Consider the following 144,179-nt stretch of genomic DNA (forward strand, 5'->3'; position numbering starts at 1 on the left):
GTGAACCCTGGGCCTCCTACTTCTTTGAGTCACGTTTCTCCATATATCTGGCTCCTGTGTTGGTGAACTAGCCTCCTTCTCAGGGGAGTCCCCTGTCACCTCCTCGGTGGAGACGGTGTGCTCTGTTGCTTCCAAGAAGAGCTCCAGCTCTCTAATTCTTTGGAGCGTAGCTACACGTTCCTCCAGTTGCTGGACTTTGTCTTTTAAGAGGGCTATCAACATGCAATTGCTGCAGGTAAAGCTGCCTGCAACCTTTGGCAAGATGGCAAACACTGCGCAGGAACCGCAGGTGACTGCAGCTATTCCCTCCCCCTCCATCTTGAGAACGTGTCGTTGGGAGTGGCTACAGTGGTCCTCCATCATAAAAAGCGTGAAGACAGGACAAATAACTCCCCCCACAATAAAAACCTAGGTCTCCCCCAACAAATGTTTGAGACTAGCTCCCCTAAATCTAAAAGATGGATCTAACTGCGCGCGCTGCTAGGCCCCCTCTGACCTTTGCACAGGGAGAGCAGCTAATCAGCCACAAAGAAACACACACACCAATGCTTGCTTACAAAAAGCTAAATGTTGACACTGTACAGCAGGTCTTTCAGTAGACTCATGATATGCTCTGGTGTGGTCTGTTGCTCTGGCTGAGAAACTGACCCCCCAGGTCAGGGTGGCCCGAAGCAAGTTAAGTCCTTTATCCTTCTACAACACCTGCCATCCATTTGTCTCCCAATGAGAAGTGAATTTTGATCGTGACGGCCTTCCATGGAAAGATCTAAACTTGTCAACATCACACTGTATCAGATACCAGTTTTCTCTGAAAAAATCAAAATGGTAGAGCTGTCGAGAAATCTCACTTTTTGCTGATACTGTAAAGTTCGGATGCATGTGACGTCATTCTGAGCGTCTGCACATGTGTGAGCGGCAAAACCCTGAAGTAACCTGTTCCGTTACTTCCGGGTCGCCGTGGGAGGCAACCTGAAAAGATTTAACCTGAAGTGACTTTAACCCGAGGTATGATTGTTGTTATTTCTCACTGATTTTCCATAGGTATTGCATTATCAAATGGTCACACCTGGAGGCAACAGAGACGCTTTGTTGTAGTCACTCTGCGGAAGCTGTGGCGGGAAAAGAAAGGCATGGAGCAGCAAGTTGCAGAGGAGGCCCATCAGCTCGTGGAGGCTTTTGCACGTTCAAAGGGTATGTGATGCTAAGTGATGGTGCTGAGCTGGCATATGGAGATATATTTGTGTCCTACCTCTGTCCATTTTAGAAAGGAATCTGATATGCTTTTCTTGGTTCCTAATGGAGATCCCAGCAATTTCTCTTGACCACCATGAACTCTCACTCTCAGTATGAACTGGACCAGCTGAGCTAACATTAGTATATTTTTATTTTGCAGGACAACCACTTGACCCCTCCTTGCCCATCACTACTTCAGTCTCCAACATGATAAGTGCTGTGGCTTTTGGGCACCGGTTTGCTCTTGAAGATGAAAGGCTCCAAAAGCTGATAGAAGCCATAGATTTTCCCCTAAAATTTGCATGTAGCTTTGGTTATGCTGTGAGTAGTCATTCCCATTCCTGCCAAACAGGACTCCCAAGGGCCTTAATACCACAAATCAGTATTCTGATAGAGGGTTGGAGAAGTGAGATCAGGTTTAAATTGATCTGAGATAAGGGCCACTTACTATCTCACAGCCTGATCCATTGCTCATGATTATCATTGAGATAAAAAACATGCACATAAAACAGCAACAAAAGAAGACTTTGTCCACCACAGGAGACACTTTAGAGGGAAGATGGGACAAAAATGGAACAATGACCTTGAGAACAGGTCATCTAGGGCCCACCAAGGGGAAGAGAGGTGAACAAAATAATCTTCTCAAGAAGGCAATTACATCGTTTTGTTGCCATCATGGAAAACTAAATGTGTCTACTCTATACCCACCTAGCAGTGGCAATCATGGTGAGGCCCCTGCAGCCACCACTTGGCTGGAATTTTTTTTAATGAAAGAGAGACCAGCAACTCAAGCACTATCGCTATTGCTGAGGAATGCAGCCCCCTTCTGGATGATCAACTAAACCCTTTCCTCAAATTTAAGTTCAGTTCTCCACATTTCTACCTCCATTCCTAATCTGTAAAAAAAAAAAAAAGGACTCATGAAACTTACTTGAATTTCCCCCCATCCCTATTCTCCACCCACCCCCACCTACCACAAAAGGGCACTAACTTGTTCCAGGAGAGGTCCTGTGATTGTGCCCAGTTCTGGAATTATGCCGGGGAGCTGGAAAAATATTTTGAGCCATACTTTTCTTTCACATTTTCAGCTAGGGATAATTCACAGAATCCAATCATTGTGGGATTCCAGAGAAGCTATAGACACCTTCCTTCTTCTTAGTGAGACTCAAACTAATATGCTAGCCCTGAAGAATAATGCAGATCATGTTTTTTAAGTGCAATTCCAAAGCACAAATGGTTTGAACAAGCTTCCTCATGGTAATGGCAGCATTTCTGCTATTCTTCCTTTAGCTTTATGAAATGCTCCCATGGCTCATGAAACATCTCCCAGGGCCCCACAAGAAGGCTTTCTCCTGCGTGGAGATGGTGCGTTCATTTGCAAAGGAGGAGATAAAGAAGCATAAGGAGAATCAGTCTCTGCATGATCCACAAGATCTCATTGATTTCTATCTACTTCAGATGGAGAAAGTAAGTATCTGCTTGAAACCGAATGCTGCTCATCCAAGGAATCATTATATTCCATGTTATGAGTGAATACTAATCCTGAAAAAACAGAGAGAGGAGCTGAGGGAAGTCTTTCTTTTGAGGGAGGGGAAAATAGGGGGGGTTGAGAATGATATGTTTTTGATTACCGTATTTTTCGCCCCATAGGACGCACTTTTTCCCCCAAAAAAATGAAGGGGAAATGTGTGTGCGTCCTATGGGGCGAATGCAGGCTTTTGCTGAAGACTTGAGAGTGAGAGGGGTCGGTGCGCACCGACCCCTCTCGCTCTCCAGGCTTCAGGAAGCTCTGCACAACCCTCGGGAGACCGGCTCCGAGGGTTGCGCAGAGCTGCCTGCAGTCCCAGGATCAGCGCAGCTCTGCTTGGCCACCGGGAGTCCCGCCCCGCTCCCGGTGGCCGCGCAGAGCTGCCTGCAGTCCTGGGATCAGCGCAGCTCTGCGCAGCCACCGGGAGCCGGGGCGAAGCTCCGCCCCGCTCCGGATGGCAGCGCAGAGCTGCCTGCCGTCCCGGGATCAGCGCAGCTCTGTGCGGCCACCGGGAGCCGGGGGCGAAGCTCCGCCCCGCTCCCGGTGGCCGCGCAGAGCTCCCTGCAGTCCTGGGACCAGCGCAGGTGCGTCCTATGGGCCGGAGCGTCCTATGGGGCGCAAAATACGGTAATTGTTATGTTGAAATCTTTAATAAAAAAAAAATGTAAGTGAATACTAATCTCTTGCCAGGACACCAATACCTCTCTCTGCCCCCCCCCATTCCATCATAGTAATTTTAATTGCTAAAGTGAGTTGACATCCTTCCATAGGCATCTACTAAAATAGCTAGGAAAGGATAGGTATTTTCATGTACAAATGTGAATGCAAATGAGTATCTGCTTCTGGATTCACACGTCCTTCCACAGTGGAGACATTGGTTTCCAGAAGGGAGATGATCCTGGTGTGGATTTGCCAAGCATGCCTTCCCCTTAGCAGGTTTCTCCCTTGTGTCCTGAGTTTGAGTATCTTCAAAGCCCACGACACCTTTGGTAAAGGCTGTTCTCCAACTGGAGTGCTCACAGGCAAGTGTTTCCCAATTGTTGGTGTTAATGCTACATTTTAAAAAAATTGCCTTAAGACAGTATTTAAACCTCTTTTGTTGACCACCAGCATTACACTTTCCATTTTTAGTTTGGAATAGAGTAGTTGCTTTGGAAAACGATCATCAGGCATCTGCACAACATGACCAGTCCAATGAAGTTGATGTTGAAGAATCATTGGTTCAACACTGGTGATCTTTGCTTTCAGCCTGCTCAGATTAAACAGCTTTCCATCTGTTTAATATATGATATCTACTCTGGTGGGGAGTTTCCCTTCAACAAAGTGTAGGATCATGGCAATGAAAATAATGAATAGTGTTGGGGCAATAACACAACCCTGTTTAACACCTGATCCCACTGTGAATGGTTCACTCTGAGAGCCATTGTTATCCTTGATGGTGGCTGTCATATTATCATGGAGGAGCCAAATGTTGTTCACAAATTTATCTGGGCAGCCAATCTTCAGAAGGACAGTCCACAGGGCATTATGATTTAGTTTCAAAAGCCTTAGTTAGGTCAATAAATGCCATATACAAGGGTTGGTTTTGCTCTCAGCATTTTTCTTGAAGCTGTCTAGTGGTGAAAATCGTGTCCACTGTCCCCCTAGAAGGCCAAAAACCATTTTGGGATTCAGGAAGAGTCACCTTGGATATTGTTAAGAGACGGTTTGCTAAGATCCTTGCAAGAATTTTGCCAGCCGCAGCTAATAGAGAAATGCCTCAATTCTGTCACCTTTTAAAAAGAGATTGATAATTTTGGCATCCCTAAAGTCTGCTGGGATTTCTTCTCTCTCCCAGATTGTTTCGATGAGCTTGTGAAGTTGTTGTGCAAGTTCAATTCCACCCACTTTGAAGACTTCAGCAGGTATTCTGTCAGGTCCACTGGCTCTGTTGTTTTTCATTTGGTTAATGGCTGTACACAACTCTCCCAGATTAGGAGATACTGCAAGCTCATCTCTAACTTGTTTTTGCAGAATTTGTGAGAGGACCTCAGCAGCTATGGGGGAGTTGCGGTTAAGGAGATGTTGGTAATGTTCTTTCCTGTGCAGTGCAGTAGCTTCTTTATCTTTTAGAAGTGTGATACTGTCTGCTGAGCATAGGGGGCATATGCCATGATTTATTGGCCCATACATGGTCTTTGTGGCTTTAAAGAAATTCTGTGCATCATGAGTGTCAGCTAAGCGCTGGATCTCTTGAGCCTTTTTTTAATCCACCGGGTGTTTTTTAGCTCTCTGGTTCTTCTTTGAACCTCAGCGTTGGCATAGGTTTTTTTTTCCTTAGTGGCACAGTTTCTGTCTCTTTGTCAGATCTGAAAGGCCTTCCTTTTCTTGTCAATCATGTGTTCAATCTCACTGTCTTTCTCATCAAACCAGTCCTCGTGTTTCTTGGTTTGCTGTCCGATACTTTGTTCACAGGCTGCAATAATGAATGTTTTTAGCTTGGTCCAGTGTTCCTCGATGTTATCAGGGAATTCTGAAAGCAGATGGTCCTTAAGAGTTGTTTGGAAGCAGATTCAGAAATTTGGGGAAGTGGCGGGATTTAAATTAAACAGGAATAAAACAAAACTACCAGTTAAAAACTTGAAGGAAGAAGAAAAAAAGGAATTGGAGCAAAACACTGAGATAGATGTCCATAAAAAGGTTAAATATTTAGAGATATGGCTAACATCAAGAAATATAAACTTATACAAAGACAATTATGAAAAAAATTGGCTTGAGATAAAAAGAAATTTAGAAATATGGAGCAGAATGAATCTCTCATTGTTAGGAAAAAGAGTGGCGGTTAAAATGAATGTGCTGCCAAAAATGCTATTCCCCTTCCAATCAGTTCCAGTAATTGTGAAAGATGAATGTTTTAAAAAATGGCAGAAAGAAATTTCTAAGTTTATGGGGGTAGGGCAAAAGGCCAAGGATAAAATATAAGATACTTACAGACATAAAAGATAGAGGCGGTTTTGCCCTCCCAGACCTTAAATTGTATTATGAAGCTGCATGCCTGGTATGGATTAGGGACTGGATGAAGTTGGAAAAGCAAGAAGCATTAGAATTGGAAGGACATGACAATATATTTGGCTAGCACACATACTTATTGTATGGGAAAGGAAGGTTCATAAAAGTTTCTATAACTATATAATTAGGAAATCATTAATGAGAGTATGGGAGAGATATAAAGATTTGTTAGAACAGAAGACCCCTTGGTGGCTTTCACAACATGAAGTTTTACTGCTCAAACCACTTGGAAAGAAAGGAAAGTGCTTTATGTATGTTGATTTGCTAAAGCATCAAGAAGGAAAATGGAAACTAAGAGATTATGAGGAAATAAAAGAGCACTTTCAGAGTTGGTTACACTATTGGCAACTACATGAAATATACAAAGAAGACAATAAGAAAGGATTTAGCTATACGACATCTAGATTCCAAAAGGAAGTTGTAGAAGGGAAGGTGAAGCTGCTGAAAGGTGCATATAGTATTCTGCTAGAATGGGAAACAAAAAATGAAGAGGTGAAATCAGTCATGATTAAATGGACACAAGATATAGAACACAAAATAATGCTTGAAGTTTGGGAAAGATTGTGGAAAACTGATTCAGAATATACAGATTGCTCTTTGCTGAAAGAAAATTACATGAGAATGATGTATAGATGATATATAACACGAGTGCAAATAGGAAGAATGTGTAAAACTGGTTCAAATATGTCTTGGAAATGTAAGGAAAAAGAAGGGACTTTTTACCATATGTGGTGGGATTGTAGCAAGATTTAAAAAAAAATCTGGGAAATGCTATACAATGAGTTGAAGAAAATGTTCCAATTAACATTTATAAAAAAGCCTGAAGCATTTTTGTTAGGGATTGTAGGAAAAGACCTGCCAAGGAAATTGAAAAACATCTTCATGTATGGGACAACAGCGGCAAGAGTCTTAATAGCACAAGGATGGAAGAATGAAGAAATCCTGACCAAAGAACTGTGGCAAGAGAAACTGATGGATTATGCGGAAGTGGTGAAATTGACATACAAACTACGTGATAAGTACAGCTGTGATTTTAAAGAAAAATGGGAACCCTTTACAAAGTACATAAAGAAACAAGAAAACGAACTGGACTCCTTGGCAGGTTTTGAAGAAACATTCACAACCCTTTTATTGGTAATATATAGATAGCTAAATTAAGGATATCTACAATTTTATAACATGCAGAGATATTATGTGCTGAAAAACCAGAGAGAGGAGCTGAGGGAAGTCAGGGTGGGTGGGAGGGTGGGTTTTTTCTTTTTGGGGAAGGGGGAGGGAAAATGGGGGCGAGGAATGAGGATGATGTATTTTTGATAAAATGTTATGTTGAAATTCCTAATAAAAATATTTTTAAAAAAGAGAGTTGTTTGGAAGCAATCTCGGTTAATGGGATCTTGAAGGGCTTGAGTGTTCATTTTGCACCTTGGTTTCCTTCCTTGAAGCCTGTGTTGAGGTATAATCTTGATAGCCATTGTGGAACGTATTAGTCAGTGATCTGTCCAGCATTTGTCAGCACTCGTCATAGCTCTGGTAAGGAGCACATCATGGAAATCTTTAGCACAGACAATAACATAGTCTAAGAGGTGCCAGTGGTTTGACTGAGGATGCCTCCATGAAGTTTTAAATTTATTTATTTTGTTGAAAGAGTGTGTTGGTAATAGTAGCCTGTTGGTTTTTGGTGAGTTTACCAGGAGTCTGGTAGGGACTTCTGACAGGAGCTTTACAAGATTGGTTTTGATAGCGAAGCCTACCTCATGTATTTGACATTCTTGTTCCGATAGACCTTTACAGAAGAATGTGTAGCCTCCTTTTTCTTCCTTCAGTTGTCCCTTGCCTGCTCTTTGAGTCTCTTGAAGCACTGCAATATTGATGTTAAAACGTCACATCTCTCTTGCAATGATGGCAGTTCTGCGTTCAGGATGCTCATAATCTGTGTTATATCCATCCATAAATTCCATGTTCCAAAGTTCAATTGTCTTTTACCACTGCTGGGTGGTGACCCCTCTGGGCATGGTAATCCAGTCAGGGGAAAAGAGAGGCAGACTATGTTTAGGGCACCTTTTCTAGCCCCTCCCCCATTTTGGAGTGAGCAGAGTAGATCCTAAAAAGGGCTGCTCAGTCATGAATACAGCTGCCGAGCTGCTCAACTGCCTTGTTCCTTGAGTCAGAATGACTGAATCTGTATCCACCGCCCATGTGCTGCTTCATGACTAAGGGCTTCCACATTTCATAATCCTGCCCCTGTTACCATATGCTGATCAACATGGAACTTTTGGTGTTTGCGTTTGGGATTTGTTTTTTGGAAGACGCCTGTACATGAATTTGTTTTATGTCTGTAGATCAGTGCACACTGACCAATGAACAGTCTTTGCAGTAAGGCTCTGTACTGATGGCATGAGTTGTCATGGCGACCGGTAAATTCCGTTGTAACATACCACTTGTTATCATCCGCCTGTTCTGCCGTTGATGACTTCTTGGGTCATTCTTTGTCTAACTCCTCCCCTTTGACCTTACCGCCTTGGGTGACCCTGCTGGGAGTATGAGATTCCCAATGGCTTCACTCACAAGGGTCATAGGAATGTGCAATCCCACTCACTATGAAAAGGTGATGATCCAGCGAGTGAGGGCAGCAACAGCGGGGGGTGGGAGTGGCAGCAGCTTCCCATTTCACCTTAGGCACTATAAGAGGATACCCCACCTCTCATGAAGCATGTGTGGGTGGTATGGTAATAAGTGGGGGAAGGAAGATAAAGTGCTGAAGGACAGAATGTAATGCATGTAAATGACATGTCACTTTCCCCATTTTCAACACCAGAGCAGGAATGACCCAGAGTCCACCTATGATGAAGAAAACTTGGCCCAGTGCATTTTTGACCTCTTTGTAGGAGGGTCGGACACAACTAGGAGTTCTCTGCAATGGGCACTTCTCCTCCTGGCAAGTCATCCAGATATCCAAGGTGAGAGAGGAGAGCCAGGGCTTCTCTTGACCACTAGGGTGGAGCATAGTTCTTTAAAGGTTTCATATCGGAAAGCGTTAAAAGTGAGTTTATCATGTAAATTATGGAAGGTAAATGATATTGAAATAAGCTAAATGTTTTTGACTTTCATGTCTGGAAAGATATTTTTCCCACCAACATTTTCCTTCATTGTTTCTAGAACCTATAATTAACAGAAGGAAAAAAGTAAAATGCCCAGAAAGCTGGGACAGGGGGGAAACCATGGGCCTTGCCCAAAAGTCACTGAATGAGCAGAATAGTCAAGTAACAGAATAAAATGTCTCTAGGAAGTTTATAGTTGGAGATGAGTTTCATGGCAATGCTCTGTCATTTGTCATAAGGAAGCCTACAATAGTAGGGTTGGAAGGGACCCCAAGGGTCTTCTAATACAACCCCCTGCAATGCAGGAATCAACACATTCCCCCCTCCAGTTTGATACCATACCACAACCTGTACCTGTTTTCTTTTGCAAATCTGCTAGCAGTTTCTTTATGCAGCAAATGTACAAGAATGCCCCTGCTGTGAGATAAGTGACTGAGCCTCATTCCTGCCTCTCCATGCTCCATTACATGAGGGATGCGGGTGGCACTGTGGTCTAAAGCACTGAGCCTCTAGGGATTGCTGATTAGAAGGTTGGCAGTTCGAATCCATAAGACAGGTGAGCTCCTGTTGCTCTGTCCCAGCTTCTGCCAATGTAGCAGTTCGAAAGCATGCCAGTGTAAGTAAACAGGAAATATTGAGGGCTGGGGGTGGAGGATGAATATATGACAGCCTTTGATCCCAGCCCTTCAGCAAATCCAGACAGTTCTGGCAACCAGAAACTACTGAGATGAGCTTCTCTTTCAACCTTTTCTTACCTGGGATCTAGAGTGAGGAAGAACCATATAGACTGACTTAAACTCTTTGGAGGACGAGGTGGGCTTTGAATGCAAGAACCTGGGACTCATTCACAGAGATTTGTTGAATATGTTCAAGGGAAATAAATGTCCAACTGAAATAAAATGCAGTATTAACAATAAACCTGTTTCCGTCATTCTCTTCAGATAAAATGCACAAGGAAATAGAAGATGTCATAGGTTCTGCTCACTCAATCTGCTATCAAGATAAGAAGAAACTGCCCTACACCAATGCTGTGATTCATGAGATGCAGCGCTTTAAATTTGCCAGTTTTTTGGGTTTCCCTAGGCAATGTACAAAGGATTTGAAGCTGTGTGGTTTTCTCATTCCCAAGGTACAGTATAACAGTGTGATACAGCTGCACTCCTGTAGCCCAAGAACAAAGAGCAGCAAAAGGTTGCAGCCAGCCATATAGGAACTTCCTGACTAGTCAAAAATCTGAAGGGCAAGAGCAGGAGCTCCATCTGCAGACATGTTTCACCATCAGCAAGTGCCATTCCATGGGGCAATTGTGGCAGGGGAGGAGCATGTAGTGACCAGAAGTCTCCGCCTGCTTGTGAGCTTTCATTTTAAAATCCAACTCTATGATTCTATGATTCTAGGTGGGGGAAAGTCCTCTTGTGTTCCTGCCTGTACAGAAAGTTTTTACAGTGATGAATACAAAGCCACCAATAATAATAATAATAATAATAATAATAATAATTCAGATCAGTCTCTGCAATGATTAGTCTTGGGATAGTGTGGGACAATAAAACAAAAGTATTGATGTGAATGCATTCCAAGTCACTTGTTTCTTATTTGCAGGGGACTATTATTGTTCCCGATCTACGCTCTGTTCTTCTTGATCCAACACGATGGGAGACACCTGCAGAGTTCAACCCAAATCATTTTTTGGACAAGGATGGACAATTCGTGAACAGAGAAGAATATCTGCCATTTGGTGCAGGTAAATGCAGAAGACCAAGCTATGTTGTGATCTGTAGATGTGCTTACTGGTCTGCTTCCAGGAAATGACATCAGCAGCAGCAGCACAGGAGGGAGTGGGCCGGAGCAGAAGGAGTACCTTTCTGGCTGGAGTGGCACTGCTTGTCAACAGAATGGGGCAAGGCACTGGCAAGTTAAGGGGATCTCTAGGTTGGTGGCTTGGGACCAGAGCCATAGCTAAGTGATCTTGCGCCCCTGACAGAACTGTCCAGATTGCTCTCCCTCGTTGTTGTTGTTTAGTCGTTTAGTCGTGTCCGACTCTTTGTGACCCTATGGACCAGAGCACGCCTGGCACTTCTGTCTTCCACTGCCTCCCACAGTTTGGTCAAACTCATGCTGGTAGCTTCGAGAACACTATACAGCCATCTCGTCCTCTGTCATCCCCTTCTCCTTGTGCCCTCCATCTTTCCCAACATCAGGGTCTTTTCCAGGGACTCTTCTCTTCTCATGAGGTGGCCAAAGTATTGGAGCCTCAGCTTCAGGCTCTGTCCTTCCAGTGAGCGCTCAGGGCTGATTTCCTTCAGAATGGAGAGGTTTGATCTTCTTGCAGTCTCCTCCAGCACCATATTTCAAAAGCATCAATTCTTCGGTGATCAGCCTTTTTATGGTCCAGCTTTCACTTTCATACATCACTACAGGGAAAACCATAGCTTTTACTATACAGACCTTTGTTGGCAAGGTGCTTTGTTTTTAAGATGCTGTCTAGGTTTGTCATTGCTTTTCTCCCAAGAAGCAAAGCGTCTTTTAATTTCGTAGCTGCTGTCACCATCTGCAGTGATCAGTGTAACATTTATATAGATATTAAAAAGCATGGGGGAGGGGATGGAACCCTGAGGCACCCCACAAGTGAGAGCCAAGGGGTCTGAACACTCATTCCCCCCCCCACTTTCTGGACACGGCCCAGGAGGAAGGAGCGGAACCACTGTATGACAGTGCACCCAGCTCCCAGCCTCTCTAGACGGTCCAGAAGGATGTTATGGTCTATGGTGTCAAAGGCCGCTGATAAACATTCTGAATAACACTTTGGCAAAACAGACATAGTTAGGAATGGGAAAACATCAAGGCTGCTGTCAATTGTCTAGCCTGGTCAGTGCTAACCTTTCTTTCTTCTTGCTATACTTATGTTTTGTTCTGTAATTTGAAGTTCCCTATCTCATATCAAGGAAGATACATTCAGGAAGAGGATGGATTGAAGATGAAGGGTCCTGTGGGAGGGGCAGGGCAGAGAGTATCTGCCAGTGAGAACTGGAAGGGCTCACTTTTCTGTGTGCAGAATAAGGATGAAGATTTAATTTTGATAGAGGACCTTGTAATTTCCTTTATTTCTTTTCAATCTTTTCTTCCTTTCCTAATTTTTTTTTATATTTTCCCTTTTAGATTAGCATGGCTTTTATTGTGTCTCACACATAAAACGTTCAATAAAACTTGATTTAAAAAAATGAAAGGAAAACTTTGGTCAACTGCCCAAATCTTCAATGCAGAAAGGGGTTAAGACCATGAGCAAACTGTCCTGCCAGGTTTACTTCACCTTGGTGGGAACCAGCATTGCTGCCTGAAGAGAATTTGGGTGGCTTGCAGTGGTGATGTGTGACAGGGAACAGCACTATCCTGGTGCTTGCTGTGCTGCCTCTCTCAGGACTGAGCAGGGGTGGCATATGCAGGGAGGTCCAGATGGTAAACAATGGAGGCCCCATAGTGCACGTGTGGGTCCCAAGCAGGGCCGTAGCTAGAGGGTGGTGATATGGGCCCCCACCAGGGGCACAGAATCGGCTAAAAATATGTCACCTTCTCTTTCTCTAGCAGCAGCAGCAGCTGGATCCCGCAGCCCTGCACCACAGCGGGTATGGAGGTGAAAGGAGCACAGCGCGGCTCCCTCAGACAGCACATTCGCTTTCCCACCTCAGCTGGAACGGACCATTGGGAATCTCGGGCATAGGGGATCCTGCTGCTGCTGCGAATGCTGCCACCAGTAGCAGGACGCTGCTTGCCTCCCTGGCTGCTTAAGAGTGCTTCTCTCCCCTCCACCTTTCTCACTTTCTCACCCACCCCTCTGCCTTTCTCACTTCCTGGTTTTTGCGCGACTTCTGAAGAATGCATGCTCCAATTGCATGGCTGAATCGTTACCTTAGGGTAGCAGCCAAGCAGGGCAGGGTGATCGCTCCAAGGGTGGATCGAGCACTTGGATGGGGAACGAAAAGAAAAAAAAAAGTGGGGGAGGAACAGGCGGGAGAGGAGAGGAGAGAGTGGAGATTTGCCTTGAGCATCAATTGTTAAGTTATTATGCTTCTGTGTGTGACTTCTGCGGACATGCACAAACGCGCCCTCGCGCCAACTGGCTAACTTACAAATCAGCCCCGTAATCTCCTCTCTGAAATGAAACATTCCAAGCAGGGAGGCTCATCGGCAATCCAGAATCCTTTCTGAGAAAGGGAAAGATTTTGTTTCCGACTGCAATCTATTTATATGGAATTGCACATTGCAAACGGCAATGCTAGCTGTTTATGCTTTTCCTCATGTGATGTGAATAGAAATATTGTTTTGCAAGGTGGAATAGCCTTTGCACAGAGAAAGAGGGAGTGGGGAGTCCAACGCTTACAATACGAGCTGAAAATAGGGTGGTAGTCAACTAAGCTTTACTCAGAGTAGACCCATTAAAATGAAGGACTATGACTAAGTGAGGTCCATTAATGTCAACAGTTGACCTTCTCTGAGCTGACTACTGTCCAGAGTTTCTTTCAGACGAATAGACTGTGATCCTGGGTCCTAGTATGGCTCCACTGAAGGAGGGAGAAACATAGACTCTGTTGATGTGCATGAGCTAATTTAATATGAAACATTCACTGAAAGCAAAACCTCTTTTGAGAATAAAAGTCCTATATGTTTCTGAAAGATCATGTTCATGCCTTAGAATCTAAGGTGGCCCCCAGATGTTGGTGCGTTCCAACTCCCATCAGGCCCAGATAGCACAGCCAAAGGCAGAGATGATGGGTGTTGTAGTCCAACAGCATTTGAAGAGCCTACAAAAGCAAAGCAGGTCTGGTCTGATCAGATGTTTTCAAACTTGCTGAATACTCAGTGCCTATTGAACCAATGATATCTGTAGTCATTATTTAGCACTTGAATACTGTGAATCTAATCCACAAATATCCTTGCAATAATCAGGCCAGTCAAGCCCCAAGCCAATATCCCAAACATATCTGTGGAAATAGTTGAGCTCAGTTTCCTAAACCCTTGTCTGATACCATCCATCTACACATATTCTGGAAACAAAAGTTACTGAAACAATTTGTTGTTCCATACCTATATATCTCAATGAAAAAACATGTTTATTAAAAGCTGACTATTTATTTTCTGTTTCTATTACTTATTTTCTATTTCCTATTTTCTCCCAGACTTAGAAAGATTTTCCACCAACTGGGAAAACCAACGTGAAAAAACATGTTTATTAAAAGCTGACTATTTATTTTCTGTTTCTGTTTCTATTTCTTATTTTCTATTTCTTATTTTCTCCCAGACTTAGAAAGATTGTCCACCAACTGGGAAAACCAACGTCTCTCAACTTTCAATTTCCCTGATTCTAAAATTGGATTCATTTTTTGTTTGTTTTAGTGAATCCATCACACTAATTTTCAAGATTAGTGAAGCACACAGCCAAGGACTCTGTAAGCCAAATGTGCTACATATATAGTAAATGTATAATAAACCGATAGCTGGAGGTTTGCAGAATTTGTAGCACTTTTAGTTGAGGTGGTCAAGTACCGTATATGCATTTGGAGAGTGCCCCTAAATTCCATACTGACAGACACTTCAGGTGATTTACACAAATTGCATACTTTAGTAGTACTTTGGTCTGCTTTGTTATGTGAAGTATCACAGACTGTCAGAAATTATCTAGGTAAATGTTTTATCTGTGTTAGCAACAGTTCTTTTCTTTTGAAGAGTTGGAAGTATGTCTACAATAGTGTTGTGCATTTCATTTTTAATTTAGGCATTTTGTAAGCTCTCTGTTAGAGTTGCTTTTTAGCCTAACATTTTTGTCACACGTCTTATACGCATGCTTCAAATCAGCGGCATGCAGTGAAATTTTCCGTAGGGGAACAGTTAGGGCCTGAGGTGTCGGCTTCCAAGGGTAATTGTGGGGAGAACGTCATGTATTTGATGTGTGCAAGCGGCAAACCCGGAAGTAACCCATTCTGGTACTTCCGGGTTGCTGTGGACATTCACCGCAATGGACGCTATTCAGGGCGGATGTTCGCAGAGGTATTACCGTAGCACTGAGAATATTTCTCACTATGCCAGGAAGTGTAGCATCTTGTGAACATAGATTTAATAACTTAAAACTCATACAAAACTACTTAAGATCAAGTATGAGTGAAACCAGACTAACAAGTCTAGCAATCCTGTCCATCGAGTATGAACTAGCATCAAAAACAGATTTTGATGAAATTATTACTGAGTCTTCTTCGATTAAAGCTAGAAAAATAAAGTTCTAATCACATCAGACTTCATTGAGGAGATTCCTACTTAAGGCCAGAGTTGGCCTAACTTTACTTTTTAAAAAGATTTCAAATAACAACTCTTCTCTTCTGAATAAGAACTTGTAACGTGACTTGTGAATAATGTTAATAGTTTTCTTATTTATATCAACCAAATAACACAGATATTGTGAAAGCAATGTCATTTTACATCATATAGTATTATAATATAAAGTTATCATTGTGAAATAAATCAGTATGATATTTTTCTACATTTCATTTAGGCCTATCTGTATACTGTTTTACAACTTAATTACATTAAAAAAACTGTCAACTGCCATCTAAATGGCATTTGCTTTCCTGAAACCTTTTATTAAGACATAATAAATTAAATATTGTATTTTCTGGGAAAGAATTCAATACAAGGTGAAGTGTGTGGGGAATTGAATGGCACAGGGTGGGGTGGGGTAGAGGAGAGGCGGAAAGAATAGCTAATTTATCCATGGCTAGGGAGCGCAATCTGGACAGTTCTGTCAGGGGTGCAAGATCACCTAGCTATGGCTCTGGTCCCAAGCCACCAACCCAGAGATCCCCTTAACTTGCCACTGCCTTGCCCCATTCAAATAGATATACAGAACAAAACATAAGTATAGCAAGAAGAAAGGAAGGTTAGCACTGAGCAGGCTAGAAAACTGACAGCAGCCTTGATGTTTTCCCTATCCTAACTATGTCTGTTTTGCCAAAGTGTTATTCAGAATGTTTATAGCTACAAAGCAATGAACCCGGGAAAGTAAATTATTGCTCACTTACTCTCTTCTTCTTGTCTCCTCTTCAGGGGCTCGCATTTGTTTGGCAATGCAGATGGCAAAGATCGAAATATTCATCTTCCTGACCAGCCTGCTGAGGGCATTCAGTTTTCAGCTACCAGAAGGAGTCAAAGAGCTCAATCAAGAGGCTATAATAGGAACTGGAGCACATCCCCATCCTTATAAACTCTGTGCAGTTCCCCGCTGCAACACATAAGAAAATAGGAAAATATTAGGGGCTGCACCCCTGCTTCCTGCACTCGGTGACCCCTTGGCCACTCCTGACACATGAACCCCCTTGCATTTCCCCTTCCCTTCCCATCTCATCCCATGCAGCTACTGAGATCTCGTTTCACCTTCACAGCTCCATTTCTGAAGCCACTTCTCTCTTATATTCTGCAGCTCTGCTTTGCATCCATTTTCCCCTTCACCCCATCTCCTCCTTTTCTTTAGGCCCTTTCATGCCCCTGCTTTCATCTTCATCCCTCTCCCAATGCCTCCTTACTCCCTCCTTTTTGACAACTTCCTTTGCATCCCCATTCTTACTCTTGCTCCCTTTTCTCCTCCCCCTCCCCCTTACTTTTCTCAAATCTCCCTTACACACACATTCCCACACCTCCTCCACTTTCCCTCTTCTGCAGCCCCCTTCTAACACCCCCCATGCTATGTTATTGTATCTTTAAGATGAGTAGACTCCTAAGAGCAAGGCTATCAGCTTCTCCTGTTGAAGAATGTTAAGTTTCTTTGATGGATACTGTACATGTGTGCTTGTTAATAAAATATCTCTTCTAAATCACTACATTGAACCCGGAACCCAGAACGCAGACCACACAAGGTATCAGGAGTGAAATAGGTTGTGTGGAGGCACTATGCAATATCTGAAGGCTTCACATACTTTATCACAGTTAAGGAATGGAAGGAGGAGACGTTTGAAACAGACGTTCCCCTGACTTCCACTAGCCTTTCCTTCAATGGCAGAAGTTTGAGTAAAATGGAGACGGTGGAAAACTGAGATAACTGTGGCTTTAGGAATAATGGAGGGATGGAGGAACACTGAGCAATTGGGGTGTGTGTGTGTGTGTGTGTGTAACATTTTAACAAGGAGAAACAGCAGAGATGGGAACGGAAGCAACCACCCAAAAGCTATGAAAACAGAAGAATGAAATGGAAAGTGGAATTAAAGAGGACAAAGAAACTTTGGAGAACAATATGGATGAAGGATTTCCAGAACAGAAGGATGAAATGGTGGAGCTGGAGGCAACACATGGTGTAATGAAGAAGTCCTTCACAAAAGGTGACTAGAGGACTGAAACAGCCAAATGGCAGTGTTGTGATGTTGGAGGAGTGGAAGGAAGCCACAGATGAAGGGATGAAGAGACATCCTAAGCTGGCAGAGATAGAGTTGTGAGAGAATAATAATAAATAATAAATAATAAATAATAAATAATAAATAATAAATAATAAATAATAAATAATAAATAATAAATAATAAATAATAAATAATAAATAATAAATAATAAATAATAATAAATTTTATTTATATCCCGCCGTCCCCAGCCGAAGCCGGGCTGAAGGCGGCTAACAACAATAAAACAGTACAAAAGTACAGCACAAACAACACTCTAAAATCATTCATTATAAAATTAATTAATTCAAGCCACTGGCAACCATTGGGCCAGAGCTCCGCAAAGATTGAAGGAGGGAGTCAGGCTGTGCCCTGGCCAAAGGCCTGGTGGAACAGCTCTGTCTTGCAGGCCCTGCGGAAAAATGTCAAGTCCCGCAGGGCCCTGGGCTCTTGTGACAGAGTGTCCCACCAGGCCATGGCCGAAAAAGCCCTGGCTGTAGTTGAGGCCAGCCTAACTTCTCTGTGGCCTGGGACCTTCATTTTTTTTTATATATAAAATTTTTATTGGTTTTACAAAATTTTAAACAACAAACAAACACTTAAAAGAACAAACATACATGTATAGTTTCATCCCCTATTTTCATAAACCTCTTTTCTCAGACTTCCCCATACCCCCCCTTTCTGCATCCCAATGTCCATATTTTTATAGCAACTCCCAACTGTTACTCTCCACCTCTGTCATCTTAGTCCTCTCTATATTCTGACCTTATGTCACTGTATCCCTTTGTTTCTGGAAACCAGAACACTTTAACATTCATTAAGTTTATAGTAGTCCTTAAGATAGCTTTTAAATTTTCTCCACTCTTCTTCCACCGTCTCTATTCGTTGATCACGGATTCTGCCTGTCATCTCGGCCAATGTCATATAGTCCATCACTTTCATCTGCCATTCTTCCAGAGTGGGTAGATCTTGTGTCTTCCAATACTTCGCGATAAGTATTCTTGCTGCTGTGGTAGCATACAAAAAGAAAGTTCTATCCCTCTTTGACACCAATTGGCCGACAATGCCCAGGAGAAAGGCCTCTGGTTTTTTAGGAAAAGTACATTTAAGTACCTTTTTCATTTCATTATAGATCATTTCCCAGAAAGCCTTAATCTTCGGGCATGTCCACCAAAGGTGGTAGAAGGTACCTTCAGTCTCTTTACATTTCCAACATTTGTTATCGGGCAAATGATAAATTTTTGCCAGCTTGACTGGGGTCATGTACCACCTGTATACCATTTTCATAATATTTTCCTTTAAGGCATTACATGCCGTAAATTTGATACCGGTGTTCCATAACCATTCCCAGTTGTCTGACATGATGTTGTGACCGACATCCTGTGCCCACTTAATCATAGCTGATTTGACTATTTCGTCCTGTGTATTCCATTTCAGCAACAAGTTATACATTCTAGATAAATTCTTAGTACTGGGTTCTAACAATTCAGTTTCTAGTTTTGATTTTTCCATCTGGAAGCCAATTTTCCTGTCCTGTTTGAAAAATTCCATTATTTGATGATATTGAAACCAATTTTGTACCTTATGTTTCAATTTCTCATGACTTTGCAATTTGAACTTATCTCCATCTTGTTCCAAGATTTCCCAATACTTCGGCCATCCGACCTCCATATTGAGTTTCTTCACTGCCTTGGCCTCCACTGGTGAGACCCATCTAGGGGTTTTGTTTTCCAACAGATCTTTATATCTTATCCAAACATTGAACAATGCTTTTCTAACAATGTGATTCTTAAAGGCACTGTTGACTTTATCGTACCATAGATATGCATGCCAACCAAAAGCATTATTAAAACCTTCCAGATCTAAGATGTCTGTATTTTCGAGGAGCATCCATTCTTTCAGCCAGCAAAATGCTGCTGCCTCATAGTACAATTTCAAGTCCGGCAGGGCAAAACCCCCTCTTTCTTTAGCATCTGTCAATATTTTAAATTTAATTCTGGGCTTTTTGCCCTGCCAGACAAATTTCGAAATATCTTTCTGCCACCTCTTAAAACATTCCATCTTATCCAGAATCTGCAAGGTCTGGAACAAAAATAACATTCTAGGCAATACATTCATCTTAATCACTGCAATTCGGCCTAACATTGACAATTTCAAATTTGACCATATTTCTAGATCTTTTTTAATCTCTGACCAACATTTTTCATAGTTATCCTTAAACAAATTTACATTTTTGGATGTCAAATAAACCCCTAGGTATTTAACCTTCTTAACCACCGTTAACCCTGTCTCCTCTTGGAATTCCTCTTTTTCCACATCTGTTAAGTTTTTTCCTAGAACTTTAGTTTTCAAAAAAAGTCCTAGGAAGTCTCCCTTCCTTGGTAACTGTTAGTCTTTGTGCCTTATCCATATTAGTGGAGACCACACCATTCATGTCTCCCATGATTATCATATTATAATCCAAATAGTCCGTCAGGGTTTCATGAAGTCTCTTAAAGAAGTCAGATTTGCCTTCATTTGGAGCATAGATTCCAACAACTAGAAGTTTTTCTCCTTGTACTTGCATCTCCACTGCTAGATATCTCCCTTGTTCATCTTTAAACATCATTTTTGGAGTCCATTTCTCTTTCACATATATCACAACTCCTCTTTTTTTTACTTTATCTGATGAAATAAATTCTTGTCCTAGTCTTTTGTTTGTAAGTAATCTCCTGTGAGCTCTGGTTATATGGGTTTCTTGTAGACATATCAAGTCCAGTTGTTCTCTGTTCAAAATGTGAAATACTTGTCTTCTCTTCAAAGGCCCATTGAGCCCATTACAATTCCAGCTAAGGAATTGCAACGCCATCTTGTTATTTTTCTGAGACTCCTCCAACAGCTCCAAGTTGTTGCTCTTCTTCTGATGGTGGTGGTTTTTGTCCAAACGAAAGGTTCAAGATGTCTAATACTCTCCTTTGTTCTGCAATTGGGTTCACAGTCCCCTTCTGCAGGTCCTCCTGGTATCTTGCCAAAAATTTATCTTTGTCTTGAATTGTCTTTATTTTGACCTTCTTTCCGTTGTAATCAAAAGACAGCCCTTGTGGGAATTCCCACCTAAAGCGGATGGAATTTTTCTTTAACAGAAGAGCTAAGTCCTTGTAGAAGTTTCTTAAATCCAAAATATATTTTGGGATGTCTTTAAAGATCTGTACGGCTGAGTTTCCAATTTGCAAGGCCTTTTCAAAATGTAGTCCTAATATTTTGTCTCTTTCCTCCTTGGTTCTAAATGTAATCAAGCAGTCTCTCGGGGTCTTTCTGTCCTGTTTTTTACCCAGTCTAAAGGCTGTTGTAATTTTAAATTCGTCTTCCTCCAGATCCCAACAGTCAACAAACTCCCGTGTCAGGTATTCCACCAGGTTGTCTCTTTCATTCTCTGGAATCAGTCTTAATTTCAAATTTCTCTCTTTTCTCTGTAATTCCCACAAGGCCAGAGTTGCATCATGCTCATAGACCTTTTTAGCAATCGGCTCTAGATTCTCTTGTGTCTCTCCAGCAATAACTTTCGCTTCTTCGGCAATTTTACGCGTGGTAGCGTTTTCCTCGACCAATTTATTTATGGATTCTGTATTCTGGTTTAACCTTACTGATATTTCTGTTAATTTTTGTGTATTTTCTGAAGTCTGTTTTGTCAGAGACTCCAGAGATTGATTTATTTTAAGCAGGGCTTCTGTCACAGCTTCCATAGAGACAGCTGTCACTTTTTCTTGTCCTGCTGTTCCTGCAGATCCGGCAGTTACGCCAGAGATTGAGCCTCTTTTCTTTGTCTGTTGCTGCTGCAGCTGTTGTTGTTGTTGTTGCTTGGTCTTGGCTCTTGTGACTATCTCTTCTTGTGAGCCACTCATGTCAAGGTCGTTTCCCACGGGAGCTGTTCCCCGTTGGAAAATTCCACTGTCTTAAGCCGTGCCAACCTTTACTTTACCCTCTAGGGGGAGCAAATCAAAATGGCCAAAATTAAGATGTCCAAATACAGAAACAAAGGGGGATTCCAAAAATGCAGAGAGATTGACAGTTAAACCAAATATAGCTAGAGGTTTCTAGCTGCAAATTGCCACTGTTTCCCAATAGATACTGTTTCGTCTTAGCCTGATGTACTGTAGCCAAGCAGTATATAAACTTTGTATCTCAATGTAACTTTTACAGGAGAAAGTCAGTTCAGTGATCTATTGTCCTAAAAGGCAGACCGTTTCGTGCTCTTAAATGACTGAGGCAGCGGAGGATTTTCCTTCTAGATAAATCATGCAGTTATCAAAGTCTCTTTTACCTCCCCTCTGCCCTGCTAGCTAGAGGGGAGATCTAAGGTCCAAATGTCCGGTTTAGTTAAGTAAAAAAGGAGTTTTAACGGATGCAGGTTTAAAGTTCCGTTGCTTTCGCTTTCATGCAGTCGGGGGGAGGCAGACTTCCTTGATTTTAACCACCCCGCTTTCAGCCCAATTTTCAAACTTTAAATAGTCCCGATTCTTTTCTGCTCTTACTCACGGGAATTCAGTCCAAATTTTCTTTTCAGGAAGGAATCGGCGCTCTCCGCTTATGGCGACGCGGCTTCACTCCGCAGGCTGGGTAGCGACTCTCAGCACCGCGCTCACTCCCGATGCCGCTCCGGAGCCTTTAAAAAGGCTCTTTCACAGTACCGGGGGGCACAAAGGTGCCCACCGAATCTCCTTGTTCTCAGGCTTCAGCGCCTGAGATTTTAGGGGTCCCCCGCTCGCCGTAGCGGGCAAGACCCGAACTTGCGGAGCAGTCCTTCTCCGGAGCTCGGAGGTAGGACCGCCATTAAGCGCTGGCGCCGACCGGAAGTCTCGTGGCCTGGGACCTTCAAGATGTTTTTATTTGAAGACCGTAAGTTTCTCTGTGGGGCATACCAGGAGAGGCGGTCCCGTAGGTACGAGGGTCCTAGGCTGTATAGGGCTTTAAAGGTTAAAACCAGCACCTTAAACCTGATCCTGTACTCTACCGGGAGCCAGTGCAGCTGGTATAGCACCAGGTGAATGTGATCTCACAGCGAAGACTCCATAAGGAGTCTCGCTGCAGCATTCTGCACCCGCTGGAGTTTCTGGGTCAGTCTCAAGGGCAGCCCCACATAGAGCGATTTACAATAATCCAGTCTGGAGGTGACCGTTGCGTGGATCACAGTGGCTAGGTCAGGGCGAGAGAAGTAAGGAGCCAACTGCTTAGCTTGGCGGAGATGGAAAAATGCCACCTTTGTTATAGTTGTAATCTGCACCTCCATAGAGAGGGAGGTATCGAAGATTACACCCAAACTCAAACCCAAATGAACTCAGGCTTGCTAGAGAGGTTAAAAGCAACAAAAAAGGCTTTTATGGGTATGTCCGTAGCAAAAGGAAGAACAAAGAAACAGTGGGGTCACTCAGAGGAGAAGATGGAGAAATGCAAACAGGGGACACAGAAAGGGCTGAACTCCTCAATGCCTTCTTTGCCTCAGTCTTCTCCGAAGACTCCCTGATTGAGTGCCTGAGGGCCCTGCTCCTTCCTGCCACTTACCACCTGGCCCAGGGCGGGGCCGGGGCCTCATAAGGACTGCGTGCTGCTTGCGGCCTGCTGCCCAGGAGGACTCCCCTGAGTGAGTGCTTGAGGGCCCTGCTCCTTCCTGCCACTTACCACCTGGCCCAGGGCGGGGCCTGGGGCCTCATAAGGACTGCGTGCTGCTTGCGGCCTGCTGCCCAGGAGGACTCCCCTGAGTGAGTGCTTGAGGGCCCTGCTATTGCCACTTACCATCTGGCCTGGGGCGGGGCCTGAAGCCTCATAAGGACTGCGTGCTGCTTGTGGCCTGCTGCCCAGGAAGACTCCCCTGAGTGAGTGCCTGAGGGCCCTGCTCCTCCCTGACACTTACCACCTTGCCCAGGGCGGGGCCTGACAGGCCTCACTAGGACAGTTGTTACTGCTGGAGAGGCACAGAGTGTTTTTAAAATGTTTTTAAAAATTTTCTTTGGATTTTTTGTATGTGGGGGGTGGGGGTGGGATGGATGTTTGGTTGGGCTTGGGGAATTATTATTTTTTTTTTATTTTGATGTTTTTGTAATTTTTACATCTTTTGTTTGTATTGTTTTATTGGTTTCGTTTGTTTGTTTGTTTAAGGTGTTATTTGGTTTTTAGGGGGAGGGTTCAGGGCTGCCGGGGAGTGGGCCCCAGCCCATAAAATGGCTGGGGCATGTTCCACAGGGGGGGATGCACTGGGACAACCAATCTCGGTGCTCACGGGTAGGAGGAGGAGTTACGCTAAGACCAGACCATGTCATTACAGAGGAGGCAGGTTTAGTCGTTGTCTGAGGACTATCCCTGCCTCCGGGTCTGGTCCTGATCGGATGGATACTGGAATCAGCAAGGGATACCCACATGACCTGAAGGTGCTCCTGTGCAATGCCAGGTCAATGATTCATAAGACCACTGCCATCCATGACTTGATCATGGATGGAGGATTTGACCTGGCATGTGTAACAGAGACTTGGTTGGATGAAGCAGATGGGCCTGTCCTTGCCGCTGCTTGTCCACCAGGTTTCTCTTACGCACAGCAACCCAGGTCATGTGGGCGGGGAGGGGGGGTTGCAGTGATTTTTAGGAAGTCATTAGTTTGCACCAGGCCTCCTATTGGGAAGATCCAGTTTTCTGAGTGCATGTTCTGGAAGTTGGACAATAGGGGCAGTACAGGATTCCTTTTGGTGTACCGACCTCCCCGCTGCACCAAGGATTCCCTGCCCGAGCTGCTTCAGGTCATGGCGGATGTTCTCCTGGAGACACCTAGCTTGGTCGTCCTAGGGGATTTTAACATCCATGCCGACACGACCTTACAAGGGGCCACTCGGGACTTCATGGAAAGCATGGCCTCCATGGGGCTGTCCCTGAATAAGTCTGGCCCAACCCATAGCCGTGGACATGCCTTGGACCTGGTGTTTACCTCTATGGATGTTGGTGATCTGACACTAAGTAAAAGCGAAACGAAAGAAGTGCCATGGTCAGATCACTTCCTGGTGCAACTGGACTTCTCTGCGACCCATCCCCTCTGCAGGGAGGTCGGACCAATTCGGATGGTCCGCCCCCGCCACTTAATGGATCCAAATGGTTTCCAGAGAGTGGTAGGGGATGCTTTATCCCATGTTGATGGCCTTTCAGCTGATTCCCTGGTGGCCCGCTGGAATGTGGAGTTAACCAGGGCTATTGACTGTTTGGCTCCGAAGCGCCCTCTCCGATTGCATGGAGCCCGGACAGCCCCGTGGTTTTCCACGGATCTGAGGGCAATGAAACAATCGTTGAGACGGCTAGAGCGCTGGTGGCGGATAACTCATTCCGAATCTGACCGGACACAGGTTAGAGCTCAACGTCGAGCCTACCAAGTGGCGATAGCGACGGCGAAGAAGAATTTCTTCACCGCCTCTATTGCATCTGCAGAAAACAGCAGCAGGAGACTTTTTCAGGTGGTTCACAATTTAGCGGAACCACCTGCAACATCGGGGCCCAGTACTGGCCACATGTTCTCCTGCAATGATTTTGCAAAGTTTTTTGCAGATAAAATCGCTCAGATTCGGGAAGAAGTAGACGCCACCGTGGGAGCAGGGCCGGGGCAGGAGAGTGCTAGAGTTCTGTCTAGTCAAGTTGAGTGGGATCAATTCCAATCTGTTACCTCCGAGGATGTGGACAGGCTGCTTGGACGAGTGAAACCAACCACCTGTCTCCTGGATCCTTGCCCATCCTGGCTTATAAAAGCTAGCCAGGAAGGGCTGGGCGATGGGCTTCGTGGGGTGGTGAATGCTTCCCTCCGTGAGGGAGCCTTCCCAGACCCGCTGAAAGAGGCGGTTATTAAACCGCTTCTTAAAAAACGATCTTTAGATGAGGCTACGATGGCCAATTATCGCCCAGTCTCAAATCTTCCATTCCTGGGCAAGGTGATTGAGCGAGCGGTTGCCGAACAACTCCAGGCATGCCTGGAAGAAGCGGACCATTTGGATCCCTTCCAGTCGGGATTCAGGCCTCATCATGGGACTGAAACTGCCTTGGTTGCACTGGCTGATGATCTCCGGCGGGCTAGGGACAAAGGTGAGAGCTGTTTCCTAGTTCTGCTGGATCTCTAAGCGGCATTTGATACCATCGACCATAGCATCCTTCTGGACCGTCTTGAGGGGCTGGGAGCTGGGGGCACTGTTATACAGTGGTTCCGCTCCTTCCTCCTGGGCCGTGTTCAGAAAGTGGTGGAGGGGGATGAGTGTTCAGACCCCTGGGCTCTCACTTGTGGGGTGCCTCAGGGTTCTGTCCTCTCCCCCATGCTTTTCAACATTTACATGCGGCTGCTGGGAGAGATCATCAGGAGGTTTGGGCTGGGTGTTCATCAGTATGCGGATGATACCCAGCTCTACCTCTCTTTTAAATCAGTACCAGTGAAGGCGGTGAAGGTCCTATGTGAGTGTCTGGAGGCGGTTGGAGGATGGATGCCGGCTAACAAATTGAAGTTGAATCCTGACAAGACAGAAGTACTTTTTGGGGGGGACAGGAGGCGGGCAGGTGTGGAGGATTCCCTGGTCCTGAATGGGGTAACTGTGCCCCTGAAGGACCAGGTGCGCAGCCTGGGAGTCATTTTGGACTCACAGCTGTCCATGGAGGCACAGGTCAAATCTGTGTCCTGGGCAGCTGTTTACCAGCTCCATCTGGTACGTAGGCTGAGACCCTATCTGCCTGCGGACTGTCTCGCCAGAGTGGTGCATGCTCTGGTTATCTCCCGCTTGGACTACTGCAATGCACTCTACGTGGGGCTACCTTTGAAGGTGACTCGGAAACTACAACTAATCCAGAATGCGGCAGCTAGACTGGTGACTGGGAGCGGCCGCCGAGACCATATAACACCGGTCTTGAAAGACCTGCATTGGCTCCCAGTACGTTTCCGAGCACAATTCAAAGTGTTGGCGCTGACCTTCAAAGCCCTAAACGGCCTCGGTCCAGTATACCTGAAGGAGCGTCTCCACCCCCATCATTCTGCCCGGACGCTGAGGTCCAGCGCCGAGGGCCTTCTGGCGGTTCCCTCATTGCGAGAAGCAAGGCTACAGGGAACCAGGCAGAGGGCCTTCTCGGTAGTGGCGCCCGCCCTGTGGAACGCCCTTCCAGCAGATGTCAAAGCGATAAACAACTACCTGACATTCAGGAGACATCTTAAGGCAGCCCTGTTCAGGGAAGTTTTTAACCTGTGATATTTTATTGTATTTTTGGTTTTTATGGAAGCCGCCCAGAGTGGCTGGGGAGGCCCAGCCAGATGGGCGGGGTATAAATAATAAATTATTATTATTATTATTATTATTATTATTATTATTATTATTATGAAAACAATGCCCGACCTGAAGAATTTGGAGCAAATGATTCAGCAAAGGAAACACAGCCCAGAATAACTAAGGAGATAGTACAAGAATACTTGGCTAGTTTAGATGTATTCAAGTCTCCAGGGCCAAATGAACTGCATCCAAGAGTATTAAAAGAACTGGCAGATGTGATCTCAGAACCACTGGCAGTCATCTTTGAGAATTCCTGGAGAACAGGCAAAGTCCCGGCAGACTGGAGGAGGGCAAATGTTGTCCCTATTTTCAAAAAGGGGAAAAGAGAGGACCCAAATAATTACCGCCCAGTCAGTCTGACATCAATACCAGGGAACATTCTGGAGCAGATCATTAAGCAAACAGTGAGCACCTAGAAAGGAATGCTGTGATCACCAATTGCCAGCATGGATTTCTGAAAAATAAGTCATGTCAGACTAACCTGATCTCATTTTTTGACAGAATTACAAGCCTGGTAGATGAAGGAAATGCAGTGGATGTAGCCTACCTTGATTTCAGCAAGGCATTTGACAAGGTGCCCCATGATATTCTTGTAAAGAAGCTAGTTAAATGCGGTCTTGACTATGCTACCACTCGGTGGATTTGTAACTGGCTGACTGACCGAACCCAAAGGGTGCTCATCAATGGTTCCTCTTCATCCTGGAGAAGAGTGACTAGTGGGGTGCCACAGGGTTCTGTCTTGGGCCCGGTCTTATTCAACATCTTTTTCAACGACTTGGATGATGGACTCAAGGGCATCCTGATCAAATTTGCAGATCACACCAAACTGGGAGGGGTGGCTAACACCCCAGAGGACAGGATCACACTTCAAAACGACCTTGACAAATTAGAGAACTGGGCAAAAACAAACAAGATGAATTTTAACAAGGAGAAATGTAAAGTATTGCACTTGGGGGGGGAATGAGAGGCACAAATACAAGATGGAGGACACCTGGCTTGAGAGCAGTACATGTGAAAAGGATCTAGGAGTCTTGGTTGACCACAAACTTGACATGAGCCAACAGTGTGACGTGGCAGCTAAAAATGCCAATGCAATTCTGGGCTGCATCAATAGGAGTATAGCATCTAGATCAAGGGAAGTAATAGTGCCACTGTATTCTGCTCTGGTTAGACCTCACCTGGAGTACTGTGTCCAGTTCTGGGCACCACAGTTCAAGAAGGACACTGACAAACTGGAACGTGTCCAGAGGAGGGCAACCAAAATGGTCAAAGGCCTGGAAACGGTGCCTTATGAGGAACGGCTAAGGGAGCTGGGCATGTTTAGCCTGGAGAAGAGGAGGTTAAGGGGTGATATGATAGCCATGTTCAAATATATAAAAGGATGTCACATAGAGGAGGGAGAAAGGTTGTTTTCTGCTGCTCCAGAGAAGCGGACACGGAGCAATGGATTCAAACTACAAGAAAGAAGATTCCACCTAAACATTAGGAAGAGCTTCCTGACAGTAAGAGCTGCTCAACAGTGGAATTTGCTTTGATTCACCAATTATTCCTAGCAAAGCTAAGAAGGGAGTTGGGTTTATCTATGTAAACATTGGTGATTTCTGCAACAAAGAGTGGACTTGCAGGTATCATCTGAGTTTTCTCATAATGTTAAATACTAACAGTAAATTCAAATCACAAACCCAATTCAGTTAAGGGACTTCCATAAAGAAAGATGGCTGACTAAATGTCCGGCGAGCTAGAGACAAAGGTGAGAGTTGTTTCCTAGTTCTGCTGGATCTCTAAGCGGCCTTTGATACAATCGACCATAACATCCTTCTGGACTGTCTAGAGGGGTTGGGAGCTGGGGGCACTGTTATACAGTGGTTTCGCTCCTTCCTCCTGGGCCGTGTTCAGAAAGTGGTCTTGGGGGATGAGTGTTCAGACCCTTGGGCCCTCACTTGTGGGGTGCCTCAGGGTTCCGTCCTCTCCCCCATGCTTTTTAACATCTATATGAAGCCGCTGGGAGAGATCATCAGGGGGTTTGGACTGGGTGTCCATCAATATGCAGATGATACCCAGCTCTACCTCTCTTTCAAATCAGAACCAGTGAAGGCGGTGAAGGTCCTGTGTGAGTGCCTGGAGGCGGTTGGAGGATGGATGGCGGCTAATGGATTGAAGTTGAATCCTGACAAGACAGAAGTACTGTTCTTGGGGGACAGGGGGCGGGCTGGTGTGGAGGACTCCCTGTGCCCCTGAAGGACCAGGTGCGTAGCCTGGGAGTCATTTTGGACTCACAGCTGTCCATGGAGGCGCAGGTCAATTCTGTATCCAGGGCAGCTGTCTGCCAACTCCACCTGGTACGCAGGCTGAGACCCTACCTGCCCGCGGACTGTCTCGCCAGAGTGGTGCATGCTGTAGTTATCTCCCGCTTGGACTACTGCAATGCGCTCTACGTGGGGCTACCTTTGAAGGTGACTCGGAAACTACAGCTAATCCAGAATGTGGCAGCTAGACTGGTGACTGGGGGCGGCCGCCGAGACCACATAACACCGGTCTTGAAAGACCTACATTGGCTCCCAGTACGTTTCCGAGCCCAATTCAAAGTGCTGGTGTTGACCTTTAAAGCCCTAAACGGCCTCGGCCCAGTATACCTAAAGGAGCGTCTCCACCCCCATCGTTCTGCCCGGGCGCTGAGGTCCAGCGCCGAGGGCCTTCTGTTGGTTCCCTCATTGCGTGAAGCAAAGCTACAGGGAACCAGGCAGAGGGCCTTTTTGGTAGTGGCGCCCGCCCTGTGGAACGCCCTCCCATCAGATGTCAAAACGATAAACAACTACCTGACATTCAGAAGACATCTTAAGGCAGCCCTGTTCAGGGAAGTTTTTAATGTATGATATTTTAGTGTTTTTTTGGTTTTTGTGGAAGCCTCCCAGAGTGGCTGGGGAAGCCCAGCCAGATGGGCGGGGTACAAATAATAAATTATTATTATTATTATTATTATTATTATTATTATTATTATTACAGTGGTGCCTCGCAAGACGAAATTAATTCGTTCCGCAAGTTTTTTCTTCTTGCGAGTTTTTCGTCTTGCGAAGCACGGTTTCCCATAGGAGTGCATTGAAAATCAATTAATTCGTTCCTAGGGAAACCGCCTTCAGACCAGGTCCGGGGACAGTCTGTCCCCCGACCTCTTCTGAAGGCTGGGGGGGGGGGACAAGGGCTTTTCTTCCCACTGCCAGCCTTCAGAAGGCTGTTCTGAAGGCTGGCGGTGGGAAGAAAAGCCCTTCTTCCCACCTCCCGCCCCGCAAGCTCCGGGGACAGGAGGGCTTTGTTGCCGACCGCCAGCATTTTAAAAGCCCCTGCTGTCCCGGGGCGATTTTAAAATGCTGGCAGGCGGGAGCGAAGCCTCCGCTGTTCCGGGGAGATTTTAAAATGCTGGGGGTCGGCAGCGAACGCTTCGCTCCCGCCCGCCAGCATTTTAAGATCGCCCGGGGCAGCGGAGAAGTCTCCGCTGTCCCGGGAAGGCAGTCAGGGGGGAGCAAAGACTTTCGCCCCCCGCCCGCCTTCCGAAGAGGTCCTGGATCTCTTCTGAAGGCGGGCGGGGGGGCGAAAGTCTCCCCCCCCGCCTGCCTTCAAAAGCCGTCGGGGACAGCGGAGAAAGGCGCTGCCTTTCTCCGCTTTCCCGGGAAGGCAGGCAGGGGGGAGCAAAGACTTTCGCCCCCACCAGCCTTCAGAAGAGGTCCTGGACCTCTTCTGAAGGCGGGCGGGGGGGCGAAAGTCTTCCCCCCCCCCCGCCTGCCTTCCACAAGCCGTTGGGGACAGCGGAGAAAGACGCTGACTTTCTCCGCTCTCCCGGGAAGGCAGGCAGGGGGGAGCAAAGACTTTCGCCCCCCGCCTGCCTTCAAAAGCCGTCCGCGATAGTGGGAAGCGCTTCCCTGCTATGCCGGACTGCTTTTAAAATGCTGGCGGTGGGGAGCAAAGCCTTTCGGCCCCCGCCGGCCTTCCTGGACCTCTTCTGAAGGCCGGAGGGGGGGAAAGGCTTTGCTCCCCACCAGCAGCATTTAAAAGAGGTCCCCGGAGATTTCCCTATGGGCTTTCGTCTTGCAAAGCAAGCCCATAGGGAAATTCGTCTTGCGAAGCGCCTCCAAAACAGAAAACCCTTTCGTCTTGCGGGTTTTCCGTCTTGCGAGGCATTCGTCTTGCGGTGTACCACTGTACTGCCGACACTCCACCGACAGAGATGATTATGTGGTGATTAATGATAGCCAGGATATAAATCTACCAATTGAACTTTCACTTGGAAAGCAAGCTATACGCTGGCACAAGATTCTATGATTAACACTGTACACAATTAAAAACATTGGCAGCAATGTAACAGAAGGTGCAGAAATACCAAAGGAGCAGAAACGACTATGTATGCTACGACAGCAGTGCCAATACTTTTGGTTCTGAGGAGGAAAAAAGATAAAGTCCATACCAGAGAGGAATGGTTGATAAAAATGATGGACTACGCCAAAATGGCAAAAATGATCGGAAAGATTAGAAACCAGAAGGATAACTTTAATAAGGAATGGGGAAAATTTGTAAGTTCCCTTGGAGAACACTGTACACAATTAAAAACATTGGCAGCAATGTAACAACACTTGTAATGTAACAAGAACTATGGTAAGAATGGAATTTTAGGAAAAACTGGAGAACATTATATGATGCAGTGAATGGAATCCATGGAATCTCAGCTCAGGGAAGTCCAAAGATTCAGAGAATCATATACGTTTATGATTATGACTTTTATTTGAATGTGAATGTTAATTGTAAAACTGAACAATAATTTTAAAAATACAATGTGTTTAACTGAATCGCTTCTGTGATATGTATTGATCCAGCCCTGCTCTGGAGGGTAGGACTCAAATCAATGGCTTCATGTTACAAAAAAGAAGATTCAGAAATAAGCATATGGAAAAACTGACTGACAGTAAGAGCTTTTTGACGGTGGAATGGTCTCCCTTGGGAGTTTGTGGACTCTCCTCCTTGGAGGTATTTAAGCAGAAGTTGGATGGCCATGTGTCGTGGATGTCTTTAGCTGAGATTCCAGCATTGGAGGGAGTTGGACTAGATGGTCCTCAGGGTCCCTTCCAACTCTACAATTCACTGGGACCCGGGGGAATGCCATGACCTAGAACCAAATGTTGACACCCACTGGGGTAAGCACAGCATGTAGGCAGTTCGGATCATACATTGCTTTCATATTTTTAAAAAAAGATATTTATTAAAGTTTTTAAAATATAACAATAGAAATGAAAAATAAAAAAAATACAAAATACAACATAAAAACAATTAAAAAACAAACAATTTTCCATAACATATCTTTCTTACGCTTATTTCCCCAGACCTCCTCATACCTCCCTTCTTTGTATTCCACTTCAATTTGTTAGTTCAGCAAATCCTTACCATTAAGCTTTTACCCATTTGTAAACTTTTTTTCTTTCGTATCTGCATTACAGCTGGAAACCCCTTAGTTTCTTTCCAACATTCTTCTAACATTCATCAATTTTACAATATTTCTGTAAATAGTCTTTAAATTTCTTCCAGTCTTCTTTCACCAACTCTTCTCCCTGGTCTCGGATTCTGCCAGTCATTTCTGCTAATTCCATGTAGTCAATCACCTTCATCTGCCATTCTTCCAGAGTGGGTGGATCTTGTGTCTTCCAATACTTTGCAATGAGCATTCTTGCTGCTGTTGTAGCATACATGAAAAAAGTTCTGTCCTTCTTTGGCACCAATTGGCCAACAATGCCCAGGAGAAAGGCCTCTGGTTTCTTCAGGAAGGTATATTTAAATACCTTTTTCAGTTCATTATATATCATTTCCCAGAAAGCCTTAATCTTTGCGGATCATACATTGCTTTCAGAGAGTGACTACAGTACTAACATTTCTGCTCTAAGTCAGTTTCTAAGAAGCACTGTCCTTGTCCTTCTCCACTGATGGTACTCTAACGTGGAGTCAGAGGCACTTTCCACCCACAAGCCATCCCAAGAACCAGATTTACAAGGATTAAGAAGACCTGTGCCATTCAAGAAGGCCTGTAGCTGGCCACACTACCAAATCAACATGGCAAATTACAGTAGAATCTGATCTATAAGGTGCAAGGCCAAAATGGAGGAGGTGCAATAATAATAATCAAAATATCTTTCAAACGCCGATGTCCCGCCCCACAATGAAGTAGTAACCATAGTGGTAATTAGTACAATCTCTGTTTCTCATTGGAACATAATGAACCATGAGTCAAGCACATATGTTATTGCCACAAGTCCATATGCCAGGGATCATTGAGGGTTTTGAGGCATGATGGCATACACTGGCTGAACACCAATGAATGGTGGGAAGTACGACCTGGGGAATTTCCAAGGGATGAAGACTGAGAGCCCAGGGATTGGTGAACAGACAGGGACAGTGTGTGGCAGAGAAAAGTCCAGAAGCAGAGGCAGAAGTAGGAGATAGGAGAGGCCAAGAGGCAGAGATGAGTCAGGCTAGTGAAGGAGCCAGGGTGTCCCCCCTCCTGCTGCAACAAACTCCCCTCTCCCGGTGTCTCCCAGGACCAGAAGAGGGATGAAGAGGGAGGAGCAGAGAAGGGTGCATCAGTGGAGTCTTAGATAGCATGGAAAGGACCTGTGAAAGGAGAAGAGCTAAACAGCTGTGGGAAGGAGGGGATGTTCACCCTCCACAACTGCCTCATGGGGGCAAGACCTACTGAAAAGAGTTGCTGTGGCCTGGTACCTGTGAGCAGGCCTTGCTTCTTCTAATATTCTAATTATTCTAAAAAGAGTTATCTTCTTGTTGTTGTTTAGTCATTTAGTCATATCCAACTCTTCGTGACCTCATGGACCAGAGCACGCCAGGCTGTGCTGGTCCCGGTGGGAGGTTACCATGGGGCGAGGTCCAGCAGCTGAGTTGAGGGTCAGCAAACAGTCCTCCAGGGGCGAAGCGGGGTCCAAAGCGAGGAGCCGGGCAAGGACAGGAACTCTGGAGGAACAGCACTGGTTGCTGGCCGAAACAGCTCTTCAACGACCTTGCTCCCGCAACCTGGGACCGGGCTGACTGGCCTTTATCATCTCTGAGGCCAGGGGCAGTCCCGGCCCCCAGGAGACCCGCCTCTCCTGGCCTTAAGGCAAGCACTCCTCCTGGGAGAAACCAGTTCCCTCCAGTTCTCTGCCCTGAGCCTCTGCAGCTCAGGAGAAGCTGGAGGGTTACTGGACCCAGGGGGAGACTCACCTTCCCCTGACAGGGCTAGGAGAGGCGCACCTGTAGGCATTGTGTCCTCAACCACCTCCGGAGCCAGAGTGGATTCACCTGGTGCCTGCTCCTGAGGATCCGGCACAGGTGCAGGCGCTTCAGAATCAAGGCCCTGCCCCAATTCAGCCGGCCCTGGAGGCGGGGACTCCTGTGCAGGCTGGGATTCCTCCGGTTCAGCCTCTGAATCGGATTCCCACTCCTGTCTTCCATTGCCTCCCACAGTTTGGTCAAACTCATATTCATCTCTTCGAGAACACTGTCCAACCATCTCGTCCTCTGTCGTCCCCTTCTCCTTGTGTCCTCCATCTTTCCCAACATCAGGGTCTTTTCCAGGGAGTCTTCTCTTCTCATGAGGTGGCCAAAGTATTGGAGCCTCAGCTTCACGATCTGTCCTTCCAGTGAGCACTCAGGGCTGATCTCCTTAAGAATGGATACGTTCGATCTTCTTGCAGTCTATGGGACTCTCAAGAGTCTCCTCCAGCACCATAATTCAAAAGCATCAATTCTTTGGCGATCAGCCTTCTTGATGGTCCAGCTCTCACTTCCATACATCTCTACTGGGAAAACCGTAGCTTTAACTATACAGAACTTTGTTGGCAAGGTGATGTCTCTGCTTTTTAAGAGGCTGTCTAGGTTTGTCATTGCTTTTCTCCCAAGGAGCAGGCGTCTTTTAATTTCTTGACTGCTGTCACCATCTGCAGTGATCATGGAGCCCAAGAAAGTAAAATCTCTCCCTCCCTCCATTTCTTCCCCTTCTATTTGCCAGGAGGTGATGGGCCCAGTTGCCATGATCTTCGTTTTTTTGATGTTGAGCTTCAGATCATATTTTGCGCTCTCCTCTTTCACCCTCATTAAAAGGTTCTTTAATTACTCCTCACTTTCTGCCATCAAGGTTGTGTCATCTGCCTATCTGAGGTTGTTGATATTTCTTCTGACAATCTTAATTCCGGCTTGGGATTCATCCAGCCCAGCCTTTCGCATGATGAATTCTGCATATAAATTAAATATGCAGGGAGACAATATACGGTAATTGGTAATTACATTTATTGTGATGATGGGTTTCAAGAGTAACTCTCACTGGCTTGAAATCAACAGGGGGGCAGAATTTGTAAACTAATGGGAGGCCAGAGCAGGGAAGCTGAGGGGAGTAGAAAAGAGGCACGTAGGTGTTTGTGTACAGCATAGTAACAGCTAAGTAATATTGCACCATGTACAAATCTTTAAGTACATGTGGGAGGATTATAGAGAGCATAATCCCACTTAAGAGTAGACATGATGAAATTGTCTGACATGACTAATTTAGTTTCATTAATTCCAATGAGTATACTGTGAGCATGATCTTACATAAATGAGCCCCAAAGATCCCAAATTTTGTTGCAGGACTTGCTGCTTCTGTCACTTGTGTGAATGACTCAAAATAGGTTCAGAATCCCCCAAGTGGATCAGGATGTCTATTCCTCATCAGCTGAAGCGTGTAGAAACCTTTTTGAAATTATGATTTAATCATAGACATACGTTACAGCTCAATTGCCAGGAATTAAAAGAATAATATCAGCACCAATCATTCTGTGTAACTTCAAAGAGCAAGAAGGCATGGCAGGGAGCCTAAGGAGCAAGTGCAGAATGTTAATGAGAGATAAAGCACTGACTCCTTTCCCAGCTGGATTTTCCCGCTGGATATCTTTTTACATTAAGTGTGGCTAGTCCTCATGCCATCATATGACACATTAGTTTGGGTGTATGAAAACCTGGCTTCAGCACATGTGGAGATTTGGTTGATTATGGCATCTCTAAGAAGCACAAAAGACTGCTTCTCTCGACAAGCTCTTCCAACATGTTTTGGGCACAGACTCATGTAGCAAAGGACTCCTCCAGAAAACTTTTTGATTATGCATTCATCCTGATTTGTGCTCATAATAATTTCAAGGTGGTTACATCCAAGTCCATTTTCAATACTATTTATGCCTGCATAGATTTTTGAGGTACCCATACAGTTTCATTTCCATTCTATCACATCCTTTAACTTTCTACTGAAAACTACATATGCACAGACTTTTTTGTTGTTGCACTTTTGCAATAGATATAGTTTCCCCAGACAGCAATAATGCGTGAATGTTCAGGAAGCATTACAGAAGAACTAACAAGCAGAATATTCTTCTCAAGAATATGGCACAGAATTCACCCTCAATAAAATCCTGCCTGGTGGAACCAGTACAACTAGTAACTGGTTGACATTACACATTCTATCCTTAAAAAGGGGTTGGGGGAATTGGCTGAATTGGGTTAGTTTGCTGAAACTTTTCAGCATACTGACTAAAACAAATAAGTAAATAAGAAAAATAAAAACAAAGAAAGGAAAAGAGAGAGAGAGAGAAATGCCAAGCCCTCTCTCAAAGGTACGTCTTAACTCTTGTCTCACACAGAAGGGAGTGGCTCCCAGCTCTCACCTGGGTGCTTCCCTTTCTTCCCCCAGTCTCCCACCCTGCCTCTCACACAGGGTCTTTCAGTGGCCAGATATCAACTTCATGTGTGTATTCAAAATATTCTAAATGCTCTTTCCAGTATGATATCCAATTGTATTCCAAGATAATATCCAGCTGTTCCTTGTTCTGCTAGGTGATATTTCCCCCCGTCTTCAGCCCCAGACATCATCCAGGATGATGACTTTATCTCTCCACCCCCCCCCCAAAAAAATCCAACCTTTCCTCCATGTTTGGAAACAATAAATCCTTCATTTTTATTTAAACAGGAAACTCTCCACTGTAGTCATTTATTTTTTAAAAAATCCATAGTTATTTACTTGTTGTATATTCATTATTTTACACCCGTGTTTGTTTCTTGCAATTCCATTTCCTGTAGGGAAATTTAACAAGAGAAAAAGGAAAGAAATTCCATTTCTACCACTTCCATTCTTTTCCCAATAGGGTCACCAGAAACTTGATAGGTTTTTCCTCTAAATTCCCTCCAAATTATACCCAGAATCCTTTCTGCATCATCTTGTAATTCTCTGATTTAGAGAGACTAAGCAGCTCTTACATGCAAAGGCATGAACTTCAGTAAACATGGTTTGTTCTGAGATGGCAACTTTTCACATTGATTTCTGTAAGTCATTATTTCTCACTGATTTTTCGTAGGTATTTTATTTTCAAATGGTCACACCTGGAGGCAACAAAGACAGTTTGGTGTAGTTACTATGTGGAAGCTGGGGCTGGGGAAGAAAGGCATGGAGCACCAAATAGCAGAGGAGGCCCATCAGCTCATGGAAGTTTTGCACGTTTGCACGTTCAAAGGGTATGTGATGAGGGGTGATGGTGCTGAGCTGGCGTATGAAGACATATTTGTGTACTACCTCTGTCCATTTTAGAAAGGAATGTGATATGATTTCTTGGTCCTAATGGAGATCCCAGCAATTTCTCTTGGCCACCATGAACTCCCACTCTCAGCATGAACAGGAGCAGCTGAGCTAACATTAGTATAACTTTATTTTGCAGGACAGCCACTTGACCCCTCCATGCCCATCGCTAATTCAGTCTCCAATGTGATGTGTCCTGTGGCTTTTGGGCACCGGTTTGCTCTTGAAGATGAATGGTTCCAAAAGCTGATGGAAGCCATGGATTTTGTCATGAAAAAATTAAGTAGCTTTTGGCATATCGTGAGCAGTTATTTTCATTTCTCCTAAGCCAAACATGGCCCTGAATACCACAAATCAGGGCCTTAATACAACAAATCAGTATTTTGGAATCCATTATGATAGAGGATAGAGGGTTGAAGAAGTGACATCAGGTTTAAGTTTATCTGAGATAAGGGCCACTTACTATCTCTCCACCTGCTCAATTTCTTATGATTATCATTAAGATAAAATAAAATAAAAAGCACGAGAAAGAAGACTTTGTCCACCACAGAAGACTCTTTGGAGGAACAATGGGATAAAAATGGAAAAATGAGCTTCAGAACAGGTCATCTAGAGCCCACCAAAGGGGACAGAGGTGAGCAAAATAATCTTTTCACTAAGGGAATTACATACTTTTGTTGCCATCATGGAAAACTAAATGTGTCTACTCTCTACTGACTTAGCAGTGGCAATGATGATGGTGCCTATAGTGAGGACCCTGCAGCCAAAACCTTGGCTGGAATTTTTTTAATGAAAGAGAGACTTGCAACTTAAGCACTGTCCCTACTGCTAAGGAAAGCAGCTCCCTCCTGTATAACCCAACTAAACTCTTTTTCCAAACTTAAGTTCAGTTCTCCACATTTCTACATCCCTTCCGGATCTTTTTTAAAAAAGTACATCAGAATTTTAGTGCTAATTTCTCCTACTGCACACACATGTGTGCAATTTTCCCCGAAGCAAGGCCTGAGTGTTATTTTCCACTATTGTATGCATTTTTAGGCACACATGACCATATTATTTGCATTTCCATTTTTGTATGCATCACTTGACTGGGAAACTACAGAAAACTATATATAAGTGTTCTAGGCACTTTTGAAACAAGGAATTTCATTAGTGTGAGCAGTTTCTGACTTCTGGACACAGTTCTAAGCCTAAAATTTCCTATTAAAACTGCAGAGTGGAAGGAAAGGAGGACCTTTTTCTGCCTCCTCACTTCCAGCCACTCTTTGAAGACTGGAGAAGATACTGTCTTAAGAATATTAGAGGGTCGACTTCCGATTCTCGCCGCGGAGAGAAAGGGAGAGAGGGAAAGCCCCGTCAGGGTTTTCTGAACAACACAGGGGCTTGGGGGAGTTGCAAAGGCACTGCACCCCCAAAAATCTCAAGGGGGGTACCCTTGAGGGATGGCTAACCGGCAGCGTGGAAGCGGCCCGGCCGTTTTTTGGGGTCTTTTTTCTGAAGAGCTCAAAGACGACGGTATTACAATTGCAAGAGGAAGGAACCGACCCTGTGTTGTGATGCCTTTGGCTCTCGCTACAGAAAGCGGCGAATCTCCAAAAAGAACGGACCCTTAGTGTGAGAGAAGTATTTTAAAATTAAAATCTTGAAGAACACACTAAGTGAACGCTGGATGTTGAAGGATTAAATTAAGGAATCCATCCCGGTGGAGGAGTTAAAATGGTGCAGGATACAAAGTCGCAGGAGTAAAGGAAGGAATGCAGCTTCTAGCCTGACTCCATGAGTACATAACAAAAGCCCACTGCAGTTTTTGTCAAGGCAAATAGACTCTTGAATTTGTAAAACAAAGCAACAGATTAAGGACTATCCAGAGATCTTGTTGTTCTCTCTCAGTGAGAGTGATAATTAGAAACGTAATTAAGTGTCAAAAACAGGGGTCTTTACACCCCAGTAGACCATAACTGGATATCAACAACACTTTGAATTGGACATTCACATATTTTATGGACTTGCAAATATAAACAGGAAATGGAGACAGAATCCGGACCAGTGATTTGGTGACAGAGACTGGACCAGTGATTTCTTACTTTTTGTGACAGAGACTGAAACAGTTATTTGGTGATAGAGACTGGACCAGTGATCTCCTTTTCTTCAGGGACAGAGATTGAAACAGTGATTTCGTGATAGAGACCGGACCAGTGATTTTGCGACATTGGGATCTAATTGGTTTACAGGTCTGATTTAGTTATACAGGTCTGATTTAGATCGTGGATTAAAGCCTGAATTATTAGCCTTACTAGACCTTGGATTAGGACATGGACTAAGTTATAGAATATCTTTTACACGAGATGGACTAAACCGGCAAGTGGTGGAAGATTAAAGAAATTAAAAGAAATCGGAACTGAATTACTGCTCTCCCATCAGAATCTATGTGGACTTTAGAAAACCACTCCAACAGGAATAATTCTTATATAAGTAATAATTATTTGAGTCTTGGAGAAATTTACCAAACTTTCAGAGGGTGTTAAGGTTTTAAGGGACGGTTGGGGAAAACACAAACTATATTGTCATATACTATTAATAATACCCTAGGAGGGGGGAATCATTTGAAGAAAAACAAGAGCCTAAGGAAGGTACTAAGGTGTATAAACAAGACTTTAAGATTGCCAAGGTCAGGATATACTGGGATTATAAGTGAAGCTATTTTCTTTGATTTCTGGACATTTTATTATCCAACTGGATCTGTAACTGTATATTATAATAGCACATTTTTTCTAGCAGACATTGGTGGTACTCGGAGATATTATGGTTGTACTTTAGGATACAGTTGAATTAACTGACTTTAAAGGTAATACTCTGTTTGAAAAATACTCTGTCTGAAAAAAAGGAAATACAATAGAAAGTGATATAAAAGAAACTGTAAGAATATAAAAAAAGAAAAACAAATCGCACGGGTGTAATAAGGTAAATCAAAGGAGAGCGGTCAAGACATAGTGTAATAAGGTAAATTAAAGGAGAGTGGTTAAGACATAGAAAAATAAGAATAACAAAACAAAAACAAAAGATTGTGCGCCCCTCAGGGGAGAGACAGAAAATTAACACAGATTATTGTGTAAATAATCACAAAATGTCAGGGAAAAACAGAAAAAAGGTAGGAGGGACTCCTGGGGACAGAAAGGCCTCACGGCCGGAGGAAATTAAAGACCTTGACATATTGTGGTTAAAGATCAAAGAGGAATTTAAACAGAGTGAACTACATATGGAAAGTAAATTAGGAGAGGTGCAGGAACAGATAGATAAAAAAATTGAAGGAGTTGTGGGAGAACTCACCAATAAAATACAACATCTATCAGTTAGATGAAAAGTAATAGAGGAATCAAACAAGAAAATTCAAAAAGAATTGAAGGAACATATAAGGAAGACAGAAAAAATGATTTTTTCTTCTACTCTAAATTTTAAATTGAGTTGTTTCTGACGCATTTCTGTCATAGCTAAGCTATCCTCAATCTGTTCTTGTGCTTTATTCAAATCTCTTGAGGATAGCTTAGCTATGACAGAAATGCGTCAGAAACAACTCAATTTAAAATTTAGAGTAGAAGAAGAAATCAAGGAGAATATAAGAGGAAAAATGATAAGAGAATTAGCAAAATGGTTGGAAATAAAAGAGGAAGAAGTAGCCTGTACTGTAGAAAGAGCATTTAGAATAAGGGTGAAATCCCAGCAGCTCAAACTAAAAAAATCTCCTGGCGATTGTTTGATGATTTTCAACTCAATTGAGATGAAAAATATGATATTAAGAACAAGTTACCGGAAAAAATTAATAATTGAAAACAGAACAATTATTATATACAAGGAAATACCAATTAGATTTTTGCGTAAAAGACAAGGATACCGACAAATAGTAAGTGTCTTACAGAGAAACAATATACAATATAGATGGGAGTTTCCCGAAGGAATTACCTTCTATTATAAAGATAAAAGATTCAGATTGATAGATACACAAGAAGCAGAATTTTTTGGGGGAAGACATGAGAAGGAGCTTGGAAAAGGGGAAGAAAGGTACGGAGGAGGAGGGAGATATACAGAAAGGAGGAAGGAAAAGAAGGTAAAAAACACAGAGAACCAAAAGAGAGAGAGAAAAGAGGAAGTGGAAGAGGAAGGAGCAGTAGGTGGAGAAGAAGAGGAGGAGGAAGAAGAAGAGTTAGGAGAAGAAGAGGAAGATAAGGAGGAAGAAACTACAAGGAACAGGAAAACTAGATCGTAAGTTTGAGAACGAGTGCAATACGAATTAAAAAGTAACAACATATACGATAATGACTCTTAAAATTCTATCTTGGAACGTGAATGGACTACATGATAAATCTAAAAGGAATAGAATCTTTAAGTTTTTAATGAAAAAGAATGCTGATGTGATATGCTGTCAGGAAACACATGTGGCTAAAAAGCATAAACACATCCTGATAAATAAAAGGTTGGGGGTCAAATTTATTAATTCTGATACAAACAAAAAAAGAGGAGTGGTCATATACGCTAAAGAAAAAGAGGACCCCAAGTTAATATGCAAAGATGAGGAAGGGAGAATTTTGGGGATACAAATTAACCATCAGGGAGAAAAATTTAACGTAGTAACTGTTTATGCCCCAAATACGAATAAAGCAGAATTTTTCAAAAAACTGGAACAAATATTATTGGACTTAGAGACTCATAAACTGATTTTACTCGGTGACTTAAATGGAGTGCCAATTCCAGAACATGACAGAAGTGTAAAAAGGGGAAAACTGAGCCAAGGGAAATTACCAAAATCGTTTGAAACCTTGAAGAAAATTTAGACCTGACGGATATCTGGAGACACAAAAACCCATTGACAAAACAATTTACATTTTTCTCAGAGCCGCACCAGAGCTGGGGTAGAATAGACCAGATTTGGGTATCAAGAGAACTAGTAACAAGAGATGCAAAATGTGAAATACAACCCAGAACTCTGTCTGACCATAATTCAATATCCCTGGAAATTAAGTGTGGAATTCAGGGTATGTATCAATGGAGAATGAATGAATACTTATTTGAAAATGAAGATGTAACTGAAAAGGCCAAAAACACTTTAAAAGACTTCTTTGAGTTAAACCTTAATAAAGAGACAAACATTGATATGGTTTGGGATACTAGTAAGGCGGTGCTAAGAGGCTTTCTAATCCAGCAAAATAGTCAAAGGAAAAAAATAAAAGAACAAAAGAAAGATGAAATCCTGACCCAATTAAGAGAATATGAGAAAAAATTAATAACAAATCCCAGTGATGATCAGATTACACAGACATCCAAATTGTTACAATTACAATACTCAACGTTAATTAACCAAGAAGTTGAATGGAGAATTAAATCAATGAGGCAAAAATTTTTCGAATCTGCAAACAAAACAGGAAAATTTTTAGCCTGGCAACTACGAAAAAGGAAAAAGCAAAATGCGATCAACAAGATCAAAATAGAAGAAAGGCTTGTGGAAAAGCCAAACAAAATAAAGAAAAACTTCCTAAAATTCTTTGAAAAATTATACAGAAAAGAAGAAGCTCAATGAATCTTTATTTGCGTCAGCCATCGGCCATATCAATAAAACAACAATACGATATACAAAGAATAAAACTAAAAAGTCAATTATATAGAATACATTTTAGGGGACGACAAAATAATAATAGCAAAACATAGCGATAATAATAGTAAGATCCTAGGAGAGGAATCTGGGCGATGACGCTAATGTCACTCAGGTAGCAGCTCAGAAAAGAAGAAGATATAATAGAAATAGGAAAATACTTAGAAAATAACAGAATAACATCCATAACGGAGGAAGAGAAAACCCAATTGAACAAGGCCATAACAATAGAGGAAGTCCAGGAAGCAATAAAGAAAATGAAATTAGGGAAAGCTCCGGGCCCAGATGGCTTGTCGGCCAAATATTATAGAGTTATTGGAGAACAGTTAGCCCCGGTGCTATGTGATGTAATGGATAACATCCTACAAGGAGGGAAGATACCGGCCTCCTGGAAAGATGCCCACATAACGTTGATACCTAAAGCGGAGTCAGATAAACTGAGTATAAAAAATTACAGACCGATATCGCTTCTTAATAATGATTATAAAATATTTGCGGATATTATGGCAAACAGACTTAAGCATTACCTAAAAAATGTAATACACATGGACCAAGCTGGATTCCTTCCTAATAGACAACTAAAAGATAACGTTAGGCACATAATAAATATCATCGAATACCTGGAAAGGAAAAATGAAATCCCTGCAGTATTAATTTTTATCGATGCAGAAAAAGCATTCGATAATGTTTCATGGCAGTTCTTATTAAAGTGTATGGAGACAGCAGGGATAGAAGGTGCCTTTATGGAGGGAATCAAAGCAATTTATTCTAGTCAAAGAGCCAAATTGATTATTAACAACAATTTAACTGATACTTTCGAGATTTCCAAGGGTACGAGACAAGGCTGCCCCCTGTCACCGCTTCTTTTCATAATGGTATTGGAAGTAATTGCAAATAAGATAAGGAAAACACCAGAGATACGAGGAATTAGAATTGGGGTGAAAGAATTCAAATTGAAAGCATATGTGGATGACTTGGTAATCTCACTGGAGGACCCAAAACAAAGTATGGACAAAGCCCTGGTACTTCTGGAGGAATTTGGGAGAGTAGCGGGCTTTAAGTTAAATAAAACTAAAACTAAAATGATGGTAAAGAACATGGGGGAAGACCTAAGGAGGCAATTAGAACTCCAATCAGGAATTAAAGAAGTACAAAAGGTAAAATACCTAGGAGTGTGGCTTACAATCAAAAACATAAATTTAATGGCTGATAACTATATTAATACCTGGAAGGATATCCAAAAGGAACTAGACATCTGGAACAGGATCAAACTGTCCTGGTCAGGTAGAATGGCAGCAATCAAGATGTGCATACTGCCAAAATTATTATTCCTATTCCAAAACGTTCCGGTGATTAAAGGAAGTGCAATATTCCAAAACTGGCAAAAAATTCTCTCTAAATTTATACGGCAAGGTAAAAGACCGAGAATTAGATTTAAATTGTTAACGGATAAACAGGACAGGGGAGGATTCTCGGTCCCAAATCTGAGACTGTACTATGAAGCCTCGTGCCTTTGCTGGCTTAGAGATTGGATTATTTTGAAAAATACAGACCTGCTAGACCTAGAAGGATTTGATTTAAGATTTGGTTGGCATGCTTATCTCTGGCAGAATAAGGAAAAGGTGCATAAAGGCTTCTCAAAACATATTATCAGAGGAACATTGTTAGAAACATGGGAAAAGAACAAGAAACTGTTGGGGGGAAAAAACCCCTGGTGGCTATCGCCTATAGATATGTTAACTATTAAAAAAACAAATATAGAAGGTGAGAGATGGACTTATGAAGACCTCCTAGAAAGATCAGAAAGATGATGGAAAATTAGACCATATGAAGAGTTAATGGAGATCCCAGCAATTTCTCTTGACCACCATAACTCCCACTCTCAGCATGAACAGGAGCAGCTGAGCTAACATTAGTATAACTTTATTTTGCAGGACAGCCACTTGACCCCTCCATGCCCATCGCTAATTCAGTCTCCAACGTGATATGTCCTGTGGCTTTTGGACACTGGTTTGCTCTTGAAGATGAACGGTTCCAGAAGCTGATGGAAGCCATGGATTTTGTCAAAAAAAATTAAGTAGCTTTTGGCATATCGTGAGTAGTTGTTTTCATTTCTCCTAAGCCAAACAGGTCCCCCTGAATACCACAAATCAGGGCCTTAATACCACAAATCAGTATTTTGGAATCCGTTATGATAGAGGATAGAGGGTTGAAGAAGTGACATCAGGTTTAGATTGATCTGAAATAAGGGCCATTTACTATCTCTCCGCCTGCTCAATTTCTTATGATTATCATTGAGATAAAATAAAATAAAAAGCATGAGTAAGAAGATTTTGTCCACCACAGAAGACTCTTTGGAGGAACGATGGGATAAAAATGGAACAATGACCTTCAGAACAGGTCATCTAGAGCCCACCAAAGGGGACAGAGGTGAGCAAAATAATCTTTTCACTAAGGGAATTACATACTTTCGTTGCCATCATGGAAAACTAAATGTGTCTACTCTCTACTGACTTAGCAGTGGCAATGATGATGGCGCCTATAGTGAGGCCCCCTGGCAACCAAAACCTTGGCTAGAATTTTTTTAATGAAAGAGAGATTTGCAACTTAAGCACTGTCCCTACTGCTAAGGAAAGCAGCTCCCTCCTGTATGACCCAACTAAACTCTTTTAATTTGAAACAAGGAATTTCATTAGTGTGAGCAGTTTCTGACTTCTGGGCACAGTTCTAAGCCTAAAATTTCTGATTAAAACTGCAGAGTGGAAGGAAAGGAGGACCTTTTTCTGCCTCCTCACTTCCAGCCACTCTTTGAAGACTGGAGAAGAGACTGTCTTAAGAATATTAGAGGGTCAGCTAGGGCAAGCATGGCTTTGTTTTTTACAGTATTTAGATGAGGACTAGACCATGTGAAAAATGAATATAATATTTTAGCTGCAGTTCATTCATTTTCAGTTTTGGATTCTTGTTATTAAAAAGGCACACCTAAACATTTCGTTGCTCCTCCCATAATCTAGGTTTAAGGTGCCATTTAGCTCAGAGCTTTCATATCTCAGTTTCTAACACTGTATTATATCAGTCCAACTTTAATTTTCTAGCTCCTTATGTATTCAGAAAATCTTTAATGAGAAAACAAGGAAGGAGAAAAATCATCCTTCTTCAAGGTTTAGTTTTTTGTGATGAAAGATCAGAATTACTTGACTGGCAAACTGGAAGATTTAATAAATACAATTAAAAATTTAAAAAATGGAGAAGTGTACATTTTGAATGATGGCTGTCTTTCCATTTGTGTATTAAGCAAATTTGCTTTTAAATGTGAACTTACTTGAATTCCCCCCACATCCTATTCTCCACCCACCCCCACCTACCATAAAAGGCCACTAACTTGTTCCAGGAGGGGTCCTCTGATTGTGCCCAGTTTTGGAATGTTGCTTGGCAGCTGGGAAAATATTGTGAGCCATAGTTTTCCTTTACATTTTCAGCTAGGGATAATTCACAGAATCCAATCATTGTGAGATTCCAGAAAAGTTATAGACACCTTACTTCTTCTTAGTGAGAAACTAATATGCTAGCCCTGGAGAATAATGCAGATCATGTTTTTTAAAGTGCTAATCCAAAGCACAAATGGTGTGACACTTCCGGAGGCGGCGCGAACGGCAATGGTGGTCTCCTTCGCGCTGTGAAGGGGAAGCTCCGCAGAAACGGGTCGTCCGCTACGGCGAAGCGGAGACCCACACCGGAAAACCACAGGCAGAGTGAGCCTGTGGCTGTGGGACTCGGCGGGCACCAGAAGCACCCCCCGAAACGAAGAAGGGACCCCGTAAGGGGCTCCGGAACGTGGAAGGGTGGTGCGGTGCTGTGAGTTGATCGCTCTTTCTGTGGAGTGAAGCCGCATAGCTGCTGCCGATGAGCGCTGACCTTTTTTCCTGGTTCCAGTAGTAGATAGGTAGCCGTGTTGGTCTGCCATAGTCAAAATAAAAAAGGTATCTGAAGAAGTGTGCATGCACACGAAAGCTCATACCAAGAACTAACTTAGTTGGTCTTTAAGGTGCTACTGGAAGGAATTTTTTTATTTTGACTTTTTTCCTGGAACATTCGACTTGAAAACTACCAACCCGTGAGTAAGAGGGTCTGAAGGAATTGGGGACTAAATTGAGATAAAATTCGGCCAAAGCGGGAGACGCAACCAGGAAGTCCGTCTCCCGGTTCTGCTTAAGGATTCAAAGCAAAAGACTTTGATCTGTCTGAAGCCTTTGAAGTGACATCAGAAAGTCTTTAACTCGTGCATTCTTTGAGTTGTTTTAAAGAGGCTAAGGGATTTATATTTTTTCTTCTCTTTGGTTTTGGACTTGGTTTTACCTCTTTCTGTGGATTTACAAATGCATCAAGAAACCCAAATAATCGGGCTGCCAGATTAAATAGAGCTGTCAAATTGCGGACTTCGTTTTGGTTACCGGGAACTGTTACATTTGAGCGTTACTGGACTGGATACATTGAAATACTGTTTCTGGCACTCTTCAGAGACATTGTTTCATATTAAGGATTTACTCTGCTTACTACAAGAGAGCTGAAGGTCTTTTTTATGGCTGTTTGGATATTATTTGCTGTAACAAATTTATTCTTTTCCTCAAGATACTTTTAAACTCCCCCTAGAGGACTTTGGATTTACAGCTGTCTGGGACTTGTTTTTTGTCTTTCTTCTCTCCTGCCTTGTTGTTTATTCTCTGGACTTGTGGATTCCCATGGGACCTTACATGGTTTGACATTGGCACGTAGACAGGAGTGGAATGAGTGGCTTTGGGAAAACAAGATCGGCCAAAGCTAAAGCTAAACAATTAACGCAAACAACTTTGATTCCACAGCCGTGTAGATCATCTGTTCCTGCTATTTTGGTGGCACAAGAGGAAGAAACTGAGCAGACCTTGCTAGAAGGTATGGCTGCAGGAGGATCTGCCTCAGTATTAGATAACATTTTGGAAAAATTGGAAAGTTTGGACAAAAAGGCAGATGAGCATTCGGCTAAGATTGATCAAACTACAGCCAGTGTTAATAAATTGACTGAACAAGTTGCTCAGCATGCACAATCAATTGGGAACCTCTTTGAAGCCACCACAGAAAATCGTAAATTAGCTGTGGAAGCTAACCAAAAAGCTGAAGCATTAAAGGAAGAAGTTAAACCATTGCATAAGCAGATTGGTGAACAGCAGGCCTACCTGTCTATGATTGAACTAGGAAATAGGGAAAATAACCTGAGACTGAGGGCAATTCCAGAACTTGAACAAGGGGACTTAACTGACTATTTGACAAAAGAATTTTACAAGTTCTGGCCTTTAGAGGAAGATAAGGATTTTAAAATTGTGAGCGCCTTCAGACTGGGAAGAGTAGCAAGGAAAGACAGACCCAGAGACTGCTTAATTATCTTGAGATCCAAGCAAGAAAGAGACAAAATATTAAGTCTACACTACGAAAAATCACTTGTAATTCAAGATAGGAGAGCAGAAATTTACAAAGACATCCCGAAACAACTTTTGGACCTTAGATCTACTTATACAGAGTTAGCAAGATTGCTGAGGAGTAACTCAATTCCTTTTAGGTGGGAATTTCCCCAAGGACTATCTTTTACCTTCAGAGGGAAGAAAGTGAAAATTAAAACAGCCGAGGATCAAGAAAAGTTTTTGAACGACCACGGAGAAGACCTTCAGAAAGGGATCACAGGAATTCCAGGGCCTGGGCTATTGCCAATACCTACACCTTTGGGGTCTGAGGACCAGAAGAAAAAGACGCCACCACCAAAGGAATAACAGATTTGCCCAGGATGTCTCTGCAGCTTTTCAGTTGGAATATTAATGGCTGTAACTCCCCGGGAAAAAGGAGAAGGATATTTCATTTGTTAAAGAAAGAACAATTGGACATTATTTGCTTGCAGGAAACACATGTGACTAGGCTCCATAGAAAAGTGTTAATTAACAAGAGACTAGGCCAAGAATTTATTTCATCGGATCGAGTTAAGAAAAGAGGAGTGGTGATATATGCAAAAGAGAGCCTATCACCAAAATTTCTATTTAAAGATGAGCAAGGAAGAATTTTGGCAATCGAGATACAAACCCAAGGTGAAAAGCTTTTGATATTGGGAATTTACGCACCGAACGAGGGGAAATCAGAATTTTATAAGAAACTGCATGAGACACTGCTGGACTATCTGGACTATAGTAACATCATTATGATGGGAGATATGAATGGGGTGGTCTCTACAAATATGGATAAGTCACAAAACCAAAGCTTGACAAAAGATGGCAGACTACCTAAAACCTTCTTTGAACTGACTGACAATATGGACTTGATTGATATTTGGAGGATAAAGAACCCCCTAGGAAGAGAAGGAACATTCTTTTCTGAAGCCAAACTGACATGGACAAGAATCGACCAAATATGGATAACTAGAGGACTGGCACCTAAGACTAGAAAAGTGGAAATTTGCCCAAAAACTTGCTCCGACCATAATGCAATGAAGATGGAAATGAGACTAACTACAACCGGCTCCTTTAGATGGAAGATGAATGACACCTTGTTAAGAGATCAGGAGATTATTAAGAAGGCCCAAAAAACCTTAAGAGACTATTTTGAAATAAATTTGAATACCACAGTGGAAAAAAGAGTAATCTGGGATGCAAGTAAAGCTGTTATGAGGGGGTTTCTGATACAACAGAACACGATAAAGAAAAGAGCACAGAATGAGAAAAAAGATAAGATTCTGGAAAAAATAAAGGAAGGCGAGAAAAAGCTAAGATTGAAACCAAAGTCACAGGAGATTCTGAGAGAAATTAAATTTTACCAAGCACAATACTCCAAACTGATAAATCAGGAAGTTGAGTGGAAAATTAAGTTAATGAAACGAAGGACTTTCGAATCAGCAAATAAATGCGGGAAACTGCTGGCATGGCAGTTGAAAAAGAGACAAAAATTAAATACGGTCACAAATCTAGAGATTGAAGGGAGAAACATCCAGAACCCCGAGGAAATTAGAAAGTGCTTCCAGAGATACTTTAAACAACTTTATACACAAGAAAGAGATTGAGATAGACCAATTTTTGAGAAGAAATTACCAAAACTGTCTCAAGAAAATAGGACAATTTTAAACTATAAAATAACACAACAAGAAATTGAAGGTGCCATTCAGAATATGCAACCGGGCAAATCTCCAGGACCAGACGGGCTCACCTCCAAGTACTATAAGATTCTGAAAGAGTATTTGACACAACCATTAATGGAGGTTTGCAACGAGATTATGGAGGGGAAGAAGGCACCGGAATCGTGGAAAGAAGCCTTCATCACATTGATACCTAAATTAGAAACTGAAAAGACACAACTTAAGAACTACCGTCCCATCTCGCTCCTGAATGTGGATTACAAAATTTTTGCAGACATTCTGGCATGTAGATTTTAAAAAGTTTTAAATGAAGTAATTCATAAAGATCAGGCAGGTTTTCTCCCAGGTAGACACTTGTTTAACAATACTAGGAACATTATTGATATTTTGGAACTTTTGCAAACAAACATTAATACAAAAGCTGTGTTGATTTTTATAGATGCGGAGAAGGCCTTTGATAATATTTCTTGGAAATTTATGAAGAAAAATCTTGAAGGGATGGGAGTGGGACGGGAATTTGGGAATGGCATAGAGGCAATCTATTCAGAACAAAAAGCTAAATTGATAGTTAACAATGTGGTGACAGAAGAGTTTAAGATTGAGAAAGGAACATGACAAAGTTGTCCTATCTCCCCTCTGTTATTTATTTCAGTCCTGGAGGTGCTCCTGAACATGATTAGAGGGGACCGGTTGGTTGAAGGGATTCAGGTTGGAGCAATACGGTATAAACTTAAAGCCTTTGCAGATGATTTGGTTTTGACATTACAGGAGCCAGAATCTAGTACGAAAAGAGTTTTAGAACTGATTCATGAGTTTGGTCGGGTGGTGGGATTTAAATTAAACAAGCAAAAAACAAAGGTTTTGGGGAAAAACTTGACATCTCTGGAATCAGAAAGGTTTCAGAAAGAGACAGACCTAAATGTGGTGAAAAAGGTGAAATACCTAGGGGTTAACATGACTGCTAAAAAATTGAATTTATTCAAGGATAACTATGAAAAGTGCTGGACAGAAATCAAAAAGGATTTAGAAAGCTGGTCAAGATTGAAACTTTCCTTGTTAGGCCGAATTGCTGCTATAAAGATGAATGTATTGCCAAAAATGCTCTTTTTGTTTCAGACCCTACAGATTGTGGACAAGGTGGAATGTTTTAGAAAGTGGCAGAGAGATATTTCTAAATTTGTCTGGCAGGGCAAAAAGCCCAGAATAAAATTTAAAATACTAACCGACACTAAAGAAAGAGGGGGGGTTTGCCCTGCCAGACTTAAGGCTGTATTATGAAGCTGCAGCTTTCTGCTGGTTGAAAGAGTGGTTGCTCTTGGAGAACACTGATGTCCTGGATCTGGAAGGGTTTAATAACGCTTTTGGATGGCACGCTTATCTGTGGTATGACAAGGTAAAAATTCATAAGACTTTCAAGAACCATATTGTCAGGAAAGCAATATTTAATGTCTGGACAAAATACAAAGACTTACTAGAAAAGACCCCAAGGTGGTTGTCACCTATGGAAGTTAAGGCTCAGAAAAGACTCAATATGGAGGCCAAATGGCCGAAGTATTGGGAAATACTAGAAAAAGATGGAGATAACTGGAGATTGCAGAGTTTTGAGAAATTGAAGGATAGAGTGCAAGATTGGTTACACTATGCTCAGATCAGAGAGGCTTTCAACATGGATAAAAAAATAGGCTTCCAGGTGGAAAAATCGAAATTAGAAACAGAATTGTTAGAACCTAAAACTAAGGTAATATCCAAAATGTACAACTTGCTGTTAAAATGGAACACTCAGGACGAAATGGTTAAATCAGCTATGATAAAATGGGCACAGGATATTGGTTATAACATTATGTTTGCTGACTGGGAAAGGTTATGGACCACCGGTGTGAGGTTTACGGCATGTAGTGCCTTGAAAGAAAATATTATGAAAATGGTATATAGGTGGTACATGACCCCAGTCAAGCTTGCAAAAATATACCATTTGCGCGACAATAAATGTTGGAAATGTAAGGAGATTGAAGGAACATTCTTTCACCTTTTGTGGACTTGCCCGAGGGTTAAGACCTTCTGGGAAATGATTTATAATGAGTTAAAAAAGGTATTTACGTATACCTTTCCTAAGAAACCAGAGGCTTTCCTTTTGGCTTTCCTTTTGGGCATCGTCGGCCAGAGGGTGTTAAAGAAGGATCAAACCTTTTTTATGTATGCAACAACAGCAGCAAGAATACTCATTGCAAAATATTGGAAGACACAAGATTTGCCCACGCTGGAAGAATGGCAGACACAATTGATAGACTACATGGAGTTGGCTGAAATGACTGGCAGAATCTGAGACTTGGGAGAAGAAACAGTGGAAGAGGACTGGAAAAAGTTTAAGGACTATTTACAAAAACACTATAAGTTGTATGAATGTTAAGAAAATGCATGATACAAATCAACATGGCATCAGCAATTTTGGTTGAAAGATATTATGAGAATAAGTGATGTTTAAGTAAAAGATGAATTTTGAAATAATATTATGTTTAAAATAAGCAGTTAAGCACATGATAAAGATATTTAAAGTTAGAGACATAATATTGGAGAAATACAAAATATGAATTGAAACAAGGTAATAAATTGCTGTTTATAACTCTATTATCGAGAACGCAGGAAAGGGAGATGTGAGGAAGTCCAAAAGCTGTGGATATATGATTTATGGATAGTGGTTTTTGTTGTATTTTTCTACTCTATGTTTATTCTTTTGTTTGTTTTTGTTTTCTTTTGATTGTTATTTTTTGGTGATGGTATTTTATATGTTTGGTGATTTCTGTTTTGTCAAAAACTTGCAATAAATATCTTAAAAAAACAAAAAAACAAAGCACAAACGGTGTGACCAAGCTTCCTCATGGTAATGGCAGTATTTCTGCTATCTTTCCTTTAGCTTTGTGAAATTCTCCCATGGCTCATGAAACATCTCCCAGGGCCCCACAAGAAGGCCTTGTCCTGCTCAGAGATGGTGCTTTCATTTGCAAAGGAGGAGATAGAGAAGCATAAGGAGAATCAGTCTCTGCATGATCCACAAGATCTCATTGATTTCTGTCTGCTTCAGATGGAGAAAGTAAGTATCAGCTTTGAAGCTGAATACTGCTCATCCAATGAATCATTACATTCCCTGTTATAAGTGAATACTAATCTCTTGCCTGGAAACCAGCATCTTTTCCCCTCAATCTCAGTTGAAAATGGCATTGAGTTCCCACCAAATATTTCTCACATTCAATTTAGTTGCTAAAGTCGGTTGACATCCATCCCTAAGTATCTATAGAAATGGCTAGGAAATGTGAGCTTAAAGGACTGGAAACTGAAGTGTGCTAAGGGGTCTTGCTTTGGAGCATTCCTTCTGTACATAAATTATTTTGGATTGATGTTCATCCAACATTAAAATGTGGACTGAAAAAACAGAAAATCCTAAACAAAATGCTCTTAAACTAGAGTATGACTTCAAATTCCTGTCTCATTCATCTTCACATACTAGAAAGGCCAAAATATATTTTCATCCTTCCCTCTTTGAACAATGCTTATCATGATGACAAACAAATGGTTAAATATGTTTAGTGTTAAGTACCATATTTCACCATAATTGTCACATTTTTATGCTAATTATTCTTTTCAAAAAAAGGGTGTGTGTGACGATTATTGGTGAAAAACCAAAGCATGACCCTTAATCGAGGAAACAGTGTTTATGAAGAAACATAGAATCATAGAGTTGGAAGAGACCACAAGGGCCATCGAGTCCAGCCCCCTGCCAAGCAGGAAACACCATCAGAGCACTCCTGACATATGGTTGTCAAGCCTCTGCTTAAAGACCTCCAAAGTAGGAGACTCCACCACACTCCTTGGCAGCAAATTCCACTGTCGAACAGCTCTTACTGTCAGGAAGTTCTTCCTAATGTTTAGGTGGAATCTTCTTTCTTGTAGTTTGAATCCATTGCTCCGTGTCCGCTTCTCTGGAGCAGCAGAAAACAACCTTTCTCCCTCCTCTATGTGACATCCTTTTATATATTTGAACATGGCTATCATATCACCCCTTAACCTCCTCTTCTCCAGGCTAAACATGCCCAGCTCCCTTAACCGTTCCTCATAAGGCATCGTTTCCAGGCCTTTGACCATTTTGGTTGCCCTCTTCTGGACACGTTCCAGTTTGTCAGTGTCCTTCTTGAATTGTGGTGCCCAGAACTGGACACAGTACTCCAGGTGAGGTCTGACCAGAGCAGAATACAGTGGCACTATTACTTCCCTTGATCTAGATGCTAAACTCCTATTGATGAGGCCCAGAATTGCATTGGCTTTTTTAGCTGCCGCGTCACACTGTTGGCTCATGTCAAGTTTGTGGTCAACCAAGACTCCTAGATCCTTTTCACATGTACTGCTCTCAAGCCAGGTGTCACCCATCTTGTATTTGTGCCTCTCATTTTTTTTGCCCAAGTGCAATACTTTACATTTCTCCCTGTTAAAATTCATCTTGTTTGTTTTGGCCCAGTTTTCTAATCTGTCAAGGTCGTTTTGAAGTGTGATCCTGTCCTCTGGGGTGTTAGCCACCCCTCCCAGTTTAGTGTCATCTCCAAATTTGATCAGGATGCCCTTGAGTCCATCATCCAAGTCATTGATAAAGATGTTGAATAAGACCGGGCCCAAGACAGAACCCTGTGGCACCCCACTAGTCACTCTTCTCCAGGATGAAGAGGAACCATTGATGAGCACCCTTTGGGTTCGGTCAGTCAGCCAGTTACAAATCCACTGAGTGGTAGCATAGTCAAGACCGCATTTTACCAGCTTCTTTACAAGAATATCATGGGGCACCTTGTCAAATGCCTTACTGAAATCAAGGTAGGCTATATCCACTGAGTTCCCTTCATCTACCAGGCTTGTAATTCTGTCAAAAAACGAGATCAGGTTAGTCTGACATGACTTATTTTTCAGAAATCCATGCTGACTATTGGTGATCACAGCATTCCTTTCTAGGTGCTCACAGACTGTTTTCTTAATGATCTGCTCCAGAATCTTCCCTGGTATTGATGTCAGACTGACTGGGCGGTAATTATTTGGGTCCTCTCTTTTCCCCTTTTTGAAAATAGGGACAACATTTGCCCTCCTCCAGTCTGCCGGGACTTCACCTGTTCTCCAGGAATTCTCAAAGATGACTGCCAGTGGTTCTGAGATCACATCTGCCAGTTCTTTTAATACTCTTGGATGCAGTTCATCTGGCCCTGGAGACTTGAATACATCTAAACTAGCCAAGTATTCTTGTACTATCTCCTTAGTTATTCTGGGCTGTGTTTCCTTTGCTGAATCATTTGCTCCAAATTCTTCAGGTCGGGCATTGTTTTCTTTATCGGAGAAGACTGAGGGCAAAGAAGGCATTGAGGAGTTCAGCCCTTTCTGTGTCCCCTGTTTGCATTTCACCATCTTCTCCTCTGAGTGACCCCACTGTTTCTTTGTTCTTCCTTTTGCTACGAACATACCCATAAAAGCCTTTTTTGTTGCTTTTAACCTCTCTAGCAAGCCTGAGTTCATTCTGTGCTTTAGCTTTTCTGACTTTGTGTCTACACGTGCTGGCTATTTGTTTGAATTCCTCTTTGGTGGTTTCCCCCCTTTTCCATTTTTTGTACACATCCTTTTTTAATCTTAACTCAGTTAAAAGTTCTTTAGATAGCCACCCTGGCTTCTTTAGGCACCTTCCATGTTTCCATCTCATTGGTATTGCCTGACGTTGTGCTTTTACTATCTCCCTCTTAACAAACTCCCAGCCATCATGAACTCCCTTTCCTTTTAGTATTACTGTCCATGGGATCTCACCCAGCACTTCCCTAAGTTTTATGAAGTCGGCTTTCTTAAAGTCAAGAAATTGAGTCCTAGTATGCTTGGCTGCTCCTTTCCGCTGTATAGTAAACTTCAGAAGAGCATGATCACTCGCGCCTAATGATCCTTCCACTTCTACCCCACTAACCAGATCATCAACATTGGTTAGGACCAGATCTAAAATGGCTGTTCCTCTTGTTGCTTCTCCCACTTTCTGGACAATGAAGTTGTCTGCAAGGCCAGTGAGGAATCTGTTTGACCTTATGCTCTTGGCTGAGTTTGACATCCAACAAATATCCGGGTAATTGAAGTCCCCCATTACTACTATCTCCCTTCCTTTTGCATGCTTGGCCATCTGTTCCAGGAAGGCATCATCTATGTCCTCCGTTTGGCTTGGGGATCTATAGTAAACTCCCACAATGAGGTCCCTGTTATTCTTCTCTCCCTTAATTTTGACCCAAATGCTCTCACTTTGGCTTTGATGTTCTAAATCTTGGATCTCTTCACAGGTATACACATCCCTGACATATAACGCCACTCCTCCTCCTTTCTTGTCTGGTCTGTTTCTCTGAAATAGATTGTATCCCCCCATTATTACATTCCAATCGTGGGACTTATCCCACCAGGTTTCAGTGATGCCTATTATGTCATATTTAGTTTGCTGTACCAAGAGCTCAAGCTCATCTTGTTTATTTCCCATGCTTTGCGCATTAGTGTACAGACATTGAAGTCCATTAATCATTCCCCCGTGTCTCTTATTTAAGGATTTTTTCCTCCCACCACTAGGTCTGCGTGCTGTTTGCTCCATTTGGTCTATGACATTTGGATGATCATCTTCATCAATTGATAGGCTCCTACCTTCAGGAGCACTGTCTCCCTCCCCCACATTAGTCAGTTTAAAGCCCTCCTGATGAGGTTTCTGAGATTTTTGGCAAAAACATTTCTCCCAACTGTTGTGAGGTGCAGCCCATCGCTTGCCAGAAGTCCATCTTCAAGAAACTGCAGTCCGTGATCTAAGAATCCAAACCGTTCCTGTTTACACCATCTGCGAAGCCAGCTGTTCACTTCCACTATTTTTCCCTCTCTCCCTGGGCCACGTCGTTCAACTGGGAGGACAGATGAGATGACAATTTGTGCATTTAGTTGCTTCAATTTCCTGCCGAGAGCCTCGTAGTCTCTTTTGATCTTCTGGAGGCTATTGCATGCTAATGCAGTGTCATTGGTTCCCACATGAACCAAGAGGAAGGGGTATTTGTCAGTGGGTTTTATGATTCCTTGCAGTCGTTCAGTTACATCTTGGATCTTAGCCCCGGGGAGACAGCACACTTCCCGAGACATCTTGTCAGGCCCACAGATCACTGCTTCTGTTCCCCTCAGTAGGGAATCCCCTATCACCAGTACACGCCTCCTCTTAGGTTTGGTCGGGGTTCTTCCGTGAGCTGTCCGTTCCAAGGTCGCCTGCACATTCCCTGAGGACTGACTTTGCTGCTCGTCTTCATTTACCTGATCGACAGAAATGAGGGAGAGATCCTCAAATGGAGCCTGCTCTTTGTCTTCCATGCTAGGGGAGAGGACCTCAAAGCGATTGTGTAATTCTAAACAATCAGAACGAACCCTGGGCCTCCTACTTCTTTGAGTCACGTTTCTCCATATATCCGGCTCCTGTGTTGGTGAACTAGCCTCCTTCTCAGGGGAGTCCCCTGTCTCCTCCTTGATGGAGACAGTGTGGTCTGTTGCTTCCAAGAAGAGCTCCAGCTCTCTAATTCTTTGGAGCGTAGCTACACGTTCCTCCAGTTGCTGGACTTTGTCTTTTAAGAGGGCAATCAACATGCAATTGCTGCAGGTAAAGCTGCCTGCAACCTTTGGCAAGATGGCAAACATTGCGCAGGAACCGCAGGCGACAACAGCTGTTCCCTCCCCCTCCATCTTGAGAATGTGTCGTTGGGGGTGGCTACAGCGGTCCTCCATGATAAAAAGTGTGCAGACAGGACAAATAACTCCCCCCACAAAAAACCTAGGTCTCCCCCAACAAACGTTTGAGACTAGCTCCGCTAAATCTAAAAGATGGATCAAACTGCGCGCGCCGCTGCCCTGCTAGCTCTGATAAGCTCCTCCCACAGCTAATCACCTTCCTCAACAGAAACCCTGCCCCCTCTGACCTTTGCACAGGGAAAACAGCTAATCAGCCACAAAGAAACACAAGCACACAAGAGAAAACCCTTTTTGCTCCTTCTTCAACTGCTTCCCTGCTAGCTCTGATAAGCTCCTCCCACAGCTAATCACCTTCCTCAACAGAAACCCTGCCCCCTCTGACCTTTGCACAGGGAAAACAGCTAATCAGCCACAAAGAAACACAAGCACACAAGAGAAAACCTTTTTGCTCCTTCTTCAACTGCTTCCCTGCTAGCCTGTTTATATTGCTTATTATGTTTATATTGCTTATTACTTATTACTGTTTTTGGTGTGATTAGAACTAGGGACTGAGGTCCCTTCAGTGCCCCTCTAAAATATGTGAAGTGGCCTGGCTCCGCCAAAGTTCATGGCAATTGCCATTCTAATGGTGGACATGAGCCACATTATGTGATTGATTATGTGAGGTGGGGCTCACTTGCCCCCTTCCTCATATTTTATTCAAGTTGGCACCCCTGATGGATTGCAACCAGCAAGTGCTCTGTGGAAGTAGCAATTGTACTGCACTGTGGTTCGATTCAACTGCAGGTAGAAGTTTGTTGGCTTTTGCAATTGTAATGCATTTACTATCCTGGCCCTCATTGCTGGATTAATAAGAGCTTGAACTCAGAGTTCTTTCTGAAGGCTTTGACGCCTACATCAGATTGGTACCTTCCCAAGGCACAGGTTACAAGGAGTAGCAATTCCATAAGAGGGAAAGATACCCATATTAAATACCAGATGACTCTTGGGGTACTGGAAGTAGATCACAGTCTCTTGGGAGTTCAGTGTGCCTGATATAAAGCACACTTCGTCACATCTGCGTGACACATATTAAAATGATTATAGTGTTTGATTGTAGTAGTGTTTGATTGTATCACATTCCAAGGCTACTTACAAATGGTGTCGCACCCCTTGTTGCTTATTTGTATTTAATAACTGAGCATATAAAAACAGAGAGTACTGCTGATGTCTTTGATGAAAGCAAAAACTCCTTAGAGAAAGAGAGTTGAACCTGACCAGGCAACCTAGAAAAATTTAAGGAGAAAGAGACAGCAAGAGAAGGATGGAGTTATGGGCACTTTTGATTGCTCTGCTGGTGCCTCTTCTGATTCTGCACTACCTGAAACAGCTCTGGTCACGCAGGCATTATCCTCCAGGTCCTCTCCAGCTTCCTCTCATTGGAGCCATATGGAGATTTGGATTCAAGATTGATGAAAATACTCTCATTCAGGTACTTATTGCTTCGTAATAACTCAGTCTGATGTCAGCAATTGTTTTATCTATTTCCACCAACAATTGTGATATTTCAGCTTCAACAATAGAATGGGTTAAAATGGTAAATGCCATAAGCCTTCGTTGTCAGAAGTTGTAAGCAATACAAATAATAGTAATAATGTAAATAGTATTATTATTAATATTGAAAAGCACAAAACCATATAAAAGTTGAAAATATGCATTAAAAACTACAGATCAAAAATATTTATTGTATGCTCTTAAACTGAGGAAGGAGGAGAGAACACCCTCAAAGGAAGAATGCTTTATGAAAATCTTGGAATATGCAGAGAGGGCAAAAATTGATAAAAGATACAAATTTAGAATCTTTTAAAGAAGATTAGAAAACCTTTCCAGTCTATATAAAAATGTTATTTCCCATATGCAAAGACCACAGTGGGGTTTGAAGTGTAAGAAAACAGCAGAATATATTAAGAAACATGTTAGAGAGGATGAAATTAGATAAGATGGAACTTTAAAATTCAATTGTATGTAATTCGAGTTATAAACATTGATATTGGGTGAGTGGGAAATCACTTGTTTTGTTGATTTGGAATATAGTGGTACCTCGGGTTAAGTACTTAATTTGTTGCGGAGGTTCGTTTTTTTTAAAGAATTTTTATTAAATTTCCAGTTAACAAACCAATCATATCACATTAATTCCACATTATACCAATACATAATAAACTCCAAATATTTAGCCGAATCTTAAATTTTTGTTTGGGGGACCCATGCTCTGAGTTCAGAAAGGGTCCAATCACCTCATATTTCTGCTGCTTTGATGTTCACAAGTCCCATCTTTCCATCTCTTTGTTGTTATCCTTTACAAATCCCGTCTTCAAATCTTCTTGCTGCTAACATTTTTTTTCTTAATAACCTCTGGGTTATCTCCACAAGTGAGTTGAAGCAAACATTATTATAGTCCTGTGTGGATTTTCATGCTGATCTAAAAGTCCTATTCAAACGGCAGGCACCATTTCAGCAGTTCCCATAAAATACAGTCTAAGCGTCTGCTCATTAACTTTCCCAGACCAGTTGCTCCATAAATCAGCCTTTCCAGGGGAGTCCTTGCCAAATCAAACGTAGAATTCAGATATGATAACAGAACAGTGGCTCCCTCCCCCTTTGACTGTAAATCTTGCAACAAAGTCAGTCTCATAATGGCGGTTCCCAATTAGAACTGCGTCATCCAAAAGCCTTTTGTTTCCTTTCCAGATCTTCCGCAAAACAGAGCCTTTAGTTGATAATTTCCACACAGTTTATTTTCCCATCTCACTTGCTATCAGTCATGTGGCGGTTCTTCTTGGGGAGGGGTTGTTAGGTAAATCATATTGAAAAAGAGAAAAGTTTTTCCCCCCTTTCCGATCCGTTTCAACATACCAACATAGTTGTGATTCTTTGATGTAGTCTTCTGTTCAGTCCAACCCGTCACTCAGCTTCTCAGTGGTCGATTTAATTAGCAATCAGTACACCCTTTCCTTCGCTCAAAACATGTGCATTTACTCTTCTCCAATTATTTATCTTGAGCAATGCAACTAGGATCACAATCAGAAGTAGCGTCCAGGAGATCCAAAAACTCACTCGAGGGCTTTCCGTCCAGTGCCCCCATACCCTCCTTCTTTCGAACTCGGGGGTGATTTATTGGCGACTGCGGATGAGGCAGCATTTTCCCATCCCCTGGGAAAACTCGGGAGGCTCTTAACCTGTCCGTTCTTACCCTGAAACTGTTCTTAACCTAAAGCACCACTTTAGCTAATGGGGCCTCCTGCTGCTGCCGCGCCGCCACAGCACAATTTATGTTCTAATCCTGAAGCAAAGTTCTTAACCCGAGGTACTATTTCTATGTTAGCAGTGTCTGTAACCTGAAGCGTATGTAACCTGAAGCGTATGTAACCCGAAGTACCACTGTATAATCGTTGAGTAACAAATGTTACTTTCTATATGGAAAATTTCTATATTCCAATTGTTTTGTTAATTGGATTATTATTATTATTATTATTATTAACCACCCAATAATACGCCCCCACAGAAAAAAAAATCAGATTTTAAAAGGGCAGAGGATGTCAATCAAATCAACCAAAGGCCTAGTTATAAAGGAAGGTTTTGCCAGGTGAACTTCCCTGGTGAGAGAATTCCACAGACAGGGAATCACTGCAGAGCAGGTCCATTCTTGTGTTGCCACCCTCTGGACCTCTTATGGAGGAGGAACACAAGGAAGGGCCTCAGAAGATGATTTCAGGGTCTGGGTGAGATCATATTGAAAGAGGTGGTCCTTGAGGTATTGTGGTTCTGAGCCATTTAAGGCTTTCTAGGTCAAAACCAGCACTTTGAATTGGGTCCAGAAACTAATTGGTAGCTGCTGCAGCCGGACCAGGAGCGATGTAATATGCTCTTGTTCCGGTGAGCAACCTGGCCACTGAATTCTGCACTAGCTGAAGTTTCCACACTGTCTTCAGAGGCAACCCTATGTATAACACATTGCAAGTAATCTTACCTTGAGGTTACCAAGGTTAAGAAATGTAACTTTCTATATGAAAAAAGAATAAAATATTATTACAGAAAAAAGACAGACCACAGCATTCATTCACAGCAGCCTCTCAACAGGCACTAACCTCCATGCCCTATTCAATCTTTTTCACTCAAACCAGAAGCACTTATAAAAAACAAACTATAAACTAAAATACCAAAATCTTCTTAAAGGATCTCTGTGGTAAACTAGGGTTGTCATTTTTTAGGAAGTTGTTGAGCTTTTTCCATTGGGTTGCCATACATCTCAGTGTTCCTGACATTTTGCCGATTCCTGTCAGGACATGTCAGGAATTTTTCTGATGTATGGCAAGTTTACACTAAGTGCTAATCTCCAGGTAATACTCTCTCCAAGATTACAAGGGCAGGGCTGTGAAATCAGCTTCAGAGAGTCATTTAGAAAGCTGTGAAACTAATGTCACTGGGAAATGAAGTCTTGCTACCACTTACAAGTTGACCCATAGAAAATACAACAACATTTTATGTTGCCTTGTGTCCCCCCCCCCCCCCGGATTTCACATAGCTACCCATGCTGCCATTATCCTACTTTGTATGGTTTTGTGCTTTTCAGTATTAATCGGAATCTTGCCCCTTTATACTAGTTTTAATGTGTGTCGTTCATAGCTGCTGGTTGAAGGGCTCTTATCTCCAAAACACATTGTGTAACACAAGAAGCTGAATTAATAAAACAGCTTATTACAGTATGTTCTTGATCTTGTCTTCCTTTCGTTCTATTGCATTTTGCGACATGGCCTAGAACAGGTATGTCCAACTTTCAAGAGACTGAGATCTACACCCACTATAAAAAAACTGGCAGTGATCTACCAAATTTGTTGAGCTTTTTTAGGGAGCCAAAGTTCTTGAGGTTTCAGGAGGGTTCGGGGGGGGGGGCTAGATCTACCACAGACACACCACGATCTTCTAATAGATCCCGATCTACCTGTTGGACATCCCTGGCCTAGAATGCTGTGTACTTCTCCCCTTCCAACAGACGGAAGGGGAACAAGTTCGATTGGCAATGAAGCAGGAGCACATCAGCCTTTCTCAGCAGCAGCTCACGTGTAACTAGAGAAGACAAGAGACAAACAGAACAGGCACCTTTCCATTGCCTCCTCCGCAAGCATTAACTCTTTGTCAGACCATAGTTTAGTTTATTTGTTTGTTTCTTAAATAAAATTATGAGCCTTTTTCAGCAAAAACTCTTCAAAAAATATAAAATTACTCAGCCATCAGATACGAACATATTAACTTTTAAAACATTGGAATTGGTAATAATCTCTAGCCCAGACATGTATCATCTTAATTCCTTGCCATAGATTTGCATGGTGGTGATGCTCCTGCTGTGACCCACCATGGGTCTGAAACCTGACCCAGGACTCTAGCCCAGCCTATGCCAACCTGGTAGCCTCCAGATGTTTTGGACTACGATGCCCATCTGCCCCAACCACCATGGCCAATAGTCAGGGATGGTGGGAGTTCTAGTTCAAAAGCATCTGGTGGGCTACAGGTTCCACATCCCTGCACACACAAAGATTGTGGCAAGATCATTTTCTGGCAATGACTTGTGCATCTTCTTGTCTGTCACAGGAGGGCTGGTTACTATGAAGTGTCTCTGCTGCTCTGATCCTAGGCAGAGGCAACATGGCTAGGAGGGAGTAAAACAAATGGGTTGGAATTATGGGAGGGAGGGAGGGAGGGAGGGAGGGAGGGAGGGAGGGAGGGAGGAAGGGAGGGAGGAAGGAAGGAAGGAAGGAAGGAAGGAAGGAAGGAAGGAAGGAAGGAAGGAAGGAAGGAAGGGGAGGAGGAGGAGGGGAAAGGATGATAGGAAGAGAACTGCACATAGTGAGAAACTGCAAAGGTGAGGGAGGATGACGTTCTCGTATTAAGTTGAAATATGCAACTGTGTTTTTTGAACACATCATTCCTCTCTTATCTTTTGACCCAAATGGTAGCTGAGAAAGCAACATGGAAATATTTACACCATATGGTTAGGACATCTACCCATTGTAGTACTGTCTGGATTCCAAGCAGTGAAAGAAGCGCTCATTGACCACTCTGAAGAATTAGATGAGCGACCAGAGACTCCTTTCCTTAGGACTCTGATAAAAGGAAAGGGTAAGTAGTGAAGAATAAGAATTTCTACTGGTATTTTCCCAAGATGAAACATTTAAAGGGCTGTCCAGAAAAACAGAACAAGGGTTCTCTATTACTGCTGCAACACAGCGGGAAATGCATTACCTAGGAGCCAACCCCCAGGGGCTGAGGTCATTCAGAGTGGCTAGTCCTCATGCTATCAAATGACACGTTCATTTGGGTGCATGAAAACCTGGCTTCAGAACATGTGAAGATTTGATTGATTATGACATCTCTAAGAAACACAATACACTGCTTCTCTCAACAAGCTCTTCCAACATGTTTTGGGCATGGACTCATGTGGCAAATATAACATGTGAACTTTGCAATCACATAGTTACTATCATCATTATGAATTATGAATTGCATTTTGTATGTATGTCTCAAGGCAACTTACAGAGATATAAAAACAGTTTAAACTATGAATAATCATAGTTTAGAGGTTCCGGGACCTAAGTAAGTCAGATTATCCTCCACCAGGGCCACAATGTGAGTTACTGTGGGGCTGGCCTGCCCAATAATTCCCATCACTATCTCTGCAGTTTATTACTGGTGCTAAGGGCTCCTCCAGAAAACGTTTTTTAATTGCACATTCATAATGATTTGTGCTCATAATACTTTCAAGGTGGTTGTATCCAACTTCATTGTCAATACTACTTATGCCTGCAAAGATTTTGAGGTGATCATACAGTTTCATTTCCATTCTGTCACATCCTTTAACTATCTGCTGAAAACTACATATGCACAAACTTATTTTTGTCCCACTTTTGTTGCAATATAGATAGTTTCCCCAGACAGAAATAATGCAGTAGTGTTCAGGCAGTGTTGCAGAAGAATTGATAAACCAGAACATATCCACCATTGATGCATTACGACTTGTCAAAAATATGGTACAGAATTCACCCTCAGTAAAAATCACAAACCTGTCTAGTTGGACCAGTAGAAGTAGTAACTGGTTGACACCACACATTATATCCTTAAGAACAGTGTCGAAAAATTGGCTGAATTGTGTTTATTTGGTTTTCCATACTTTTTATTGAAACTTTTCAGAAACACTAACTAAGCAAACAAACAAAAAAAAGTAAAAGAGAAAGAAACGTCAAGCCCTGTCTCAAAGGTAGATCTGAACTCTTGTCTCACACAGAAGGGAGTGGACCCTCCCAGCTCTCACCTGGGTGCTTCCCTTTCTTCCCCCAGTCTCCCACCCTGGGAGATCTTTCCTTCTCTGCCTCTCACACAGGGTCTTTCACCAGCCGGCTATCACCTTCAAGTGTGTATGCAATAGTCCTCCTCCATTCCAGTATGGTGACTTTATCTCCCAAAAAATTCCAACCATTCCTCCATGGTTTTTTTAAAAAAACAAATCCTTCATTTCTATTTAAACAGGAATCTCTACACTGTAGTCATATACTGTTAGAGGGGGATTTTTCACTGGTGGCAGATGACAGAAGACTGTGACACCATGAGACCGGTGTAAAACCAAGTCAAATAAAGGTTTTATTTCAAAACAACAAACAGCAAAGCTTCTGGGTGTTTTTCCTGCAGGCAGAGTTCAAACTGAAGCTTTTCTCCTTTTGTAGTAATGGCCAGCTGCAACCAATTAGCCCAGAGCTCACAAAAACTGTTCTTAAAGGTGCAAACATGTTTCTGTGCAGAATGTCTCCCAACATATATTAAACATATTAATTTTATTAAAAAATAATCCATAGTTATTTACTTGTTGTATATTCATTATTTTACACCCAGTTTTATATCTTGCGATCTCATTTCCTGTAGGCAGTGATTTTCCATCCTAATCTAGCAAGAGAGAAAGAAAAAAGGTCCTTCCATTTCCACCACTTCCATTCTTTTCCCAATAGCATCACCAGAAGCTTGATAGATTTTTCCTCTAAATTCCCTCCAAAGTGTGCCCAGAATCCTTTGTCTCTCTGCTCTAGCTCTGCCATCTCAGAATGTTTCTTGATCTCTCTGTCGGTGGTTTCATTCCTCTCCTCCACATCACAGCTCCATCACTTGACTCTTTCACTCCTCCAGGCACCTGTGTGGAGGTCCTCTCCATTTCTTCATCTGTCACCTCCCACTTTTCCATTCCACTCTCATGTTCTGGCAGGCCTTTATCAATATTATTAACCAAAGGTTCTACATCTTCGTCAGTCTCATCTTTCTATGATCCATTTTCATTCACCATTTTATGCATCTCAGCTGTGAGCTCTTTCAGCTGCTCATCCAATAATTGCTGAATTAACAATATGTTTGCCATACTGAGGTCTTATTAACAACTCACTCTCCACCTTAACAGTCTGCCTTGAAAACCTGCATCTGTCTCCTTAATAGAGGAGCATATTTGTTACCACAATCAGAGAGGTAAATTTCACTTTGCAGTTGGCATTTACACCAAAGGGGCGGTTGGCATTTACACCAAAGAGTTAAAAGTAATATAAAATGAGAATTATTAACCATCGGAACAACCTTATCAGTTTAGAATATTTCTTAGTTGCAAATAATAAAAACATGCTTTTTGTTTTATTTTCTGCCTGTTAATAATTGCCTCTTCTTGTGCCAGCAGATAGCTTGCTTTCCAAGTGAAAGTTCAATTGGTAGATTTATATCTTGGCTATAATTAATCACCACATAATCATCTCTGTCGGTGGAGTGTCGGCAGTAGACATTAAGTCAGCCATCTTTCTTCATGGAAGTCCCTTAACTGAATTGGGTTTGTGATTTGAATTTACTGTTAGTATTTAACATTATGAGAAAACTCAGGTGATACCTGCAAGTTCACTCTTGGTTGCAGTAATCACCACTGTTTACATAGATAAACCCAATTCCCTTCTTAGCTTTGCTAGGAATAATTGGTGAATGAAAGCAACTATTTTGCTGATACATTCTTGCTTACAAAAAGCTAAATGTTGACACTGTACAGCAGGGCTTTCAGTAGACTCATGATATGCTCTGGTGTGGTCTGTTGCTCTGGCTGAGAAACTGACCCCCCAGGTAAGGGTGGCCAGAAGCAAGTTAAGTCCTTTATCCTTCTACAACACCTGCCATCCATTTGTCTCCCAATGAGAAGTGAATTTTGATCGTGACGGCCTTCCATGGAAAGATCTAAACTTGTTGACATCACACTGTATCAGATACCAGTTTTCTCTTCAAAAATCAAAATGGTAGAGCTGTCGAGAAATCTCACTTTTTGCTGATACAGTAAATTGCGGGTGCATGTGACGTCATTCTGAGTGTCTGCGCATGTGTGAGTGGCAAAATCCTGAAGTAACCTGTTCCATTACTTCTGGGTCACCGTGGGAGGCAACATGAAAAGATTTAAACCGAAGCGACTTTAACCTGAGATATGATTGTTGTTATTTCTCACTGATTTTCCATAGGTATTGCATTATCAAATGGTCACACCTGGAGGCAACAGAGACGCTTTGTTGCAGTTACTCTGCAGAAGCTGGGGCGGGCAAAGAAAGGCATGGAGCACCAAGTAGCAGAGGAGGCCCATCAGCTCGTGGAGGCTTTTGCACATTCAAAGGGTATGTGATGCTAAGTGATGGTGCTGAGCTGGCATATGAAGATATATTTGTGTACTACCTCTGTCCATTTTAGAAAGGAATATGATATGCTTCTCTTGGTTCCTAATGGAGATCCCAGCAGTTTCTCATGGCCACCATGAAACCCCACTCTCAGTATGAATTGCACCAGTTGAGCTAACATTTGTTGTTGTTGTTTAGTCGTTTAGTCGTGTCCGACTCTTCGTGACCCCATGGACCAGAGCACGCCAGGCACTCCTGTCTTCCACTGCCTTCCGCAGTTTGGTCAGACTCATGTTTGTAGCTTCGAGAACACCGTTCAACCATCTCGTCCTCTGTCGTCCCCTTCTCCTTGTGCCCTCCATCTTTCCCAACATCAGGGTCTTTTCCAGGGAGTCTTCTCTTTTTGTGAGGTGGCCAAAGTATTGGAGCCTCAGCTTCACGATCTGTCCTTCCAGTGAGCACTCAGGACTGATCTTCTTAAGAATGGATACGTTTGACCTTCTTGCAGTCCATGGGACTCTCAAGAGTCTCCTCCAGCACCATAATTCAAAAGCATCAATTCTTCGGCGATCAGCCTTCTTGATGGTCCAGCTCTCACTTCCATAAATCACTACTGGGAAAACCAAGGCTTTAACTATACGGACCTTTGTTGGTAAGGTGATGTCTCTCCTTTTTAAGATGCTGTCTAGGTTTGCCATCGCCTTTCTCCCAAGGAGCAGGCGTCTTTTAATTTCGTGACTGCTGTCACCATCTGCAGTGATCATTGAGCCCAAGAAAGTAAAATCTCTCACTGCCTCCATTTCTTGCCCTTCTATTTGCCAGGAGGTGATGGGACCAGTGGCCATGATCTTCATTTTTTTGATGTTGAGCTTCAGATCATATTTTGCGCTCTCCTCTTTCACCCTCATTAAAAGGTTATTTAATTCCTCCTCACTTTCTGCCATCAAGGTTGTGTCATCTGCATATCTGAGGTTGTTGATATTCCTTCCGGCAATCTTAATTCCGGCTTGGGATTCATCCAGGCCAGCCTTTTGCATGATGAATTCTGCATATAAGTTAAATAAGCAGGGAGACAATATACAGCCTTGCCGTACTCCTTTCCCATTTTTGAATCAATCAGTTGTTCCATATCCAGTTCTAACTGTAGCTTCTTGTCCCACATAGAGATTTCTCAGGAGACAGATGAGGTGATCAGGCACTCCCATTTCTTTAAGAACTTGCTATAGTTTGCTGTGGTCGACACAGTCAAAGGGTTTGCATAGTCCATGAAGCAGAAGTAGATGTCTTTCTGGAACTCTCTAGCTTTCTCCATAATCCAGCGCATCTTTGCAATTTGGTCTCTGGTTCCTCTGCCCCTTTGAAATCCAGCTTGCACTTCTGGGAGTTTTCGATCCACATACTGCTTAAGCCTGCCTTGTAGAATTTTAAGCATAACCTTGCTAGCGTGTGAAATGAGTGCAATTGTGCGGTAGTTGGAGCATTCTTTGGCACTTCCCTCCTTTGGGATTGGGATGTAGACTGATTTTCTCCAATCCTCTGGCCACTGCTGAGTTTTCCAAACTTGCTGGCATATTGAGTGTAGCACCTTAACAGCATCATCTTTTAAAATTTTTAATAGTTCAGCTGGAATATCATCACTTCCACTGGTCTTGTTATTAGCAGTGCTTCCTAAGGCCCATTTGACTTCACTCTCCAGGATGTCTGGCTCAAGGTCAGCAACCACACTACCTGGGGTATACGAGACATCCATTTCTTTCTGGTATAGTTCCTCTGTGTATTCTTGCCACCTCTTCTTGATGTCTTCAGCTTCTGTTAGGTCCTTTCCACTTTTGTCCTTTATTATGGTAATCTTTGTACAAAATGTTCCTTTCATATCTCCAATTTTCTTGAACAGATCTCTGGTTTTTCCCATTCTATTGTTTTCCTCTATTTCTTTGCATTGCTCGTTTACGAAGGCCTTCTTGTGTCTCCTTGCTATTTTTTGGAAATCTGCATTCAATTTTCTGTATCTTTCACTATCTCCCTCGCATTTTGCTTGCCTTCTCTCCCCCGCTATTTGTAAGGCCTCATTGGACAACCACTTTGCTTTCTTGTATTTGCTTTTAATTGGGATGGTTTTAGTTGCTGCCTCCTGTATAATGTTATGAACCTCCATCCATAGTTCTTCAGGCACTCTGCCCACCAAATCTAAATTCTTAAACCTGTTCCTCACTTCCACTGTCTATTCCTAAGGGATTTGACTTAGATTGTATCTTACCGGCCCAATGGTTTTTCCTACTTTCTTCAGTTTAAGCTTGAATTTTGCTATAACAAGCTGATGATCTGAGTCACAGTCAGCTCCAGGTCTTGTTTTTGCTGACTGTATAGAGCTTCTCCATCTTTGGCTGCAGAGAATATAATCAATCTGATTTCGATGCTCCCCATCTGGTGATGTCCATGTGTAGAGTCGTCTCTTGTGTTGTTTGTGATGACCAGCTTGTTCTCTTGGCAGAACACTATTAGCCTTTGCCCTGCTTCATTTTGAAATCCAAGGCCAAACTTGCCAGTTGTTCCTTTTATCTCTTGACTCCCTACTTTAGCATTCCAATCCCCTATAGTGAGAAGAACATCCTTCTTTGGTGTCACTTCTATGAGGTGTTGTAAGTCTTCATAGAATTGGTCAATTTCAGTTTCTTCAGCACCAGTGGTTGGTGCATAAACTTGGATTACTTTGATGTTAAAAGGTCTGCCTTGGGTTTGTACCGAGATCATTCTATCATTTTTGAGATTGTATCCCAGTACAGCTTTCGCCACTCTTTTGTTGACTATGAGGGCCACTCCATTTCTTTTACGGGATTCTTGCCCACAGTAGTAGATGTAGAATCATAGAATCAGAGAGTTGGAATAGACCACAAGGGCCATCAAGTCCAACCCCCTGCCAAGCAGGAAACACCATCAGAGCACTCCTGACATATGGTTGTCAAGCCTCTGCTTAAAGACCTCCAAAGTAGGAGACTCCACCACACTCCTTGGCAGCAAATTCCACTGTCGAACAGCTCTTACTGTCAGGAAGTTCTTCCTAATGTTTAGGTGGAATCTTCTTTCTTGTAGTTTGGATCCATTGCTCCATGTCCGCTTCTCTGGAGCAGCAGAAAACAACCATTCTCCCTCCTCTATGTGACATCCTTTTATATATTTGAACATGGCTATCATATCACCCCTTAACCTCCTCTTCTCCAGGCTAAACATGCCCAGCTCCCTTAGCCGTTCCTCATAAGGCATCGTTTCCAGGCCTTTGACCATTTTGGTTGCCCTCCTCTGGACACGTTCCAGTTTGTCAGTGTCCTTCTTGAACTGTGGTGCCCAGAACTGGACGCAGTACTCCAGGTGAGGTCTGACCAGAGCAGAATACAGTAGCACTATTACTTCCCTTGATCTAGATGCTATACTCCTATTGATGCAGCCCAGAATTGCATTGGCTTTTTTAGCTGCCACGTCACACTGTTGGCTCATGTCAAGTTTGTGGTCAACCAAGACTCCTAGATCCTTTTCACATGTACTGCTCTCAAGCCAGGTGTCACCCATCTTGAACAGTGGTGCCCCGCAAGATGAATGCCTCGCAAGACGAAAAACTTGCTAGACGAAAGGGTTTTTCGGTTTTGCGTTGCTTCGCTATACGAATCTCCCTATGGGCTTGCTTCACAAGATGAAAACGTCTTGCGCTTTTTTCTTAAAGCCGCTTGAAGAGGCGCAGTTGCGATGGACCGTGCTTCACAAGATGAAAAACATCGCAAGACGAAAAGAATTATTTTTGTCTTACGAGGCACCACTTTATTTGTGCCTCTGATTTTTTTTTGCCCAAGTGCAATACATCCACTGCGTTCCCTTCATCTACCAGGCTTGTAATTCTGTCAAAAAATGAGATCAGGTTAGTCTGACATGACTTATTTTTCAGAAATCCATGCTGACTATTGGTGATCACAGCATTCCTTTCTAGGTGCTCACAGACTGTTTGCTGAATGATCTGCTCCAGAATCTTCCCTGGTATTGAAGTCAGACTGACTGGGTGATACTTATTTGGGTCCTCTCTTTCCCCCTTTTTGAAAATAGGGACAACATTTGCCCTCCTCCAGTCTGCCGGGACTTCACCTGTTCTCCAGGAATTCTCAAAGATGACTGCCAGTGGTTCTGAGATCACATCTTCCAGTTCTTTTAATACTCTTGGATGCAGTTCATCTGGCCCTGGAGACTTGAATACATCTAAACTAGCCAAGTATTCTTGTACTATCTCCTTAGTTATTCTGGGTTGTGTTTCCTTTGCTGAATCATTTGCGCCATATTCTTCAGGTCGGGCATTGTTTTCTTTATCGGAGAGGACTGAGGCAAAGAAGGCATTGAGGAGTTCAGCCCTTTATGTGTCCCCTGTTGGCATTTCACCATCTTCTCCTCTGAGTGACCCCACTGTTTCTTTGTTCTTCCTTTTGCTACGGGCATACTCATAAAAGATGTGATGGTCATCCAAACTGAATTCTCCCATTCCCGTCCATTTTAGTTCACTGATGCCCAGGATGTCAATATTTATTCTTGCCATCTCATTTTTGACCATATCCAACCTACCCAAGTTTATGGTTCTTACATTCCAGGTTCCTATGTGTAGTAGGTATGAGTTACTCGTGTGTAAACTGGTGCCTCTCTAGGCTAATTTGCCTTGTTAAACCTTTCTGACTGCGCAGCCCCTTCTCATAGCGGCTGCCACAATCGCAGAATCCGTCAGTGGGCGTTTCTTGAACCTCTTCCAGCATAAAAGTTGTTTGACGCCCAGTCTCCGCCTTCTCTCACTGCGCTGGAGCCTCCTGCGCAGGGAGGGCGTGGGCAGCGGAGGACCTGGGCTCTCCTCACTGATGTCCAGTGAAGAATCCTGGAGCCCTCTCTCCGATTCCCCCGTCAGCCCCCCTCTATCCCTGGTGTTGCGCTGAATTGCTTCCCCCTCTACTGGGCTGTGTCTCCCCCTGCTGCTGGGTCCTTCTCCCGCATCATCAGAGAGCCTCCCCTTCGCCTCTTGCTCTGATGTCAGTTCCCTGACATCCACCTCCCCTCCAGGACCCCCTCCACCCCTGGACCGACCTGTGGAATCAACTTCGTTGTCTTCGTTGGCCGACGAGGCGGGAAACCCTCGGAAGGAACTGTCACCATCTTCTGTGGATTCGAAACCCACTTCCCACCCGCTCTTATACCTGCCAACAGGGTGGTCCTCCCAGTCTGATTCTTCTTCCTCCAAAACCTCTCCTCCCTCCTCTTCTGAGTCAGAAAATACCTCAAAAACCTCCTCATCGTCTGTGGTTCCAAATTGCTCCTCCCAGAATCTCCCTAGGGGTTGGGGTTTGTCCGGGAACCGGCGGTGGAATACCTCCACCAGATACCTGTCGTCGAAGGCTTCCGCAGGAAGCCACGTGTTTTCGTACCCGGGTTCCCCCTCCCACGTTACCAAATACTCCACCTGGCGCCCTCGCCACCTTGAGTCAAGTATTTCCGTGGCCCTGAGATGGTGTTCCCTTTCTTCTACCTGCGGGTGTGTGGTGACTTCTTCCTCTTGCCCCTGAAATCTCCGCCCCTCCCTGTGCGGTGAGAGCAGGGACCTGTGTAACACTGGGTGTATTTTCATGCTATCAGGCAGTTTGAGCTTAAATGCCATGGGATTTACCTGCTGTGTTACCTCAAAAGGTCCCAGCCGCCTGGGCTGAAACTTCTTGCACCCCCCTTTGAAAGGTAACCCTTGGGTGGACAGCCACACCCGGTCCCCCACCCATATGGTTTCCCCTTCCCTGCGGTGCTTGTCTGCCTGCCTCTTGTAAGTTTCCTTGGCCCGCCCCAAGTTCATCTTAAGTTGCTGGTGCAGGGCTTCCATTTCTTCCACAAACTGCTCTGCTGCGGGTACACTCCAGCTTCCCTCCCCACACCCCGGGAAGGCCCTGGGATGATACCCATGGTTGGCCATTAATGGGCTCATTCCCGTGGACACGTGTTCCACGTTATTGTATGCAAATTCAGCCAGTGCTAGTTTCTCTACCCAATCGTTCTGCCTTTCGCTGACGTAGCAGCGTAGGTATACTGTTCGCTCTTTCTGCTTGCCCGTTGGTTTCCGGGTGTCTCGCCGTTGAGAAACCCACCTCGACCTGCAGCAAGCTCATGAGCTTCCTCCAGAACCGGGAAGTAAATTGTTTTCCGCGGTCGGAGATAACCCTCAAGGGGGCACCATGCAGCCTGAAAATGTGCTCTACAAACAACCGGGCTGTTTCCTCTGCCGTTACGGCATGTGAGCAAGCTATAAAATGGCACATTTTTGTCAGTAGATCGACCACTACCATGACCGCTGTTTTTCCCCGGGACTTGGGCAAATCTGTCATAAAATCAATGGACACCACCTCCCAGGGTTTTCCCGGCATGGGTAAGGGTTCCAGTAGACCTGCGGGGGCAGTCCGCTCCCCCTTTGCCCTTTGGCATCGGTCGCACCCCCGTACGTATTCCCGTACATCCTCCCTCACCCTAGGCCACCAGAACTGCCTGGTCACAAGTATCATGGTTTTGTGCTGTCCAAAGTGCCCCGCTGTGGGGTTGTCGTGGAGTTGTTTGAGTACTTTTCCCCTCAGGGTCTCCCCCGGTACGTACAGCGCCCCCTATAGTACAGCACCCCTTCCTTCTCCTCAAACCCTTCTTGGGTTCCTCCCCCGCCCCAGAGTTCCCGGATTTTTGTTTGCGCGAACTCATCGTTTCTGGTCAGTCCGGCTAGTTCTCTTTTCGCCACCAAAGTTCCCCCACACACCCATCGGTCCTCGGGGATCACGTGTCGTTTCTCCGGTGGCCCCTCTCCTTCCAAGTACTCTGGTTTGCGCGATAGAGCGTCTGCTCTTACATTTTCCTCTCCGGGCACGTATCGGATCTCAAAGAAAAACTTGGAGAACTCCTGTGCCCATCGAATCTGTCTCTCGTTGAGTACTAGTGCGGTCCTCCAGTACTCCAAGTTCTTGTGATCTGTGCAAACCTGGATCTGTTGTTGCGCCCCTATCAGTAGATGACGCCAATGACGAAAGGCCGCTAGATCTCCAGCAGTTCGCGGTCATACACGGTATAGTTTTGCTCCGACTTGCTCAGTTTTCTCGAGAAAAATGCACACGGTTTCCACTCCTGCTTGCTCCTCCCTGGCTGCAAAAGGACCGCCCCAATGGCTCTGTTGGACGCGTCGGTCTCTAGCTTCATGGGTTTCTCCAGATCCACGTGCAGGAGCTGCTCTTCCGATGCGAACGCCTTATTCAGTTTTTCAAAGGATTGTTGGGCCTCCTCTGTCCAGGCGAACTTCCTTTTGCTACTGAGACAGTCTGTGATGGGTGCTGTCAAGTGGGCGAAGTTCTTGATGAACTTCCTGTAAAAGTTGCTGAACCCTAGGAACCTCTGCACGTCCTTCTGGGTTTTGGGAGCCTTCCACTCCAGCACTGCCTGCACCTTGCTTGGGTCCATCGCTAAGCTTTTGTCTGACAACATGTACCCCAAAAACTCGACTTCTCTGGCGTGAAACTGACATTTCTCCAGCTTGACCCACAACTGGTGCTTCTGCAGTCTCTTCAGCACTTCCCTGACGTCTCTGACATGTTGCTTCTCATTGTCTGAATAGATTAAGACGTCGTCCAAGAAGGCTACGCAGTTCTTGTACAGCAGGGACCCCAACACGTGGTGCATGAAAGCTTGAAAACAGGCGGAGCTTGACTGTAATCCAAATGGCATAACTAAGTACTCAAAGGCCCCCAGGGGGGTGAACATTGTGGTCTTCCATTCATCCCCCTCCCTCATCCTAATCAAATTGTAGGCTCCCCTGAGGTCCAGCTTGGTAAAAATCTTCCCCTGCCTCACCCGTGTTAAAATGTCGTCAATCCTGGGCATTGGGAAGGTCACGGGTTCCGACACCAAATTGACGCCCCTATAGTCCACAACGAGCCTGGGTTTATTTGTGTCTTTTTTGTCCACAAAGAACACCGGACTGCCCCCCACCGCTTTTGATTCTCTGATGAAACCTCTTTTCAGGTTCTTGTCAATAAACTCCCGCAACTCCTTCATCTCCCTGTCCGACATGGCATACAGCTTACCCACTGGCAGCTGAGCCCCCGTGAGCAAGTTGATCTGGCAGTCAAAGGGCCTATGGGGTGGCAGTCTATCTGCCTCCTTCTCGCTGAAGACCTCTCGCAGATCTGCATATTGCGGCGGCACCTCCCCCTTCTGCTCCACAGCCAACCCAGCCACCCTGGCCACGCTCATCCTTGGGATTTCTCCTCCTAGGCAGTGTTCCAGGCAGTAAGCTGACCCAAAGGTGACTGTCCTCTGATGCCACGCCACCACTGGATCATGTTGTGCTAGCCAGCTCATCCCTAATATTATTGGGGGCCCTGCTAGTGAGGTGACGTGAAAGGCGATGGTCTCCGAGTGCCTGGACACCCTCATTCTCATTGGTGGGGTTTGGTGTGTCACTTCCCCTCCTAGAAGCTCCCTGCCATCAATGGTGGTTACTTGCAAGGGGAAATCCAAAGGTAGCAAGTGGAGCTGTGCTCTAATGCAAAGTCTTTGCTGAAGAAATTACAGGAGCTGCCTGAATCCAGCATCCCCTTCACCTTGACTGGGTGCCCGTTTGGGAGTTCCAGCACCACTTCAATGGCTATTGCCGCCTTGGGGGGGTCTGGTTGGGGCACTTCTACTGGTTGCTGGCCTGGCTGCTGTGCCCCTTGCGTGGCAGCCAAGCATTCCCGTTTCCCTGCTCCTGTTCCTTTACCACCTCCTCCTCACCCCCTGCGGCTCCCACCATTCCTTGCCAGGCCTTTCTTTGAGGGCAGGCTCTGGCAAAATGGCCTGGCCGCTGGCAAAGGAAACACTTCTTGGTGGTTTTCCAATCCTTTCTCTCCTTTTTGCACCCTTCACTGACGTTTGAAACTTCCCCCACGCGCGCCCCATCTATTTCCATTAGCTCCACTGGCGGGGAAGGCTGCCTTGGTATTTCAGGAATGCGGTAGTCATGGTAACGTTGCTCTCTCCCTTCCCGCCTCTCCTGGGCCCGTGCTTCCTGCCGTACGCCAATCGCAAGCACAGCCTTGGTCAGCTGGTCCATCCCCTGTGGGCGGGGTGCACGGGAAAGCTCATCCTTCACCGTTGGGGACAACCCCTCCTCAAATAACATTTGTATGGGTTCAGAGTCCAGTTGCAACCCGAGGCGGTGAACTATCATAGCAAAGCGCGACCAGTAGTCTCTCACTGACTCGTTCCCCTGTTTACAGTTCATCAGTTCCCGTTTTGTCACACTTTGTTGTACATCACTGGAAAACATTGCGTCCATCACCTGAAAGAATTTCCGCAGGTCCTGCATGGCAGCATTTTGCGTCACCATAAGGGGCCTGATCCATTCCCTGGCCCCATCTTTCAGGTGACCAACAATATATGCTACCCTCGCCGCATCATCGGCAAAATCGTCATGCTGCAGTTCCAATGCGTACTCTATTTCCGTTCAGAACGCACCAAAGTCCTGCGCCTTCCCCCCAAATCTGTGCACCAGTCCCGGTACCTTCCTTGCTATGGGGGTGGGCCTGACCTGTGCATCTTGAGACCGCCTTTCTTCCAGCCGCGCCGTCAGAATGGCCACATGCTGCTCCAATTCTCGGTTCCTCTCCACCAGAGTTTTCTCTCCAGCTGCACCCTCCTGGGCTTTGGCTTCTCCGCTTTTGCTCATGATGCTGCCTGTCCGCTGCTGTGCACGAGCAACTTTCAGGGACTGACGGATTGCTGTAGTAGGTATGAGTTACTCATGCGTAAACTGGTGCCTGTCTAGGCTAATTTGCCTTGTTAAACCTTTCTGACTGCGCAGCCCCTTCTCATAGGGGCTGCCTCAATCGCTGGCAGAATCCATCAGTGGGCGTTTCTTGAACCTCTTCCAGCATAAAAGTTGTTTGACGCCCAGTCTCCGCCTTCTCTCACTGCGCAGGAGCCTCCTGCACAGGGAGGGTGTGGGCAGCGGAGGACCTGGGCTCTCCTCACTGATGTCCAGCGAAGAATCCTGGAGCCCTCTCTCTGATTCCCCCGTCAGCCCCCCTCTATCCCTGGTGTTGCGCTGAATTGCTTCCCCCTCTACTGGGCTGTTTCTCCCCCTGCTGCTGGGTCCTTCTCCCGCATCATCAGAGAGCCTCCCCTTCGCCTCTCGCTCTGATGTCAGTTCCCTGACACTATGCGATATTTTTCTTTACAACATTGGACTTTCCTTTCACTTCCAGGCATATCCGCAACTGAGTGTCCTTTCGGCTTTGGCCCAGCCGCTTCATCCGCTCTGAATCTACTTGTACTTGTCCTCCGCTCTTCCTCAGTAGCATGTTAGACGCCTTCCGACCTGAGGGGATCATCTTCCAGTGTCATAACTTTTATATGCCTGTTGTCTTGGTCCATGGAGTTTTCTTGGCAGGGATACTGGAGTGGCTTGCTGGTTCCTGCTCCAGCCAGATCACGTTTGGTCAAAACTCTCCACTATGACCTGTCCATCTTGGGTGGCCCTGCACGGCATAGCTCATAGCTTCTCTGAGTTATTCAAGCCCCTTCGCCACGGCAAGGCAGTGATCCATGAAGGGGATGAGCTAACATTAGTGGGGATTAAGTGGGAATGAAGGGGATGAGCTAACATGAGCTAACATTAGTATAACTTTATTTTGCAGGACAGCCACTTGACCCCTCCATGCCCATCGCTACTTCAGTCTCCAACGTGATATGTGCTCTGGCTTTTGGGCACCGGTTTGCTCTTGAAGATGAATGGTTCCAGAAGCTTATAAAAGCCATAGAATTTATCCTACAATTTCTAAGTAGCTTTGGTTATGCTGTGAGTAGTCATTTCCATTCCTGCCAAAGGGCTTTAATACCTCCCAAGGGCCTTAATACCACAAATCAATATTCTGATAGAGGGTTGGAGAAGTGAGATCAGGTTTAAATTGATCTGAGATAAGGGCCACTTACTATCTCACAGCCTGATCAATTGCTTATGATTATCACTGAGATAAAAAACACACCAAAACCCCCCATAAAAAACAACAAAAGAAGACTTTGTCCACGACAGGAGACTCTTTGGAGGGAAGATGGGACAAAAATGGAACAATGACCTTGAGAACAGGTCATCTAGAGTCCACCAAAGGGAACAGAGGTGAACAAAATAATCTTCTCAAGAAGGGAATTAAATCATTTTGTTGCCATCATTGAAAACTAAATGTGTCTACTCTGTACCCACCTAGCAGTGGCAATCATGATGGCATCCATGGTGAGGCCCCTGCAGCCACCACTTGGTTGGAATTTTTTTTTAATGAAAGAGAGACCAGCAACTCAAGCACTATCGCTATTGCTAAGGAAAGCAGCCCCCTTCTGGATGATCAACTAAACCCTTTCCTCAAATTTAAGTTAAGTTCTCTACATTTCTACCTCCATTCCTAATCTGTAAAAAAAAAAAAGTACTCATGAAACTTACTTGAATTTCCCCCCATACCTATTCTCCACCCACCCCCACCTACCACAAAGGGCACTAACTTGTTCCAGGAGAGGTCCTGTGATTGTGCCCAGTTCTGGAATTATACCTGGGAGCTGGGAAAATATTTTGAGCCATAGTTTTCTTTCACATTTTCAGCTAGGGATAATTCACAGAATCCAATCATTGTGGGATTCCAGAGAAGCTATAGACACCTTCCTTCTTCTTAGTGAGAAACTAATATGCTAGCCCTGAAGAAGAATGTAGATCATGTTTTTTAAAGTGCTAATCCAAAGCACAAACGGTGTGACCAAGCTTCCTCATGGTAATGGCAGTATTTCTGCTATCTTTCCTTTAGCTTTGTGAAATTCTCCCATGGCTCATGAAACATCTCCCAGGGCCCCACAACAAGGCCTTGTCCTGCATGGAGATGGTGCTTTCATTTGCAAAGGAGGAGATAGAGAAGCATAAGGAGAATCAGTCTGTGCATGAGCCACAAGATCTCATTGATTTCTGTCTGCTTCAGATGGAGAAAGTAAGTATCAGCTTTGAAGCTGAATTCTGCTCATCCAAGGAATCATTACATTCCCTGTTATAAGTGAATACTAATCTCTTGCCTGGAAACCAGCATCTTTTCCCCTCAATCTCAGTTGAAAATGGCATTGAGTTCCCACCAAATATTTCTCACATTCAATTTAGTTGCTAAAGTGGGTTGACATCCATCCATAAGCATCTATAGAAATGGCTAGGAAATGTGAGCTTAAAGGACTGGAAACTGAAGTGTGTTAAGGGGTCTTGCCTATGGAGCATTCCTTCTGTACATAAATTATTTTGGATTGATGTTCATCCAACATTAAAATGTGGACTGAAAAAACAGAAAATCCTAAACAAAATGCCCATAAACTAGAGTATGACTTCAAATCCCTGTCTCATCTATCTTCATATACTAGAAAGGACAATATATATATATTCATCTTTCCCTCTGTGAACAATGTTTATCATAGTGACAAACCAATGGTTAAATATGTTTAGTGGTAAGTGCCATATTTCAACAAAATTAACATCTTTTTATGCCAATTATGCGACGATTATTTCGTGAAAAACAAAGGCACGACCCTTATGCGAGGAAACTGTTTTTATTAACAAACATAATTATGTTTCTATTGCTTATTATTCTTTTGCTTGAACAATGTTTATCATAATGACAAACAAATGGTTAAATACGTTTAGCGGTAAGTACCACATTTCACCACATAATTGTCACATTTTAATGCCAATTATTCTTTTTAAAAAAGGTGGGTGCAATGATTATTTGGTGAAAAACCAAGGAACGACCCTTAATTGAGGAAACAGTCTTTATGAAGAAACATAATTATGTTTATATTGCTTATTACTTGTTACTAACTGTTTTTGGTGTGATTAGGATGTTCAGAATATGTGTGAACAGGTACAGGAAGGATAATAGGTAGTCCAAACTGGGGCAAGGCATTCTCATGCACGCTTACAATGCCCTGTGACTATTATGTGGTGAATGCTTTGGGACTGATTTGAAAAAAGGAGCTCGACTATTATATGGTGGTGACCATTAGGCAGTGAAATATGTAGCACACATTTTGAATATCTGCTGCCAGAGTTTCCGTTGGATCCCTCTCTTCATGTCAGTATTGGATTACTATGCCCACCCACAGATCCTGAAATCTAGCACCAGCAGCTACCGCTATAAATACAGGAAAGTGTGTGTGGTTTCCCATCATAACCAGCTATGAAGCAGAGGGCCGGTCCACCCACAAGGCAGGCTGTGACAGCTGCCTTGGGCAGTGGAATGCCAACAGGAGGCATCTCTGGGGATGTGCTGCCTAGCCAGCTGCTAGTGGAGAAGCAAAGGGGGCAGCTTCTGGCAAGATTTCACCAAAATCTTTCAATATCTTACCAAGCTCCCTTTTGTTGTTGCCACTTTGTGGGCACTGCTGTGCAACCTAGGTAAGGCAGGTGGCCAGTGGCGTAGCGTGGGGGGTGCAGGGGGGGCCGGCCGCACCGGGCGCAACATCTGGGGGTTAGGGTTAGGGGGCGCAAATCCACGGGTTAGGGGGCGCAAATTACTTGCCTTGCCCCGGGTGCTGACAACCCATGCTACGCCACTGCAGGTGGCAGCAACAGTACGGCGATGGTGGCAACACCTTCCCAACTCAGGCAGTGTAAGAGGACACCCCACCCCTCATGAAGCATGTGTGGGTAGTATGGTAATAAGTGGGGGAAATAAAATAAAGTAAGTGCTGAAGGACAGAATGTAATGCATGTAAATGACATGTCACTTCCCCCATTTTCAACACGAGAGCAAGAATGACCCGGAGTCCACCTATGATGAAGAAAACGTGGCTTGGTGTATTTCTGAGCTCTTCATAGCAGGGTCAGACTCAACCACAGCTTCTCTGAAATGGGCACTTCTCCTCCTGACAAGTCATCCAGATGTCCAAGGTGAGAGAGGAGAGCCAGGGCTTCTCTTGATCACTAGGGTGGAGCATAATTCTTTAAAGGTTTCATATTGGAAAGAGTTAAATGTGAGTTTATGATGAAAATTATGGAAGGCAAATTTTATTGACTTTCATGACTTTCATGTCTGGAAAGATCAGTTTCCCTCACCAATATTTTCCTACATAGTTTCTGTAATATATAAATTTCAGAAGCAAAAATGAAAAATGCCCACAATGCCCTCTTCCCACAGGACATTTCCAGTCTATGATTACTGGGACAGGTAGAGATGGAGGGTCTGAATGTGTAATGGAATTGGGATAGGAGAGGGTTGGTGCAGTGGATGGGCCTCCATTGTGAAACTAAGGTTGGCAGTTCGAATCTGCATGACAGGTGAGCTCCCGTTGCTCTGTCCCAGCTTCTGCCAAAGTAATAGTTTGAAAGCATGCCAGTGTAAGTAAACAGGTAGTGCTGCGGTGGGAAGGTAATCAGCATTTCTGTGTGCTCTGGCACTCATCATGCTGTCCAGTTGTGCCAGAGGTGGTTTAGTCATGCTGGCCACATGACCCCGAATGCTGTCTGTGGATAAACACCAGCTCCCTAGGCCTGAAAGTGTAATGCGCACCACACCGCATAGTCTCCTTTGATTGGACTTAACCGTCCAGGGGTCCTTTACCTTTACCTTTATATGAGTGATGCTAGCCAAAGAGGAAATGAGGAATTGAGGATTAATGAAACTAAGTAGGAAACATTGAGGGCAGGGGATTTAGAACACACACACACACACACACACACACAGGAAGCCTTTGATCTCAGCCCTTCAGCAAATCCAGCCAGCTCTGGTAACCAGAAACAACTGCGATGAGCTTCACTTTCAGCCTTTTCACACGTGGGATCTAGAGTAGGGAAGAATCATGTACACAGACGAGCTCTTTGGAGGACCAGGTGACCTAAAAATGCAAGAAACCTGGACTCATTCACAGAGGATTATGGAATATGTTCAAGGGAAATAAATGTCCATCTGAAATAAAATGCAATATTCACAATAAACCTTCTGTTTCCATCATTCTCTTCAGATAAAATGCACAAGGAAATAGAAGATGTCATAGGTTCTGCTCACTCAATCTGCTATCAAGATAAGAAGAAACTGCCCTACACCAATGCTGTGATTCATGAAATGCAGCGCTTTAAATACGTCACTTTTTTGGGGTTCCCTAGGCAATGTACAAAGGATTTCAAGTTGCGCGGTTTTCTCATTCCCAAGGTATAAAAGTGTGATACAGCTGCACTCCTGTAGCCCAAGAGCAAAGAGCAGCAGAAGGTTTAATATTGAGAGATGCAGCCAGCCATACAGGAACATCCTGTCTAGTCAAAAATCTGAAGGGCAAGAGCAGGAGCTCCATCTGCAGACATGTTTCACCATCAGCAAGTGCCATTCCATGGGGCAGTTGTGGCAGGGGAGGAGCCTGAAGTATCCAGAGGTCTCACCTGGGTTGTGAGCTTTCATTTTAAAAGAGGTGGCGGAAAGTCCTCTTGTGTTCCTGCCTGTACAGAAATTTTGTTAAGGTGAAGAATACAAAACCAACCCTACCCCCCAAAATAATAATAATAATAATAATAATAATAATAATAATAATAATAATAATAATAAAATAAAAATAAAAATAAATCACACAGGTCTCTGCAATGATTAGTCTTGGGATAGTGTGGGACAATCCAGAAATGTGTTGATCTGAGTGCATTCCAAATCACTTGTTTCAAATCACTTGCAGGGGACTGTTATTGTTCCCGATCTACGCTCTGTTCTTCTTGATCCAACACGATGGGAGACACCTGCAGAGTTCAACCCAAATCATTTCTTGGACAAGGATGGTCAATTTGTGAACAGAGAAGAATTTCTTCCATTTGGTGCAGGTAAATGCAGAAGACCAAGTTATGTTGTGATCTGTAGATGTGCTTATCTGTCTGCTTCCAGAAAATGACATCAGCAGCAGCACAGGAGGGAGTGGGCCAGAGCAGTAGCAGCGTCTTTCTGGCTGGAGTAGCAGTGCTGGTCAGCAGAATGGGGCAAGGCAGTTGCAAGTTAAGGGGATCTCTGGGTTGGTGGCTTGGGGCCAGAGCCATAACTAGGTGATCTTGTTCCCCTGACAGAACTTTCCAGATTACGCACCCTAGCCACAGAAAAATTAGCTCTTCTTTCTCCTCTCCTCCATGCCCCCCCCCGTTCAATTCCTCACACACTTCACCTTGTATTGAATTCTTTCACAGAAAATACAATATTTAATTTATTATTTCTTAATAAAAGGTTTCATCAAAGAAAATGACATTATGATGGAAGTTGACAGTTTTTTTATGTAATTAATGGTAAAACAATACACAGATAGGTCTAAATGAAGCATATAAAAATACCATACTGATTTGTTCCACAATGATAACTTTACATTATACTTTCACAATATCTTCCATGCCACTGGTTTGAAGCATGCTTATGAGAGGTGTGACAAAAACGTTGGGCTAAAAAGCAACTCTAACAGAGAGCTTACAAAATGCCTGTTAAAAATGAATTGCACAACACTATTGTAGACATACTTCCAACTCTTCAAAAGAAAAGAACTGTTGCTAACACAGATAAAGCATTTGCCTAGATAATTTCTGACAGTACCCAGTTCTTTTTGAGTACTCAGTAATACTTCACACAACAAAGCAGACCAAAGTACGAGATGGCTCAGTCGGTAGAGCAGGAGACTCTTAACCTTAGGGTCATGGGTTCGAGTGCCGCGTTGGGCAAAAGATCCCTGCATTGCAGGGCATAGAGCTCGAAGACCCTTGGGATCTCTTCCAACTGTATGATTATCTCTCTCTCTGTCTGTGGATTTTCACCTTTCTAGTCACACTTCTTTGAAGTCTCTCAGCCCCACTCACCTCACAGAGTGTTTGTTGTGGGGAAGGAAGGGAAAGGAGAATGCTAGCCGCTTTGAGACTCCTTCGGGTAGTGATAAAGCGGGATATCAAATCCAAACTCTTCTTCTTCTAAAGTATGCAATTCTTGTAAATCACCTGAAGTGTCAGAAAGCATCGCACAGGTAGCAAAACTTGGCTTAGTTACAAGCAGTGGTAAAAGCTAAATAATTGGTATAGGAACATGAGAGTGTCTTGTAAGAACCATGTGGTCTGAGCTTGGAGTAACTACATCAGACCTCTCTACCCAGTGAGCTTCTCAGTTGGCCTGAGGGAGAACAATAGGTCTGAAGTAAACCTGGCAGGACAGATTACTCCATGGTCTTAACCCCTTTCTGCATTGCTGATTTGGGCAGCTGACCAACGTTTTCCTTTCATTTTTTAAAATCAAGTTTTATTGAAATTTTATACGTAAGTCACAATAAAAATCATACTAAACTAAAAGGGAAAATAGAAAAAAAGATGAGGAAAGGAAGTAAAGAAAGAAAAGAAGAAAAGGATATTACAAAGTCCTCTATCAAGAGTAAATCTTCACCCTTATTCTGCACACAGAAAAGTGAGTCCTCCCAGTTCTCACTTAGGAGCTAGACCCTCTTACCCCGGCTTCTAGCCCTGGGCAATCCTCTCTGCCCTTCCCCTCACACAGGGTCCTGTTAGAATTCCTGCTCCGGGATTGCAGTCATGGGATTGCTGTCCTGACAACGGTTATGGGCCCACGGATCGGGGCCACAGACCCAGTGCCAGCAGAAGAAGAACCGGGGGCTGTTTTTATCTCGGTTGGAATCTCCTGGAACTGGCAGTGTGAGGCAAGCACCTTCAGAGACAGAAGGGAAAAAAGCTGCGAGGAGACAGACTGTGAGTAAAGCCTGTGCTTGAAAATGACAGTAAAGGCAGGCCGGACTGTTTTGTGCCAAAGCCAGCGGCTCATGCACAGAAGAAGGCAAGAAGCCTTTGAAGTTCTTGCCAGGCAATTAAGGCCGGCAAAAGAAGGCTTGATTTATAGCCGTCTGATAAGGACAGTAAAAGGTTGTTCCAGCCTGAACTAAGCTGCAGAACAGACCTTTTGGAAGGGTAAAAACCAAGTCCTTTAGTTAAATAGAGGGAAGGGAAAAGTGGCCTGAAGCGGCAGGACTTTGGCAAGAATGTAGCCATGATTTATGTGTTACAAAGGGAGCACATATCCCGCTGCTTCTGAAGCATTTTCCTGAGAGGAGAATGGGAGTGGTAGAAGGCAAAAGTGGGATTCCTGCTGCGGCAAGACTTTGCCAAAACAATAGCTGTATGTGAAACTTCAGCTATGGGGAAGCGAACAATTTCCCCTGATGCTGCGTAGAAGTAGCAGACATGGACTTTAAGCAGATAGGATTCTTCTGATTCATTCCCTGTGAGTTTGGAAATGTGGGGGAGCAGTGTTTTGTTCCCAAAGCTGTACCAGCAGTTTGAGACACAATCTATGTCTAATGTTAGACCGTGTGTACGTTCAGCAGGAATTGAAGCTGTGTCACACGATGGACACTTCAAGATGGCGGAGGTGGCTGATTGGGATGCCAGAAAGGTTCAGAGGGCTAGATTTGCTGTTTCTGACACCCACATGCAGTGGGAGGCAATGGCTCAGCAGACTGCCAGAAGTCATGCCCTGAGGGAAAGCTGATACAGTATCTCAGGGAGGCATCATGGATGAGAAGACGCTGAGCTGTTTTCTTGAATGCACGAGGGGGGTGTTTCCTGTTCCGGGGGGAGGACTGTCCAGAACGGAAGGAGAAGAAGGGGATCTGGCTACGATGTCATCCCAAGCATCACTGCAACCAGCAGGTGGCACTGCTAAGGTCGAAGCAGTGGAAAGTTGTTCATGTGAGAAGTTTGGACAGCTTCCAGAAGTCAGGGAGGCTTGCAGCATTTCTGACAGGCGACATGAAGCAAGGCCAGAGATGCAGAACTTCAGCACAAATTTGGTGACCGGCTGTTCCAGTGCAGAGGTGCAAGAATCTTTTGTGCTAGATTCTGAGGTGGAGGCACACCTTTGTGGAAGATGGAACTGGTTCACCACGTGTATGCCACAGAACGATCCGATCCACTAGTTGAGTGGAGATTCCTTGGAGGTGCACAGCACCTGGACCGTGGAACTGAAAAGCTGTAACGTTGTGATGTCTAACGTGTTTTTCATTCCAGATTGAGAAGCCCAGCTGATGCAGCGTGGCTGTTCTGTTTATGGCAACAAACAGAACGCAACCATCCAGAAGAACGAAAATGACATTATAAATGGCTTGCTCTTACTAGGTTGTGATGTTAACATAGGTGGTGGTGGGAAGGTTGGAGAGACATGTGATGTTATATCTGATAACCATTCTTTTCATGCAGGATGTGTGCATGGGGCTCCCAGTACCTGACACGAAGATGGTCAGGTGTACCAGTGCTCAGGACAAAGCAAAAGGGGGAGGCAATATGGGTATCTTGCAAAGGCACCCTATTGGTGATGATGACAATGACAAGGCAAACCCAGAAAAAGCCAAGATGCCAATGGATGGATCTGACATGTGGGTTCCAAAGTCACAGAGCAATACACTCGGCAAGCATCGTTTGCAAGGCCTTTCCCTGGATTCAGACAGAGTTTCTGATGGGAACTGTGGCAAGATAAACCCGGAAAAAGCCAGGATGCCAAATGGATGGGTCTGACATGAGGCAGGAAGGAAAGATTCTTCTTGGGGCAAGGCTTGTACATAGTACTGAGGCCTGATGCCAAGCTGATTTTACTCACTGGGGATGTTGAGTGCAGTGCAGAATGGGAAGAAAATAAGGGTATTTTCCAAGGCTACCCCACTGTGGAAGGCTCTGATACAGAGTCTGCTGCTGATGCTAACACTGAAGTAAGTTCCACTGATACAGTGGGGGAGATGCGCCAGGTGCGCAGATCAGGAGGAGCTACAAAGGGTGAAATGCCCACCAGGTATGCTCAGGAGTTTGCTAACACAGCTGTTGCAGATTTAGCTGTGGTTAGTGGCTTGATGCAGGTCTAGGAATCTGAAGTCTTGAAAGGGGCACAGGGTTTGTCCTCAAGGGACGGGAAACCACGCCCAAAGGCTGTAAGGGTAGACACTGTTTCCTTGGAGAAGGAAGCTGGACCACGTCCAGAGGCCGTGTGTGCCAACACTGATTCCTCAGAGAGGAACGTGGCTAGGGTTCTAGTCCCAACAAAGCCAGGTGTGAGACTTCCTGATAGTCAGAAGGGCTATGACGCCAAGACTAGTCAGAAGTGCAAGACGGTAAGGGCCAAGGCCAATCCAGTTGCAGGTAGTTCCAAGGGTGGAACAGGTGATACAGGGGTATACTGTGTGTATGACATCTCTATGGTTGCTGCAGTTACACTGATGACTGCAACACAGTGCATGAATTGGGGGAGGATGTTAGAATTCCTGATCCGTGACTGCAGTCATGGGACTGTTGTCTTTCACATGGCGGTGTATGTTTTCACTCCAGAGTGGGAAGTGACGGAGACAGGATGTTTGTGTTACAGTGTTCTGTGAAGTGGGACTATTGTCCTTTGTTCATTCTCTTTGCTGTCTGATGCTAGAGAGAGAGGGAGCCATGTTGCAGTGATAGGGAACTTCAAATTACAGAACAAAACATAAGTATAACAAGAAGAAAGGAAGGTTAGCACTGACCAGGCTAGGAAATTGATAGCAGCTTTGATGTTTTCCCTAGCCTAACTATTTCTAGTTTCCCAAAGGGTTATGTGGAATGTTTACAGCAACAAAGCAATGAACACTGGAAAGTAAATTATTGCTCACTTACTGCCTTCTTCATATCTCCTCTTCAGGGGCTCGCATTTGTTTGGGAATGCAGCTGGTAAAGATCGAAATCTTCATCTTCCTGACCAGCCTGCTGAGGGCATTCAGTTTTCAGCTGCCAGAAGGAGTCAAAGAACTCAATCAAGAGGCTACAATAGGGGTTACAACACATCCCCATCCTTATAAACTCTGTGCAGTTCCCCGCTGCAACACATAAGAAAATAGGAAAATAGAAACCAGAGGCCTTTCTCCTGGGCATGGTCGGCCAATTGGTGCTAAAGAAGGATAGAACTTTTTTTATGTACGCTACAACAGCAGCAAGAATACTTATTGCAAAGTATTGGAAGACACAAGACCTACCCACCTTGGAAGAATTAACAGACGAAGCTGATTGACTGTATGGGACTGGCAGAAATGACGGGCAGAATCCGTGACCAGGGAGAAGAGTCGGCAGAAGAAAATTGGAAAAAATTTAAGGACTATCTACAAAAAAAAAAAAAAAGGAATGTTGAATGATGTTGGATTGAACTTAAGGGGTTTCAAGCTGTAATTATGATAAAATGATTTTCTTTTTGTAAGTAAGAATTTAAAGCTATAACAATTTAAGAGGTTGAGATAAGGATTTGCTGTATAAACAATTCAAACTGGGTATACAAGAAGGGGAGGTATGAGGAGGTCGGGGAAACAAGTTACAAGAAAATAAGTTGTGAAATTTATGTGTTTTAAATATTTTTATGTTGGTTTTTTCTTTTTGTTTGTTAAAAATTGGAAACTTTAATAAATATCATTAAAAAAAAGAAAACAGGAAAATATTAGGGGCTGCACCCCTGCTTCCTGCACTCGGTGACCCCTTGGCCACTCCTGATACATGAACCCCCTAGCATTTCCCCTTCTCTTCCCATCTCATCCCATGCAACTACTGAGGTCTCTTTTCACCTTCGCAGCTCCATTTCTGAAGCCACTTCTCTCTTATCTTCTGCAGCTCTGCTTTGCATCCATTTCCCCCTTCACCCCATCTCCTCCTTTTCTTCAGGCCCTTTCATGCCCCTGCTTTCATCTTCATCCCTCTCCCAATGCCTCCTTACTCCCTCCTTTTTGACAACTTCCTTTGCATCCCCATTCTTACTCTTGCTCCCTTTTCTCCTCCCCCTCCCCCTCCCCCTTACTTTTATCAAATCTCCCTAACATACACATTCCCACATCTCCTCCTCTCTCCCTCTTCTGCAGCCTCCTTACAACACCACTCCCCATGCTGAGAAATGTTATTGTATCTTTAAGATGAGTAGACTCCTAAGAGGAAGACTGTCAGCTTCTCCAGTTGAAGAATGTTAAGTTTCTTTGATGGATACTGTACATGTGTGCTTGTTAATAAAATATCTCTTCTAAATCAGTAAGTTGAACCCGGAACTTCATGTTGAGGACCACACAAGGTATCAGGAGTGAAATACATTGTGTGGAGGCACTATGGAATATTTGAAGGCTTCACATCCTTTATCACAGTTAAAGAATGGGAGAAGTTTAAAACAGATGTTCCCCTGACTTCCACTCTCCTTTCCTTCAGTGACAGAAGTTTGGGTAAAATGGAGATGGAGGAAAGCTGAGGCTTTAAAATGTAGCAGACCCTAGAATAATGGAGGGATGGAAGAACACTGAGCAAAATAGTAAAGGGTAAAGGGGCCCCTGACCATTAGGTCTAGTCTTGACTGACTCTGGGGTTGCGGCGCTCATCTCGTTTTATTGGCCGAGGAAGCCGGCGTACAGCTTCCGGGTTATGTGGCCATCAGGACTAAGCCACTTCTGGCGAACCAGAGCAGCGCACGGAAACGCCATTTACCTTCCTGAGCAGTAGCTACTTATCTACTTGCACTTTGATGTGCTTTGAACTGCTAGGCTGGCAGGAGCTGGGACCGAGCAACGGGAGCTCACCCTGTCACAGGGATTCAAACCGCTGACCTTCTGATCGGCAAGTCCTAGGCTCTGTGCTTTAACCCACAGTGCCACCCATGTCCCATACTGAACAAAATAACCAGTGCTTATTTTCTAAAAAAAAATAAAAATGTTTATGGGTACTCTCATTTTGACTCAAGAAAATTGGGAAAAATCAATACAGTAAATGGGCAAAAGTACAAAGAATCAGAAAATGTTTAGGAGTATGCATACCTCTGCATCCCCCGAGGAAAAAATAATAATTTAATATTTCATAGAAGCATAGAATCATAGAATCATAGAGTTGGAAGAGACCACAAGGGCCATCGAGTCCAACCCCCTGCCAAGCAGGAAACACCATCAGAGCACTCCTGACATATGGTTGTCAAGCCTCTGCTTAAAGACCTCCAAAGTAGGAGACTCCACCAAACTCCTTGGCAGCAAATTCCACTGTCGAACAGCTCTTACTGTCAGGAAGTTCTTCCTAATGTTTAGGTGGAATCTTCTTTCTTGTAGTTTGGATACATTGCTCCGTGCCCGCTTCTCTGGAGCAGCAGAAAACAACCTTTCTCCCTTCTCTATGTGACATCCTTTTATATATTTGAACATGGCTTAACCTCTTACCCCTTAACCTCCTCTTCTCCAGGCTAAACATGCCCAGCTCCCTTAGCCATTCCTCATAAGGCATCGTTTCCAGGCCTTTGACCATTTTGGTTGCCCTCCTCTGGACACGTTCCAGTTTGTCAGTGTCCTCCTTGAATTGTGGTGCCCAGAACTGGACACAGTACTCCAGGTGAGGTCTGACCAGAGCAGAATACAGTGGCACTATTACTTCCCTTGATCTAGATGCTATACTCCTATTGATGCAGCCCAGAATTGCATTGGCTTTTTTAGCTGCCACGTCACACTGTTGGCTCATGTCAAGTTTGTGGTCAACCAAGACTCCTAGATCCTTTTCACATGTACTGCTCTCAAGCCAGGTGTCCCCCATCTTGTATTTGTGCCTCTCATCCCCCCCCCCAAGTGCAATACTTTACATTTCTCCCTGTTAAAATTCATCTTGTTTGTTTTTGCCCAGTTCTCTAATTTGTCAAGGTCGTTTTGAAGTGTGATCCTGTCCTCTGGGGTGTTAGCCACCCCTCCCAGTTTGGTGTCATCTGCAAATTTGATCAGGATGCCCTTGAGTCCATCATCCAAGTCGTTGATAAAGATGTTGAATAAGACCGGGCCCAAGACAGAACCCTGTGGTACCCCACTAGTCACTCTTCTCCAGGATGAAGAGGAACCATTGATGAGCACCCTTTGGGTTCGGTCAGTCAGCCAGTTACAAATCCACTGAGTGGTAGCATAGTCAAGACCGCATTTTACCAGCTTCTTTACAAGAATATCATGGGGCACCTTGTCAAATGCCTTGCTGAAATCAAGGTAGGCTACATCCACTGCGTTCCCTTCATCTACCAGGCTTGTAATTCTGTCAAAAAACGAGATCAGGTTAGTCTGACATGACTTATTTTTCAGAAATCCATGCTGACTATTGGTGATCACAGCATTCCTTTCTAGGTGATCACAGACTGTTCGCTTAATGATCTGCTCCAGAATCTTCTCTGGTATTGATGTCAGACTGACTGGGCGGTAATTATTTGGGTCCTCTCTTTTCCCCTTTTTGAAAATAGGGACAATATTTGCCCTCCTCCAGTCTGCCGGGACTTCGCCTGTTCTCCAGGAATTCTCAAAGATGACTGCCAGTGGTTCTGAGATCACATCTGCCAGTTCTTTTAATACTCTTGGATGCAGTTCATCTGGCCCTGGAGACTTGAATACATCTAAACTAGCCAAGTATTCTTGTATTATCTCCTTAGTTATTCTGGGCTGTGTTTCCTTTGCTGAATCATTTGCTCCAAATTCTTCAGGTCGGGCATTGTTTTCTTTATCGGAGAAGACTGAGGCAAAGAAGGCATTGAGGAGTTCAGCCCTTTCTGTGTCCCCTGTTTGCATTTCACCATCTTCTCCTCTGAGTGACCCCACTGTTTCTTTGTTCTTCCTTTTGCTACGAACATACCCATAAAAGCCTTTTTTGTTGCTTTTAACCTCTCTAGCAAGCCTGAGTTCATTCTGTGCTTTAGCTTTTCTGACTTTGTGTCTACACGTGCTGGCTATTTGTTTGAATTCCTCTTTGGTGGTTTCCCTCCTTTTCCATTTTTTGTACACATCCTTTTTAAATCTTAACTCAGTTAAAAGTTCTTTAGATAGCCACCCTGGCTTCTTTAAGCACCTTCCATGTTTCCGTCTCATTGATATTGCCTGACGTTGTGCTTTTACTATCTCCCTCTTAACAAACTCCCAGCCATCATGAACTCCCTTTCCTTTTAGTATTACTGTCCATGGGATCTCACCCAGCACTTCCCTAAGTTTTATGAAGTCGGCTTTCTTAAAGTCAAGAAATTGAGTCCTAGTATGCTTGGCTGCTCCTTTCCGCTGTATAGTAAACTTCAGAAGAGCATGATCACTCGCGCCTAATGATCCTTCCACTTCTACCCCACTAACCAGATCATCAACATTGGTTAGGACCAGATCTAAAATGGATGTTCCTCTTGTTGCTTCTCCCACGTTCTGGACAATGAAGTTGTCTGCAAGTCCAGTGAGGAATCTGTTTGACCTTAAGCTCTTGGCTGAGTTTGACGTCCAACAAATATCCGGGTAATTGAAGTCCCCCATTACTACTATCTCCCTTCCTTTTGCATGCTTGGCCATCTGTTCCAGGAAGGCATCATGTATGTCCTCCGTTTGGCTTGGGGATCTATAGTAAACTCCCACAATGAGATCTCTGTTATTCTTCTCTCCCTTAATTTTGACCCAAATGCTCTCACTTTGGCTTTGAGGTTCTAAATCTTGGATCTCTTCACAGGTATACACATCCCTGACATATAACGCCACTCCTCCTCCTTTCTTGTCTGGTCTATTTCTCTGAAATAGATTGTATCCCCCCATTATTACATTCCAATCGTGGGACTTATCCCACCAGGTTTCAGTGATGCCTATTATGTCATATTTAGTTTGCTGTACCAAGAGCTCAAGCACATCTTGTTTATTTCCCATGCTTTGTGCATTAGTGTACAGACATTGAAGTCCATTAACCATCTGGCTGTGTTTCAGGGCTGCCTTCAGATTTCTTCTAAAAGTTGGATAATATAATAATAATAATAATAATAATAATAATAATAATAATAATAATAATAATAATAATTTATTATTTATACCCCGCCCATCTGGCTGGGTTTCCCCAGCCACTCTGGGCGGCTTCCAAAAGAATATTAAAATACTATGGTACATCAAACATTAAAAGCTTCCCTAAACAGGGCTGCCTTCAGATGTCTTCTAAAAGTCTGGTAGTTGTTTATTTCCTTGACAACTGATGGGAGGGTATTCCACAGGGCGGGCACCACTACCGAGAAGGCCCTCTGCCTGGTTCCCTGTAACCTCACTTCTTGCAGCGTTTTCTCTCTCTCTCTCTCTCTCTCTCTCTCTCTCTCTCTCTGTGTGTGTATGTGTGTGTGTAGTAACATAGAGAAACAGCAGAGATGGGCTTATAAGCAACCACCCAAAAGCTAACAAAACAGAAGAATGAAATGGAAAGTGAAGGATGAAATGGTGGAGCTGGAGGCAACAGATGGTGTAATGAGGAAGTCCTTCAGAAAAGGTGTCTGGAGGATTGAAACAGTCAGATGGTGGAGTTGTGATGTTGGAGGAGTGGAATAAGTCATGGATCAGGGGTCGGCAATCTTTTTCAGCAGAGGGCCAGTCCACTGTCCCTCAGACTATATTTTGAAGGGAAAAAAATAATGAAAGAATTCCTATGCCCCATAAATAACCCAGAGATGCATGTTAAATAAAAGGACACATTCTACTCATGTAAAAACACGCTGATTCCAGGACCATCCGTGGGCCGGATTAGAACATGATTGGGCCGGCTCTGGCTCCCGGGCCTTAGTTTGCCTACACATGCCATGGATGAAGAGAAAAAGGAGTCTGCGCACAACTTGGAGTGAATTCAGAGAGGAAAGCTATCAAACCTCTGGAACTTTCCTTGGAAAAAGAATGGAAGAAGTGTAATTGGAAGGGCTATTTCCCCAAAAAATCAGTATGGAAAATCACAGCAAACACAACAGGTTCAGGTTGTACCCCACAGAGCAGGAGAACAACAAGCTTGCTCCCTCTTCCATGGGATATTTCTAGGTGGCTCTCATATCTCTTCTCAGTCTCCTCTTCTCCAGGCTAAGGATGGGCAGATATTTCTATCTTGGCCTGTGACCCTTTAAGCAGAAATGCTAGAAAAGGGCCCTGAAATTTTAAGCATGCAAAGACTCTATGCCTCTTTCCTTATGTTCCGCTCCCAATCAGTCTATCATTTCGAACATATACAGTTGGGTGGGTGGGTGGGAGGGAAGAGTGAATTTAGAGTATAAGCTGTCGTGCCAGAACCCTCTCTTGGGCTCAGGGGAGAGGAACATTTTGCATTGATGAATTTATATGTAAACAATGCTTGTTGTTTAACTGTTGCCATCCTGAGAAGTAAAGATTTATCTTCAACTATTTGAGTAAGGCTCTTTTATTATCACAAATAGCTAACAACGGTTATGGGCTCAGTCATGCCCCACAAGTGGTGCTAGAAAACGGCAAGGAAATTTTGAAGTCAATCCCAAAACCAGCAACTTAAACTCAGCACTGTACAGGATGTTTATACAGATTTACCCCTTGATCCATGTCTGTTGAACTTCCTGGCACAACTTTGTTTCAAAGTTCAGTTCATTAAATTTTACTTCTTCTTTTTTTACATTTCATTAAATGTTTGCTTTTTTCCCAAAAAGGACTTTCATTGGTGAAATTTTCCAAGTGAAATATTTCTCTGCAAGGAGGGAGGAAATGGGGAAAAAACTCCCTATTGTCTCTTTGCTCACAAATCCTGCCTCAAGGGCAGTGGCGTAGCGTGGGTTGTCAGCACCCGGGGCAAGGCAAGTAATTTGCGCCCCCTAACCCGTGGATTTTAGCACTTGAGTGCGAGCGCGCGCCCCCCAAGATGTTGCGCCCGGCCCCCCCTGCACCCCCACGCTACGCCGCTGCTTCAGGCCCCCCAATAAAACATTTGAGGGGGCCAGTCCCCCAGTTGATGGGCATTGCCAATGTGATCAACTATGCAGGGCGGGGTTTACTTGCCTCCCCCCCCCCAATATCATACTGTATTCACGTTGGCACCCCTGATGAACTCAGCGGGGCTTACTTCTGCCCCGTAAGCCTTTGCACCTCCGCGTCTCCTTTCCTCTCTATATGTAAGAGGGTGAAGGTCAGGCTGGCAGCGCAAATAAGGGCCCCGCTGCTGAAGGCCTCGCCCGCCACGACCTCCTGGTCCACGGGCAGGGCAAGAAAGTGCCTTTTCCTTGGGGGGGGGGAGTCTTAAATTTCAAAGCATTATTATTATTATGAATATGTAATGTGCGTGGTTTCTCTACCTCCACCGACGACTCGCCACGTGCGGGCTCCCTTCACCTCCCCGTCCCCTCAAGGGAATGGAAAAACGACGTGAGGAAAAGCGACGCGGCGGGACAGCCAGCGAGGTTCTCCTCAGAGCCTTTTCCCGCCCCCCCCCTCGCAAGACAGCCCTGAAGCCGAGCGCGGAGTGAGGGGCGGGGCCCGGCGGAGTCTCGCTGCCCCCCAACGCCTCTCGAGGCGGCATGAGGGGCGCCGCGTCAAGGGCGCCCGCGGGCGCAGCGGCGGCTCCTGTCAGGGCACGAGGCGGGCCCGGTGCCTCTCCCCCACCCACCCCGTCCGCCCACCCATATCCCGCTCAGGAGGGGCCGGTGGGCTGGCGAGCGCCTCACGCCAGCAGCACCAGAGAGGGAGAGAAGTCCGTCTCCCGCCACCGCCGCCTCTTCATCCCCAGCAGCAACTTCCCTGCCCGGCTCCCCGCCGCCGCCGCCTCCTTCTCTCCCTGCTTTGCAGTAGCAGCCGCCGCCGCCGCCACCGCTCCTCCTCTCCTCCCGGGGACGATGCTCTGGCTCCTCAGCGGCAGCTCCCGAGCCGTGTCCCCGCGGCGCCTCCGCTCCCTCGGGCTCCCCTTGGCTCCCCTTCGCCGCCTAGCTCCTGCTGCACCACCTGGGGGCAGTGCCCATGGCCGGGGCTTCCTCCTTCCCGAGACATGGGGCTCTGCTATAGCCTGCGCCCGAGGCTCTTCGGCGACTCCGGAGGCGGCGAGCGCCCCCCCAGATGTTGCGCCCGGTGCGGCCGGCACCCCTGGCACCCCCCACGCTACGCCACTGCTCAAGGGCTCATTTAAGATATCGATAGGGTCAGCCTGTTGTGGTTGTGAGCACCCTGTTGCAAGAGTTAATAAAGATCAGGCTTACTAGCTGCTTTGTTTCTCAATATTCTCTGGTTTGCCTCTGTTATTTTTCTCCTACCGAAAGAGAGCCTACAAAAGGACTCTATATATTAGCTCTTAGGTACCCCATAAGGGAAAAGGAACCAGTTTTGTTCTTATAACAGAAGACAGGGAAGTGGAAAAACTAAGTGGTGTCTCAGTGCTTTTCACAAGGAGAGCAGTAACTGCTGCTTTTTTAATCCTTTAGTCACAGGATTCAGTCTTTCAAGAGGCAGGTTGTTGGCCTCCTCTAACTATTCAGTTTCTGGATCAGTACTCTGGCTTTCCCCCTCCTGTATGCACATGCAGTGGTATCTTGGGTTACAGACGCTTCAGGTTACAGATGCTTCAGGTTACAGCCACCACTAACCCAGAAATAGTACCTCGGGTTAAGAACTTTGCTTCAGGATGAGAACAGAAATCATGCTCTGGCAGCACGGCGGCAGCAGGAGGCCCTATTAGCTAAAGTGGTTCTTCAGGTTAAGAACAGTTTCAGGTTAAGAGTGGCCCTCCAGAATGAATTAAGTTCCCGAGGTACCACTGTACATAGTTACAGTTCAAATGTCTTCAGGGGAGGGGGAGTTCTGACTGCTTGCTTAGGGCATCTTGAGAGCTTTTCTAAACACAATTCTGGGCTCAGAACCCTCCCCTCCATCCCTTTGATGCTTCTCATGGAGAGAAAGCTAAGGGTGTAACAAAAAGCTGGCTACTTCCAAAAAAACCCTCACACATCTGTTTTGGCAATGGAACTTCCCTGTATGAAGTTTACAATGCATTTAACTGAAACACTTATTTGATGTGTATTGATCCAATCCTGCTTTGCAGGGTAGGACTCAATCCAGTGGCTTCATGTTACAAGAAAGAAGATTCTGAAATAAACGCACAGAAAAAATTTCTGACAGCAAGAGCTGTTTGACAGTGTAACAGTCCCCCTTGGAACGGTCTCCCCAAAAGCTGGATACTTCCCAAAAAACTCATGCAGCTGTTTTTACACTGGATTTTTATAGAAAAGCCTCTGGTTTTTTAAATAAAAGTTATTTTAAACTTTTTTTTATGTATGCAACAACAGCTGCACAAATGCTGTTAGCCCAGAGTTAGAAAGAAGATAAAGTCCCTAATAGAGAAGAATGCCAAATTAAACTGTTGGACTATGCCGAAATGGGAAAATTGACTGCAAAGCTCAGCAACCAAGAAGACCAAAACTTCAATACGGAATTGGAAAAATGTATAATTTATCTTGGAGACTACTGTAAGCAGTCGAAAAGATTAGCAGGATTGCAATAACACTTGTAATGTAACGAGAACTATGGAGACAATGGAGTTATAAAAAACATTGTTGTTGTTGTTTAGTCGTTTAGTCGTGTCCGACTCTTCGTGACCCCATGGACCAGAGCACGCCAGGCACTCCTGTCTTCCACTGCCTCCCGCAATTTGGTCAGACTCATGTTTGTAGCTTCGAGAACACCGTCCAACCATCTCGTCCTCTGTCGTCCCCTTCTCCTTGTGCCCTCCATCTTTCCCAACATCAGGGTCTTTTCCAGGGAGTCTTCTCTTCTCATGAGGTGGCCAAAGTATTGGAGCCTCAGCTTCACAATCTGTCCTTCCAGTGAGCACTCAGGGCTGATTTCCTTAAGAATGGATACGTTTGATCTTCTTGCAGTCCATGGGACTCTCAAGAGTCTCCTCCAGCACCATTATTCAAAAGCATCAATTCTTCGGTGATCAGCCTTCTTGATGGTCCAGCTCTCACTTCCATACATCACTACTGGGAAAACCAAGGCTTTAACTATACGGACCTTTGTTGGTAAGGTGATGTCTCTGCTTTTTAAGATGCTGTCTAGGTTTGCCATCGCCTTTCTCCCAAGGAGCAGGTGTCTTTTAATTTCGTAGCTACTGTCACCATCTGCAGTGATCATTGAGCCCAAGAAAGTAAAATCTCTCACTGCCTCCATTTCTTGCCCTTCTATTTGCCAGGAGGTGATGGGACCAGTGGCCATGATCTTCGTTTTTTTGATGTTGAGCTTCAGATCATATTTTGCGCTCTCCTCTTTCACCCTCATTAAAAGGTTCTTTAATTCCTCCTCACTTTCTGCCATCAAGGTTGTGTCATCTGCATATCTGAGGTTGTTGATATTCCTTCCGGCGATCTTAATTCCGGCTTGGGATTCATCCAGTCCAGCCTTTCGCATGATGAATTCTGCATATAAGTTAAATAAGCAGGGAGACAATATACAGCCTTGCCGTACTCCTTTCCCATTTTTGAATCAATCAGTTGTTCCATATCCAGTTCTAACTGTAGCTTCTTGTCCCACATAGAGATTTCTCAGGAGACAGATGAGGTGATCAGGCACTCCCATTTCTTTAAGAACTTGCCATAGTTTGCTGTGGTCGACACAGTCAAAGGCTTTTGCATAGTCAATGAAGCAGAAGTAGATGTCTTTCTGGAACTCTCTAGCTTTCTCCATAATCCAGCGCATGTTTGCAATTTGGTCTCTGGTTCCTCTGCCTCTTCTAATTCCAGCTTGCACTTCTGGGAGTTCTCTGTCCACATACTGCTTGAGCCTTCCTTGTAGAATTTTAAGCATAACCTTGCTAGTGTGTGAAATGAGTGTGATTGTGCGGTAGTTGGAGCATTCTTTAGCATTGCCCTTCTTTGGGATTGGGATGTAGACTGATCTTCTCCAATCCTATTGCCACTGCTGAGTTTTCCAAACTTGCTCGCATATTGAGTGTAGCACCTTAACAGCATCATCTTTTAAAATTTTAAATAGTTCAGCTGGAATACCATCACTTCCACTGACCTTGTTATTTGCAGTGCTTTCTAAGGCCCATTTGACTTCACTCTCCAGGATGTCTGGCTCAAGGTCAGCAACCACACTACCTGGGGTGTACGAGACATCCATATCTTTCTGGTATAATTCCTCTGTGTATTCTTGCCACCTCTTCTTGATGTCTTCTGCTTCTGTTAGGTCCTTACCACTTTTGTCCTTTATTATGGTAATCTTTGAATGAAATGTTCCTTTCATATCTCCAATTTTCTTGAACAGATCTCTGGTTCTTCCCATTCTGTTGTTTTCCTCTATTTCTTTGCATTGCTTGTTTAAGAAGGCCTTCTTGTCTCTCCTTGCTATTTTTTGGAAATCTGCATTCAATTTCCTGTATCTTTCTCTATCTCCATCGCATTTTGCTTGCCTTCTCTCCCCCGCTATTTGGAAGGAAGAACCGGTAAGCCACTCCAGTATCCCTGCTGAGAAAACTCCATGGACAAAGACAACAGGCATATAAAAAACATGGATTACAGATAAAGATGCAGTAGAAAAGGTTTAATAACAGAACCCATGGAGGGGAAGGTGGAAAGTCCAGAGATTTGGAGGAATCTTAATTGTGGATGTGTGTTGCGGTATTACTATAATTTTATATTGGTAAAACCATGTAAAAATTATTTTAAAAGAAAAAGAAAAAAGGATAGTGAAAGTCAGGGGAACGTCTATTTTAAGCTTCTCCCTCTTTCATTTCTTAGCTGTGATAAAGGATGTGAAGCCTTCAAATATTCCATAGTGCCTCCACACAACCTATTTCACTCCTGATACCTGGTGTGGTCCTCAACATGAAGTTCTGGGTTCAATGTACTGATTTAGAAGAGATATTTTATTAACAAGCATACACGTACAGTATCCATCAAAGGAACTTAACCTTCTTCAACTGGACAAACTGACAGTCCTGCTCTTAGTAGTCTACTCATCTTAAAGATACAATAACATAGCATGGAGTGTGTGTTGAAAGGGGGCTACAGAAGCAGGAGAGAGAAGGAGGTGTGTGAATGTGTGTGTAAGGGAGATTTGAGGAAAGTAGAGGGGAGGGGGAAAGGGTGTGAGAGTAAGAATGGGGATGCAAAGGAAGTTGTCAAAAAGGAGGGAGTAAGGAGGCATGGGGATATGGATGAAGATGAAAACAGGGGCATGAAAGGACCTGAAGAAATGGCGAAGATGGGGTGAAGGGGGAAATGGACGCAAAGCAGAGCTGCAGAAGATAAGAGAGAATTGGCTTCAGAAAAAGAGACCTCAGTAGTTGCATGGGATGAGATGGGAAGGGAAGGGAAGGGGAAATGCTAGGGGGTTCATGTGTCAGGAGTGGCCAAGGGGTGGAGGAAGCAGGGGTGGAGCCCCTAATATTTTCCTATTTTCTTATGTATTGCAGCGGGGAACAGCACAGAGTTTATAAGGATGGGGATGTGTTGAGGTCCCTATTGTAGACTCTTGATTGAGCTCTTTGACTCCTTCTGGCAGCTGAAAACTGAAGTTCTATCCTTCTTTAGCACCAATTGGCCGACCATGCCCAGGACAAAGGCCTCTGGTTTCTATTTTCCTATTTTCTTATGTGTTGCAGCGGGGAACTGCACAGAGTTTATAAGGATGGGGATGTGTTGTAACCCCTACTGTAGCCTCTTGATTGAGTTCTTTGACTCCTTCTGGCAGCTGAAAACTGAATGCCCTCAGCAGGCTGGTCAGGAAGATGAAGATTTCGATCTTTGCCAGCTGCATTCCCAAACATATGCGAGACCCTGAGGATGGGAAAAGTGAAAGACAACAAGTGAGCAAGAATTTACTTTCCCATGTTCATTGCTTTGTAGTTATAAACATTCTCCTTAATACTTTGGAAAACTAGACAGAGATAGGATAGCAAAATCATCAAGGCTGCTGTCAATTTCCCAGCCTGGTCAGTGCTAACCTTTCTTTCTTCTTATTATACTTATGTTTTGTTTGAAGTTTCCTATCTCATATCAAGGAAGATACACTGAGGAAGAGGATGGATTGAAGATGAAGGGCTAGAAACTGGGGAAAGAGGGTCTAGGTCCCAAGTGGAAGCTGGGAGGGCTCACTTTTCTGTGTGCAGGATAAGGGTGAATATTTAATTTTGATAGAGGTAATTTGCTTTTCTTCTTTTCTTTCTTTTCTTCCTTTCCTCATCTTTTTTCTATTTTCCTTTTTAGATTGGCAAGATGTTTATTGTGTCTTATATATAAAACTTTCAATAAAACTTGACCTGAAGAAATGAAAGGAAAACTTTTGTCAATTGTTCAAATCAGCAATGCAGAAAGGGGTTAAGAGCATAAAGTAATTTTCCTGTCAGACTTACCTCACATTGGTAGGAACTCGATTTCTGAATGCTGTATGGAAAAGCACATGAATCTGACCTTTGGAGAATTTGTAAGTTAGCAGTGATGATGTCTGCTGAATTTCTGCAGGAATAATATTCTTTTGATTTCAGAGTAGGAGAAGTAAGGAAGTGGCATGCTTTCCTCAGTTCTGAGTGTGCTTTCAAACCAGGCTAAATAGTACCCCATGAAAAGATAGCCTTAGCCTTGCTGCCTGAAAAGAAGTTGGATGGCTTGCAGTGTGATGTGAGATGGGGAACAGCAGTATCCTGGTGCTGGCAGTGCTGCCTCTCTCAGGGACAGGGCAGGGGTGGCAAATGTAGGGAGGTCCAGATGGAGGCCACATAAGTGTATGTGCATGTGTGGATCCCAAGCCACCAACCCAGAGATGCCCTTAACTTGCCACTGCCTTGCCCCATTCTGCTGACCAGCGCTGCCCCTCCAGCCAGAAAGACGCTGCTACTGCTCCGGCCCACTCCCTCATGTGCTGCTGCTGATGTCATTTCCTGGAAGCAGACCAGTAAGCACATTGACAGATCACAACATAGCTTGGACTTCTGCGTTTACCTGCACCAAATGGCAGATATTCTTCTCTGTTCACAAATTGACCATCCTTGTCCAAGAAATGATTTGGGTTGAACTCCTCAGGTGTCTCCCATTGTGTTGGATCAAGAAGAACAGAGCGTAGATCGGGAACAATAATAGTCCCCTGCAAATTAGAAACAAGTGACTTGGAATGCATTCAGATCAACACATTTCTGGATTGTCCCACACTATCCCAAGACTAATCATTGCAGAGACCTGTGTGATTTATTATTATTATTGGGGGGGGGGTGATTTTGTATTCTTCACCTTAACAACATTTCTGTACAGGCAGGAACACAAGAGGGCTTTCCACCACCTCTTTTAAAATGAAAGCTCACAACCCAGGTGAGACCTCTGGATACTTCAGGCTCCTCCCCTGCCACAATTGCCCCATGGAATGGCACTTGCTGATGGTGAAACATGTCTGCAGATGGAGCTCCTGCTCTTGCCCTTCAGATTTTTGACTAGACAGGAAGTTCCTGTATGGCTGGCTGCATCTCTCAATATGAAACCTTCTGCTGCTCTTTGCTCTTGGGCTACAGGAGTGCAGCTGTATCACACTGTTCTACCTTGGCAATGAGAAAACCACGCAGCTTCAATTGTGAATACTGCATTTTATTTCAGATGGACATTTAATTCCCTTGAACACATTACATAAATCTCTGTGAATGAGTCCCAGTTTCTTGAATTTTCAGCTCACCTGGTCCTCCAAAAGCTCAAGTCTGTGTACGTGGTTCTTCCCCACTCTAGATCCCAGGTGTGAAATCTTTGAAAGTGAAGCTTATCTCAGATGTTTGTGCTGGCTGGATTTGCTGAAGGGCTGGGATCAAAGGCTATCTGTAATGTGTGTGTGTGTGTGTGTGTGTGTGTGTGTGTGTGTGTGTGTGTGTTCTCCAACCCTGGCTCTCAATATTTCCTACTTAGTTTCATTAATCCTCATTTCCTCACCTGATCTTTGGCTAATGTTATGCATGTAAAGGTAAAAGTAAAGGACCTCTGGATGGTTAAGTCCAGTCAAAGGAAGGAGATGAAGGAGCCAGTGTTTGTCCACAGATAGTTTTCTGGGTCATGTGTCCAGTAGCACCTTAGAGACCAACTAAGTTTGTTCTTGGTATGAGCTTTTGTGTGTATCTGAAGAAGTGTGCATGCACACAAAAGCTCATACCAAGAACAAACTTAGTTGGCCTATAAGGTGCTAATGGACAATATATATATAAATTGCAGCTGCATTGGCTCCCAGCGGAGTACAGGGTCAGATTTAAGGTGCTGGTTATGACTTTTAAAGCCCTTCACCGCCTAGAACCCTTGTACCTACGGGACCGCCTCTCCTGGTATGCCCCACGGAGGACCTTAAGGTCCATATATAGCAACACCCTAGAGGTCCCGGGCCCTAAGGAAGTTAGATTAGCCTCAACCAGAGCCAGGGCCTTCTCAACACTGGCTCCGGCCTGGAGGATTGCTCTGTCTCTTGAGACCAGGGCCCTGCGGGATCTGATCTCTTTCCGCAGGGCCTTTAAGACAGAGTTGTTCCACGTGGCCTTTGGCTCAGAATAAGTTTGATTCCTTCCCCCTCTTTCTTTTTCCTTTTTCCTCCTATGAAGAGACTGCTCCCTAATTGTTTTAATGTTGTATCTTAATCTTTTAAATTGTATTTTAATCAACTTGTTTTTATTATTGGTTGTTAGCCGCCCTGAGCCCGGGCTTGGCTGGGGAGGGCGGGGTATAAATAAAAAATTATTTTATATATGTGTGTGTGTGTGTGGGTGTGTATCTGTGTGTGTGTGTGGGTGTGTGTGTGTGTGTGTGTGTGTGTGTGTGTGTGTGTGTGTGTATATATATATATTTGCTTTCGTAGATTTTCACGGGTACAGGAATGCAGGTTTTGGTGTCTTCGGGTGTCTTCCCGTGTAAGAGTTGGGGTGTCTAGGCGACGTTTCGACGAGGTCTCACTCGTCATCTTCAGGCTGGTGCTTTCGGCTTCTTGTTACTGGAACAGAGCAGGATCTCAGTGTTTGAGTTCCTATAAATACTGTTGAGGGGGTGTGGTGTATAGCCTCCAACGTTCTGGGCAGAGAGGAAGTTTCCAGGTTAGTGTGCCTTTTCTTCTTTTGTTCATTAATTACTTGAGGGATATCTTGAGTGATTTCTTGAGTGATATTCTGAGTACCACTTAGGAGGGTCATTAGGTGTGGATTAGTTGCTAAAGCTTTCGTGTCTTGACCTCTTGAGCTTGTGAAGAGTTTTTTTTTTTTGTGAGAAGATGGCTGTACTGCACTTAGTTGTGCTCTGGCTTGGCTTCGTGTATAGGGGCGAGCTGTGGTTTTGTGCCCTGTGCCAGCCAGATCTGTGTAGGGATTGCAGGGGGGTGCAGCATCCGGAGGTGCCCCTATGGTTTGGCTACTGGATGGTGTCTGTAATTTATCTGTGGAGAGGGTCTGGGTTTGGGTCTGGTGTGGTTGATTGGAGATGGCGTTCTGTGTGCCTCTGGTTCTGGTGTCGGTTTTTGTGGGGAGGGCTAATTTCCAGATGTCTGGCAGGCGGGACGTGTCGTCACGCTTGTTCATGTTGTGAGGGTGTTTCTCTATCTCGATGGCTTCCATGATTATTCTCTTGTGGTGATGTTCCATGTTAAAGAGCAATTTGGAATCTGCAAAATTAATTTCGTGTCCTGTTTCTTTCATGTGTTGGTAAAGAGAGGAAGTTTTTTCTTCTTTTTTGACGGCATTCTTGTGTTCTGCGATACGTGCATTTATTCGTCTGTTTGTTTGTCCAATGTACGTGGCTGGGCAGACTTTGCAGGGTATTTCATAGACCCCTTGGTTTTCTAATTGGATTTTATCTTTGGGGTTTCTGAGGATATTGGCTATTTTTTGGTTGGTGCAAAAGGCTGTTTTGATATTGTGTTTATGGAGGATTTTGCTAATTTTATCTGTAGTGCCCTTGATATAAGGAAGGAGGGCCATGCCATTGTTTTCTTCTGTGTCTTGGTTTTTGGGGGGTGTTTCTTTTTGGATTAGCTTCGTAACCCTGTTTTGCTGGTATCCGTTGGCGATTAACACATTTGAGAGATTCTGTAACTCAGTTGTCAAGTGGTCTTTGTCAGCCAGGCGTTTGGTTCTGGAGATGAGAGTCTTGGCTACGGAGTTTATTTGTGCAGGGTGGTGGTGTGATTGTGCATGTAAGTAGCGGTTGGTGTGTGTTTTTTTCCGGTAGATAGTGTGTCCTAGGGAGCCATCAGGTTTTTTGTAGATTAGGACGTCAAGGAAGGGAAGTTGGTTATTGGCTTCTATTTCCATAGTGAATTGTATTTTGGGGTGTAGGCTGTTGAGATGTGTGAGGAAGCTATCTAGTTTTTCCTTCCCGTGTGGCCAAATTACAAAGGTGTCGTCAACATATCTGAGCCAAAGTTTGGGTTTGTGTTCTGACTTGTCTAAAGCATTGGTTTCAAAGTGTTCCATGTACAGATTTGCTATGACCGGTGAGAGGGGTGATCCCATAGGTGCTCCTTCTATCTGTTTGTATCTTTGTCCATTGTGGATGAAGTACGTGTTGGTTAGGCAGTGGTTGGTCAGGTCCAGGATGTATTCGGGGGGATTGTATTTGTTTTGAATGGCTGTCAAGGCTTCATTAATGGGCACTTGTGTGAAGAGAGATACAACATCGAAGCTCACAAGTAGGTCATCGGGATGTAGGTTTTGCTTCTTTATTGTTTCTATGAACTGGAAGGAGTTTGTAACGTGTGAAGCGATAGATTCTGCATAGGGCTGAAGTTGCTTAGCGAGAAATTTAGCGAGATTTTGTAGAGGTGAGCCTATGGAGCTGACTATTGGTCTGAGTGGTGTTCCTTCTTTGTGTATCTTGGGGAGACCGTAGAGTTTGGGGCATCTGGATGATTTTTCTCTGGGGATGATTCTTAGCTGGATTTCTTCACTGATAGGAGAGGCTTTTATTTTGGATTTGGTGGTTTTTTCCAGATAGGTGGTGGGATCTGTTTTTATAGGTTGGTAGGTAGGGTCTTGGAGTAGATTTGATAGTTTTGCTTGGTAGTCCGATGTGTTCATCACAACAGTGGCATTACCTTTGTCTGCTGGGAGAATGATTATGTTGTTGTCTTTCCTCAGGTTGGTGAGTGCTTTCTGTTCTTCTTTGTGTAAATTGCTTCTGGGTGGTTTGCTGGAGCAGAGGATGTTGGTGACTTCAAGTCTGATTTTATTGGCTTCATCTGGGTTGATTTTGGTTAGGCTAGCTTCGACTCCGCATATGATGTTTTCCGTGGGGATGCATCTCGGGGCGACTGCAAAGTTGAAACCTTTGGAGAGTACTTTGGTTTCGGTTGAGGTGAGGATCCTGTCTGATATGTTATGTACTGTTTGTTTCTCCAAAGGTTTCAACTTTGCAGTCGCCCCGAGACGCATCCCCACGGAAAACATCATATGCGGAGTCGAAGCTAGCCTAACCAAAATCAACCCAGATGAAGCCAATAAAATCAGACTTGAAGTCACCAACATCCTCTGCTCCAGCAAACCACCCAGAAGCAATTTACACAAAGAAGAACAGAAAGCACTCACCAACCTGAGGAAAGACAACAACATAATCATTCTCCCAGCAGACAAAGGTAATGCCACTGTTGTGATGAACACATCGGACTACCAAGCAAAACTATCAAATCTACTCCAAGACCCTACCTACCAACCTATAAAAACAGATCCCACCACCTATCTGGAAAAAACCACCAAATCCAAAATAAAAGCCTCTCCTATCAGTGAAGAAATCCAGCTAAGAATCATCCCCAGAGAAAAATCATCCAGATGCCCCAAACTCTACGGTCTCCCCAAGATACACAAAGAAGGAACACCACTCAGACCAATAGTCAGCTCCATAGGCTCACCTCTACAAAATCTCGCTAAATTTCTCGCTAAGCAACTTCAGCCCTATGCAGAATCTATCGCTTCACACGTTACAAACTCCTTCCAGTTCATAGAAACAATAAAGAAGCAAAACCTACATCCCGATGACCTACTTGTGAGCTTCGATGTTGTATCTCTCTTCACACAAGTGCCCATTAATGAAGCCTTGACAGCCATTCAAAACAAATACAATCCCCCCGAATACATCCTGGACCTGACCAACCACTGCCTAACCAACACGTACTTCATCCACAATGGACAAAGATACAAACAGATAGAAGGAGCACCTATGGGATCACCCCTCTCACCGGTCATAGCAAATCTGTACATGGAACACTTTGAAACCAATGCTTTAGACAAGTCAGAACACAAACCCAAACTTTGGCTCAGATATGTTGACGACACCTTTGTAATTTGGCCACACGGGAAGGAAAAACTAGATAGCTTCCTCACACATCTCAACAGCCTACACCCCAAAATACAATTCACTATGGAAATAGAAGCCAATAACCAACTTCCCTTCCTTGACGTCCTAATCTACAAAAAACCTGATGGCTCCCTAGGACACACTATCTACCGGAAAAAAACACACACCAACCGCTACTTACATGCACAATCACACCACCACCCTGCACAAATAAACTCCGTAGCCAAGACTCTCATCTCCAGAACCAAACGCCTGGCTGACAAAGACCACTTGACAACTGAGTTACAGAATCTCTCAAATGTGTTAATCGCCAACGGATACCAGCAAAACAGGGTTACGAAGCTAATCCAAAAAGAAACACCCCCCAAAAACCAAGACACAGAAGAAAACAATGGCATGGCCCTCCTTCCTTATATCAAGGGCACTACAGATAAAATTAGCAAAATCCTCCATAAACACAATATCAAAACAGCCTTTTGCACCAACCAAAAAATAGCCAATATCCTCAGAAACCCCAAAGATAAAATCCAATTAGAAAACCAAGGGGTCTATGAAATACCCTGCAAAGTCTGCCCAGCCACGTACATTGGACAAACAAACAGACGAATAAATGCACGTATCGCAGAACACAAGAATGCCGTCAAAAAAGAAGAAAAAACTTCCTCTCTTTACCAACACATGAAAGAAACAGGACACGAAATTAATTTTGCAGATTCCAAATTGCTCTTTAACATGGAACATCACCACAAGAGAATAATCATGGAAGCCATCGAGATAGAGAAACACCCTCACAACATGAACAAGCGTGACGACACGTCCCGCCTGCCAGACATCTGGAAATTAGCCCTCCCCACAAAAACCGACACCAGAACCAGAGGCACACAGAACGCCATCTCCAATCAACCACACCAGACCCAAACCCAGACCCTCTCCACAGATAAATTACAGACACCATCCAGTAGCCAAACCATAGGGGCACCTCCGGATGCTGCACCCCCCTGCAATCCCTACACAGATCTGGCTGGCACAGGGCACAAAACCACAGCTCGCCCCTATACACGAAGCCAAGCCAGAGCACAACTAAGTGCAGTACAGCCATCTTCTCACAAAAAAAAAAAAACTCTTCACAAGCTCAAGAGGTCAAGACACGAAAGCTTTAGCAACTAATCCACACCTAATGACCCTCCTAAGTGGTACTCAGAATATCACTCAAGAAATCACTCAAGATATCCCTCAAGTAATTAATGAACAAAAGAAGAAAAGGCACACTAACCTGGAAACTTCCTCTCTGCCCAGAACGTTGGAGGCTATACACCACACCCCCTCAACAGTATTTATAGGAACTCAAACACTGAGATCCTGCTCTGTTCCAGTAACAAGAAGCCGAAAGCACCAGCCTGAAGATGACGAGTGAGACCTCGTCGAAACGTCGCCTAGACACCCCAACTCTTACACGGGAAGACACCCGAAGACACCAAAACCTGCATTCCTGTACCCGTGAAAATCTACGAAAGCAAATATCTCACCTCTACGGGGAGGAAACCTTCCAGCTGACAAGAACCTACGAGAAACTAGAAATCCGAAGAGCCACCATCTTATGTGATCTCTTGTTCCTACGCAACTGCCGAGACAACAACTTAATTCCCACATGCTTCCAACTTAAATTCCACTCTAAAACCCCAGCTACCGAAAGGATCCTGAAACGAACTGAACTATCCCTAATCAGAAACGAACTACATAAGAAAAGATACCTACTAAACCAAACCAACAAAGATCTGCTCACTCTTCACCTCAAACTCTGTAACAAAATCCACCCTGCACTCTGGGACAAATGCAAACAACTAGCCGTTTGGAGAGCTGAAACTGAGTCCTCACGTAAGACGGACACACACACCAACAAACTCCACAAACTAGAGAAACGCCAGAAGCCCAGCCACCCTCCACAACAACCCATGAAACAAACAGTACATAACATATCAGACAGGATCCTCACCTCAACCGAAACCAAAGTACTCTCCAAAGGTTTCAACTTTGCAGTCGCCCCGAGACGCATCCCCACGGAAAACATCATATGCGGAGTCGAAGCTAGCCTAACCAAAATCAACCCAGATGAAGCCAATAAAATCAGACTTGAAGTCACCAACATCCTCTGCTCCAGCAAACCACCCAGAAGCAATTTACACAAAGAAGAACAGAAAGCACTCACCAACCTGAGGAAAGACAACAACATAATCATTCTCCCAGCAGACAAAGGTAATGCCACTGTTGTGATGAACACATCGGACTACCAAGCAAAACTATCAAATCTACTCCAAGACCCTACCTACCAACCTATAAAAACAGATCCCACCACCTATCTGGAAAAAACCACCAAATCCAAAATAAAAGCCTCTCCTATCAGTGAAGAAATCCAGCTAAGAATCATCCCCAGAGAAAAATCATCCAGATGCCCCAAACTCTACGGTCTCCCCAAGATACACAAAGAAGGAACACCACTCAGACCAATAGTCAGCTCCATAGGCTCACCTCTACAAAATCTCGCTAAATTTCTCGCTAAGCAACTTCAGCCCTATGCAGAATCTATCGCTTCACACGTTACAAACTCCTTCCAGTTCATAGAAACAATAAAGAAGCAAAACCTACATCCCGATGACCTACTTGTGAGCTTCGATGTTGTATCTCTCTTCACACAAGTGCCCATTAATGAAGCCTTGACAGCCATTCAAAACAAATACAATCCCCCCGAATACATCCTGGACCTGACCAACCACTGCCTAACCAACACGTACTTCATCCACAATGGACAAAGATACAAACAGATAGAAGGAGCACCTATGGGATCACCCCTCTCACCGGTCATAGCAAATCTGTACATGGAACACTTTGAAACCAATGCTTTAGACAAGTCAGAACACAAACCCAAACTTTGGCTCAGATATGTTGACGACACCTTTGTAATTTGGCCACACGGGAAGGAAAAACTAGATAGCTTCCTCACACATCTCAACAGCCTACACCCCAAAATACAATTCACTATGGAAATAGAAGCCAATAACCAACTTCCCTTCCTTGACGTCCTAATCTACAAAAAACCTGATGGCTCCCTAGGACACACTATCTACCGGAAAAAAACACACACCAACCGCTACTTACATGCACAATCACACCACCACCCTGCACAAATAAACTCCGTAGCCAAGACTCTCATCTCCAGAACCAAACGCCTGGCTGACAAAGACCACTTGACAACTGAGTTACAGAATCTCTCAAATGTGTTAATCGCCAACGGATACCAGCAAAACAGGGTTACGAAGCTAATCCAAAAAGAAACACCCCCCAAAAACCAAGACACAGAAGAAAACAATGGCATGGCCCTCCTTCCTTATATCAAGGGCACTACAGATAAAATTAGCAAAATCCTCCATAAACACAATATCAAAACAGCCTTTTGCACCAACCAAAAAATAGCCAATATCCTCAGAAACCCCAAAGATAAAATCCAATTAGAAAACCAAGGGGTCTATGAAATACCCTGCAAAGTCTGCCCAGCCACGTACATTGGACAAACAAACAGACGAATAAATGCACGTATCGCAGAACACAAGAATGCCGTCAAAAAAGAAGAAAAAACTTCCTCTCTTTACCAACACATGAAAGAAACAGGACACGAAATTAATTTTGCAGATTCCAAATTGCTCTTTAACATGGAACATCACCACAAGAGAATAATCATGGAAGCCATCGAGATAGAGAAACACCCTCACAACATGAACAAGCGTGACGACACGTCCCGCCTGCCAGACATCTGGAAATTAGCCCTCCCCACAAAAACCGACACCAGAACCAGAGGCACACAGAACGCCATCTCCAATCAACCACACCAGACCCAAACCCAGACCCTCTCCACAGATAAATTACAGACACCATCCAGTAGCCAAACCATAGTGGCACCTCCGGATGCTGCACCCCCCTGCAATCCCTACACAGATCTGGCTGGCACAGGGCACAAAACCACAGCTCGCCCCTATACACGAAGCCAAGCCAGAGCACAACTAAGTGCAGTACAGCCATCTTCTCACAAAAAAAAAAAAAAAACTCTTCACAAGCTCAAGAGGTCAAGACACGAAAGCTTTAGCAACTAATCCACACCTAATGACCCTCCTAAGTGGTACTCAGAATATCACTCAAGAAATCACTCAAGATATCCCTCAAGTAATTAATGAACAAAAGAAGAAAAGGCACACTAACCTGGAAACTTCCTCTCTGCCCAGAACGTTGGAGGCTATACACCACACCCCCTCAACAGTATTTATAGGAACTCAAACACTGAGATCCTGCTCTGTTCCAGTAACAAGAAGCCGAAAGCACCAGCCTGAAGATGACGAGTGAGACCTCGTCGAAACGTCGCCTAGACACCCCAACTCTTACACGGGAAGACACCCGAAGACACCAAAACCTGCATATATATATATATATATATATATATATATATATATATATATATATATATATATATAAACTTCTGGTGCAACTGGACACCATGATGAGTGCCAGAGTGCATGGAAACGGTGTTTACCTTCCCGCCGCAGCAATACCTATTTATCTACTTGCACTGGCATGCTTTCAAACTGCTAGGTTGGCAGAAGCTGGGACAGAGCAACAGAAGCTCATCCTGTCACACAGATTTGAACTGCCAACCTTGTAATCAGCAAGCACAAGGGGCTCACTGCTTTAGACCACAGTGCCACCCGTGTCCCTCATGTAATGGAGCACGGAGAGGCAGCAGACCCTTGGGGTCCTTTCCAACCCTACAATTATAGGTTCCATAAAAATGGTGGGGGAGAATGATCTTTCCAGACATGTAAGTCAAAAACTTTTAGCTTATTTCAATAACATCTGGCTTCCAAAACTTACATCATAAACTCACTTTTAACTCTTTCCAATATGAAAGCTTTAAACAATTATGCTCCACCCTAGTGATCAAGAGAATTCCTGGCTCTCCTCTCTCACCTTGGATATCTGGATGACTTGCCAGGAGGAGAAGTGCCCATTTCAGAGAACCGGTGGTTGTCTCTGTCCCTGCTGCAAAGAGGTCAAAAATGCACTGGGCCAAGTTTTCTTCATCATAGGTGGACTCTGGGTCATTCCTGCTCTGGTGTTGAAAATGGGAAAAGTGACATGTCATTTACATGTGTTACAATTTGTTCTTCAGCGCTTACTTTATTTCCCCCCCCCCCACACACACTTATTACCATAGCACCCACACAGACTTCATGAGGGGTGGGGTGTCTTCTTACACTGCCTGAGGTGCAATGAGAAGATGTTGTCACCACCACTGTACTGTTGTTGCTGCTGCCTGCTTACCTGGGTTGCACAGCACTGCCCACAAAGTGGCAACAGCAACTGGGGACTAGGTGAGATCTTGAAAGATTTTGGTGAAATCTTGCCAGAAGCTGCCCCCTTTGCTTCTACACTAGCGGCTGGCTAGGCAGCACATCCCCAGAGATGCCTCCTGTTGGCATTCCACTGCCCAAGGCAGCTCTCACAGCCTGCCTCATGGATGGGCTGGCCCTCTGCTTCATAGCTGGTTATGATAAGAAACCCACACACACTCTCCTCTGTATATAGCAGTATCTGCTGGTGCTAGATTTCAGGATCTGTGGGTGGGCATAGTAATCTAATACTGACATGAAGAGAGGGATCAAACGGAAACTCTGGCAGCAGATATTCAAAATGTGTGCTACATATTTCACTGTCTAATGGTCACCACCACATAATAGTCAAGCTCCTTTTTTTCAAGCCCTAAAATCAGTTCCAAAGAATTCACCACATAATAGTCACCGGGCATTCGAAGCGTGCATGAATTTGCCTTGCCCCAATTTGAATTACCTTTTACCTTTACCTGTTCATGCGTATTCCATGAATCCTAATCACACCAAAAAGAGTGAGTAACAAGTAATAAGCAATATAAACATAATTATGTTTGTTAATAAAAACACTTTCCTCACATAAGGGTCGTGCCTTGGTTTTTCACCAAATAATCGTCACCCCCCCTTTTTTGAAAGGAATAATTGGCATAAAAAATGTGACAATTATGGTGAAATATGGTATTTAACACTCAATATATTTCACCATTCATTTGTCATCATGATAAGCATTGCTCAGAGAGTGAAAGATGAATTTACATTTGTCCTTTCTAGTATATGAAGATAGATGAGATGGGGATTTGAAGTCATACTCTAGTTTAAGAGCATTTTGTTTAGGATTTTCTGTTTTCTCAGTCCACATTTGAATATCAGATGAACATCAGTCCAAAATAATTTATGTACAGAGGGAATGCTCCATAGGCAAGACCCCTTAACACACTTAGGTTTCCACTTCTTTCCACTCACATTTTTAACAATGCTAATGGATGGATGTCAACTCACTTTAGCAACTAAATTGACTTTGAGAAATATTTGGGGGGAACTCAATGCCATTTTCAACTGAGATTCAGGAAAAAAGATGCTGGTTTCCAGGCAAGAGATTAGTACTCACAACAGGGAATATAATGATTCATTGGATGAGCAGTACAGTATTCAGCTTCAAAGCTGATACTTACTTTCTCCATCTGAAGCAGATAGAAATCAATGAGATCTTGTGGATCATGCAGAGACTGATTCGCCTTATGCTTCTCTATCTCCTCCTTTCCATATGAAATCATCAGCTCTGAGCAGGACAAGGCCTTCTTATGGGGCCCTGGGAGATGTTTCATGAGCCATGGGAGAATTACACAAAGCTAAAGGAAAGATAGCAGATATGCTGCCATTACCATGAGGAAGCTTGGTCACACCGTTTGTGCTTTGGATTAGCACTTTAAAAAACATGATCTGCACTATTCTTCAGGGCCAGCATATTAGTTTCTCACTAAGAAGAAGAAAGGTGTCCATTGCTTTTCTGGAATCTCACAATGATTGGATTCTGTGAATTATCCCTAGCTGAAAATGTGAAAGAAAACTATGTCTCAAAATATTTTCCCAGCTCCCAGGCATCATTCCAAAACTGGGCACAATCAGAGGACCCCTCCTGGAACAAGTTAGTGGCTTTTATGGTAGGTGTTGGGGGAATTCAAGTAAGTTCACATTTAAAAGCAAATTTGCCTAATACACAATGGGAAAGACAGCCATCATTCAAAATGTACACTTCTCCGTTTTTTAAATTTTTAATTGTATTTATTAAATCTTCCAGTTTGCCAGTCAAGTAATTCTGATCTTTCATCACAAAAAACTAAACCTTGAAGAAGGATGATTTTTCTCCTTCCTTGTTTTCTCATTAAAGATCAATTACTTACATTTTCTGAATACGTAAGGAGCTAGAAAATTAAAGTTGGACTGATATAAAGCAGTGTTAGAAACTGAGATATGAAAGCTCTGAGCTAAATGGCACCTTAAACCTAGATTATGGGTCGAGCGACGGAATGTTTAGGTGTGCCTTTTTAATAACAAGAATATTAAGCTGAAAATGAATGAACTGCAGCTAAAATCTTATATTCATTTTTCACATGGTCTAGTCCCCATCTGAATACTGAAAAAAACAAAGCCATGCTTGCCCTACCTGGCCCTCTAATATTCTTAAGACAGTCTCTTCTCCAGTCTTCAAAGAGTGGCTGGAAGTGAGGAGGCAGAAAAAGGTCCTCCTTTCCTTCCACTCTGCAGTTTTAATCAGAAATTTTAGGCTTAGAACTGTGCCCAGAAGTCAGAAACTGCTCACACTAATGAAATTCCTTGTTTCAAATGTGCCTAGAACACTGATATAAAGTTGTCTGTAGTTTCCCAGTCAAGTGATGCGTACAAAAATGGAAATGCAAATGATATGGTCATGTGTGCCTAAAAATGCATACAATAGTGAAAATAACACACAGGCCTTGCTTCGGGCAAAATTGCACACATGTGTGTGCATTAGGAGAAATTAGCACTAAAATGCTGATGAAGTTTCTGTTCAGTTTCTGTTAATTGGTTCTCGTGGGAAACTTGCAGATTCTAGCTTCACCAATTAACTCCAGCTGGTGTCAATTTACTCTTGGCAGAAAGCCCAGGTCTGCTTGACCTAGAAACTACTCACTCTGATTGGTTAACGAGCAGCACTCAACTCTGTTATCTAGGGATTGCTAGCACAGTTTGATGTGAGGTGTGTTAGGAGTTAGAAGTGCTGTGTATGGTTATGAGAGAGAGAGAAAGAGAGGGTTTATTTTGCTTTTATTTGTATGCAGAAACTCTGCTGGTTTTATTTTCCCTTTTAATAAATCCTGTAAATAGTTCTTCTGAGTCTTGCTGACTAGTCATTATCGCCGCAACTTTCTTCTTCGCTGTGCAGGAAAACTCTGCTACGTTTGGGCTAAAGCCAATAGGGCTATGCCTGACACTCCAAAGTTCCATGAGGTTATGGGCATTGTGCTGCCAGCCTGAGTTGCGGTGGTGTCAGCATCAACGGCGTTGGTTCCAGTAGTTCCAGAGGTTGTTGTTCCTGGCTGGTTCCTGACCGTGGTGAGCTGGTGACGCAGCGGACAGAAGGACAACAGCTGCAGCGTGTGAGTGCTGGGTGCTGTGGTTCCTGTTTTCTCTCTCGGTGGTCGTGAGTAGCTGGTTCCGGGTTCCAGGGACATCGCTCTCAAGATGACCTCACAACCAGTTCAGATGGCTTTTGAGCGTCTGAATGACTCCAATTACTTGCTGTGGTCGGAACGCATGCAGGCAGTGCTGCAGAGGGATCGTCTCTGGCAAGTGGTGAGTAAGTTTCCTACGAAGCCTGATGATGAAGACCTCGATAAAGACCAAAGAGCAAGGGCCACAATTGTCTTGGGGCTGGAAGATTCCCAGTTGCCGTATGTGAGGGGAATCAAGACAGCTAGAGGTGTGTGGCAAGCACTTAAAGAACTCCATGTGCGTGAGACAGCAGTTTCCAAGCTGTTCATTCGCAAGGCATTGTACAAGGCAATGTTACAGCCTGGGGTTACAATGCAGGAACACCTACACAGTTTACAGTTAAAGTTTGCTGCGCTACAGGAAAGAGACTGTGCACTAGACCAGCAGGAGAAGGTGGCTATTATTTTGAGTTCTCTCCCGGAAAGCTGGGATAATTTAGTTTTGTCTCTAGAAGGCATACAGGAGCGTGATTTATCAGTCAGTTACGTTACTGGGCGTTTGATTGAAGAATGGCAGAAGAGGCAAGAAAGGTCGGTGGCTGCAGAGGCTTCTACTGGCGGGCGGTTTGGAAGGAGTTCTCATGCCGTGCCAGAGGTGAAGCAAAAGCAGCGTACCAGTGAGGAGTCAGCGTTTGCTGTTAGGCGTTGTTTCCGATGTGGGTCTTCAGCGCATCTAAAACGACAATGTCCGGAGTTGGTCAAGTCTCAGTTGCCGGTGCAGGAGCAGAGACGAGATCAGCAGCAGCAGCAGCGTAAAAGGAAATTCTTCAAACGAAAACAGTCGGCTCAGCTGGTGACCGGCGAGGTCAAGAGTGCTGATGAGAAACAAGCGGTCTGGGTGGTCGATTCGGGAGCGTCTCGCCACATCGTGAATTCAGATGAATTGTTTGTTTCCAAGAACTCAGCACAGCGCAGCCAGGTGGCTCTAGCAGACGGAAGTACTTCCGAAGTGATTTCGGGGGGTGCAGTTTTTGTTCCTTGTCTGCGTGAATGCCTGCAAAATGTACTTTGTGTGCCTTCATTAAGGAGCAATCTGATGTCTGTAGATTGTTTGCTAAAAGCTGGGTTTAAAGTGTATTTTGAAGGAGACAGTTGCATTATTAAGAAGGCTGGTGAGATTTTAGGCACTGCTAAGTCAGAGGGAGGCTTGTTTTGGCTTAAAGCAGGATCTCAAGTTGCAGCAGTAGTCAGTAAATCTCAGCCTGCTAACAAAGCTATACATGACAACTGTGTGCACTTATTGCATAGGAAAATGGGGCATGCTTGCTGGAAAAGTGTACTAAAAATGTCTGAATTGGCTGATGGGGGTAATTTAAAGAGTTGTAACAAGTACCTTGATTGTAATGTGTGTAAAAAGGTTAAAACCCACAGAGTCTCTTACCCCAGAAGTGACAGAGTTAGTGAGTCACCGCTACAGCTGGTTCACATGGACGTAATTGGTCCATTTGCTGTAAGCAGGGGTGGATCGCGTTTTTCATTAACAATTGTGGATGACGCCACGCGTTATTCTTGGGTTTTTCCCATGAAAAATAAGGGTGACGTGTTCACTAAGTTTAAAGGCTGGGTGGCATCTGTGGAAAGATTTCTGTCTGTTAAGCTCAAAAGGATACAGACGGACAGAGGTGGCGAATTTATGTCAAATGCCTTTAAAGATTGGTTACAAAAGCGTGGCATTGGGCATAGAAAAACGAACGTTTTTTCCCCAGAGGAGAATGGCGTTGCAGAGCGAAAAAACAGATCTTTACAAGATATGATGTTTGCCATGCTTGATGATGCTGATTTACCCATGTCTTATTGGGGGGAGAGCATGCTCACTGCGTGTTATCTCCAAAACAGGCTCTTCCATCAAACAATAGGTACAACCCCATACTTTAAATTGTTTCAGAAAAAACCCAAAATTGACCATTTGCATGTGTTTGGATCAAAAGCCTGGGTATTAATTCCGAAACAAATGAGAAAGAAGGGAGATCCTAAGACCAAACAGCTAGTGTTTGTGGGTTACCAGGAGCTGGGAAAAGGTTTCCGCTTTGCTGAAGGGACGAATGGCATTGTGATCTCCAGGAATGCCAGTTTCTGTGAACATAGTGGCTGGGAGAGACTACATGCCAATACTGAGGTTTGGTTTGAACCTTCCCAGGAGCTTCATGACTCTGAAGGTAGACACAGAGAATCAGAGTCTGAGGGGGAGGAAAGTTCAGATAAGAGCTCTCAGGAAAGTGAAGTTAGCCAAAGACCAGTTGCTAAGCAACAAAAGAGAGGTCGTAGTTCTGAGGAGGAAAGTGGGTCAGAAGAAAAATTTTCTCCCAGAAGATCTAAAAGACAAAACAAAGGAGTGCCTCCAGTGCGTTTTTCTCCTGATACTGCAAATGTGTTTAGTGTGATTGCAGAACCCAAAAGTTTTCAGGAGGTGTTAAAGTTACCAAAAGAGGAGGCAGAGCTCTGGAAACAGGCAATGGAGGAAGAGATGTCCTCTCTGAATGAGCACAAGGTCTTTACACCAGTAGCAGCGCCTGAGGGGGCAAAGATTGTAGGCTGCAGGTGGGTGTACAAAAGACTTAGGCCCGGTTAGGACATATCTAGGGTTGGAAGTGTGCTGGGCCCAAGATGGCAGCTGCCTAATTAGTCAGCAGAACAAAGTTAAACAACTACTGACTACATACAGGATGCAGGATTGCAAAGGGGCAGCGGTGCCTATGGATCCAGGTTTCATAAAAACACTTCATACAGATGAGAGTCCTGAATTTGAACACCCTGATGTATATCACTCTGTAATTGGAAGTTTATTGTATCTAGCACAGTGGTCCAGACCTGATATTAGCTATGCAGTAGGCATATTAAGTAGATTGGTCTCAAAACCCACACTAAATGCCTGGAAAGGGGTAAAACAAGTTCTGAGGTATCTCAAACAGACAATTGGCTATATGTTACAATTAAATTCTTCAGAGGATGAAATGTTGAGTTGCTACTGTGATAGTGACTGGGGAAATTTGCCAGATAGAAAATCTGTCACAGGACTAGTCATAATGGTCGGTGGAGCTTTAATCAGCTGGTGGTCACGCAAGCAAGACGTTGTAAGTGTGTCATCAACGGAATCAGAGTATGCTGCATTGAGTGAATTGTGCAACGAGGTGATTTATTTCAAGCATTTGATGGCAGATTTAAATGTAAATTGTGGAGAACCAGTACAAGTTTACATTGATAATCAAGCTTGTATAACCTTAAGTAAAACAGAGGGTTTCAAATCGCGTTCCAAACATATCTCTGTAAAATACCAAAATGTACGTTGCTGTGTACAAGACAATGTAATCACCTGTACTTATGTATCAAGTGAAGAAAATGTAGCAGATGTGTTAACTAAACCATTGGCAAAGATAAAGAACAAGCGAATGTGCAAGGGTTTAGGTTTGCTGGAAAAATGATCTCCTACATAGGTGTATTTGGTGTTAATTGTTCAGCAGAATCTGTGAGGGGGTGTTCAGTTTCTGTTAATTGGTTCTCGTGGGAAACTTGCAGATTCTAGCTTCACCAATTAACTCCAGCTGGTGTCAATTTACTCTTGGCAGAAAGCCCAGGTCTGCTTGACCTAGAAACTACTCACTCTGATTGGTTAACGAGCAGCACTCAACTCTGTTATCTAGGGATTGCTAGCACAGTTTGATGTGAGGTGTGTTAGGAGTTAGAAGTGCTGTGTATGGTTATGAGAGAGAGAGAAAGAGAGGGTTTATTTTGCTTTTATTTGTATGCAGAAACTCTGCTGGTTTTATTTTCCCTTTTAATAAATCCTGTAAATAGTTCTTCTGAGTCTAGCTGACTAGTCATTATCGCCGCAACTAGCTTCTTCGCTGTGCAGGAAAACTCTGCTACGTTTGGGCTAAAGCCAATAGGGCTATGCCTGACACTCCAAAGTTCCATGAGTTTCATGAGTACTTTTTTAAAAAAGATCCAGAAGGGATGAAGAAATGTGGAGAACTGAACTTAAGTTTGGAAAAAGAGTTTAGTTGGGTCATACAGGAGGGAGCTGCTTTCCTTAGCAGTAGGGACAGTGCTTAAGTTGCAAGTCTCTCTTTCATTAAAAAAATTCCAGCCAAGGTTTTGGCTGCAGGGGCCTCACTATAGGCACCATCATCATTGCCACTGCTAAGTCAGTAGAGAGTAGACACATTTAGTTTTCCATGATGGCAACAAAAGTATGTAATTCCCTTAGTGAAAAGATTATTTTGCTCACCTCTGTCCCCTTTGGTGGGCTCTAGATGACCTGTTCTGAAGGTCATTGTTCCATTTTTATCCCATCATTCCTCCAACGAGTCTTCTGTGGTGGACAAAGTCTTCTTACTCATGCTTTTTATTTTATTTTATCTCAATGATAATCATAAGAAATTGAGCAGGCGGAGAGATAGTAAGTGGCCCTTATCTCAAGTCAATTTAAACCTGATGTCACTTCTTCAACCCTCTATCCTCTATCATAATGGATTCCAAAATATTGATTTGTGGTATTAAGGCCCTGATTTGTGGTATTCAGGGGGACCTGTTTGGCTTAGGAGAAATGAAAACAACTACTCACAATATGCCAAAAGCTACTTAATTTTTTATGACAAAATCCATGGCTTCCATCAGCTTCTGGAACCGTTCATCTTCAAGAGCAAACCAGTGCCCAAAAGCCACAGGACATATCACGTTGGAGATTGAATTAGCAATAGGGATGGAGGGGTCAAGTGGTTGTCCTTCAAAATAAAGTTATACTAATGTTAGCTCAGCTGCTCCTGTTCATGCTGAGAGTGGGAGTTCATGGTGGTCAAGAGAAATTGCTGGGATCTCCATTAGGAACCAAGAAAAGCATATCACACTCCTTTCTAAAATGGACAGAGGTAGGACACAAATATATCTTCATACGCCAGTTCAGCACCATCACCCCTCATCACATACCCTTTGAACGTGCAAACGTTCCACAAGCTGATGGGCCTCCTCTGCTATTTGGTGCTCCATGCCTTTCTTCCCCAGCCCCAGCTTCCGCATAGTAACTACACCAAACTGTCTTTGTTGCCTCCAGGTGTGACCATTTGAAAATAAAATACCTACGAAAAATCAGTGAGAAATAATGACTTACATAAATCAATGTGAAAAGTTGCCATCTCAGAACAAACCATGTTTATTTAAGTTCATGCCTTTGCATGTAAGAGCTGCTTAGTCTCTCCAAAGCAGAGAATTACAAGATGATGCAGAAAGGATTCTGGGTATAATTTGGTGAGAATTTAGAGGAAAAACCTATCAAGCTTCTGGTGACCCTATTGGGAAAAGAATTGAAGTGGTAGAAATGGAACTTCTTTTCTTTTTCTCTTGATAAATTTCCCTACAGGAAATGGAATTGCAAGATATAAACACGGGTGTAAAATAATGAATATACAACAAGTAAATAACTATGGATTTTTTAAAATAAATGACTACAGTGGAGAGTTTCCTGTTTAAATAAAAATGAAGGATTTATTGTTTTCAAATATGGAGGAAAGGTTGGAATTTTTTGTGGGGGGGGACATTTCTCTCTCTCTCTTTTCCTTTCTTTGTTTTTATTTTGGTTATTTATTTATTTGTTTTAGTCAGTATGCTGAAAAGTTTCAGCAAACAAACCCAATTCAGCCAATTTTCCCCACACCGTTTTTAAGGATAGAATGTGTAATGTCAACCAGTTACTAGTTCTACTGGTTCCACCAGGCAGGATTTTTATTGAGGGTGAATTCTGTGCCATATTCTTGAGAAGAATATTCCGCTTTGTTAGTTCTTCTGTAATGCTTCCTGAACACTCCTGCATTATTGCTGTCTGGGGAAACTATATCTATTGCAAAAGTGCGACAAAAAGAAGCCTGTGCATATGTAGTTTTCAGTAGAAAGTTAAAGGATGTGATAGAATGGAAATGAAACTGTATGACCACCTCAAAATCTTTGCAGGCATAAATATTATTGAAAATGGAGTTGGATGTAACCACCTTGAAATTATTATGAGCACAAATTATGATGAATGTGTAATCAAAAAGTTTTCTGGTGGAGCCTTTGCTACTTGAGTCTGTGCCCAAAAGATGTTGGAAGAGCTTGCCGAGAGAAGCAGTCTTTCGTGCTTCTTAGAGATGTCATAATCAACCAAATCTCCACATGTGCTGAAGCCAGGTTTCCCAACTAATGTGTCATATGATGGCATGAGGACTAGCCACACTTAATTAAAAAAGATATCCAGCGGGAAAATCCGGCTGGGAAAGGAGCCAGTGCTTTATCTCTCATCAACATTCTGCACTTGCTCCTCAGGCTTCCTGCCATGCCTTCTTGCTCTTTGAAGTCACACAGAATGATTGGTGCTGATATTATTCTTTTAATTCCTGGCAATTGAGCTGTAACGTATGTCTATGATTAAATCATAATTTCAAAAAGGTTTCTACACGTTTCTGCTGATGAGGAATAGACACCTGATCCACTTGGGGGATTCTGAACCTATTGTGATTCAATCACAGGAGTGACAGAAGCAGCAAGTCCTGCAACAAAATTTGGGATCTTTGGGGCTTATTTATGTAAGATCATGCTCACAGTATACTCATTGGAATTAATGAAACTAAATTAGTCATGTCAGGCAATTTCATCATGTCTACTCTTAAGTGGGATTATGCTCTCTATAATCCTCCCACATGTACTTAAAGACTTGTACATGGTGAAATATTAGTTAGCTGTTACTATATGCTGTACACAAACACCTACGCACCTCTTTTCTACTCGCCTCAGTTTCCCTGCTCTGGCCTCCCATTAGTTTACAGATTCTGCTCCCCTGTTGATTTCAAGCCAGTGAGAGTTACTCTTGAAACCCATCATCACAATAAATGGAATTACCAATTACCGTACATTGTCTCCCTGCTTATTTAACTTATATGCAGAATTCATCATGCGAAAGGCTGGGCTGGATGAATCCCAAGCCGGAATTAAGATTGTCAGAAGAAATATCAACAACCTCAGATAGGCAGATGACACAATCTTGATGGCAGAAAGTGAGGAGGAATTAAAGAACCTATTAATGAGGGTGAAAGAGGAGAGCGCAAAATCTGGTCTGAAGCTCAACATCAAAAAAACGAGGATCATGGCCACTGGGCCCATCACCTCCTGGCAAATAGGAGGAGAAGAAATGGAGGCAGTGAGAGATTTTACTTTCTTGGGCTCCATGATCACTGCAGATGGTGACAGCAGTCACGAAATTAAAAGACTCCTGCTTCTTGGGAGAAAAGCAATGACAAACCTAGACAGCCTCTTAAAAAGCAAAGACATCACCTTGCCAACAAAGGCAGTATACTTAAAGCTCTGGTTTTCCCAGTAGTGATGTATAGAAGTGAGAGCTGGACCATAAAGAAGGCTGATGGCCGAAGAATTGATGCTTTTGAATTATGGTGCTGGAGGAGGCTCTTGAGAGTCCCATGGACTGCAAGAAGATAAAACCGATCCATTCTCAAGGAAATCAGCCCTGAGCGCTCACTGGAAGGACAGATCGTGAAGCTGAGGCTCCAATACTTTGGCCACCTCATGAGAAGAGAAGACTCCCTGGAAAAGACCCTGATGTTGGGAAAGATGGAGGGCACAAGGAGAAGGGGACGACAGAGAATGAGATGGTTGGATGGTGTTCTTGAAGCTACTAGCATGAGTTTGATCAAACTGCGGGAGGCAGTGGAGGACAGAAGTGCCTGGTGTGCTCTGGTCCATGGGGTCACGAAGAGTCGGACACAACTAAACGACTAAACAACAACAACAACAAGTGAAGGAACCAGGGTGTCCCCCCTTCTGCTGCAACAAGCTCCCCTCTACCGGTGTCTTCCAGGACCAGAAGAGGGATGAAGAGGGAGGAGCAGAGAAGGGTGCATCAGTGGAGTCTTAGGTAGCATGGAAAGGACCTGGGGAAGGAGGAGAGCTAAACAGCTGTGGGAAGAAGGGGATGTTCACCCTCCACAACTTGGCGTCTCCTATCTCCTACTTCTGCCTCTGCTTCTGCTTCTGGACTTTTCTCTGCCACACACTTTCCCTGTCTGATCACCAATCCCTGGGCTCTCAGTCTTCATCCCTTGGAAATTCCCCAGGTCATACCTCCCACCATTCCTTGGTGTTCAGCCAGTGCATGCCATCATGCCTCAAAACCCTCAATGATCCCTGGCATATGGACTTGTGGCCATAACATATGTGCTTGACTCATGGTTCATTATGTTCCAATGAGAAACAAGTAAAGGTAAAGGTAAAGGTACCCCTGCCCGTACGGGCCAGTCGGTCTGGGGTTGCGTGCTCATCTCGCTTAAGAGGCCGGGAGCCAGCGCTGTCCAGAGACACTTCTGGGTCACGTGGCCAGCGTGATGAAGCTACTCTGGTGAGCCAGCACAGCACACGGAAACGCCATTACCTTCCCGCTATAAAGCGGTACCTATTTATCTACTTGCACTTAGGGGTGCTTTCGAACTGCTAGGTGGGCAGGAGCTGGGACCGAACGACGGGAGCTCACTCTGCCGCGGGGATTTGAATCGCCAACCATACGATCGGCAAGTCCTAGGCACTGAGGTTTTACCCACAGCGCCACCTGCGTCCCAATGAGAAACAGAAATTGTACTAATTACGACTATGGTTACTACTTCATTGTGGGGGAGGACATCTGCGTTTGAAAGATATTTTGATTATTATTATTGCACCTCCTCCATTTTGGCCTTGCATCTTATAGATCAGATTCTACTGTAATTTTCCATGTTGATTTGGTAGTGTGGCCAGCTACAGGCCTTCTTGAATGGCACTGGTCTTCTTAATCCTTGTAAATCTGGTTCTTGGGATGGGTTGTGGGTGGAAAGTGCCTCTGACTCCATGTTAGAGTACCATCAGTGGAGAAGGACAAGGACAGTGCTTCTTAGAAACCGACTTAAAGCAAAAATATTAGTACTGTAGTCACTCTCTGAAAGCAATGTATGATCCGAATTGCCTACATGCTGTGCTTACCCCAGTGGATCTCTACATTTGGTTCTAGGTCATGGCATTTCCCCGGGTCCCAGTGAATTGTAGAGTTGGAAGGGACCCTGAGGGCCATCTAGTCCAACTCCCTCCAGTGCTGGAATCTCAGCTAAAGACATCCACGACACATGGCCATCCAACTTCTGCTTAAATACCTCCAAGGAGGAGAGTCCACAATCTCCCAAGGGAGACCATTCCACCGTCAAAAAGCTCTTACTGTCAGTAAGTTTTTCCATATGTTTATTTCTGAATCTTCTTTTTTGTAACATGAAGCCATTGATTTGAGTCCTACCCTCCAGAGCAGGGCTGGATCAATACATATCACAGAAGCGATTCAGTTAAACACATTGTATTTTTTAAATTATTGTTCAATTTTACAATTAACATTCACATTCAAATAAAAGTCATAATCATAAACGTATACGATTCTCTGAATCCTTGGACTTCCCTGAGCTGAGATTCCATGGATTCCATTCAACTGCATCATATAATGTTCTCCAGTTTTTCCTAAAATTCCATTCTTACCATAGTTCTTGTTACATTACAAGTGTTGTTACATTGCTGCCAATGTTTTTAATTGTGTACAGTGTTCTCCAAGGGAACTTACAAATTTTCCCCATTCCTTATTAAAGTTATTCTTCTTGGTTTCTAATCTTTCCGGTCATTTTTGACATTTTGGCATAGTCCATCATTTTTCTCAACCATTCCTCTCTGGTAAGGACTTTATCTTGTTTCCTTCTCAGAACCAAAAATATCAGCGCTGCTGTCGTAGCATACATAGTCGTTTCTGCTCCTTTCATATTTCTGCACCTTAGATTCCTAGTAAAAACGCTTCTGGGTTTTTTCACAAAGGTTATTTTAAATATTTTTTTCAACTCATTATATATCATTTCCCAAAATGCTTTTGTTATCTTGCAGGTCATCATGTATCGTGGAGGGTGCCTTCTTTATCTGTACATATCCAACAAATATTTGTAGCTGTTCTATACATTTTTGCTAATTTAGTAGGTGTTAGATACCACGATACATCATTCTCACAAAGTTTTCCATGCACAGCATACAGTGAATTTTAAATCTTCCCTCCATAACTTTTCCCAAGATGAGAATGGTATATTATGCCCAATATCTCTTGTCTATTGTATCGTCACTGATTTAATGTATTCGTCTTTAGCATACCATTCTAGCAACAGTTTATACATTTTGGAAAGTAACTTCACATTCATTTTTATTACTGATATCCTTCCCCACTTAAATGCATTGTAAACTTCATACAGAGAAGTTCCTTTGGTGAAAAATGGGACTCCACTGCGCCATCTGGTGTCATAGTGTTATAATGCATAGAAAGAGCTTTAGCTTTACAAATGTAGCCTAGTCCCAGGAGAAAACTATTACTTCCCTTAATCTGGACACTATATATCTGCTGATGCAGCCTAGAACAGCGTTAGCTTTTTTTGTAATTGCATCACACTTTTGACTCATATTAAGCTTGTTGTCCAGAGAAGACCTCAAGTGAAGGAGACAGTGTTGTTGCAGAGAGTTTCAGAAAAGCAAACTGTTTTACACCTTTATATTTTTTTTCTAGCCCCAAAATTGTGAAACAGGAGACATGACAATGTCTTGCCAGCTTTCTGTACATGATAACGTGTTCAGGAGGAAGTTGCTTTGCAAATGTGCTTTGCAAACTGCAAGCAGCAAGTTTCATTCAGCCCAGGGCAAATTCATTTGCTCCATATATTCACCGTTCCCTGGTCAAGAATCCAAGGAGTTTTCTTGGAACACCCCCAACCTTGAAATTTCTATCCCAGACATTGAACAGGTAGTAATCACCATTGATACGAGCTGAAAGAATAGCATTCTGGTAAAAGTTAAATGATCCACTTTTGCTGGAACACTTAACCAGATTGTGGACTCTTGTTCATTGAAGGCTTTCAGCAGAGATTGTTTGAGGAAGAAATGGGAATTTGCCTTCAATTATTATACTACTACCATTATACTACTACTACTATGCTTTGGTTGGCATTCCCTGCATTACAGAGGGATGGCTTGGGCGACCCTTGGGGTCTCTTTCTGCTCTGCAGTTGTTGTTTTTATTGTAGGGTGACAAGCAGAAGAAAGAAACTTGTCTGGATAAAAATCCAGCGTAAAAACAGTTGTGTGAGGTTTTTTGGAAGCATCAAAGTGGTGGAGGGAGGGGGGTAGGTTTCTGAGCCCAGAAACTTGTTTAGAAAAGCTCATAAGATGCCCTAAGCAAGCAGTCAGAACTCCCCATCCCCGGGAGACATTTGAACTGTAACCGTGTATGTGCAAACAGAAGGGGAAACGACAGGCCACCAGAGTTCCGGAGTACTGACCCAGAAACTGAATAGCTAGAGGAGGCCAACAACCTACCTCTTGAAAGACTGACTCCCGTGACTAAAGGATTAAAAGAGCAGCAGTTACTGCTCTCCTTGCGAAAAGCACTGAGACACCACTTAGTGTGCTTTGGCATGCAGTTTTTTGACTTCCCAGTCTTCAAGAGCAGGGAATGTTTGGCTTACTAACAAAAGGCTTATCAAGTGAAGGTGTTGTAAGTGAGAATTCACAGGTGTAAAGTGGAAACAAGCCACATTGTGATGGGATGATGAGCTGCTTGTGCGTAAAATCGTAGTCCCTCAGAGTTTGTGCAAGTCCACAAACCTCTGTCTGTGACGGAGCCCCTCAGACATGGCTGCTCTAGTCACTTGCAGATTCCGACAGTGGTTGCTTTCGGAATCGTTTCCAGCATAAAAGCTCCTTAACGGAAACATGTCTTCTGGACTCGCGGCGTGACAGTTTCCGGCGAGGAGTGGGTCTCCCTATGGGAGCTTCAGATACCTCCCCACTGTTCTCGCTGGACGTGTCCCTGAGCCCTCCCTCTTGCTCGCTTTCCCTCAGAGATCCACCTCTCCCCCTGCTGGTTCCTGCTTCAGCTGCTGAGTCTCTGCCAGCCTCCTTGAGCCCTTCCACCAGAGACCCACCTCTCCCCCTGCTGGTTCCTGCTTCCTCCGATGGCAGTTCCCTGACACACATATTCAGAATTTTGAATTGGAAAATATCACCAATGAAAGTCCTTTGGGGGGGGGGAATAAACATTTAATGAACTGTAAAAAAAAAGAGTAAAATTGAATGAACTAAACTTTGAGACTAAGTCGTGCCAAGAAGTTCAACAGACATGGATCAAGGGGTAAATCTGCAAAAAATATCATTTACTGTGCTGAGTTGCTGGTTTCTGGGATTGACTTCAAAATCTTCTTGCCATTCTCTATCACCACCTGCTGGCCATGACTGAGCCCATAACCTTTTTAAGCTATTTGTGATTTTAAAAAATGTCTTACACATATAGTTGAAGATAAATCTTTACTTGTCAGGCTGGCAACAGTTAAACAACAAGCATTATTTACATATAAATTCATGAGTGCAATATGTTTCTCTCCCTTGAGCCCAAGAGAGGGTTCTGACATGACAGCTTATACTCTAAATTCACTCTTCCCTCCCTCCACCCAACTGAATACCTTCAAAATGATAGACTGATTCTGAGCAGGGCATGAGGAAAGATGCAAAGAGAACAAAAGGCTAAACTAATTGTAAATAATGTAGTGACGGAAGAATTTAAGATAGAAAAAGGGACACAACAAGGTTGCCCAATTTCCCCATTGCTTTTTATATCGGTCCTGGAGGTTTTGCTGAATATGATTAGAAGGGACCGGTTGGTTAAAGGTATACAGGTCGGAGCCAAACAGTACAAATTGAGAGCATTTGCAGATGACTTAGTATTGACGTTACAGGAGCCAGAATCTAGTACCAAAAGAGTTTTAGAACTGATTCAAGAATTTGGTCAAGTTGCAGGATTTAAGTTGAATAAGTCAAAGACCAAGGTTTTAGAGAAAAAATTAACACCAATGGAGAGAGAGAGGTTTCAGAACGAGATAGGTTTAACAGTGGTTAAGAAAGTTAAATACTTGGGGATTAACATGACAGCAAAAAATGGGAATTTATTCAAAGACAACTATGAAAAATGCTGGGTTGAAGTGAAAAAAGATTTAGAAATTTGGTCAAATTTGAAGCTTTCACTGCTGGGCCGTATTGCTGCGGAAAAAATGAATGTATTGCCTAGAATGTTGTTTTTGTTTCAAACATTGCAAATTGTGGACAAAATGGACTGTTTCAAGAGGTGGCAGAGAGATATTTCTAAATTTGTCTGGCAGGGCAAGAAGCCTAGTATAAAATTTAAAATACTAACAGGTGCAAAGGAAAGAGGTGGATTTGCCCTGCCAGACTTTAAACTTTACTATGAATCAGCAGCTTTTTGCTGGTTGAAAGAATGGTTGCTTCTTGAAAACACTGATATTTTGGATTTAGAAGGTTTTAACAATGTATTTGGATGGCATGCATATCTGTGGTATGATAAGGTCAAAGCACATAAAGCATTTAAAAATCACATTATCAGGAAAGCATTGTTTAATGTCTGGATAAGATACAAGGACTTATTGGAAAATAAAACTCCAAGGTGGTTGTCACCGATGGAAGCAAAAGCTCTGAAAAAGCTCAATATGGAGGCCAAATGGCCGAAATATTGGGAAATTTTGGAACAAGACGGAGATAGATTGAAATTGCAGAGTTTGGAGAAATTAAAAAACAAAGTGCGAGACTGGCTTCATTATTATCAGATAATGGAGACATAATTTGGACAAGAAAATTGGTCTCCAGGTGGAAAAATCAAAATTAGAAACAGAACTGTTAGAGCCCAAAACTAAGATTTTGTCAAAAATGTATAACTTGCTGTTGAAATGGAATACTCAGGATGAAACGGTGAAATCTGCTATGATTAAATGGGCACAAGATGTTGGACATAACATTGTGTGTGCTGACTGAGAACAGTTGTGGACCACAGGTATGAAGTTTACGGCATGTAATGCCTTGAGAGAGAATATTATGAAAATGATTTACAGGTGGTACATGACCCCAGTCAAGCTTGCAAAAATCTATCATTTGCCCGATAATAAATGTTGGAAATGTAAAGAAACTGAAGGTACATTCTTTCACCTTTGGTGGACGTGCCCAAGGATTAAGGCTTTCTGGGAAATGATATATAATGAACTGAAAAAGGTAATGAGACGGAAACATGGAAGGTGCCTAAAGAAGCCAGGGTGGCTATCTAAAGAACTTTTAACTGAGTTAAGATTTAAAAAGGATGTGTACAAAAAATGGAAAAGGGGGGATACCACCAAAGAGGAATTCAAACAAATAGCCAGCACGTGTAGACACAAAGTCAGAAAAGCTAAAGCACAGAATGAACTCAGGCTTGCTAGAGAGGTTAAAAGCAACAAAAAAGGTTTTTATGGGTATGTTCGTAGCAAAAGGAAGAACAATACAGTGTGGTGTAGTGGTTAAGAGCGGTAGTCACGTAATCTGGGTAACCGGGTTCGCGTCTCCGCTCCTCCACATGCAGCTGCTGGGTGACCTTGGGCCAGTCACACTTCTCTGAAGTCTCTCAGCCCCACTCACCTCACAGAGTGTTTGTTGTCGGGGAGGAAGGGAAAGGAGATTGTTAGCCGCTTTGAGACTCCTGAAGGGGAGTGAAAGGCGGGATATCAAATCCAAACTCTTCTTCTTCTTCTTCTTCTTCTTCTTCTTCTTCTTCTTCTTCTTCTTCTTCTTCTTCAAAGAAACAGTGGGGTCACGCAGAGGAGAAGATGGTGAAATGCAAACAGCGGACACAGAAAAGGCTGAACTCCTCAATGCCTTCTTTGCCTCAGTCTTCTCCGATAAAGAAAACAATGCCCGACCTGAAGAATTTGGAGCAAATGATTCAGCAAAGGAAACACAGCCCAGAATAACTAAGGAGATAGTACAAGAATACTTGGCTAGTTTAGATGTATTCAAGTCTCCAGGGCCAGATGAACTGCATCCAAGAGTATTAAAAGAACTGGCAGATGTGATCTCAGAACCACTGGCAGTCATCTTTGAGAAATTCTGGAGAACAGGTGAAGTCCCGGCAGACTGGAGGAGGGCAAATGTTGTCCCTATTTTCAAAAAGGGGAAAAGAGAGGACCCAAATAATTACCGCCCAGTCAGTCTGACATCAATACCAGGGAAGATTCTGGAGCAGATCATTAAGCAAACAGTCTGTGAGCACCTAGAAAGGAATGCTGTGATCACCAATAGTCAGCATGGATTTCTGAAAAATAAGTCATGTCAGACTAACCTGATCTCGTTTTTTGACAGAATTACAAGCCTGGTAGATGAAGGGAACACAATGGATGTAGCCTACTGTAATGGGAAGTGGGGTTGCTTGTGCATAAACTGCAAACTGCTCCAAGCTGGTTGTATAGCTAAACCTTTCCCTGGTTTGACAGCCCTTACAACGCGACTGTCTCAGTCACTGGCATAATCCGTCAGTGGGAGTTTCCTAAATTTCCTCCAACATAAAAATTCCTTGATTCCAAGTCTCCTCCTAGATTCTCTGCGCGGAAGCTTTCTGCGCAGCGTGGGCGTGCCAAGCGGAGGTCCTGTGCTCTCTCCGCTGATTTCACTAGAACAGTCTCGGAGCCTCCCCTCCGCCGTACTCTCAGCCTCCCCTTTCTCCCTGGTGTCCCCTGGATTTCCTTCCCCAGCGGAAGCTCTCTCTCTCTCCTTGCTAGTTCCCTCCCCTGCATCATTGGAGCGTCTTACCTCTCCTCTCGCCTCTGATGGCAGTTCCCTGACATCCACCTCCCTCCCAGGGCCCTCCCCCTCCCCCGTCCATTGCTCGGACGGCAACGCGGGAAACCCCGGGAAGTAGCTATCTCCTTCCTCAGAAGATTCAAACACCGCTCTCCACCTGCTGCTGTCTCTTTCCACTGCCCAATCTCCCCAGTCGGATTCCTCTCCCTCGGATGCCCCTCCTTCCTCCTCTTCGGAGGCGGGCCATCCCCCAAACACTTCTTCATCATCCGTGGTGCTAAATTGCTCCTCCCAGAACCTTCCAAGTGGTTTGGGCTTCCTTGGGAACCTGCGGTGAAACTCCTCCTGCAGATACTCATCCCTGATTTCTTCTGCAGGAACCCAAGTGTTTTCCGACTCTGGTTCCCCTTCCCAAGCCACTAAATATTCCACCCTTCTCCCTCTCCACCTTGAATCGAGAATTTCCGCTGCTTGACCACTAAGTTCCCTTTCCTCCACACGTGGATGCATGGGGATTTCTCTTTCTCGCCCCAGAAATTCCCTCCCTTCCCGGTATGGTGAGAGTAAGGACCTGTGAAACACTGGGTGCAGTTTCATGTTGGTGGGCAATTTGAGTCTAAAGGTCACAGGATTCACCTGTTGTGTTACCTCAAAGGGTCCCAGTCGCCTTGGCCGTAATTTCTTACACCCCCCTTTGAACGGTAACCCTTGGGTTGACAACCACACCTGGTCCCCAACCCTTATTGTCTCCCCTTCTCTGCGGTGCTTGTCTGCCTGCCTCTTCTATACTTCCTTAGCCCTCTCTAGGTTAACCTTAAGTTGTTGGTGTAAAGCTTCCATTTCTTCCACAAATTGTTCGGCCGCCGGCACACTCCACCTCCCCTCTCCCTCCCCTGGGAAGGCCCTGGGGTGACACCCATAATTGGCCATGAACGGACTCATCCCCGTGGACACATGTTCAGCGTTATTGTATGCAAATTCGGCCAGCGCTAGTTTTTCCACCCAATCGTTCTCCCTTTCATTGACGTAGCTGCGTAGGTACTGTTGAAGTATGCTATTAGCTCTTTCTGCTTGTCCGTTGGTCTCCGGGTGTCTGGCCGTCGAGAAGCTCACTTCGATGTCCAGCAGGCTCATGAGCTTTTTCCAGAATCTGGAAGTAAATTGCCTGCCTCTGTCAGACAAAACCCTCAAGGGGGCGCCATGCAACCTGAAGACATGATCTACAAACAGCCTAGCTGTTTCCTCTGCTGTCACTGCATGCGAGCAAGCAATAAAATGGCACATTTTGGTCATCAAGTCAACTACCACCATGACCGCTGTTTTCCCCCTGGACTTGGGTAAATCGGTCATAAAATCAATGGATACCACCTCCCATGGCCTTTCCGAGGTGGGTAAGGGCTCCAGTAACCCCGCGGGTGCTGCCTTCTCCCCTTTAGCCCTCTGGCAGCGCTCGCACCCCCGTACGTATTCCCGCACATCTTCCCTCACTCTTGGCCACCAGAACTGCCTGGTGACAAGCAACATGGTTTTGTGTTGACCAAAATGTCCCACCGTGGGGTTATCATGTAGCTGTTTGAGTACTCTTCTCCTCAAGTCCCCTTCTGGTATGTACAATGCTCCCTTATAGTACAGAGCCCCCTCCTTTTCCTCAAAACCCCCCTGATTTTCATCTGAGTCTCATATCTCCCTGATTTTAGTTTGTGCGTACTCGTCATTCCTCGTCAACCCGGCTAGTTCTTGTTTCCCTACCAACACTCCCCCACACACCCATCGGTCCTCGGGTATAACATGTCGTGCTTCCGGCGCTCCCTCTCCTTCCAAGTACTCTGGTTTATGGGAGAGGGCATCTGCCCTGACATTTTCCTTTCCCGGCACGTACTGAATTTCAAAGAAGAACTTGGAAAACTCCAGTGCCCATCGCACCTGTCTTTGGTTGAGAACTCGTGCAGTCCTCCAATATTCCAGGTTCTTATGGCCCGTGCACACCTGGATAATGTGCTGCGCACCTATTAGAAAATGTCTCCAATGTCGAAAGGCTTCATGAATTGCAAGCAGTTCCCGATCATACACCGTGTAGTTCTGTTCTGACTTGTTCAGCTTCCTTGAAAAAAAAGCACACGGCTTCCACTCTGATCGATTTCCTGGCTGGAGCAATACGGCTACCACCGCTCTGTCTGACGTGTCTGTTTCCAATCTCATAGGCTTCTGCAGATCCACGTGTAAGAGTTGCTCTTCCGAAGCGAACGCCCTCTTTAGCTTTTCAAAAGACTGCTGAGCCACTTCTGTCCATTCAAACTTCTTCTTGCTGCTGAGACAATCGGTTATGGGTGCTGTTAAGTGGGCGAAGTTCTTGATAAACTTTCTATAGAAGTTTCCAAACCCCAGGAACCTCTGCACTTCCGTCCGGGTCTTGGGAGTCTTCCATTCTAGTACTGCCTGCACCTTGCCTGGGTCCATGGCTAAGCCTTTGTCCGACAACCTGTAGCCCAGGAACTCAACCTCTCGGGCGTGGAATTGGCATTTCTCCAGCTTGACCCACAGCTGGTCTCCTGCAGCCTTTTCAGCACTTCCCTGACATCCTTAACATGCTGCTCCTCGTTTTCCGAGTAGATTAGCACGTCGTCTAGGAAAGCCACGCAATTCTTGTACAGCAGGGACCCCAACACGTGGTGCATGAAAGCTTGAAAGCAGGACGAACCTGATTGTAATCCGAAGGGCATAACTAAATACTCAAAGGCCCCCAGAGGGGTGAACATAGTGGTTTTCCATTCGTCCCCCTCTCTCATCCTTATCAAATTGTACGCCCCCCGAAGGTCCAGCTTGGTAAAGACCTTCCCTTTCCTTACCCTGGCCAAAATGTCATCAATTCTGGGCATTGGGAAGGTCACTGGTTCCGATAACCGGTTGACCGACCTGTAATCTACGACCAATCGGGGCTCTTTGGAGTCTCTTTTGTCCACAAAGAACACTGGACTGCCCCCCACCGCCCTTGATTCTCGTATGAAGCCCCTCTTCAGGTTCTTGTCAATGAACTTCGGCAACTCCTGAATCTCCCTGTCTGACATGGCGTACAGCTTACCCACTGGTAACTGAGCCCCTGGGAGTAGGTTGATCTGACAGTCAAAGGGCCTCTGAGGGAGTAGTCTATCCACCTCTTTCTCACTGAAGACTTCTTCCAGGTCTGCATACTGAGGTGGTACTCTCCCCTTTTCTCCCACCACCATCCCTGCCACCCTGGCTACTGCCATCCTCGGGGTTTCCCCTTCGTGGCAGTGCTCTACGCAGTAAGCTGACCCAAAGGTGACTGTCCGCTGGTGCCACCCCACTACTGGATCGTGCAGTGCCAGCCAGCTCATTCCCAGTATGATTGGTGGCCCGGCTAATGTGGCAACGTGAAAGGCAATTGTCTCAGTGTGTCTGGAGACCCTCATTTTCATGGGAGGGTGGGTCACTCCCCCCCCAAGAGTTCTCTTCCATCAATGCTTGTTACTTGCAAAGGGTGTTCTAGAGGCACCACGTGGAGCTGGTGTTCTAGTGCAAAATCCCTGCTAAAGAAGTTGCAAGAGCTGCCAGAATCCAGCAATGCCTTCACCTTAATAGGGTGTCCGTTAGGGAGTTCTAGCACCACCTCTATGGCTATGGCTGCCCGGGGGGGTCTGGCTTGGGCACATTTACTGGTTGCTCGCCTGGCTGCTGTGCCCGCTCTCCTGCTGCCAAGCATTGCCGTTTCCCTGCTCCTGCTCACCACCAGCTGCCCCCACCATTCCTTGCCACGCCTTTCTCTGAGGGCAGACTCTGGCAAAATGTCCCGGCTGCTGGCAGAGAAAACACTTCTTGGTCATTTTCCCCTCCTTCTTGAGAACTTCGCTGGAGTTTGAACCCCTCCCCCCCGCGCGCGCGCACTCCTCCAATTTCCATTGGTTCCGCGGGCGGCGCAGGTTGCTCTGGCACGTCTGGAATGCGGTTGTCATGCCAACGCTCTGCTCTCCCTTCCCGCCTTTCCAGCGCGCGCGCCTCTTGGCGTACTCCCACAGCAAGTGCCATTTTAGTCAGCTGGTCCATCGATTACGGGCGGGGCGAGTGGGAAAGTTCATCTTTTACCCAAGGGGATAAGCCTTCCTCAAATAACATTTGCACTGGTTCTGAACCCAGTTCCCACCCGAGTTTGTGGATAAGCATTGCAAATCGTGACCAGTACTCTATCACTGATGGGTTCCCTTGTTTGCACACCATCAGTTCTTTGCGCGTCACGCTTTGCTCCACATCACTCGAGAACGTATGGTCCATGGCGCTAAAAATTTTTCTCAAGTCCTTTAAGGCAGCATTCTCCGATGCCATTAAGGGCCTAATCCATTCTCTGGCCCCTCCTTCCAGATGCCCTATCACAAAAGTGACTCTCCCCCCATCGTCTACAAAATCCTCATACTGCAGATCCAGCGCGTATTGCAATTCTGTCTTAAATGCATTATAGTCTCTGGGATTGCCTGCAAACTTCTGCACTAGTCGCGGTACCTTCCTTGCGATGGGGGTGGGCTTCCCCTGGGCATCCTGAGTCCGCCTTTCCTCCAGCCGTGCCGCTAGTATAGCCAGTTGCTGCTCCAAATCTCTGTTTCTCTCCTCGAGAGTTGGTTCTCTCCTGGCCCCCTCTCCGGCACCTGCTCCTTTGGTTTGACTCATGATGCTGCCTCTGCTGCTATGCGCACAAGCAACTGAGGGATTGACGGATTGCTGTAGTGGGAATTGGGGTTGCTTGTGCGTAAACTGCAAACTGCTCCAAGCTGGTTGTATAGCTAAACCTTTCCCTGGTTTGACAGCCCTTACAACGCGACTGTCTCAGTCACTGGCAGAATCCGTCAGTGGGTGTTTCCTAAATTTCCTCCAACATAAAAATTCCTTGACGCCAAGTCTCCTCCTAGATTCTCTGCGCGGAAGCTTTCTGCGCAGCGTGGGCGTGCCAAGCGGAGGTCCTGTGCTCTCTCCGCTGATTTCACTGGAAGAGTCTCGGAGCCTCCCCTCCGCCGTACTCTCAGCCTCCCCTTTCTCCCTGGTGTCCCCTGGATTTCCTTCCCCAGCGGAAGCTCTCTCTCTCCTTGCTAGTTCCCTCCCCTGCATCATTGGAGCGTCTTACCTCTCCTCTCGACTCTGATGGCAGTTCCCTGACACCTACCTTGATTTCAGCAAGGCATTTGACAAGGTGCCCCATGATATTCTTGTAAAGAAGCTGGTAAAATGCGGTCTTGACTATGCTACCACTCAGTGGATTTGTAACTGGCTGACTGACCGAACCCAAAGGGTGCTCATCAATGGTTCCTCTTCATCCTGGAGAAGAGTGACTAGTGGGGTGCCACAGGGTTCTGTCTTGGGCCCGGTCTTATTCAACATCTTTTTCAACGACTTGGATGATGGACTCAAGGGCATCCTGATCAAATTTGCAGATGACACCAAACTGGGAGGGGTGGCTAACACCCCAGAGGACAGGATCACACTTCAAAACGACCTTGACAGATTAGAGAACTGGGCAAGAACAAACAAGATGAATTTTAACAGGGAAATGCAATGGATCCAAACTACAAGAAAGAAGATTCCACCTAAACATTAGGAAGAACTTCCTGACAGTAAGAGCTGTTCGACAGTGGAATTTGCTGCCAAGGAGTGTGGTGGAGTGTCCTTCTTTGGAGGTCTTTAAGCAGAGGCTTGACAACCATATGTCAGGAGTGCTCTGATGGTGTTTCCTGCTTGGCAGGGGGTTGGACTCGATGGCCCTTGTGGTCTCTTCCAACTCTATGATTCTATGATTCTATATTGTTCTCCAAAGTCTCTTTGTCCCCTTTAACTCCACTTTCCATTTCATTCTTCTGTTTTGTTAGCTTTTGGGTGGTTGCTTCCTTACCCATCTCAGCTGTTTCTCCTTGTTAAAATGTTACACACACACACACACACACACCAATTGCTCAGTGTTCCTCCATCCCTCCATTATTCCTAAAGCCACAGTTATCTCAGTTTTCCATCATCTCCATTTACTCAAACTTCTGCCATTGAAGGAAAGGCTAGTGGAAGTCAGGGGAATGTCTGTTTCAAACTTCTCCCCCTTCCATTCCTTAACTGGGATAAAGGATGTGAAGCCTTCAAATATTGCATAGTGCCTCCACACAACCTATTTCACTCCTGATACCATGCATGGTTCACGTTCCAGGTTCCGGGTTCAATGTAGTGATTTAGAAGAGATATTTTATTAAAAAGCACACATGTACAGTATCCATCAAAGAAACTTAACATTCTTCAACTGGAGAAGCCGATAGCTTGCTCTGAGTAGTCTACTCATCTTAAAGATACAATAACATAGCATGGGGGGTGTTAGAAGGGGGCTGCAGAAGAGGGAGAGGGGAGGAGGTGTGGGAAGTGTGTGTAAGGGAGATTTGAGAAAAGGAAGAGGAGGGGGAGGAGAAAAGGGAGCAAGAGTAAGAATGGGGATGCAAAGAAAGTTGTCAAAAAGGAGGGAGTAAGGAGGCATTGGGAGAGGGATGAAGATGATAGCAAGGGGCATGAAAGGGCCTAAAGAAAAGGAGGAGATGGGGTGAAGGGGAAAACAGATGCAAAGCAGAGCTGCAGAAAATAAGAGAGAATTGGCTTCAGAAATGGAGCTGCGAAGGTGAAAAGAGACCTCAGTAGTTGCATGGGATGAGATGGGAAGGGAAGGGGAAATGCTAGGGGGTTCATGTGTCAGGAGTGGCCAAGGGGTCACCAAGTGCAGGAAGCAGGGGTGCAGCCCCTAATATTTTCCTATCTTCTTATGTGTTGCAGCGGGGAACTGCACAGAGTTTATAAGGATGGGGATGTGCTGTAGTCGCTATTACAGCCTTTTGATTGAGCTCTTTGACTCCTTCTGGCAGCTGAAAACTGAATGCCCTCAGCAGGCTGGTCAGGAAGATGAATATTTCGATCTTTGCCATCTGCATTCCCAAACAAATGCGAGCCCCTGAAGAGGAGACAAGAAGAAGGCAGCAAGTGAGCAATAATTTACTTTCCCATGTTCATTGCTTTGTAGCTATAAACATTCTGCATAACACTTTGGCAAAATAGACATAGTTAGGATAGGGAAAACATCAAGGCTGCTGTCAATTTTCTAGCCTGGTCAGTGCTAACCTTTCTTTCTTCTTGCTATACTTATGTTTTGTTCTGTAATTTGAAGTTCCCAATCTCATATCAAGGAAGATACATTCAGGAAGAGGATGGATTGAAGATGAAGGGTCCTGTGGGAGGGGCAGGGCAGAGAGCATCTCCCAGGGCTAGAAGCCAGTGTAAGAGGGTCTAGCTCCCAGTGAGAACTGGGAGGGCTAACTTTTCTGTGTGCAGAATAAGGGTGAAGATTTAATTTTGATAGAGGACCCTGTTATTTCCTTTATTTCTTTTCAATCTTTTCTTCCTTTCCTATTTTTCTTTCTATTTTCCCTTTTAGATTAGCATGGTTTTTATTGCGTCTCACGTAGAAAACTTTCAATAAAACTTGATTTTAAAAAATTAAAGGAAAACTTTGGTCAACTGCCCAAATCAGCAATGCAGAAAGGGATTAAGACCATGAGCAAACTGTCCTGCCAGATTTCTCTTTCTCGCAGCCCTGCACCACAGCGGGTACGGAGGGGAAAGGAGCACAGCACGTGTCCCTCAAACAGCACATTCGCTTTCCCACCTCAGCTGGAACGGACCATTGGGAATCTCGGACATAGGGGATCCTGCTGCTGCTGTGAATGCTCCCACCAGTAGCAGGACGCTGCTTGCCTCCCTGGCTGCTTAAGAGTGCTTCTCTCCCTTTCCCCTTTCTCACTTTCGCACCCACCCCTCTGCCTTTCTCACTTCCTGGTTTTTGCGAGACTTCTGAAGAATGCATGCTCCAATCGCATGGCTGAATCGTTACCTTAGGGTAGCAGCCAAGCAGGGCAGGGTGATCGCTCCAAGGGTGGATCGAGCGCTTGGATGGGGAACGAAAAGAAAAAAAGGGGGTGGAGAGGAACAGGCGGGAGAGGAGAGAGTGCCTTGAGCATCAATTGTTAAGTTATTATGCTTCTGTGTGTGAATTCTGCGGACACGCACAAACGCGCCCTTGCGCAAACTGGCTAACATACAAATCAGCCCCGTAATCTCCTCTCTGAAATGAAACATTCCAAGCAGGGAGGCTCATCGGCAATCCAGTAGCCTGAGAAAGGGAAAGGTTTTGTTTCCGACTGCAATCTATTTATATGGAATTGCACAGTGCAAACGGCAATGCTAGCTGTTTATGCTTTTCCTCATGCAATGTGAATAGAAATATTGTTTTGCAAGGTGGAATAGCCTTTGCACAGAGAAAGAGGGAGGGGGGAGTCCAACACTTACAATTCGAGCAGAAAATAGGCTGGTAGTCAACTAAGCTTTACTCAGAGTAGACCCATTAAAATGAAGGACTATGACTAAGTCAGGTCCATTAATGTCAACAGTTGACCTTCTCTGAGCTGACTACTGTCCAGAGTTTCTTTCAGACGAATAGACTGTGATCCTGGGTCCTAGTATGGCTCCACTGAAGGAGGGAGAAACATGGACTCTGTTGATGTGCATGAGCTAATTTAATATGAAACATTCACTGAAAGCAAAACCTCTTTTGAGAATAAAAGTCCTATATGTTTCTGAAAGGTCATGTTCATGCCTTAGAATCTAAGGTGGCCCCCAGATGTTGGTGGGTTCCAACTCCCATCAGGCCCAGATAGCACAGCCAAAGGCAGGGATGATGGGTGTTGTAGTCCAACAGCATCTGAAGAGCCTACAAAAGCAAAGCAGGTCTGGTCTGATCAGATGTTTTCAAACTTGCTGAATACTCAGTGCCTATTGAACCAATGATATCTGTAGTCATTATTTAGCACTTGAATACTGTGAATCTAATCCACAAATATCCTTGCAATAATCAGGTCAGTCAAGCCCCAAGCCAGTATCCCAAGACCCAAGCATATCTGTAGAAATAGTTGAGCTCAGTTTCCTAAACCCTTCTCTGACACCATCCAGCTACACATATTCTGGAAACAAAAGTTACTGAAACAATTTGTTGTTCCATACTGTCAGGGAACTGACATCGGAGTGAGAGGCGAAGGGGAGGCTCCCAGATGATGCTGGCGAAGGACCCAGCAGCAGGGGGAGAAACAGCTCAGTAGAGGGGGAAGCCAATCAGCGCAACACCAGGGATAAAGGGGGGCAGACGGGGGAATTGGAGAGAGGGCTCCAGGACTCTTCACTGGACATCAGTGAGGAGAGCCCAGGTCCCCCGCTACCCACGCCTTCCCTGCGCAGAAGACTCCCACACAGTGAGAGGAGGGGGAGACAGCGTGTCAAACAACTTTTATGTTGGAAGAGGTTCAAGAAACGCCCACTGACGGATTCTGCCAGTGACTGAGGCATCCACGAGGACAAGGGGCTGTGCAGTCAGAAAGATTTAACAAGGCAAATTAACCGAGAAAGGCACCAGTTTACGCACAAGTAACTCATACCTATTACAGCAATCCGTCAGTCCCTGAAAGTTGCTCTTGCACAGCAGCAGGCAGGTAGCATCATGAGCAAGACCGGAGGAGCGAACGCCCAGGAGGGAGCAGCTGGAGGGCAAACTCTGGTGGAGAGGAACCGCCATCCTGACGGCGCGGCTGGATGAAAGGCGATCTCAAGATGCACAGGTCAGGCCCACCCCCATGGCAAGGAAGGTACCGGGACTGGTGCACAAATTTGGAGGGAACCCGCAGGAATATAGTGCGTTCCGAACGGAAATAGAGTACGCCTTGAAACTGCAGGATGACGATTTTGAAGACGATGGGGCGAGGGTGGCATATGTCGTGGGTCACCTGCAAGATGGGGCCAGGGAATGGATCAGGCCCCTTATGGCGACGCAGAATGCCGCCATGCAGGACCTGAGGAAATTCTTTCAGGAGATGGACGCAATGTTTTCCAGTGATGTACAGCAAAGTGTGACTAAGCGGGAACTGATGAACTGTAAACAGGGGAACCAGTCAGTTAGAGACTACTGGTCGCGCTTTGCCATGATAGTTCACCGCCTCGGGTGGCAAGTGGACTCTGAACCCATACAAATGTTATTCGAGGAGGGGTTATCCCCTACGGTGAAGGATGAGCTTTCCCGTGCACCCCGCCCACAGGGGATGGATCAGCTGACCAAGGCTGTGCTTGCGATTGGCGTACGGCAGGAAGCGCGGCCCCAGGAGAGGCGGGAAGGGAGAGAGCAACGTTGCCATGACTACCACATTCCTGAGATACCAAAGCAGCCTTTCCCGCCAGTGGAGCCAATGGAAATAGATGGGGCGCGCGCGCGGGAAGTTTCAAACGCCAGCGAAGGGCGCAAAAAGGAGGGAAAGGATTGGAAAACCACCAAGAAGTGTTTCCTTTGCCAGCGGCCAGGACATTTTGCCAGAGCCTGCCCTCAAAGAAAGGCCTGGCAAGGAATGGTGGGAGCCGCAGGGGGTGAGGAGGAGGTGGTAAAGGAACAGGAACAGGGAAACGGGAACGCTTGGCTGCCACTCAAGGGGCACAGCAGCCAGGCCAGCAACCAGTAAAAGTGCCCAAACCAGACCCCCCCAAGGCAGCAATAGCCATCGAAGTGGTGCTAGAACTCCCGAACGGGCACCCAGTCAAGGTGAAAGGGATGCTGGATTCAGGCAGCTCCTGTAATTTCTTCAGCAAAGACTTTGCATTAGAGCACAGCTCCACTTGCTACCTTTGGATTTCCCCTTGCAAGTAACCACCATTGATGGCAGGGAGCTTCTAGGAGGGGAAGTGACACACCAAACCCCACCAATGAGAATGAGGGTGTCCAGGCACTCAGAGACCATTGCCTTCCACGTCGCCTCACTAGCAGGGCCCCCAATAATATTAGGGATGAGCTGGCTGGCATAACATGATCCAGTGGTGGCGTGGCATCAGAGGACAGTCACCTTTGGGTCCGCTTACTGCCTAGAACACTGTCTAGGAGGAGAAATCCCAAGGATGAGCGTGGCCACAGTGGCTGGGATGGCTGTGGAGCGGAAGGGAGAGGTGCCACCGCAATATGCAGATCTGCGGGAGGTCTTCAGCGAGAAGGAGGCAGATAGACTGCCACCCCATAGGCCCTTTGACTGCCAGATCAACTTGCTCCCGGGGGCTCAGCTGCCAGTGGGTAAGCTGTATGCCATGTCGGACAGGGAGATGAAGGAGTTGCAGGAATTTATTGACAAGAACCTGAAAAGAGGCTTCATAAGAGAATCAAAAGCGGTGGGGTGCAGACCGGTGTTCTTTGTGGACAAAAAGGACACCAATAAACCCAGGCTCGTTGTGGACTATAGGGCCGTCAATTTGGTGTCGGAACCCGTGACCTTCCCAATGCCCAGGATTGACGCCATTTTAACGCGAGTGAGGAAAGGGAAAAATTTTACCAAGCTGGACCTGAGGGGCGCATACAATTTGATCAGGATGAGGGAGGGGGACGAATGGGAGACCACAATGTTCACACCCCTAGGGGCCTTTGAGTACTTAGTTATGCCTTTTGGATTACAGTCAGGCTCCGCCTGTTTTCAAGCTTTCATGCACCACGTGTTGGGGTCTCTGCTGTACAAGAACTGCGTAGCCTTCTTGGACAACGTCTTAATCTATTCGGACAACGAGGAACAACATGTTAGAGACGTCAGGGAAGTGCTACAACGGCTGCAGAAGCACCAGTTGTGGGTCAAGCTGGAAAAATGTCAGTTTCACGCCAGAGAAGTCGAGTTTCTGGGGTACAAGTTGTCTGACAAGGGCCTAGCGATGGACCCAAGCAAGGTGCAGGCAGTGCTGGAGTGAAAGGCTCCCAAAACATGGAAGGACGTGCAGAGATTCCTAGGGTTCAGCAACTTCTACAGGAAGTTCATCAAGAACTTCGCCCACTTGACAGTGCCCATCACGGATTGTCTCAGTAGCAAAAAGAAGTTTGTGTGGACAGAAGAGGCCCAGCAATCCTTTGAAAAACTGAAGAAGGCGTTCGCATCGGAAGAGCAACTCCTGCACGTAAATCTGGAGAAACCCATGAGGCTAGAGACCGATGTGTCCGACAGAGCCATCGGGGCGGTCCTTTTGCAGCCAGGGAGGAGTGAGAAGGAATGGAAACCGTGCGCCTTTTTCTCGAGAAAACTGAGCAAGTCGGAGCAAAACTATACTGTGTATGACCGCGAACTGCTAGT

At 44.3% G+C, this 144,179-nt stretch overlaps 3 protein-coding genes across 6 annotated transcripts in view; 2 read left to right on the forward strand and 1 right to left on the reverse strand.

Annotated features, from left to right (window-relative positions):
- The first annotated feature begins 789 nt into the window (after positions 1–789).
- LOC308585057 (cytochrome P450 2J5-like) lies at positions 790–93,703 on the forward strand. Of its 2 annotated transcripts, none has more exons than XM_081190578.1 (7): positions 790–1,191; positions 1,394–1,554; positions 2,524–2,700; positions 8,625–8,766; positions 9,849–10,036; positions 10,507–10,648; positions 15,997–16,763. In XM_081190578.1, the coding sequence occupies exons 1-7, from the start codon at positions 1,131–1,133 to the stop codon at positions 16,182–16,184; spliced, it is 1,059 nt and encodes a 352-aa protein (XP_081046704.1). In that variant the 5' UTR covers positions 790–1,130; the 3' UTR covers positions 16,185–16,763. The 2 variants fall into 2 exon arrangements, with proteins under 2 accessions (XP_081046704.1, XP_081046705.1); XM_081190579.1 differs by lacking the exon at positions 15,997–16,763 and adding an exon at positions 93,681–93,703 and having other exon boundaries at positions 791–1,191.
- On the forward strand, positions 58,773–88,423 carry LOC308584980 (cytochrome P450 2J2-like). Its single transcript, XM_081190395.1, has 9 exons — positions 58,773–59,252; positions 63,772–63,934; positions 67,333–67,482; positions 78,192–78,352; positions 79,344–79,520; positions 81,319–81,460; positions 82,531–82,718; positions 83,227–83,368; positions 88,227–88,423. Exons 1-9 carry the CDS (start codon positions 59,085–59,087, stop codon positions 88,412–88,414), a joined length of 1,479 nt encoding a protein of 492 aa, XP_081046521.1. The 5' UTR covers positions 58,773–59,084; the 3' UTR covers positions 88,415–88,423.
- A 7,202-nt stretch (positions 93,704–100,905) lies between the features above and the next one.
- LOC308584999 (cytochrome P450 2J2-like) overlaps positions 100,906–144,179 on the reverse strand; it is a 72,432-nt gene continuing 29,158 nt past the window's right edge. Inside the window, exons 8-9 of one of the 3 annotated variants that reach the window (XM_081190422.1) lie at positions 102,258–102,399; positions 100,906–101,096 (exon numbers count right to left, since the gene is read on the reverse strand). In XM_081190422.1, the coding sequence (XP_081046548.1) occupies positions 100,909–101,096; positions 102,258–102,399 (330 nt within the window). In that variant the 3' untranslated portion in view covers positions 100,906–100,908. Of the gene's footprint in view, positions 101,097–102,257; positions 102,400–138,450; positions 138,947–144,179 lie in introns of those variants that run through there. The other 2 variants (XM_081190424.1, XM_081190423.1) reach the window with 2 other exon arrangements.

Source organism: Podarcis bocagei (assembly GCF_964188305.1).
Source record: "Podarcis bocagei genome assembly, chromosome: 4".
NCBI lineage: Eukaryota > Metazoa > Chordata > Lepidosauria > Squamata > Lacertidae > Podarcis > Podarcis bocagei.

Coding starts and splice junctions, on each gene's coding strand:
- LOC308585057 (XM_081190578.1), top strand. CDS start 1,131: ATGGAGCAGCAAGTTGCAGAGGAGGCCCATCAGCTCGTGGAGGCTTTT. Junction 1,192..1,393: donor GGCTTTTGCACGTTCAAAGG/GTATGTGATGCT, acceptor TTTATTTTGCAG/GACAACCACTTGACCCCTCC. Junction 2,701..8,624: donor ATCTACTTCAGATGGAGAAA/GTAAGTATCTGC, acceptor TTTCAACACCAG/AGCAGGAATGACCCAGAGTC.
- LOC308584980 (XM_081190395.1), top strand. CDS start 59,085: ATGGAGTTATGGGCACTTTTGATTGCTCTGCTGGTGCCTCTTCTGATT. Junction 59,253..63,771: donor ATGAAAATACTCTCATTCAG/GTACTTATTGCT, acceptor CCCAAATGGTAG/CTGAGAAAGCAACATGGAAA. Junction 63,935..67,332: donor GACTCTGATAAAAGGAAAGG/GTAAGTAGTGAA, acceptor GATTTTCCATAG/GTATTGCATTATCAAATGGT.